Below are 135,374 nucleotides of genomic sequence, written 5' to 3' on the forward strand. Positions count from 1 at the left end.
ATCGGCGGATTAATTCACACACAAGGCACAATTATATTCCCTCTCAGATTAAACTCTGAATAATGAATTATTACAGATTACAGATGCAAATTAGCTGAAGCTGTAATCTGGTGCAGTGAATCAAACGGTGACATTTATATTTAAACTGTACACGAAGCCTTTTAAACACAAGTGTGAGAGGATTTACAGGTTACGGCCCATCATGGCCGGTCACAGCGCTCTTATTGTGAAGGGCTCTCTTCTGTCTCTCTGATGAACTTGATGAATCCATCACGTCTTTATTTGTCCTCATCAGAGCTTCACTCCCAGTCGCTGAAGGACAAATGTACCGCTGGGCCCTACATTACCCACAATGCACCCAGCAGGGGGCTTCAGAGTCTACAGGTGGACGTGGATGTGTGTGTGTAGTGTTATGAACTACACACACACACACACACAAAAGATGCATAATTGTGTTGTACTCATTTATACGAGACAGAGAAGAGCTTTTCTTCATTTTCTTTATAAACCGATCTCACTTCGGCCCCCCGACCCGCATGAGGGACACCTGTCCTCTACGAGGACGCACTTCAGACACCTTACAACAAGTCTGCCTTTTATAAAACTCCACTTTAATCTGGATCAAAGACTCCTCCTGACTCATATATATATATATATATAGATATATATATATATATATAAATATATATGTATATATATATATATATATATGTATATATTTGACCCTCTTTAGTATTTGTAGTGTGTTGCTTTGTGGTTGTCTCGTGTCTCTTTGTCGTCGTTGTGGATCCCCCCGTCTCACAGCTAGGAATGTGAGACGGGGGGGAATGAGGAATGTCGGTGTTGTAACGCGGCGGCTAATGAAGCGAGTGTGTTACTTCAGACACTTCAGTCTCTGCGAAGTGAGAAATCACTGAATGACTGACGGCCTTTGCTCATGAATTATATATTTACATAAAATCAATATATAATTACAATTATATATCGTTTTTTTCTGTTTTTGAAGTACTTTCCCTTTGACACTGTTACTCTTCCTTTACAGTATTAGTATTAGTACTTAACATAAAGAAGCTTTGTTAAGTATAATGAGCTAACGACAGCAGTACTACAACTACTACTACAGTATTAATACTATAATAATATAATATACTGCATTTAATATAGCTACTATATATTATAATTAAATCCATAATATGGGTGAAGCTCCACCCAAACACCACCAGCAGCAGCACAACCGGGGGGGGCGGGGGAGGAGGCGGAGGAGGGGGGGGAGGTGGGGGGGGGCAGGAGGGGAGGAGAGGGAGGGGGGGGGGCATGAGGATGCTGCGCTGGCAGACCATCGGCACGCGCTCTCTCATCCGGACCGCTACATTATACCCCCCCCCCCCGCCCCCCCCCCTCCTCCGCCTCCTCCTCCTCCCTCCCCCCGCCCAACTCACTCCCCCCTCCCCCTCCTCCCCCCCACAGACCCGAGAGCTGGATCCGCTCTTCCTCGCGTGCACACCGCCGGCTCTGCTCTCCTCTCCGGTTCGGACGCGATGCCGCCGGCCGCCGTGTGCGCGGCGCTGTGCGTCGCGCTGCTGTGGAGCCGCGTGTCAGCGGGAGGTACGTCCCGTGCCCGGTGCGCGCGCCATCTGCGTGTTGCTCTTTAACGCGGTGAAGGAGCTGCTGCGTCCGGCGTCCCCGCGTCGCTTAGAGGGGGGGCGATGGGGGGGTGATCGGGGGAGGATGGGGGTGGGGGGGGGGGTGATGGGGGGTGATGGGGGTGATAGGTGGAGGATGGGGGGTGATGGGGGTGATAGGTGGAGGATGGGGGGTGATGGGGGGTCTTTGAAGTCTTTAACGAAAACGCTGTTGCGGGTTATTTGCTTCCTGTGGACCGGAGCCCACTCGCGTGCGTGGGAGCCTCCATGCGGAGTGAATGCGGCGGGGGGGGGGGGTCTCTGCAGTGGGAGACAGTGGGGGGGGGGGGCTTCAGTTCAGGCATCAGCAGTGAAAGTGGGTAAAGCAAAGTTGTTGTTTGGTGCTGCAGAGGGGGGGTGATGGGGGGGGACTCAACGTGAGCTGCTGCAGCTGCTGTTGTTGTTGTTGTTGTTTACTAATAATTCATCGATCTCTTTTATTTTGCTGTCGTGCTTGAATCCCTCATTGTGTGTTTCTGATGAAGCAGATCGATTCCTTTCATATCAGAAAGTCCTTCATGCTTCAGGCTTCTTTTATTAATTGAGAAAATGATCCGAATATTAATCGACCAATTAAGAAAAAAGTTTAACTTTCTCAGTAAACACGGCGATTTAAGATGAGATTTACCATCACACACACACACACACACACACGCACACACACACACACACACACACACACACGCACACACACGCACACGCACACACACATGGATTCATCAGTTCCCAGCATGCTTCAGTGTTCTTGTTAATCCTTGTTCCTACCGTCTTAACTCACGCTCATGCACACGTTTGATTTGTACACACACACGCAGACACACACACGCAGACACACACACACACACACACACACACACACACTGGGGCCCTGCTGGGCCTCAGTGGTTCCTTCTCACCGTCGCTGTGTGTTAATGAGATCACCCAGCAGAGATGTAATGCCACCCAGCCGGCTCGTAGGTGTGTGTGTGTGTGTGTGTGTGTCTCTCGGGGTGACAGCAGTAATCCTCTGGAGAGACTGAACCGCTGCGGTTTGAATCCAACATGGAGTCTGTTTGTTGTGAACTCACGTCGGCTTAACTTCAGAAACACAGGGACTCTCTCTCTAATCTGCTGACTCCCCTTCTCCTCTACGCGCCTCCTCTACGCGCCTCCCTCTCCTCCTCTCCTCCTCTCCTCCCTCTCCTCCTCGCCCCCTCTCCTCCCTCTCCTCCTCTCCTCTTCTCCCCCTCTCCTCCTCTCCTTTATCTTATAACGTGTACTTCTTTATTTGGTGTAGTTTGAGTACACATGTATGTGTATGTACATATACATGTATATGTGTATATACAGGAGCACAGCTCCTCCCCTCTGGAGGCCCAGCATGCATTGCTTGACCCGGCGGGGGGGCGGGTCCAGGACTGGGGGGGCGGACTGTGAGACCCTGCAGGAGAACGGGAGGTTCTGTAAAGCAGGTGAACCCCCGTCCCCCCGTCGGAAGGTGGCCCCTGACCTCCTGGAGGAGGAGACAGTACCTCCTTAGTCCACGGGGGGCGGAGCGGCGTTCTGATGGACAGCAGCGCGTTTTAGCGTATTACGCTTTGTCTTCATGCGCCGATCAACATTCACTTTGCATGTGAAGGTGTTTGACCACGGCGATGCTGTCAGGGACTCGTTGGCGTGTTGCATTCAAGGACACAATGCGTTGAGTATCCGAACAACATTGTATTCAATGTAACGTGAACTTAGCTGCAACTTGCCGGAGAACTTTTTTATGTGCTTTTAAAGATCCTTTAACGGGGAAACAATCGTTAATCGATGAATAATTAGTGAGATATTTAATGTGCAGCTGTTTAGATCATCTGTTCATGCATAAATAAAAAATGTTCTCTAGTTTTTGAAAATATCGGCTGACAGAGCTCCGTTAAAACACCTCACTGTCAGGGATGCGGGTGGGAGGCAGGACTCAAACGCAGACTTGTCAGGAAAACAAAAGACTTTAATAGTCAAACGGCCGAAAAACACAGGAACCAAGGGAAGAACAGCTGGCAGGAAACTAAGCACATCCACAACAAGAGACAATGACGCGACCAGAGACACACGGCTTAAATACACAAGGGAGGTGCAGGTGATTGGACACAGGTGGAAACTATTAGACGATCACAGGGGATGACGGGACAAGGCAGGAAGTGAAGTTACCCGGGGACACGAGTGGCAGAAAACTACAAAATACAACAGGAAGTGAACCACACCGTGACACTCACGGATCATGGTAACGGACCCACACGTAGTCGGCTCCTTTCATTGGAATGTCGGAAAGTACAAAACAACCGAAATACAAACGTTAATTCTTCAGCATTTGTAGATTAATATTTAATTTATGGAGCAAACCGCGTTTACAAAATGCATGTTATAATTACAGTATTTAAAGAGAGATGATACATATCGTAAATGATCCCGGAATGTGAACCGTTAAATAAAGTTTGTCATTTGAAAATAGCTGTTTTTTAATGATAAATGATGTTTAGTTGAGACGGTTCGTTTCCACGAGGTCGTCTTCGCGTTTTGTCCTGATTCCTCTTTGTATTTGGTGTGTGTGTCATTGTGTGTTAGTGTGTGTCATTGTGTGTTAGTGTGTGTGTGTGTGTTATTGTGTGTTAGTGTGTGTTAGTGTGTGTGTGTGTGTCATTGTGTGTCATTGTGTGTTAGTGTGTGTGTCATTGTGTGTCATCGTGTGTTAGTGTGTGTGAGGGTATGTGGGGGTCTGTGAGGGTATGTGGGGGTCTGTGGGGTTATGTGGGGGTCTGTGAGGGTATGTGAGGGTCTGTGGGGGTCTGTGGGGGTCTGTGGGGGTATGTGGGGGTCTGTGGGGGTCTGTGAGGGTATGTGGGGGTCTGTGGGGGTCTGTGGGGGTCTGTGGGGGTGGGTGGGACGTCTCCTCTGACGGCCTCCTGGTGCTAACCGTCCTCAGTTGACATCAAAGGACGAAACAATGTCTCTACCTCAGCAGGTCAGCTCGGACCTTTGTGACGTGTGTGTGTGTGTGTGTGTGTTTTCACCGTCTGGTTGATATTGAGACGTTGAGACTTTTCACGTGTTAAAGCTGCATTCTGTGTAGTGACCAGCAGGGGGCGACTCCTCTGCTCCCATAGACGTCTATGAGGAAATGACTCTACTTCTCTGTAGTGACCAGCAGGGGGCGACTCCTCTGCTCCCATAGACGTCTATGAGGAAATGACTCTACTTCTCTGTAGTGACCAGCAGGGGGCGACTCCTCTGCTCCCATAGACGTCTATGAGGAAATGACTCTACTTCTCTGTAGTGACCAGCAGGGGGCGACTCCTCTGCTCCCATAGACGTCTATGAGGAAATGACTCTACTTCTCTGTAGTGACCAGCAGGGGGCGACTCCTCTGCTCCCATAGACGTCTATGAGGAAATGACTCTACTTCTCTGTAGTGACCAGCAGGGGGCGACTCCTCTGCTCCCATAGACGTCTATGAGGAAATGACTCTACTTCTCTGTAGTGACCAGCAGGGGGCGACTCCTCTGCTCCCATAGACGTCTATGAGGAAATGACTCTACTTCTCTGTAGTGACCAGCAGGGGGCGACTCCTCTGCTCCCATAGACGTCTATGAGGAAATGACTCTACTTCTCTGTAGTGACCAGCAGGGGGCGACTCCTCTGCTCCCATAGACGTCTATGAGGAAATGACTCTACTTCTCTGTAGTGACCAGCAGGGGGCGACTCCTCTGCTCCCATAGACGTCTATGAGGAAATGACTCTACTTCTCTGTAGTGACCAGCAGGGGGCGACTCCTCTGCTCCCATAGACGTCTATGAGGAAATGACTCTACTTCTCTCTTTATTTATTTATTAACAAACTCAACATGATGTTCATTTAGTGAATTATGGACCATTTAGAGTCAAACAGACCATGAAGCAGCTTTAGGGCGGGGCTACATGGTGATTGACAGGTGTCTACCAGACACTTCATTTCGTAAAAGGTCACTTCCTGTTTCTTGTATGGGGACTCGCTTTGCTTTGACGTCCCCATAACTTGAATCATATCATTTTAGCATTGAAAACTATTGGATACTGGGTTTATTATTAAGTTACGTAACGTCCTCTGAAGTGCTGATAACACTGTGAGTGTGTGTGTGTGTGTGTGTGTGTGTGTGTGTGTGTGTGTCATTATCCTCTCTGGCTGCAGGATTGCAAGGATGCTGCTGACACTTCTGTACAATAGAAGCAATTAAATGAAGCTTAACTTTGTGTGTGTGTGTTTTAAGCTGTGTGTGTGTGTGTGTGTGTGTGTGTGTGTGTGTGTGTGTGTGTGTGTGTGTGTGTGTGTGTGTGTGTGTACAGCTGAAACCAATGCACTTTTTTGTTCTCCTCCCGTCCTGAGGCTTCATTGATCAAAGACTTCTAGAACAAGTTGTAGAAGTTGGAGAGGATCTAGAACATAAACTCAGGCTGAGAAAAGGAACCAAACAGACGGCGAACAAGATACAAACAACAACGTGGTGAATCTTTGCCGATGGGTGCAGGAACACGCTGCAGACACCACCTATATGTCCTGCAGACACCACCTATACAACCTGCAGACACCACCTATATGTCCTGAAGACACCACATATACGTCCTGCAGCCATCACCTATACGTCCTGTAGACACAACATATACGTCCTGTAGACACCACCATGTGTCCTGTAGACACCACCTATACGTCCTGCAGCCATCACCTATACGTCCTGCAGACACCACCATGTGTCCTGTAGACTCCACCTATACGTCCTGCAGACACCACCTATACGTCCTGCAGACACCACCATGTGTCCTGTAGACTCCACCATGTGTCCTGTAGACTCCACCTATACGTCCTGCAGACACCACCTATATGTCCTGAAGACACCACCTAGACGTCCTGCAGACACCACCATGTGTCCTGTAGACTCCACCATGTGTCCTGTAGACTCCACCATGTGTCCTGCAGACACCACCATGTGTCCTGTAGACACCACCATGTGTCCTGTAGACTCCACCATGTGTCCTGTAGACTCCACCATGTGTCCTGCAGACACCACCATGTGTCCTGTAGACACCACCATGTGTCCTGTAGACACCACCATGTGTCCTGTAGACTCCACCTAGACGTCCTGCAGACACCAGCTATACAACCTGCAGACTCCACCATGTGTCTTGTAGACTCCACCTATACGTCCTGCAGACCCCCTCCCGACCCCCCGCTGCTAACTGGAGGCAGGAGTGTGTACCAATGACTCGTACACACTCTCACTACACACTCTGTGTTCCTTCTCCTTTAATGTCACGACTCTTTAGTTTATTTCATCAAATGAGACCAACCATCAGTAACATTAGTGATGATCAATGAGATGTGATCAGTGACATCACCAATTAGCCTCCAGAGACGTGCAGGAGAGTGTAGGTGGAGGCAGACGGGAGGACGGAGATGGAGAAGCACAGCTGCACCAACAGGCTGCTGGTGGAGGAGGAGGAGGAGGAGGAGGAGGTGTGAAGGAGAAGAGAGCTCACAGATGATGCCATCTGCTCCACTGCAGGAGCACCTGCACACACACACACACAGACACACACACACGCGCACACGCACACAACACACACACACGCACACGCACACAACACACACACACACACAAGCTCAAACTTCAAGAGTTCCAGTGAGTGAATGCATAAGCTGTAAAGCTGTATATATATATATATATATAGCTTTTTTATGCATATATATTTTTATGCATATATTTTTTTTTGCATATATGAGAGTCAGTTTATGCATATATATATATAAATATGAATATATATATATAATATATATATAGAGTAATAGTATTTGAAACTGTGAAGACTAAACTAGACGTCAGCAGTTACACAGTTTATTCTTATTATATGGAAATACGTGTGACATCATCATCGTCCCTTCGGGCCCTGCTGTGTGTGAGACGGGCTATCTGGAGCTAACGCTAATGCTACGTGAGGTTTGTGGGGGAGAAATGAATAACGAGTGTTGAGCAGCGTGTTGTCGTGAGCAGAAGCTTCGGGTCGTTGTCCTCGGGGGGGGGGGGAGGTGTATGCGATGAAGTATTGATTTCCTGTTGTTCCATTTCAGGATGTGGGTCACGTGCGCGGCGCCGTGTGTTAACGTCGGGTGGTTCGTCTTCACGTTGAGACAAAGTCACTTCCCTTCTCCTCAAATGTCCCGTCCGCCCGCTGTCAGTGGTTCAGCTTTAATTAGAACCGTCTGCATCATTAGCTCAACAATGTTGTCATTTAGTCCTTAAAGAATAATTCTCCCTGACTTTATTAATCAGGACACTAATTTGATAAACGTTAGGAACTATTATGGAAATGTGAACATGCGTCCATCAAAACACGGGACGAGCTTTAATGCGTCTGCTAATTAGAGTCTATGTTTAATGTGGAATGATATGGAGCTCACGCACGTGTGTGTGTGTGTGTGTGTGTGTGTGTGTGTGTGTGTGTGTGTGTGTGTGTGTGTGTGTGAGAGAGCATCTGCACAGAGGTCATCTGCGATTGGTCGGATCGATATCTGCTTTCAGTTTCATTTCGTTCCACTCGATGACCTCGAGCTCAGTTCACCCGGTAATTCTTAGATAACACTCACCGCGATTGTGTGTGTTTGTGTGTCTGCGCTTGTCAGTTCTCACACAAGAAATCAGGAAATCGCCGCGTTCTGGTTATTAATGAACGCGGAACTTCAGGTCTTCCAGGTGTGTAAATCAAGCGCCCCCTGGAGCGTCGGTACATCTGTTGTTGATGTGCGCGTTCCGCCGAGGCAAAGAGGTCGGGGATTGTAGCTTCCATCGGGGTTCACGAGGTTCTCAAAGGAGTTTATTCCCTACATTTAAAAACACGCCGTGAAGAAACAAGAACATAACGAGTTTAACCGACGAATCACATTTTAACTAAACTACACTGCGCTTGATTTCAATGAGGCAAACTCAATGAACCCTTAACTTCACATCTAAAGGCCAGAGCTTTATTACAGCTGCATCCTGTGTAGTGACCAGCAGGGGGCGACTCCTCTGCTCCCATAGACGTCTATGAGGAAATGACTCTACTTCTCTGTAGTGACCAGCAGGGGGCGACTCCTCTGCTCCCATAGACGTCTATGAGGAAATGACTCTACTTCTCTGTAGTGACCAGCAGGGGGCGACTCCTCTGCTCCCATAGACGTCTATGAGGAAATGACTCTACTTCTCTGTAGTGACCAGCAGGGGGCGACTCCTCTGCTCCCATAGACGTCTATGAGGAAATGACTCTACTTCTCTGTAGTGACCAGCAGGGGGCGACTCCTCTGCTCCCATAGACGTCTATGAGGAAATGACTCTACTTCTCTGTAGTGACCAGCAGGGGGCGACTCCTCTGCTCCCATAGACGTCTATGAGGAAATGACTCTACTTCTCTGTAGTGACCAGCAGGGGGCGACTCCTCTGCTCCCATAGACGTCTATGAGGAAATGACTCTACTTCTCTCTTGATTTATTCCCTCAGTAAACGTTGTAAACATGAGTTTATGTCTCAGTCTCTAGTTTCAAGTCTTCTTCAACACAACATGATGTTCATTTAGTGAATTATGGTCCATTTAGAGTCAAACAGACCATGAAGCAGGAGACGCTTTAGGGCGGGGCTACACAATGATTGACAGGTCTACCAGAGATGAATATGTCCTCCTCAGTCCAAACATGGTCACTTCCTGTTCACTGGTCGGATAAAAAATACGAATAAGATTTCATGTCAATTCTACGGTTTTAGAATATTTTAGTTTTTCAATTAAAATATTCTGAAAGACCTTGATTGAAGAAGCTCAGCAGAGGTTGTTCTTCCTGCGGCAGCTGAAGAAACGATGATGGTCCACTTCTACACGGCCATCATGGAGTCCATCCTCTGCTCCTCCATCACCGTCTGGTACGCTGCAGCCACAGCCAAGGACGAGGGCAGGCTGCAGCGTGTCCTCCGCTCTGCAGAGAGGGTGATCGGCTGCAATCTGCCGTCCCTGCAGGACTTGTTCGCTTCCAGGTCTCTGAAGCAGCTAAAAAGATGGTAGCCGACCCCTCTCACCCCGGACAAAACCTGTTTGTGCCCCTTCCATCTGGCAGGAGGCTGAGGTCCATCAGGACTAAGACCTCCCGCCACACCAACAGTTTCTTCCCGTTGGCAGTCGGGCTCATCAACAGAGCCGGTCGCCCACTGCCTGACTACACGACTCCACCGGTCACTCCCCTTCATACTGCACATGCCACTTTTCACTCGTCACTTTTGTCACTTCCTGTTCGCTAGTTATTTTTACAATATTTTTTAACTTTTATTCTTTTATTTTAAACTAACCCATAGCCCTATTCTACTAGCGCATAGCATTAGCATTTCATTTTACTTTATTCCTCGTGCACTGTTGTCGCCTGTTGTCAATCACCATGTAGCCCCGCCCTAAAGCTGCTTCATGGTCTGTTTGACTCTAAATGGTCCATAATTCACTAAATGAACATCATGTTGAGTTTGTTACATTCCTTGTATGTCTGACATATTTCGGCAATAAATGTTTCCTGATTCCTGATTTGTGCGGCGCAAACGCATTTGCAGCAATCGGATTCTTTGTTCAGCGTTGGCGTGAAGCCACGTGGTCGTCGGTCGAGGCTCCTTTCAGGCTGCCATGATCAATACTTCTACATCAACACTGGATCAATATGTGACGATGTGAAGCTTCAGACAAATCAAGCTTGTTTCTTGTTTCAGTGTGACGTCCCTTTTGTCCTGTAACTGATCACGTCGAAATAAAACAACAGGTTTCAGCGGCTCTGAAAGGAGGAACGAGGCCAACCGGCTCCTCGTGAGCTCCTGTGTTTCCTCCTCACAGAGAATTCTTTGTTTCCTTCGTCGCTCCGTTTCATTTGTATTCCGTCAGACCGGCAGCAACCAACTGGAAGACATTCCTAGTCCGCCATGTCCTCTCCCCCAGGAGACGCACACACACACACACACACAGACACACACACACACACACACACACGACTCAGCCGTCTGAATCCCGGGCGCGTTAACGAGAGGCGTCACGTTAACGCGCCAGGAGCGGCGTGGAGTCGCCTGAATGAAGCCAAACTAATTCAATGGGAGAGAAGTTAATTAAATCCTGTGAGAGGCCGAAGCCTCAATATGAAGAGGACGGAGTCGACGTGACGGAGTTTGTGAACCATCATTTTGAAGCCTCCAGTGCAGTTTCTTGGCCATGTTCTGGGATGGGAAGGGGGGAGGAGGGGGGGAGATAATTACAACCCAACGCTGAAAATATATATAAATATGTAATAAATATATATTGTTTATGCGACCAAAATGTTCCAGTTAATGGCCATGAAGTGTAAACATACTATGAGAGGGTTAAAGTCTGAAGATGAACAGACGCAAACCCTACAGACCGTAAAACAACCCTGTCAATCACACGGTAGCCCCGCCCCTGAGTCACCCTCTGCTTTATGGTCTGTGTGACTCTACATGGACCATCAGTCACTAAATGAACATCATGTTGTGTTGAAGAAGACTTGAAACTAGAGACTGAGACATAAACTCATGTTTACAATGTTTACTGAGGGAATAAATCAAGAGAGAAGTAGAGTCATTTCCTCATAGACGTCTATGGGAGCAGAGGAGTCGCCCCCTGCTGGTCACTACAGAGAAGTAGAGTCATTTCCTCATAGACGTCTATGGGAGCAGAGGAGTCGCCCCCTGCTGGTCACTACAGAGAAGTAGAGTCATTTCCTCATAGACGTCTATGGGAGCAGAGGAGTCGCCCCCTGCTGGTCACTACAGAGAAGTAGAGTCATTTCCTCATAGACGTCTATGGGAGCAGAGGAGTCGCCCCCTGCTGGTCACTACAGAGAAGTAGAGTCATTTCCTCATAGACGTCTATGGGAGCAGAGGAGTCGCCCCCTGCTGGTCACTACAGAGAAGTAGAGTCATTTCCTCATAGACGTCTATGGGAGCAGAGGAGTCGCCCCCTGCTGGTCACTACAGAGAAGTAGAGTCATTTCCTCATAGACGTCTATGGGAGCAGAGGAGTCGCCCCCTGCTGGTCACTACAGAGAAGTAGAGTCATTTCCTCATAGACGTCTATGGGAGCAGAGGAGTCGCCCCCTGCTGGTCACTACAGAGAACGCAGCTGTAACACATGAAGCTTATTTGAAACTTTTTGAATGTCTTTAGAAGATGTGTGTGTGTGTGTGTGTGTGTGTGTGTGTGTGTGTGTGGCTGCCTAAATGATTACAGGCTGTGAAAGCTGAAACGAGTTCCTCGATGGTCTGACACTTTGAGAGGTAATCCAAAAAAAGGAAAAGATATAAAAACAGTGTTTATTTCATCATTAAACACCACGGAGACGCTCGCCGCTCATGTGTGGCTGCGTGGATGACAACTCAGGAGGAAATTGAAGAGAAACTGGTGACGTTCAGTTTGTGTGTCCGTGTGTGTGAATACTGATGTGTGCTGTTTTTGAACTAAGCTGCTGCAGTTTAGCGTGCACAGCAGAGCCCCCCCCCCCCCGTCCTCTTTGCTCAACTCCTGTCATGCTTAACTGCCCTGTCTCTCCACCACAGCATCACAAGTGTGTGTGTGTGCTGCAGGGGCCTTTGTGAATATATATATATATACATATATATATATATATTTATTATATACTTTTCTTTTTGGTCTTACCTGTCCAAATGCCCCCTCCCCCTCTCTGTGTTTCTTCCCCAGATGAAGAACTCCCAGCGGCCTCCCCTCCCACCTACGGGACCCCCACAGCCAGAAGCCCCGGCTCCTTGGCTGGAGGTCCGCTGCCGTCCATCCTGACCCAGAAGGGACGTCCCGTCCCCCAGGGGGGGGAGGTCCTCCCCTCCGTTCTGCCCCAGCACCTGCTCCCTCTCCTGGGGCGGGGGCTCAGTGTCACCACTCCCCTCGGAGGTCGTTCTCCGGAGCGCCGGGGCGAGGGCTTGCCGGGGGTGGGGGGCACCGCGGTGCCGGGCGGAGGCGACGCTCCAACCGAGCCCCCACCCGCGCAGACGCACCCCCAGCCTGACCAGGAGGACGCGGACGACATTGAGGAGACGGAGGACACGGAGACTCCGTCCTCAGGTACTTGGGGGGTAAGCGTACCGGTAGCGGTCCGCGCCCCGGTGGTTGGGCACCACTGGGGTAAATACTAGATACTGACTCATCGGTTTACAGACGATGCATTCAATGACCTGCCTGCAGGGGAGTAACTTTGTGATGCCGGTGATTGGTTATGTTGGTTCATTCCTCGGTACCGTCCCAGTGCATGCTGGGTAGCCGCTGTGGCCCCTGTGATGCCCCTCATTAATGCCCTCCCTCCTGCAGATTTGTCCAGCTGCATGGTGAACTTCTCCGACCCGGAGGGCTACATAGACTCGTCCGATGCCCCCCCGCTGCCCGACGGCGCCGTGGTGCACTGCACCTACACCGTGACGGTGTACACCGGCTACGGGGTGGAGCTGCAGGTACACTCCGCAGAAACACACACACACCTGCCGGCCATCAGGTGGCTTTATCTGTGACTCCGCCCCCAAAGGGCAGGTGACCTTCTGGAGGAAAGTTGGTGCTTGGGAGCAAAAAACGTGTAAAAAAATGTTCTGCAGGAAGAACGACAATCAAAATGTGAAAAAGTGAATTTGTAAATATTTGGGATAATTGTAATGACTATAAACACTGTATATAAATTTAAGTTTTAAAATAAATAAATAGGATAGAAAAATGAGTATATTTAAAAAACACATTTTAAATATGTATTTTTACGTAATCTATAAATATTTTCATATGTTGAATATATAATGTATATATCTATGTTCCAAAATATTGATTCTGTGCACATTCATAAACTGTTTAGTTTAAAAGTCTTCAGTGTTGATTCAAAGGAGCTGCAGATATTTGGAGCAGTAAAGTGAAGCCGACAGTAAAGAAATAAACTATTCAGGTCGATTCTGCTCGACTGAACCGTCCTGAAACTCTTTTATTCACGTGATGTCTGTTTTACATTTGATTCTCTCTTGGTTATACAGATGTGTGTCTGCAGCTGGATGCGGATCACTGCAGCATTTATACAACACCATTCGTTCATAATCTCAAATCACACAAATAGCTCCGGATTAAAGTGCCTTCTGTCTGCGGTTACAGTCAGAATGAAGGTGGACGTGTCTCACATGGCGCCCGTGTCATCGCTCGTCACCTGACCGACATTCTCTGTAAACTGTATGAAGCGTTTTCATCTGGATGTGGCGTCCAAGGGAAATACAGGATGTAAAGCGTTACATGTATGAAGACCGACACCCTGATCTCCCACACACACACACACACACACACACACGTGTCACGTGTTCCTGCAGGAATGAAGGTGTTCTGCTACTGTTGGCTTCTTCTGTTTATTTCTGCTCCTTCAGGCCTCCAACATCAGGTCACGTCAGGTCACGATAAGAAGATTATTCATTGAATGACGAGTATTGAGAAGGTTAAGTGTGAACATTTGATAAAGTCGCCCTCAAAATGTGGGTTTTATCTTGTTTGTATAGACGAAGGTTTCTACTAAAAGAGTCAATTCATTTATCAGAATTATTATCAACAGAAATAGAGTAAAAAAATTCCTCTCCATGTTTTTAGTCCTAAAATACGGCTGTGAATGAGGTTGGAAGTCATGCAGACTTGATTATATCATAGATTATACACTGAGGGGGCTGCACTCATTGATTGAACATATTGATTGGCGATATTGATCTGTGTCCATCACCCTTAAAAAGTTAAGAACTTGACTTCAGTAGCAACTATTCCAGCAAATATCGAATCAGTCTAATTGTGAGTTTATTGTGAAACTCTCGACACGAACATCTACGCTAACATCTGATCTAAGCTTCCAGGTTCCTTCTCTTATTCATCTTTTAATCAGTTTAATCATCTAATAAACTAAATCACATCTATAAGTAAAGCGAAATTCTACACAATAAAAGCATGAAAGACCATCGATACTCACAGAGTGTTTGATTAAGTTCAGAGCTTCTTAAATCACTTCAGCACAAAAGTGAAGACTTCAGATTAAAGTCCATCAGGTTCTTCTGTTCTTCACGAGGACAAAGCCTGATTTTATCGCCGGCTGTTCCTGCAGGTGAAGAGCGTGAACCTCTCGGACGGCGAGCAGCTGTCCATCCGGAGCGCCGACCAGCGCGGCGCCCTGCTGGTCCTGGCCAATCACACGCTGCTGGTGGAGGGTCAGGTGATCCGCAGCCCCACCAACACCCTGTCCGTCTACTACCGCTCGGCGCCGGAGGCCAGCACGGGCGTCTTCCAGCTGCACTACCAGAGTGAGCGAGACGCCAATGTTCACGTCTCAGCTCTTAATGGACGTGGCGGGGACGTCGGGGTGTCAGGAGACACCTGAGCCGTTGATCACAGATACCGGCGCTCAGCAGGACGCCGTCTGGACGCGGCGTTGAGGGAATACAAGCGGCATAAATAGAGGAATATTCCACCCCGCGGCTTACAGGGATTATTTAATTGCAAAAACTCAATTAAGATTCAAACCTCGGGGGGTTTGATTTCTCAAGTGACCCTCCAAGTAAATTAGAAACCAAAACATGGCCTCATATTCTCGTCATAGTTTGTGTTTCTACGAGTTGTTCTGCCAGCGGCTCCGTAACAGATCTGTATATTTAGTCAGAGTGAATATGATGCTGAATGACTAAACGAGGATCTCAGATATAAAAACAAAGAATTGGATGCATATCGTGGCCTTGGTCAATGCCCGATTCTGATTGGCTCAAAAAATGTTTGACTCTGATTGGCTGCTTTGTATCTACTAGTTCCTGAAAGGGACACTTTATCTGTCTGCCTCTAAATCAAAACCTGCGATGCAGTCAATGAAAAACCCAAATACAGCTGAACATATCATTTACGAGAGCAACAGAAGAGCGTTTAGTTCCTCATCCTCTGATCAGACACGTAAAAAGGCTAGCGTCATGCTATGCTAATGGAGATGTAGGTATGCCTCCGGCTAGTCTTTTACGAACCAAGGTCATAGTTGATCTATGTGATCTAACTCATTAACTTGTTCCCGTGGCCCAGTCTTCAGGCTGAGCTGTTCTCTTCCGAAGAGGCCTCACTTCGGGGAGGTGTCGGTGCTGGACCTGCTGCCTGGAGGCACCGCCCGCTTCCACTGCCACATGGGCTACCACCTGCAGGGCGAGCCGCGGCTCACCTGCCTCAACGCCTCGCTGCCGGTGTGGAGCGGCAAGGTGCCGGCCTGCAGAGGTGAGTGGAGCCGCAGAGCAGGTTTTAGACTGTTATTTGGACTCTTTTATGGTCTGTGTGACTCTAAATGGACCATAATTCACTAAAGGGACATCATGTTGTGTTGAAGAAGACATACTAGAGACTGAGACATAAACTCATGTTTACAATGTTTACTGAGGGAATAAATCAAGAGAGAAGTAGAGTTTCCTCATAGACGTCTATGGGAGCAGAGGAGTCGCCCCCTGCTGGTCACTACAGAGAAGTAGAGTCATTTCCTCATAGACGTCTATGGGAGCAGAGGAGTCGCCCCCTGCTGGTCACTACAGAGAAGTAGAGTCATTTCCTCATAGACGTCTATGGGAGCAGAGGAGTCGCCCCCTGCTGGTCACTACAGAGAAGTAGAGTCATTTCCTCATAGACGTCTATGGGAGCAGAGGAGTCGCCCCCTGCTGGTCACTACAGAGAAGTAGAGTCATTTCCTCATAGACGTCTATGGGAGCAGAGGAGTCGCCCCCTGCTGGTCACTACAGAGAAGTAGAGTCATTTCCTCATAGACGTCTATGGGAGCAGAGGAGTCGCCCCCTGCTGGTCACTACAGAGAAGTAGAGTCATTTCCTCATAGACGTCTATGGGAGCAGAGGAGTCGCCCCCTGCTGGTCAACGCACAGAATGCAGCTTTAACTCATGAAGCTTTTCATTAATTCGCAAATAAAAGGAAAGCTGCTGTTTAAAAGTACAAATTCAGTTCAGTTGTTTCTATTTGTATGAATAAAAACCTCCTTCTTCCTGCAGCAAAGTGCTTTGAGACATGAGTGTAAATAAATAACCTCCTCTGCAGCTCTTTGTGGAGGCACAGTGAAGAACGCCACAGTGGGGAGAGTTCTGTCACCTTCGCCCCCCCACGGGCCCAACGCCACCCAGGACCGCTCCTGCTCCTGGTCCCTGGAGGCCCCCAAGGACCAGAGGCTGCACCTGCACCTGGAGAGGCTGGCCCTGGGGCTCAGCGAGAGGTGGGAGGGGGTTACGTTCTTTTATATCTGAATTATTCTTTAAGTTATCCTATTTTTCAAATAATTGTATTATTATATATTTTTGTTGTCACATTATTATCATTAATACATTATAAAATTGATTCATACATATATTTTAAATATAAATATAAATATTTATTATCATTATTAAAATATCTTTTGGGAATTTAGTTTAAAACTAAATTAAATCACGAACTATTTGTGTGGAGAAAACAATTAGTAAAGTAAGTTGTGAGATGAACGTAGGGGGGTAGAAGAGAACCGTGTAGAACCGGGTTCACAGCGTCCCCCCCTCCCCCCCAGGCTGGTGCTGTGGAGCGGGCTGGACGCCGGCTCCGTGGTGCTGTTCGACTCGGGTCGGGGGGGCCACATCCCGTTCGAGGGGGTGATCAGCGAAGGCCCGGCGGTGAGGATCCAGTTCATCTCCGACCGGCCCGACCACAACACGGGCTTCAACATTCGCTATGAAGGTACGAAGGAACCTCCTCCCCATCAGGGTTTAGTTATCCAGAACCAACGTCCCCTCAGCGAGGACAAGAAGGACCCAGAGAACCAGCAGAACCAACGTCCCCTCAGCGAGGACAAGAAGGACCTACAGAACCAGCAGAACCAACGTCCCCTCAGCGAGGACAAGAAGGACCCAGAGAACCAGCAGAACCAACGTCCCCTCAGCGAGTACAAGAAGAACCCAGAGAACCAGCAGAACCAACGTCCCCTCAGGGAGGACAAGAAGAACCCAGAGAACCAGCAGAACCAACGTCCCCTCAGCGAGTACAAGAAGAACCCAGAGAACCAGCAGAACCAACGTCCCCTCAGGGAGGACAAGAAGAACCCAGAGAACCAGCAGAACCAACGTCCCCTCAGCGAGTACAAGAAGAACCCAGAGAACCAGCAGAACCAACGTCCCCTCAGGGAGGACAAGAAGAACCCAGAGAACCAGCAGAACCAACGTCCCCTCAGCGAGGACAAGAAGAACCCAGAGAACCAGCAGAACCAACGTCCCCTCAGGGAGGACAAGAAGAACCCAGAGAACCAGCAGAACCAACGTCCCCTCAGCGAGGACAAGAAGAACCCAGAGAACCAGCAGAACCAACGTCCCCTCAGCGAGGACAAGAAGAACCCAGAGAACCAGCAGAACCAACGTCCCCTCAGCGAGGACAAGAAGAACCCAGAGAACCAGCAGAACCAACGTCCCCTCAGGGAGGACCAGAAGAACCCAGAGAACCAGCAGAACCAACGTCCCCTCAGCGAGGACAAGAAGAACCCAGAGAACCGCTGTTCACATCACATCATCTTCATGTACTTCCTTTTCCTCGCAGCCTTCGAGCGAGGCCACTGCTACGAGCCGTACCTCCAGAACGGGAACTTCACCACCTCCGACCCGCTGTACGGCGTCGGGGCCGTGATCCAGTTCTCCTGTGACCCGGGTCACGCGCTGGAGCAGGGCCCCCCCGTCATCGAGTGCGTCAGCGCCAGAGATCCGTACTGGAACGACACCGAGCCGCTGTGCAAAGGTAACGTGAAGTCTTCTCTTCATTCTTTGAACATCTACTTGTCTTCATCTTTAACTTGTCTCTCTCGCCCTGAGCAGCACAGTGCGGCGGCGACCTCGGCGGTCCCGGGGGTGTGATTCTGTCTCCCAACTGGCCCGAGTGGTACGGGGAGGGGGAGGACTGCAGCTGGACCATTCACGTGGGGGAGGACAAGCGGGTGCTGCTGGACGTCCAGCTGTGAGAATCAAACCGGCATCACATCACCAAACAAACTCCGGCTCGCCGATGTTACTGACTGTCCGTCTCCACCAGGCTGAACATCAGCGACAGCGACATGTTGACCGTCACCGACGGCGACGAGGTCACCGCCCGCATCCTGGGCCGCTACGTGGGCGGGGCCGGCCCCTTCAAGCTCTCCTCCACCACCCCCGACCTCACCGTCACCTTCCACTCCGACCCGGCCGGACTCGTCTTTGGCAAAGGGGAGGGCTTCATCATCAACTACCTGGGTGAGAGGGGGGAGAGGGGGGAGAGGGGGCGGGGTGGATGTTAGGTTAAAAAAATCTTATTTTATGGAGGCAAAAGTAAAACGATAATAAAATAAAAGTTTTCTTTTTAAGTCCAAAAATGACATGAAAAGAAAGCCCACAGACAGATACATCGTGATGCGTTCAGGCTCCGCTCGGTGAAGAAGGAAAGACCTCTCTAGCTGCTAAATGCTCATCGTATAGAAACTGAGAGCCGCTCAGTAGCGTGCATCCTCATCACGTGACCCAAGTCATGTGATATAGATCTCTTTGGGACGGCGACAGTGAGATGGGTGTGAAAGTCGAGTCAGGATGAAGCTGCAGCTCTTTCCTTTCTTAGAGGTCTCCCGGAACGACTCTTGTCCGGACCTGCCGGAGATCCAGAACGGCTGGAAGACCACGTCCCACATCGCCCTGGTGCGCGGCGCTCAGATCACCTACCAGTGCGACCCCGGATACGACCTGGTGGGCCGGGAGACCCTCACCTGTGAGCTGGAGCTCTCCTGGAGCTCCCAGCCGCCCTTCTGCGAGAAGAGTCAGTCCCCTTTGTCTCGAGGCGTGTTTGAACTTCCTGTTCTCATGCATGGCCGGTGCACGTGCTGCACGTTCTCAGACGTCTGCAGGCACAGAAAGGATTTCCAGAGCGTTGAATTTGAAGTCCTCACGAAGGACTGGAGGGGTACAGGAGTGAAACCCGTCTGCGTTACAGGCTGAAGACGTTTAGTCCGTCTCTGTTGGTCTAAGAGCTCTGAACGTACAAACAAAAGACTCTTTCAGGCATTTGGGAAATTCACTTTTAAATAGTGAGAAGATACCGTCTAGAAGTTATTGTGAGGAGCTAAATGCACCCCAGCGCGTTTAAATGAAATATAGTGAGGACTTCTAAAGGGATTGTGAACTTGGGAGAGTCATTTTTAATAGCTGATGGTGACAATATTTGCTCTGTGTTCCACCCTTAGAATGTTTAGCATTTGTTCCCCTCCTCCCCAGTCATGTACTGCTCTGATCCGGGCCACGTGGAGCACTCCACCAGGTCCCTGTCCGACCCCAAGCTGCTGGTGGGCACCACCATCCAGTACAGCTGCAACCCCGGCTTTGTCCTGCAGGGCGGCGCCACCGTCACCTGCTACGGCCGCGAGCCCGGGACCCCCGTGTGGACGTCCCGCCTCCCCCACTGTGCACGTGAGTGCACGTTGCCGACAGGCTGGACTCTGTGCTGGTTCCCCCTCCCGTCCGATTTAAGTAAAGGAGAGAGTCATCCCTCACCCCCTCCTCCCCCCCCCTTCATCCCCCTCCCCCTCCTCCCTCCTCCCCCCTCATCCCCCCCCCCCCCCCTCCTCCCTCCTCCCCCCTCATCCCCCCCTCCTCCCTCCATCCCCCTCAGTTCAATCCAACACGAGTGGGTTTGTGTGATTTCTCTCCTCCGCTGAAGATCACAGCGTCAGAGACGATGCTTCATCTCCTGAATTTTCATCTCTGACTTGTGTGTCTGTGTGTGTGTGTCTGTGTGTGTCTGTGTGTGTGTGTGTGTCTGTGTGTGTGTGTGTCTGTGTGTGTGTGTGTGTGTGTCTGTGTGTGTGTGTGTCTGTGTGTGTCTGTGTGTGTCTGTGTGTGTGTGTCTGTGTGTGTCTGTGTGTGTGTGTCTGTGTGTGTGTGTCTGTGTGTGTCTGTGTGTGTGTGTGTGTCTGTGTGTGTGTGTGTCTGTGTGTGTGTGTGTGTGTGTCTGTGTGTGTGTGTGTCTGTGTGTGTCTGTGTGTGTCTGTGTGTGTGTGTCTGTGTGTGTCTGTGTGTGTGTGTCTGTGTGTGTGTGTGTGTCTGTGTGTCTGTGTGTGTGTGTCTGTGAGTGTCTGTGTGTGTGTGTCTGTGTGTGTGTGTCTGTGTGTGTCTGTGTGTGTGTGTCTGTGTGTGTGTGTGTGTGTGTGTCTGTGTGTGTGTGTGTGTGTGTCTGTGTGTGTGTGTGTGTGTGTGCGTTTTCCAGGTTATTAGTGTTTGATATGTAAATGCGTGCTAATGCACCGTACCAATCAGCTCTGAGCCACCTGGAGGGGGCGGGGTTTATTCATGAGTCACGTCAACTCAGCCACAGCCTGTCAAATGTGTCCGTAGAGCTCAACGCCACTCATCCGCTTTATATTTCCTCTTCTTCTTCTTCTTCTTCTTCTTCTTCTTATTCTTCTTCTTCTTCTTCTTCTTCTTCCTCTTCTTCTCCTTTATCTTCCTCTTCTTCTTCTTCCTCTTCTTCTCCTTTTTCTTCCTCCTCTTCTTCTTCCTCTTCTTCTCCTTCATCCTCCTCTTCTTCTCTGTGTCCAGCGGAGGACTCTGTGTCCTGTGAGAACGCCGGCCTCCCCGACAACGGCTACCAGATCCTGTCCAAGAGGCTGTACCTGCCCGGCGAGTCGCTCACCTTCGTCTGTTACCAAGGTTACGAGCTCATCGGGGAGGCGGCGATTAAATGCATCCTGGGTAACCCGTCGTTCTGGAGCGGGCCGCTCCCTCTCTGCAGGGGTGAGATTTGTTTACTGAGGGTCATTTTCTCATGGAGGTCTATGGGAGCGGAGGAGTCGCCCCCTGCTGGTCACTGCACAGACCGCAGCTTTTAATGTGTGATGTCATTGCTCGTGTCTTGCAGCGGACCACAGCTGCTTCGGGCACCACGCTTTGGAAGGTAAGTCCTACCGGGGCTGAAAAGAACGCACACACAGACACACACAGACACACAAACACACATACTCTACATACACACATGTAACATCAGAATCGAATAGACAGTTTGCATCTGGAAACATCTGCATGCTGAGTTCCTCCCAGTGTGTCCTTGCTAACCTCGTGTTTCCTTTTGTTTAACCGTCGTCTCTCAGTTGCCGAGGCGACCGCCGGCTCCACTCTGGACGGAGGCAACGTGGCGCTGGCCATCTTCCTCCTCATCCTGCTGCTGTCGGCGCTGCTGGGGGGGGCGTACGTCTACGTCAGGCGGTGAGAATCCCACCGGGGCAGAGGGGGGGTGGCGCAGCGGATCGGTTACGAGGCAACAGACACCGCAGACGCTCCGTATTAACAGACAACGTTTGATTACTGATCTGTTCAAAGTTTACATTTGATATATTCAGCCTCTCAGAAGTATAAACACACATTTTGTAGGAAGTATTTTGATTTGTTGAAATGATATCAATTTACAGTATTCATGTTTAGTAGACAATATTGTTTTACTTGAATATACATACATATAAACGTATACATATATGTATTTATTTATTGTTTCATTATACGAACACTATGAAACACTTCCGTGTCTCCTCGCGGTGTTTGTAGGTGCCGGTATCACTCCAACTTGAGGCTTCCTCTGATTTACCCTCATCCCTACCGACAGATCACCGTGGAGACGGAGTTTGACAACCCGCTGTATGAGAGCGGGGGGGTGAGTGTCACATCGCATGAAATACTCAATTCAGGTAACAAAACGAGAAAAGACACGGCTGACGTCTCTGACGCCTTCCGGGGTCAAAGGTCAACCCACGGACCCATCACAATCAGAGCCAGCGCATTGTGATGCTCACATGTTGGATGAACACAATCATTACAACGATGGGTTTGATTGACAGCAAGGTGGACCAATGGGTTCGTTCGGTAACGTCTTGTGTTTTTCTTTCATCGTCGACAGGACTCTCGAGAATATGAAGTGTCGATATGAGAGAGGTCATCGCCCCCCCCCCTCGCCCCGCCCGCTCCTAACTCCTCCTCCTTCCTTCTCCGCCTTCTGGAGGAGGCGATGTATATATAAATAGACGATGTCCCGCCCCTTCAATCCTCCTCCTCCCTTTTTGTATGTGGCGAAATGGGAGACGGAGGACGGACGGAGGAAAAAAAGATCCCCAAAGAACATTCAAAACGGTGAGGAAAGGAGGGGAGGAAAGGGAAGGAGAAGGAGACAGGACACAACATAAGGACTGAAGCACTTTTTAGTATTTGTCAAATTCGAGAGATTTGTTGAAAAGAAATCCTGTAACAAAAAGCGAGTTAGTCATAATCCTTCACATTTTCATGAAATCACACTATTTATGGTCTGACTTATTTCCGCAACAGCAACTCAACGTATTTATATTTATTAACCGGGTAGTAGTTATATTTGTTAGTGAATGAATTCACAGCAAATAATGAGACTCTACAGAGAAGTAGAGTCATTTCCTCATAGACGTCTATGGGAGCAGAGGAGTCGCCCCCTGCTGGTCACTACAGAGAAGTAGAGTCATTTCCTCATAGACGTCTATGGGAGCAGAGGAGTCGCCCCCTGCTGGTCACTACAGAGAAGTAGAGTCATTTCCTCATAGACGTCTATGGGAGCAGAGGAGTCGCCCCCTGCTGGTCACTACAGAGAAGTAGAGTCATTTCCTCATAGACGTCTATGGGAGCAGAGGAGTCGCCCCCTGCTGGTCACTACAGAGAAGTAGAGTCATTTCCTCATAGACGTCTATGGGAGCAGAGGAGTCGCCCCCTGCTGGTCACTACAGAGAAGTAGAGTCATTTCCTCATAGACGTCTATGGGAGCAGAGGAGTCGCCCCCTGCTGGTCACTACAGCAATTAATATATAACAATTTACTTTGAGCTCATGAGCTCCAGCTTCCGTGTCTTTAAAACCTGTCTATCAGGAATCATTAATACAAATAATAATAATAATAAACCTCCAGTTGGGGGCGTTCTTTCCTCAGCTTCATACTGATTTCTCGTGTATGATTAAAAAGGAAAACACGTTTTGGTGTTTTTTGTTTTAACATTGAAGTTAGATCGATTCACCCTCATGAACCCAAAGGATTGTTGCAGAGTTTTATTCCTTTGTCTCTGTGTCTGTGATTCTCACTGCAACATAGAGGCTCCTCTGTGGGAACAGAACCTTCATGACCTGAAGTAGAGAGAACTTCAACATAAGCGTAGTGCATCACATCACAGGTCATTTAGCCGACGCCGAAGCGACTTATTACATTTTTAACCCATGGCTATTTACATTTAGGTGTCTTGCTCAGGGACACTTTGACATGGAGCAAGGGGCAGCCGGGACTCGGACCACCAACCTTGCGGTTCCCAGCGCGTCTCTACCCCTGCACCACGTCGCCCCTGTTGCAGGGCAACACGGTTATGACGACTTCGGTCTTAGAATCAAACGGGCAGGTTGAATTGGTTTGGTCGTTTGACCCAAACAATGGAATCTATATATGCAACAAGTTGCCACGAGGCCACAGGTGTTACGTCATGTCTGCATAGAATGACATAGATTATAAAGAATTTGGGGGGTAGAGCGGTGGACTTTGTTGTTGTCGTTGTAGTTCACATGCACGCTCCGTCGTACCTCCTCCCGCCCCCAACATGTTGGTCCCAGGAGAGTCTCCTGCTGGGGGTCCGGTCCCTGAACTCCGCCCCGCCTGCAGGCTCCTTGAAGGCTTTGGTTCCATCAGGTGGAAGCGACGTAGTTAGATGGAGGGCCGGGGGGGGGGGGGGGGTGTTGTTAATAGCATAGCTGTAGTTAATCGACTGAGCTCAATCGACCCACCAGATGATGTATTTATTTTGATGTACTGTATATGTGATGTTTTATGCAGATTGGTAAATGTACATTTTATTAAGAGAAGACAGATGTTAACAGTTTCCCTAAATAAGTGGTAAAACTTTAATAAAAACCTACAAAAGAATTTCTATATATTTGGAGTCATATTTTTTCAGGTGGAGAAATACTGTTTATATTAAATGTATTGGCACCCAGAACCCTCTTTAACCAAAATCATTGTACTTATTTACATCTCAAAATGTAGATAAATCGATAAACTTTTGTTTAGGCCTACTTATATTTACCTGTTTATCAAAGCTCACCTTATTATTTTCAAATATAGACATAATGCACATTTAATGAATCAAAGATTTAAGATACTGTATTTTTTTTTTTATTGAAGAGAATATTTCATTTATTTTTGCCCTAGTTTTTTGTTAATCTGAATCTTTTTGACTTCTGAAATAAACTAAAAGTGTAAAATACTTAACATTGAGTAAAAGGATCGATTTTGGCTCAGAGACATTTCACCGCTTCCGCCGAATGGCTTCCGTTCCTATTGAGTAAACGTCCGCGCGGGTGGGGAAATAGTTATTTCCTGTAGATCAAAAACACTAACGTCAGCTCATACAACTTGTAAAAAACACTCATGTATGATTATTTCTTAAATCACTTAACAGTGTGTTTGTAGACAACTAATATTTAACGTTCCACGCGTGTGGTTACGCGGAAGGATATCAGGCTGTTTGCTATAAATCCACTTCCGCGTCTCTGCGGAAGTAGCATATCAGAAGGCTTTCCACGTCAAGCCAAGTGCGAAAACACAAACTTGTGGAACATTTTGTTTGTGAGTATTTTAAGTTTGCGTTATGACTGCGAGGAGTATACTCTGCTTCCGAGGCCGCCATTCGTTTAAAATATAGTTAAACTTGTTACGTGTGTTTATTTTACCGTATTTTAGCCGTTTTAACGGCTGAACAACAAGCTAGCGTGAGGTCAGCGGTTTTGTTAGCTTAGCGGGCCGCGGCCCCAGAGCGTAGAATTATTTCAACAACGTCTGCTAAATCATTACAGTGACTCATTAACCTTTTTCACAAAATAAAGATGACGTCGTTGGAAATATGCGTAACCATTTGGTCACAATAACGTCGAACGACGACAGTTTGTTGCGACATCCGGTGTCACGTAGCCACATTAGCCGTTTAGCTGTCAGCTGACTCGACGATTAGGAACGTCTGGTTCGATTAATATCTTTCTGCTTCGGTATTAATGTGCTTCTTCTGTCCAAGTCGACCTCAGGCTGGTTGTCCGGTGCTTATTCTGTTCTAAATGGTTTGAGTGTTGCGTGTAACGTCAAACTCCGACCTAGGCTAACGTTAGCTGTTAGCTAGAAAGCAGTTGAAAGTGACTGTGGTTACGTTAGCTCGAGGTATTTAGCCTGTAGCTAACGTTAGCTTGGTTACTCGATTCTAAACGTTAGTTAACATTTTCAATTTAGAGTAAACCTGTTCTAGCCAGTTTGCTAATGGGGGCATATTCCTGTGACCAGAATGCAAATTATTTCATAATATTGTAACAGAACGCAACAGAAATAGTGTGAGAATCAACTTGATTTATTCATTAAATACCAAAATTGATGTTTCTAATACATACATTTCCTTAAAGGGCCAAAATGCAGATCTTTGTGAAGACCCTGACTGGAAAGACCATCACCCTTGAGGTGGAGGCCAGTGACACCATTGAGAATGTGAAGGCCAAGATCCAGGACAAAGAGGGAATCCCTCCAGACCAGCAGCGTCTGATCTTTGCAGGCAAGCAGCTGGAAGACGGTCGTACCCTCTCCGACTACAACATCCAGAAAGAGTCTACCCTCCACCTTGTGCTCCGTCTCCGTGGAGGCATGCAGATCTTTGTGAAGACCCTGACCGGAAAGACCATCACCCTTGAAGTGGAGGCCAGTGACACCATTGAGAATGTGAAGGCCAAGATCCAGGACAAAGAGGGAATCCCTCCGGACCAGCAGCGTCTGATCTTTGCAGGGAAGCAGCTGGAAGACGGCCGTACCCTCTCCGATTACAACATCCAGAAAGAGTCTACCCTCCACCTTGTGCTCCGTCTCCGTGGAGGCATGCAGATCTTTGTGAAGACCCTGACCGGAAAGACCATCACCCTTGAAGTGGAGGCCAGTGACACCATTGAGAATGTGAAGGCCAAGATCCAGGACAAAGAGGGAATCCCTCCGGACCAGCAGCGTCTGATCTTTGCAGGCAAGCAGCTGGAAGACGGCCGTACCCTCTCCGACTACAACATCCAGAAAGAGTCTACCCTCCACCTTGTGCTCCGTCTCCGTGGAGGAAACTAATCTCCTGCTGTGAAGACGTCTCGGTAAACCACTTATTGCAGCTCCTCGGCTCCAGATGTCATTCATTCCTTTTTAGCCCACTGCCACACATTTTCTTTGTTTCAATAAAGGTTCAGCATTCTAATATTAGTTTCCAGTGTTTAGTTTTTTTTTTTAATTTTACCTAGAGTTTTTCCATATGGGTAATTTGAAATTGGATCCATGTTTGTTCAATAAGTTGCACAGGTTTCAGTTTTGGTAGAATTCATGCTCTTACCTGCAGAGCCTCATCAAAGATGTTGAACCCAACTAATAAAACAATTCTCATTATACCCTGATGTTGCCGTTGAGACTCTGTTCTGCTGAAGGATTCCTTCTACACAAGGTACCAGATTTACACATACTTAAACATTTCTCAGTTTGGGCTTTTGGGTATTTAATGTCCCTGAGAATAGGTAGACGTTTACAGTAACTAAGTTGTCTGTATTAGCATTTACATTTTGGGATGCTCTAGTACTCACATTCCTCATTTATGGACTTGACCGTCTCAGAGCTTTGTATTTGGATGTTTGTCAAACTGCTAAATCTTAATAATATAAATACAGAAAACTTTATAATACGCTATATTTCACTATGACCTTCAAATTACTCCATGTATTCACTCTTTGTAATGAAATTGACATAGTATTTAAATACATTTTCTAGTCTATACATTTCCAGGGTTTGAAGTCAAAACCTCAAATATATATTATATGTAATATAAATTGATGCAATTATTTTAAGAGGAAAGAAATCGACTGACACAAATGTGCTGGTTGTGCTGACGTGCAAACAACGGGGTAATTGGGTCACAATAACTCAGATCCTAAAGTTTACGAATAACCTTTGACTTTATTGCTAATAAATGATTGACATAACTAATTGATTAAATGTAGCCATCACATGAAATTTAAAACTGAAGTACAGAATACTAATTGGACATCTTTTAGGATGCTGTTTTATTACATTTCCAGGGTTTCACATCCACAAAGCAACAAAAGCATAATCTGAATCTTATTATTGAAATGAAGCTAACGGCAAGTTTGATGCCCGAATGATTAATTATCAACACGTCATGTCGTCACCACAGGAAGCACCTGAGCTGAACCTGACAGATTCATTCTTTAAGAACCAGCACTTCCTGTTTGCTAGCTAGGCCCCGCCTCTGGAATCTAATGTGTGCTTGTCTACAAGAGGATCTCATCCCCAAAGTGGGCGTGGCGCGCTGGGGCTCCGCCCCTTTGGGTTCCAACTGGAGGCAGCGGGTCTACAGGGGAATGAAGGCGTCCTCTGGAGTAGAAGTCCGAGTCCACGTGGATCGTGACCCGTGGTACCAGGTCCTCGGGGCTGGGGGGCCGTGGGGGGGCAGGTGAGTCGGGGCAGGAGAGCTTCAGGTGCAGAGTGATGCTGCGGAACGTGCAGCCCGTTAGAACTTGTTATGTGTGGATATCTGAGTCGTGAACATGTTCTGCTCCACAGCGCCGGTACCTGTGGTCCAGTTCCTTCTGATCGGATGAGACTGTGGAGGACGGGCTCGTCTCCTGTGGGAGAGCACACGCGTAAACAAATCCAGCTGTTGATCTTCACGTGTTCCTCTGAACCCATGATGGGTCGTTTTATGACTGAATACTTCCTGTCTGGGCTCTGATGACCTATTTCATATCGTTCTGTACCTTCGTTAATGTTGGTGTCTCTGGTCTCAGGGGGTCCAGATGTGGACCACCACCGGCCCCCCAGGTCTCGCTCCACCTGCTGGCGTTTTCTTTCTTTACGAACTGTGACTTTTTGTCTTTTTGACGCTCTGCTTCCATCTTTCATTGGACATTTCAGACATTTCTACGACTGCTTTCATATTCACGTGCAAAAAGAAAATCTTTTTTCATGTATTTTTCTATCCTACTAGAATACTGTGACGCTACACGCTAAAAGCTACTGAGCTGTGGGTGTTACTAAGGACAGCAACAGTGAGGACACAAGGAAGGACACTTCAGACAACCAGAGACTCACAGTCACAGGGTCGGTTCTGGGTGGGGGGGTCTACGTGGGCGGGGAGGGGCTCTGTGGCCTCCATGGGAACCTTCACTGGAGGGGGGGCAGAGGTGTTGGGCTGAGGGACAAAAAGACAAAGACGTCGGCATGCAGGACAAGAATGAGACTCCCAGTGTGGAAACATCATGTGGACCCCCCCCCCCCGGGACACGCTGCTTTAGGACAATGAGTATTCCTTTAGTTAAGTTTATTTGTGTTTATTTGGTTTACAGACGAGTTCAAAGAAGAAACTTTTGTTTTGTTTTACAAACAAAGAAAAAAGGACGAAACAATTCAAAGAAAAACGACAGAATGATTAAAAGCCAAAAGATGAGGGTGAGAAGTCAACATGAGAAGACGGACATGTTCTGTAAAGCCGGTAAGGACATGCAAGGACGTTTAAAGCTCAGACGTAGCAGAGGACAGGAAGGGACGTGTCTCTAGTTTATTGTCCTCTTTTGGACCTCGAGAGGAATCTTTTCCTTCTCTTTGTGACGTCAAAGAAAAGCGCCTTCGTCTTTTTGGTTGAAATGCTTCAGTGTGAGTCACGTGAGGGACAGCGAGACAGACGCAGTGAGACGAGGACAGAGAGACGTGGTGAGTACAGTGTCTCAGCAACACTGTGGGACAGAGAAACGCACAGTATTAGTCAGGACCGACACACATCCGAGAACACTGTGTGTGTGTGTGTGTGTGTGTGTGTGTGTGTGTGTGCGCGTGCGTGCGAGCGTCACCTCCTCGTCGCTCTCAGGCTCCGCCCCCTTCTTCTTGTCCTTCTTCTTCTTCTTGTCGTCCTCCTTCTTGTCTTTGTCGGGCAGGATGTCGTCCAGCCAGGCCAGGTCGTGTTGAGAGAACATCAGATCCAGCAGCTTCCTCACCACCATCAGGCCCAGGATCTGAGGGGGGGGGACAGGGGGACACATGTAAAGTACTCTACCACGAGACCACGATGTCATCAGGGCGCCACGAGGCCCTCACCATCACGGGGAAGATGATGGCCAGGAAGGTGGACTTCAGGATCCACAGGACGGCCAGGCAGACGATCTGGACCAGCGTGAAGAGGTGGACGCGTCTCAGGGGGACGTGGCGCAGGAAGGAGAAGTCGGGCTGGTGCTTGGGGGGCATCAGGTAGAGCTTGATCCGCTCCCAGAACTAGCAGAGGGGGCGGAGTTATCTACTGCACTTCCTGTTTCCTGTTTGCTTACTTACTGCAGCCACTTTAAGCTTTTGATTTGCTGGTGGATCTACCTGGATGCCACTCAGCGAGGCCACGCCCATGTAGAGGAACACGCCGTACAGGACGGGCATGGGGATGTACTGCAGAGAACATAGAAGCCTCAACTAGAATACATCCCATAATGTCCACAATGTCCACAATGTCCAACGCACCTGGAGGACCGGAGCGAGGAAGATGGAGAGACCCGTCAGCACGAACACCAGAATGCCCGTCAACCTCTGCTCCCTGGGGGCGGAGACTCGGGCGGCGTTAGACGGGTTCAGCGGGAACACGAACGCGCACACACACAGACACACACACACACACAGACACACACACACACACACGCGTCGTACCTGACTCCGAGGAACTGCGGCTGCTCTCCGGGCGCGCTGGACTCACTCTCCATCTTCAGCGAGTCGATGTGGGCGATGGAGATGACGGTGGCCGCCACGTACCACGGGAGACCCATGAAGGAGCACACGGCCATCAGCACCCCCACCCAGAAGAGGTCCAGGTGGTAGCCACAGCCCTTCTGCTCCACGCACACACACACACACACACACACACACACACTTTCCTTTTATAGGTGGAGAGCAGCTGGTGTGTCCTGAGGGTGGAGACACCAGCTTCAGTCCTACAGGTGGAGATGTTGCTGAAGGACGTCTTCACACGGACCTTCAGCTTGTTCTCTTTGCGGTTGACGATGACGGCGCTGATCTGCTGGTCCATGAAGATCAGGATGGTGACTAGCAGGGCGGGGACGGAGCTCGCCACGTACCACCACCAGGAGTTCTTACCGAAGGGCATCACCAGCCAGCCGCGGTCGGAGCGCGTGGGCTGATCGCACACACACACACACACACACACACACACACACACACACACACACACACACACACACACACACACACACAGGCATGAATACAAGGCGCTGGATTTCGATTGGTTGTGAGATGATTGATGGGTAGAAGGTTCCTCCTCGCGTCTCTTTAATGACATACTTGTCCTAAACTTGTGTTGATTTCTTTAAATGATCAATAAAATACAGTTGTCAGAAACATTCAGATATTTAATATCAAAAAGCAGAAAAGAGGGAATATTGGATCGAACATCAAAGGAAGAGAAGAAGAAGAAAGTAAATACCTTGAACTCGGTAGGAACGATTAGTTTGGGGGTGTCTAAGCCCATCAACATATCCAGACCCACAAAGGACATGATCGACATGAAGATGGAAAAATCACTGATCAGTTTCCTCAGCTGGGGGTTAGTGGGGGGGGGGGGGGGGGCAGATACACAGAAGTAGAAGGAGGAAAAGAGGACAGGAAGAAAAGATATTAAACTCATTACATCTAAAGAGGAAACGAGAAGAAACAAAGCACCCAGCAGGGAATAGGAGCGCGGGGCAGATGAGAGATAAACGGGGTATTTGGGGGGGGGGGGGTGTGAGGGGGGACCTTGATCTCCGTGGGGACGTGCAGCTTGGCCGTGTTCAGCTCCATCAGGCGATCCAGGCCACAGAAGACCAGGATGGAGATGATGATGGAGAAGTCGCTGATGAGTGAGCGGAGCTGGAGCGAGTTGGGGGGAGAGAAGAGGAGAACGGGGGGGGGGGGGGGGTAGGTTCATGGGTCAGGGGGGGGGGTATAGGTTCATGGGGGGGGGGTATAGGTTCATGGGTCGGGGGCTGCGAGGCTGCTAACGGGATTTTAAGAATAAAGCTGCAGCTTCACCGGAAAAAGCTTTGTGTTTTTAATGTAAAATGTACTATTTTCATCATCAAAAGGAAAGTGAAGAAAGCTGTTACTAATACTACAAATAATACTACAAAATAATAAATGTGTGTATTGTTTAATTTCTTCATTTACTTTCTGTCACCGTTCTTTTAATTTGTTAGTCAAGTTATTATAAAGATTTCTCCTTCATAATAAATCTGATTCTGCCAGTCTCACCTTCGTCGGGAAGTAGCGGCTGAACTTGAACTTCTTGAGGGACACGGTCATGGAGTAGGTGCCGAAGAAGAGGATGAAGGACATGAGCGCCAGGTCGGGGACGTACTTACAGGAGCTCCCCAGCAGCACGCCGCCGTACTTCACGCACTCCTTCTTACTCAGCTGACTCCAGTCCAGCCCCGTCAGGTTGAACTGGGGGGGTGAGGAGGTGATGAGGGTCCGCTCAGGGACTGGTACCCAACAAGGACCAATACAACCAGTAGAACCAATGGAACCAATGGAACCAGTAGAGCCAATAGAACCTATAGAACCAGTAGAACCAATGGAACCAGTAGAGCCAATAGAACCAATGGAACCAGTGGAACCAGTAGAGCAAATAGAACCAATATAACCAATGGAATCAGTAGAGCCAATAGAACCAATAGAACCAGTAGAACCAATGGAACCAGTAGAGCCAATAGAACCAATGGAACCAGTGGAACCAGTAGAGCAAATAGAACCAATATAACCAATGGAATCAGTAGAGCCAATAGAACCAGTAGAACTAATAGAACCAGTAGAACCAATGGAACCAATGGAACCAGTGGAATCAGTAGAACAAATGGAACCAGTAGAGCCAATAGAACCAATGGAACCAGTGGAACCAGTAGAGCCAATAGAACCAATATAACCAATGGAATCAGTAGAGCCAATAGAACCGATAGAACCAATGGAACCAGTGGAATCAGTAGAACCAGTAGAACCAGTAGAACCAATGGAACCAGTAGAGCCAATTGAACCAGTAGAGCCAATTGAACCAGTAGAACCAATGGAACCAATGGAATCAGTAGAGCCAATGGAACAAATGTAACCAATGGAACCACCCTTCCTGATCATTAGCTGATAAAATACTTCTGGTCGCAGCGAGAATGCGTGACCATGGCGACCCCTGATTGTGCCTGTCACTCACCATCAGAGTCATGTTGTCGTCGGCGATAGGAGCTGACACGTTGAGGCCCAGAGCAGAAGCTGAGGAGCACAAGAGGGACACGCCGCAATGAATGATGGGTAACGTCGGCCTGATACCAGCGAATCAGGATTAATAAAGCAAATGAAAGGAAAATAGCATCAAGAGAAAGTCTATAAGCGATATGTTTGTAATGTGTGCATTGTTTGTCCCCGTTGCCGTGGATACGACACATAAACACAGAGTTAAACTCTTTATACGCCTCTTAGATACGATTCCTTATCCTCATCAGTCCACATATACTCACTTTGTCACACAGCATCCAGAGAGGAAGCAGAGAGAAAAACACCATCATGTATCAACAACAGTGACGATGATTCATTTAGACATAAAGTACAGAAACGAAACCCTATAAAACACATGACGAATCATGATGAATGTTGTATTCAGTCTGTTATTAAAATAGATATTGATGCTCAAAGGTTGGAGAGACGGCAGGCGGATGAAGGTGGGGGGGGGGGGTCTCACCCTGGTCCGGCGCGATGCAGTCACACCTGTAGGAGGTGACGTAGTCGGGCTTGAACCCGCGGTTGATGGGGTAATACGTCCAGGCTCCGACCTGCGGACACAAAGCGGAGGTCATGTTCACGCTCCGCCCCCCCCCCATCCGACCGGCGCGCCACCCACCATCTTCTTGATGGCGTCGGAGATGAATATGAAGGAGATGAGGCTGGAGAAGCCCTCCTCGGTGAAGCGCGTCATGTACTTGATGATGTAGCTGGCGTCGGACAGAACCAGCACGAAGCACTGGAAGCAGGAGTGGAGTCCGATCCACAGGCGGAGCTCCATATAGTCCACCTGGTTGTTCCTGGTGGAGGGGACGGGGTGCATCACTCCATCTCTACATCATCACATCTGGAATCTGCTCTGTGATTGGACTCACTTGCTGAATTCGTAGAGAAGCTTCTCGAAGATGAGGATGGGTCCGGTGGAGCTGAGGATGATGAGAGGCTGTCCCCCGAAGACGCAGAAGACCGTCCCCGCTAGAGCTGTGCCCAGGAAGCTCTCCATCACCCCCTTTTGGGGCCAGAGGGACACAAAGAGGGACACGGTTAGCCCCGGGCCTCGCCGTGACCCTGTGTCCCCATGTCCCGGCCCGTCTCTGGGACCTGGTAGTTGTCGGTGGCGTCCCCCAGCAGCCCCCCGAAGGTGATGGCGTTGGTGATGCAGCCCAGGTAGATGAAGAGGACGGCGGAGATGGACTGGATGTGGAAGCCGTCGTAGATGTCGCTGCAGAACCACGGGACCTTCCGCTTGATGTCCAACCACAAGCCGCCGCCGAACCTGAGGGACGAGTCCACAATCCCACAATGCACTCTGTTTCTATATGCAAACAGCCTCCATCTGTAACTGTATTTATGTTTTATGTCCATCTGGTTTTTGTAATATATAATATTGATGTCCAGTGAATAAAATCACATTAAGTTACCGTAATATAATAAAAATCATTTTAAAGGTCTTTTCCTTGATGATCTGAATATTTTACTTTAATACAGCCGGCCGTTTGGAAAGTCTGCAACATGGTCATAAACGGTGGGACAGGTCTCTGGTGACAGACGATGGACGAGGACCTGGACCCTGTGTGACCACTGACCCCCCCTCATACCTCCCAGTGAACTTCAGCTCCTCTCCGAGCTCGTGAGGAGCCGGGAACTCCTCGTCTTCTCCGGCCGCGCCGCCAGCCGCGCCGTTCATCTGACCCAACTCATTCAGGTTGAGCACCGACTTCCTGCGGGGACAGAAGGACCGGTGGACATCTGAGGGGTTAGAAGACGAGTGGACGTAACGCAGCACCATGAACAATGGAACTATAAAACAAGTGGGGAGAGGACAGTCAGATGTGTGTGCCTCATTTCCGCCGATGGAACCTTCTTGGGGGGCTCGATGCGTATTTTGGGGTCCCACTCCCCCGGGGGGAGGACGATCACCTCGTCCAGGAACTCGTCCACGCCGGCGATGAGGTCGTCACGGTCACGGGCCTTGTAGGCCACGTCGCTGAACAGCTGAGGAGGAGAAGAAGAATCAAAGGAGGCGCATGGGAGGAAGTCATGTCCAAACGGGGGGAAGGATGGGGAGGGGATGGGGGAGGATGGGGGAGGATGGAGGAGGATGGAGGAGGATGGGGGGAGGATGGGGGAGGATGGAGGAGGATGGAGGAGGATGGGGGGAGGATGGGGGAGGATGGAGGAGGATGGGTGGAGGATGGGTGGAGGATGGGGGGAGGATGGGGAAGGATGGAGGGAGGATGGGGGGAAGATGGGGAGGGGATGGGGGAGGATGGGGGGAGGATGGGGGAGGATGGGGAGGGGATGGGGGGAGGATGGGGGGAGGATGGAGGGAGGATGGGGGGAGGATGGGGGGAGGATGGGGGGAGGATGGGGGAGGATGGGGAGGGGATGGGGGGAGGATGGGGGGAGGATGGAGGGAGGATGGGGGGAGGATGGAGGGAGGATGGGGGAGGATGGGGGAGGATGGAGGAGGATGGAGGAGGATGGGGGGAGGATGGGGGAGGATGGGGGAGGATGGAGGAGGATGGGGGGAGGATGGGGGAGGATGGAGGAGGATGGGGGGAAGATGGGGAGGGGATGGGGGAGGATGGGGGAGGATGGGGGAGGATGGGGAGGGGATGGAGGGAGGATGGGGAGGATGGGGGAGAATGGAGGGAGGATGGAGGGAGGATGGGGGAGGATGGGGGGAGGATGGGGGGAGGATGGAGGGAGGATGGGAGGAGGATGGGGGAGGATGGGGGGAGGATGGGGGGAGGATGGGGGGAGGATGGGGGAGGATGGGGGGAGGATGGGGGGGTCGCTCACGTCGTCCACCATCAGCGTGGCGACAGCTCTGCCGATCTCATTGTAGGACTTGGTTTTGCCGTGTGGTCCCAGCAGGATGAAGAGGAAGCTGTTTAATCATTACACATTATTATGTTATTATAGTATTTTATATATATACAGTATGTGTACATATATATATATATATATATATATATATATATATATATATATATATATATGTACAATACAATACAAACATGTAAACAGGATGATTCCTTGTCAGCAGCTTATTCATTTAATGTGGAGGTCATGAACTCCATGGAGAGATTAAGGGGGGGGGGCCTCACCGGGTCGGCACCGGGACCTCGGTGAGGCCCCCCAGCGTCGTGGCCTGAGCCAAACGCACGAAGGACACGAAGGGTTTGTCCAGGAAGTCCACCTCGCCGACGAGGACGTTGGAGGCTTCGGCATCACGAGGGATCTTCTTCATGAACTTGTTCTTCAGCTGGAGGCGGAGAACAAGAGGTCAACTCTTCATCTTCCTCCTCCTCCTCCTCCTCCTGCTACCTCCCCCGACCGCCCAGCAGCACGTGGCAGCAGGGTGGCAGGTGCTTAAATTCAAATCTCCTCCTAATCTGTTAATTCTGCTTTCAGAGTCAATTCAACAACAACTTTCTTCTTCTTCTTGCCTAGAAACAACAGCCGTGACCTTTGAACCTGTCGTACCATCAGCTGATCAGCTGGGGGGGTCACTCCCCCCCCCCCCCCCCCCCCCCACACTCGTGTTGACTGGGATCAAAGACAGATTCTTTCTTTGAAGTCAATGTCAAGATATTTACGACTGTAATGGAACAAAGCAGCTCAGACACACACACACACACACACACACACACATATACACACACACACACACACACACACACACACACACACACATATACACACACACACACGCACACACACACACATATACACACACACACACGCACACACACACACACACACACACACACATACACACACACACACACACACACACACACACACATACACACACACACACACACACACACACACATATACACACACACACACGCACACACACACACATATACACACACACACACGCACACACACACACACACACACACACATACACACACACACACACACACACACACACATATACACACACACACACACACACACACACACACACACACACACACACACCTGGTCGGTGCTCGGTGTGTCTGAGATGTCGTTCATGCTTCGGCTCTGAATCTGATCTGAAGAAACAAAACACATTTAAATGCTTTACATTCCACAAACTCCTCTTCCTCCTCCTCTTCCTCCTCCTCCTCCTCCTCTTCCTCCCCCTCTTCCTCCTCCTCCTCTTCCTCCCCCTCCTCCTCTTCCTCCTCTTCCTCCTCCTCCTCGTCTTCCTCCTCCTATTCCTCCCCCTCTTCCTCCTCCTCCCCCTCCTCCTCCTCTTCCTCCTCCACCTCCTCCTCTTCCTCCTCCCCCCCTCCTCCTCCTCCTCCCCAACTCCTTCTCCTTCTCCTCCTCCTCCTCCTCTTCCTGTCATAACTGATGCATAGAATAAAGAAGCTTCATGTTCAGAACTTCAGTGCTGTTTCCTGCACGATTATATTTATTTCAATGACTCATTTCCCTTTTTTTCCTCCTCAAAGCAGATTTGTGAACAAAAGCAAAGGAACAAAGCGGGAACGAGAACATACCACACTGATCCGTTCATATTAATCCTCTCAGTAGTTCTGCTAAATCCCCAAAGCAAACACGCAAATATTCTGCAGCACATTTAACTCACGAGAAGCAACAGTTGTTTCAGTTTATTACAAGCGTGAAGCAGACGAGTCAGTGGAGGCAGAGCTCATCTGTTACGTGTTCACGTCTATGTAGATAGAAATACATAGATGTTGTATGTGACGGGCAGCGTGGTGGTGAGCAAGAAGGTGGTTGACGTGAACACCACCAGTGCATGTGTGTGTGTGCGTGTGTGTGTGTGTGTGCATGCGTGTGTGCGTGTTCGGACTCACGCAGGCGGCTGAGGCTGCCTGGCTGCCTGGACCGGAGGTCTTCTGTGGAGCGATGGGTCCCAGAAGCTGAACTAGCGCTATGAATCGGGTGAACTGGAGGACTACGGTCTGACGGCGCAGCAGAGGAAGAAGAAGCAGAAGAAGCAGATGAAAGCGGTGAGCACGGGGGAGGTGAAGGTGGTCGTGAAGGTGGACGCTTACTGGACGCAGCGTTGGAGGACTTCCCGATGTCTGCCAGCGAGCGGTGGATGGGTTTCTTGGTCTGGTGACGGTGCTTCCTGAGCAACACAAAGCTGATCTTCTCCTTCAGATCCGGAGGAATGAGACCTTCCTCGATCTGTCGATCCACGATCTCATCTGGATGAAAAGAAGAAGAAAGCTCACAGCCCTCTGTAGTGACCAGCAGGGGGCGACTCCTCTGCTCCCATAGACGTCTATGAGGAAATGACTCTATTTCTCTGTAGTGACCAGCAGGGGGCGACTCCTCTGCTCCCATAGACGTCTATGAGGAAATGACTCTACTTCTCTGTAGTGACCAGCAGGGGGCGACTCCTCTGCTCCCATAGACGTCTATGAGGAAATGACTCTACTTCTCTGTAGTGACCAGCAGGGGGCGACTCCTCTGCTCCCATAGACGTCTATGAGGAAATGACTCTACTTCTCTGTAGTGACCAGCAGGGGGCGACTCCTCTGCTCCCATAGACGTCTATGAGGAAATGACTCTACTTCTCTGTAGTGACCAGCAGGGGGCGACTCCTCTGCTCCCATAGACGTCTATGAGGAAATGACTCTACTTCTCTGTAGTGACCAGCAGGGGGCGACTCCTCTGCTCCCATAGACGTCTATGAGGAAATGACTCTACTTCTCTGTAGTGACCAGCAGGGGGCGACTCCTCTGCTCCCATAGACGTCTATGAGGAAATGACTCTACTTCTCTGTAGTGACCAGCAGGGGGCGACTCCTCTGCTCCCATAGACGTCTATGAGGAAATGACTCTACTTCTCTGTAGTGACCAGCAGGGGGCGACTCCTCTGCTCCCATAGACGTCTATGAGGAAATGACTCTACTTCTCTGTAGTGACCAGCAGGGGGCGACTCCTCTGCTCCCATAGACGTCTATGAGGAAATGACTCTACTTCTCTCTTGATTTATTCCCTCAGTAAACATTGTAAACATGAGTTTATGGTCTCAGTCTCTAGTTTTAAACATGATGATCATTTAGTGACTGATGGTCCATGTAGAGTCACACAGACCATGAAGCAGGAGACGCTTTACATCATAACAGGTTTTCTGAAGGAAACGTTGCCTTCAGCTCGGTGGGTGCGATTGATTTGTAACAGCCAAAGTTTTCCTATTGGCACCAAACAGCGGATTGATTTCTCGTGTGCGGCGTGAAGGGTGATGGAAACCACCCCCCTCCCCCCACCCTCCCCCCCGGCGTGTGAACTCACCCACGATCTGCGGCAGCGAGTACCCCTCCAGGTCGAGCAGGATGCTCCCCGTCTGCAGGCAGGTGCGCAGCTCAAACAGGCTGTGGAGGGTCAGCGTGGAGACGTGAGGCTTGCTCCACCTCTCCCCCCCCTCCTCCACCTTCTCCTCGAACTTCACCCACCTGCCGGGAGGAGGCGGTTCAGTCGGGATTCAACCTGTAGCTTTAAGTTAAAGCCTTGTCGCCCCCCCCCCCCGATGAAACGTGTGTGTTTGCACCTCGCAGACTCTTTCCACTCCAACTCGCCCCCCTCCTGCTGCAGCGTGTCCATCTCGGTGAACAAGGTGGGCGTGGGGGGGCCGTCCTCCTCCCCCAGGATGTGGCGCAGACGCTCTGCAGCGGGGGACACTGGGGGGGAAAAGTCCTCACGTGTAATACTCTGTATGTAGTACATTATAGCACATAGAGCAGTGTGGTAAAGAGCGTATTTAAGCATTTATACTACTTAAGTACGCAAAGTAAGTGTGATACTACTGTGTAATAAAGTACAACAAAATGCTACAATTCTTTACGTTTATTCCAAACACTTTTCAGTCCAACAGAAAACGCCGACGTCCACTGAGACGGAAAAACCATCAGAGTCTTGTGACGCTTTGAAGATGCTGACAACGTCCTGAAGAACAGACCGTCGCCATGGAAACCGGAGACTCGTCTCCTCTGTCGAGCATCACGGATTTGACTCTGAGCAGATGGATCAGCATTGACCATTGACGCCCCCCCCCCATGTTAATGTACACGCGTGTGCGTCTTTCAGCACGGAAACATGTGTGTGTGTTTCCGGTTGTTTCTTGACATCCGGAAGCTTCTGCACCAAAAAGGAAGTGAACGCTGGCGTGACGTCGAGGGGGCGGGACGGGAGCCTCGTCATGTGACCAGCAGGGGATCAATGGTGGAAACAACGCAATGTTCCATCGGCTCCGTCACGCCAGCGGGTCACTGCGGGTCACCTGACCCGAGACCAGCCGTGTGCTCGCCTGCTTGACCTCCGGCCTCTGAGCGGATCAATGCATTCGCTGACAAGTGATCAATTATCAATGAAGCAGCGAGGGCTGAAGAAGTGACGCTCGGGGTCTTTCCAACATAAAAACCATATTAAACACAGAAAGGTCTCAACATTTCCTTTTTCTTTAAAGTCAACTGTAGATTTTGCTTCTTCATAGTGACCCTTTTTTTTTTTATACGATACAATTTTATTGTTTTTATCATATTTATTTTCTTCATATTACTTTTTGCTTTTGTGATTTTAATCCTATCAAAGTCAAAGAAAACCATTTGAACCATTTTAGTAAAGTTTAAAACTATTCTATCAATCACATTATATTAAGCATCGAGTCCAGAGAAACCAGAGTTCTGCGGTTTCAAGTAACTAAACAAGTCCCTCAGTCCTCGAGGCGTAACAGCTGATTGAGTCCATGTTCATAACCGAGGTGCCCCCCCCCTCACCTGTCCGGGAGCCAGGTAAGGTCCAGCTGGAACCCGTGACGGAGGGAAGCGACATGCTCGCTGGCTTTGAGGCCGAACCCTCAGCTTTGTTTTGGCGGTCTGGCTTCCTGTCGTCTCGTCCTCAGATGTCCACCATGAGCGCTCCAGCTGTCCCTCGCTGCTCTCAGTCTCGCGCCGCGGACGCTTTGCTTATTCCGATTATTCAATACGCCGTTTTTACCGTTAAATCAGTCGGAGGAAATTAAAAAAAAGGAGAAAAGGTCTTTTCTGAGCTGCTGAAACCAGCAAAGAGCCCAGAGGCCTTAAGAAGGGCGACACACTCCACAGGACCTTCTAGGGCCCTCCTCCCAGAAGCACACACACACACACACACACATGCACATGCACATGCACACACACACACGCACACGCACACGCACACACACACACACACACACACACACACACGCACAGCTTGGAGTTCCTCAACTTTAATCAGCTTACAGGCTTCACGGTCACTTTGGGATCAGGAACCACAGCTGACACATGTACATGTATGAATTTACTAATACATCCATATATATATATAGATATATGGATGTGTCTACATGTATATTAGGGATGTCAATGGATTAACATGAAAAAATAAGCGTAGATGAGATGGAAGTAGCTTTGCACCTAGTCTAGCCTAGCAGCTAGTCTAGCCTAGCAGCTAGCTTAGCCTAGCAGTCCTGAAGTGGCCCGTGTGCACTTGTCCCTCTTCTGTTTGACAAGTGGAGGGATTTTTCTGCACAGTTCAAAAAGCATCTCCATCTCCAGCGTCTGACTGACTGCAGCGCGCGGCGGCTAAACGCACAATGGAAGTGAACAAAGCTGCGTTACATTATTTTATCGCATTAATCTCAGCCACAATCATTTCATAGATTAACAGCTGCCAACTCTCACGGTTTTGTGTGACGCTGCATGTTTTCACACTCACTCCACACAACCAATTTATCCCGCTAAAAAAGAAAAAGTCAGATTTCGGTCCGAGACGCGTTGGTTCCTCTTCAACCTCCCCGACGGTAGGTGGAGCCCCCCGGCGGCCATAGGGTAGCATCCCCCCCTAGTGGGGTGACCCCCGACAAAATCTCACTCCAAGGTCCAAGTTGGCAGCTCTGATACGTATACACACACACACACACACACACACACACATACACCTACATATATTCATCCCTGTTACGTCCCTGACCATCGCTGCTGGCCGGCGTATATTTGTTTCTCCGTGTTTTGCAGAGTTGCAGATGATGTTTTTCACAAGGGCTAAATCCACAATTTCCACCACACTCAACAATAGTCCACGATACTCAACGATACTCAACGATACTCAACGATACTCCACGATACTCAACGATACTCCACGATACTCAACGATACTCAACAATAGTCCACGATACTCAACGATACTCCACGATACTCAACGATACTCAACGATACTCCACGATACTCAACAATAGTCCACGATACTCAACGATACTCCACGATACTCAACGATACTCAACGATATTCAACGATACTCAACGATACTCCACGATACTCAACGATACTCAACGATACTCCACGATACTCAACGATACGATACTCCACGATACTCAACGATACTCCACGATACTCCACGATACTCAACGATATTCAACGATACTCCACGATATTCAACGATCCTCCACGATACTCAACAATATTCAACGATACTCCACGATACTCAACAATATTCGACGATACTCCACGATACTCCACGATACTCATCGATACTCCACAATACTCCACGATACTCAACTCTGCAATTTCTTTCAACTCTTTTGTTAGTTTTTGCTTTCATGCGAGTGGACCCGTCTGGGTCTGTTAAGCTGAGTGAGCATTGGTTGACGTCCTGTGGAGTTCAGGACAACGTGACCCACGTCGGCTCTGACCTGAGGGGTCGGCGTGGCCGTGGCGCTCCCCGCTGCCCTCGTCGTCGCCGTAGTGCTCCTCCCGGTCCTGGTAGTTGCCGCGGTGCGAGTGCTCGCGGTGCGTGTGGTGGTCGTAATGCGAGTGCCGCGACTCGCGGTCCGCGTCGCTGGCGTTGGAGTGATGCCGGCGCCTTTTCCGTCGGTGGGGAGCCGGCACGCCGATGTAGAGCGCCTGGGCCTCTGAAGGTCAGAGGGGATCAAAAGAGGAGATAGGACTTGACGATGAGATGATGTAGTCATGAGAAATCATCAGTAAACACGCTAAAACTTCTGACAACAAATAGTTCACTTCTCAGTGAAACTGTGACGATGATCTGAGACCAGCAGTCATGTGACCACAAATCAGAGAAACACACCGAACTACAGGAAGTGAAAACGGAGCAGAGAAGATGTAAGTGTGTCAATGGATTATATTATTTATAACTCATGTATTTATATAGTGTTTGAATCATTGTTCAACTTGATTTGTATCTTTTTATATGATTGATGTCCTCATACAGTGTTATTCTGCACTAAAAACTTGTTCTAGTTCTTCTCTACTTCTAGAAATGAAGTCGCAGCGTTTCATTTCAAGAGAAAAGCAAAACCACAGAGAGAGAAACAAGTGACGGGAGAAAAGATCTCCTGGAAACGACAATTTGACCTTTTTGGGAAATAAACGTTTTCACAACGATTTTGAAGATCTTCTGTTCTCCATTTCTGCTCATCCAGCTTAGCTTTAGCGTTAGCTTAGCACAAAGACTGGACATTCCTTTACAAGGAGTCGTAGTTGTTGTTTTTTGGAGAAAAAGAAGCACCGAGTCTCACAGAGAACAAACTTCAGCTCCCGGTGGATGAACTCATCCAATCACTGTGAAGATAACAGTCCTCAAAGGTTAAATATTCTGTTTCCTGTTTGCTCACCGTCCTCGTCGTCATGGCGCCTGTGACCTCGACTCCTCCCTCGCTGCGAGTCATGATGATCCATCCTGAAAGAGGAAGAGACCTGCGATTTCCCAGAATTCCATGCGGAGCTAGCATGACGAGATCCAGTCATTTGGACAAACCGGTTTATTCTTCTAAAAAGGTTGAATTATGGGACCGATTTTACCAAATGGCTATTTCGGTTCATTATAGAAATGAGTTTCTCATGAACCTTGACCCCGAGTTCCTGAGAAAGTAATGAATGTAAATGCATCATTAAATAAAAGTGTTACTTGTGCAGCTTTTACTTCCTGCTGCTGGACTTTTTATAGGCTGATCAATAGATGTCGTTTCTGATCGCTTACGAGCCGCTGAACCCTGATCAGTGACGGTGAAGGACGGTCACATGAACACACACACACACATACGCAAACACACACGCAAACACACACGCAAACACACACATGCAAACACACACGCAAACACACACGCAAACACACACACGCGGTTTTCAACGTTTGGGTTCGGTTTTCTCGGCGATTATTCCCCATAACAATCTATGGAAATGTCTCAAAGTAAAAATTGAATAATGGGCGTTGATGTTCGCCGGTAAAAGTTACAGTTGAAGTTTGAATTGTTCTTTTACGTCAGCTGACTAGTGAGTCAGTAGCTAGTCAGCTAGCTAGTAGCTAGTCAGCTAGCTACTGACTAATGTCAGTGGAAACAGCTGATTGCTCAATGAATGAAATTGTCGCCGGGTCAGAATTCTGTTTTAGGTTGAAGTTTGGATTTTATTTTGTAAATTTCGAAAAAACACCACAAGTGAGCGTAAAAAAGAAAGAAAGTTTTGCTGTTTCTCAAATGCATTTATTGTTCGCATGAGGAGGGAAGCCTGGTGTTGGAGCATCGACCCCCCGCATTGGGAACAAGCAATCAGCCCCCGGCTGGGAACCGGCCTCAGAAAGAGGTCGTCCCCTCGTCAATAAAACCAGGAACGAGACAGTAAATGTTCTCAAATGATAGAATAAAGTCACTTTAGCTGCAGTTTATATTAACACGCACGAGTTTCTCTTTTGGTGCCTTTTATTTTCGGTTTAATGCTCAATAAAAAAAAACAAGAAATGTTTGCAGAATACAGCAGAAAGTGTAATATCTGCTTAATCATCATAAGTAATATACGTATACAGCTGTAATAATGAGGGAAATAAACAGAGATTTTCTATCTTCTTTTAGACAAAAGGCATAAAAGTAAACTTTTATACTTTAACGGTTCTCATTTCACAGTCTGACTGATGGAGGGAAAATAATGATTAAATGAGGAATTCGTTCGACTGGTTCTGTAAGAGTCCGTCAACCTGAAACGTGTTACAGATACTGAGCAGAAACCAGAGAACTCATCTTTTAAAGAAGAATGTTGTAAAATGGGTTGACTCACCTCACATGAAAGAAGATGCTGAGAAAAAGAACAAAGATGCTTCACTATTTGTTCAAAATAAGTATCTAAACAACGATAAAAAATACTAAAGTAACAAATATATTGAATCTAAAGAACAAACTGCTCCGAACGAGCGGACGCACAATCTGAGCATCAAACACTGTGTGTGTGTGTGTGTGTGTGTGTGTGTGTGTGTGTGTGTGTGTGTGTGTGTGTGTGTGTGTGTGTGTGTGCGTGTGTGTAAAGCGTTATATCACTGTAATGTCGATAGTAAAGTACATTGATAAATAAATATATTGGTGGGTAACGTTAGCTTGTTATTATAATACTTTTGTTGATTCTATTTTGTAATATTAACCTGAAACTGCAAAAAACTTCAGTTAAAAAGATTAAAAGATAAAAAAAGATTAAATGGATTATAAAGCCTTTATTAAAATAGTAGACAAAGTAAAAAAACATTGAGTAGTATAATTATCGTTCTCAGTTTTGCAATTATAATGCTACTATATTAAAAAGAAATGAGAGAAAATAGAGGGAAAAAGAGGCATTTAACTGGTTTACAATTAATCTAAACAAAAATGGCCGCCACGCGTTGCTGAATTAGCCGGCATTACGTCAAGCTATGTTGGCGTTATCGGGCTAGCAGAGAAAAAGGATAATTCTTCATAACACCGTAACAATCACCATAACTTGTTATATTCCATGTTTTATTTGATCTACTTGCAAAACAATGAAAAACCAAAACTTGGTGATATTGTCACAAATAACTTTAAGGTTATAAAACAAAAAAAGGTTCGTATGACAGCTTAAGCTAACTAGCTAGTCTGTGCTAGCGATGCTCATCTTCTTCGTCATCTCTGCTCTCCATGTTTTCCGCGCTCGCCTCAAACACATTCAGCGCCACCTTGGGGACGTTTAGAGGAACTGCAAAATAAACGGATTACATTACATTGATTTAACTGAATGCACTTAATAATACACATTGACAAACAACAACAGAAGACTCATATCCCCGCCCACATCCAGTTCTAAACATGGTGCTCATGTACCGTGCTGTGAATGGATGGGGTCCAGCTTACATCCAGGACCTGGTCCAACCCGACATCCCGACCTCTGACCTCTCCGCTCTGCATGTGATAAACTGCTTGTTCCTCCTCACTGAGAGCAAAACACTCGACTAGATCTCCACTCTTTGCTGTCCTGCTCCTAAATGGTGGAAGGAGCTCTGTGAAGACATCAGGACCACAGAGAGCCTTCACATCTTCAGACTAAAGACACACCTCTTCACACTCTACCTCCACTAACACACATATGGAGCTTAAGCAGTAGTTCTAGAAGGAAGACACACGTAATGTACATGTGCTTCAGCTGGTCTCCCAGAATTATCCCATCAGCAGAGATTATCTGCGCCCAGGTGTGTGCGACCAACTGAGGTCATATAGTTGCTGTCAAACCTTTTTTAAGGGGTTCTCTCTGTGTCAGGTGTCATTTGAGTGCAAAACCGGATGCGATGCGTTGGCGCTGACAGAAGGGCATTCACGGTAACCGAGACGAGGGCCGATTCAGACAGCAGAGGCTTCTGGAGAGAGAAACAATTCGCCCTCAGCTGCAGGTGACGGGTTGACGATCCCAAATTCTAGCAGTCGCGCAAACAGCAGGGCCGAGACCCTCCTTGTGGCACTGGCACTCAGTGGCACTCAGTGGCACTCAGTGGTACTCAGTGGTACTCAGTGGCACAACTCGCGTCAAGTAAGGGGCGGGCGTCTCAACGCCAACCTGAGTGGGCGGAGCCAGGCATTCCCGGAAACGGCCGTTGTTTGTGCGACAGGTTACCTGCCTGTTTTTTTGTAGTTCTTTTTATTTCATTGCATTTTTTTTGTATTTATTTGATTTTATTTGATACACAACATATTCCCCACCTCTATCTCAAGTCCGACGTATTCCGCTGGGGGGGTTGGGGAGGGGGGCGCAGACGGGGGTGTTCCACGGGTGGGATCAGTAGCACATCAGTGGCAAAAGTGGCAGTTTTGTGGCGTCACAACAGGAATAGTTGTTCTGAACTCGAACTACCAACTCAAGTTTCCAATTTAAATAAAACTTTTGTTCTTTACATGCAGCTCGGAGAGAAGAGAGCAAAAGCAGCAGAGAGAAAGTTGACATTCCCCGAAGCACTTTGAGTGAGTTTAGAGAGCAGTGAAGGTTAACAGAGCTTCAGATCTTCATGGATTAGAATAAAATGAATACGAAAATAATATTGATCCATTTGAAGATGTTTAAGTGAATTTACAAAAACACTTTTTTGTAAATTCACATTAATAGTTCAAAACGCAGATGGAGATTTGAAGTCAGCAGTCCGTGGCTCTGTGGAGGCACAGGTGAAAAAAACAACTAAACTGAATCAATATTCATTTTTTTCTTTTTTGTTTGTATGTACACTACACGTGATGTTTGCCCGCCTCCTTTAGTCTTTGTTTTTATATAGTAGTCCAACCGATGTCTGTAACGGGTATACATCTGAATACTGACTATAGGATTTATACACATTGTGACGCGTGGGTTCTGGGGGGGAATCCCGGACAGAGATGGACCACAGCAGAGTCGATAGATTCAGCTGGAGTTGAATTCACACAGAGACAGAGTATTGCCTCAAAAACCTACTTTGAAATAATAATAAAAAAGACACAAATAGGGGCTAATTCTAAATATATTGAAGAAATGAAATATAAATTGATTATCCCCCCAAAAAAGCAAATAATATTAAGAAGTGGATTTTGTACGACTGGTTTTATTTAAGAAGGCTGCTGCCGGCAAAATTATGAGACAGACGATTTGTGGTCTGTTTTTTTTAAGTGTGAAGTTAATGAAATTAATGACGTAAATGTTTGTTTGTGAATTAATTTCTAAGTAAGTGTGTTTGGGGGGTGTGATGCTAGTTAGCGTCGGGACGTAGCGCTGCGCTGTGCTTGTAGAAGCAGGAAGTTACGTGCAGTCGGGGTCGGTAAAGTAGGCAAAAGCTGCCGTGCGGACCGAGCATCAGATCGGGACATTCTATGGGGTCGTGTAACATCTGTACCACAGCAGGGTGGGCGGAGTCAGCGCCTGGAAACATCTGCAAGTCTTTGGGGGGTTATGTGAGGCCAGAAGAGCCTCATTCTGACGTCACCACGATACGACGAGTTTTGAAACCAACTACCTGGTAAGTCATATAACTAGTGGTGCCCTCGACCGTGACCTCTGTCTCTAAACTCTTAACTATATAAACTATACAAACTGTCTCTGTCTCTAAACTCTTAACTATATAAACTATACAAACTGTCTCTGTCTCTAAACTCTTAACTATATAAACTATACAAACTATCTCTGTCTCTAAACTCTTAACTATATAAACTATACAAACTATCTCTGTCTCTAAACTCTTAACTATATAAACTATACAAACTATCTCTGTCTCTAAACTCTTAACTATATAAACTATACAAACTCTCTCTGTCTCTAAACTCTTAACTATATAAACTATACAAACTATCTCTGTCTCTAAACTCTTAACTATATAAACTATACAAACTCTCAACTCTCCGCCAACAACCCACATTTTGAATGGAGCTTGAGGTTTTTTATTTTATTGCTGTCAAACCTTCCGGATAATTCTGAACCGCTTCCTGAAGCAGTCACGTGGTACAGCCGGGCGGCTTCGGACGTCATCATTTCTGGCTCCTCCCCTAAAGGAAGCGAGGCAGAAGAAGAAGAAGAAGACGGAGAGAGTGAGAGAGAGAGAGTCAACTTTAACATGTTAAAGTGTTCAGATCCGGTGAGTATGATACACAGTGTGTGTTTAGTGTGTTTTGTGTGTGTGTGTGTGTTTAGTGTGTTTTTTGTGTGTGTGTGTGTTTAGTGTGTTAACGGGCCGTGAACGTTTTACCGTTTATAGACGGTAAATACGGAAATACCACCGTTTTATTGTCTTTTCGTTTTAAACCAACAAAGGAAATGTTCTTTTCTGTCCAAATCCAGAAGCGAAAAAAACGATCGATTTCCGTAAATGACCTTTGTTTTTTTCCTTTAAAACGGAAGTGAAACTGCGCACATTTTGAGGCCTAGTTTATGCTTCTGCGTTTGCAGAGAGACACAAGAGACTGCGAGCAAAACAAGGACGAGACTGGAGACTTAAATCACAGCAATATGACAACGGTTATTTGTAACGACAGGATTCTGTCCTGCAGTGTAACTACAACACGAAGAAAGGCGCTTAATACAAAGTGCGCTCGTATCGTTTAGTCTCTCGGAGCATTTTGATTGGTTATCAAGAAGGAGGCGGTTCCTGCTTAGAGCCCTCGGAGAGCCCCATTGGAGCACAGGGACGTCCATCCCTCTGGGCTCTCGGATCATCTCGCGTTGTTCATGAGTTCTTCTTATCAGGATGTTTGCCAGGTAATAATACTATGAGCGGGAGGCGTAGTTCTATGTGTGGACACGTTGCTCTTAGAAAGGGGAACAGGTGCTTCCTGTCGGACTGCATTTGACCCGATAGTGCTGCACCTCTTTGCAGCATCTTCGTGTGCTGGTGTTGGGACTTGAATACACGTTGTTGGTGCATTCCGGCCTTTAAGCGGCTTCACCCATTATTACTGTGCATTTATAGTTCAAGTGTAATTTCATTCTAGCGGGAGCGTCCATGTTTCTATTGTAACACTCAACAAGCCCCCTGCGTGTCCCTTACTGCCTTTTCACTGCTGATGGCGAGATGAAGCTTTATGAAGCTTTGTGAAGCTTTATGAAGCTTTATGAAGCTTCCATCCAGCCGCGTCTCACACGCCGAAGCTTCATGGCGCTTCATTTGCTCCACTGCGCCACCAAGTGGACAGTAAATGAAAGGACACCATGGCTTTGCTGTGTGAAGCGTTGAATTGGATAAATGAATGATGTTTGTGACGCGTGATACACAACTTATGAACGTATTAATACGGCGTCTGTCTTCATGACACGATGGCGGGTTCAAAAGGGAAAGTGGAAACAAATGTGATGTGAAAAGTAAAAGAATAAAACATCCAGAGATGGAACCAGCAGCCGTGCGGTCGCTGTGTAAGCGTCTCTACCCATCGAGCCACGGACACATACGAATGGACCTTTGGGTTTGTGACTGTGCTTATGTTACTAGTGACAACATGTGACACGTGACACATTTCATTCATTTTCCTTTAAAAGGAGCAACTTGTCCACAGGGCTTCAGGCGGTTTCTTTTCCTGAGAGTGTTTCACCTGCTTTACAGACTTCACGGGGAGCAGATGAAGTCACAGCAAGTTCACACGTTAGGAGACTTTTTATGTTCTTCTCAAACGTCCGAGGTTTGGTCCACCTTGGTTGTTCTCCTTGTTCTCATGCAGGCCTCTATGATGCCTCAGCATAGATGAGCTGTGACTGTATCCAAGCTCCTTTAACACAACAGACACGTCACCTTTAAAATACCAGAAATAAGAAGACATTAGAACACGCGATACGCTGAGTCAGCTGTATTTACAGTATATTACGCTAGTTATTAATAACATATTATACGTGCACATCTTATTATGAGGATCAGCTCCTGCTGCTTCCATCACAGAAGAAAGAAGCTGGAATAGTTTGTAACCAAAGTCCTCAGGACACAAAACGTACCGGGGACTCGTTTTGCTGCCCGTTTTATTTGGACTCGCGCTCCAGACCCAAGAACCACGTCCTGAATCAGTCACGTGGTGCGGCTGGTTCGCGAGGCTCCCAACGTCACCACATACGTCATCGGCACCACGAGCCTCGACTGGATGACTGGACACAAGCTCCGGAGCCTCCACGCCAACGTCCCATCGCGGCTTTCCACACCTCCTCGCGTGTCCCCTGCGTGTCCCTTGTGTGTCCCTTGCGTGTCTTTCCACACCTCCTTTGCGTGTAAAGCGACGCAGCGTCCTGCAGCACCAGGCTGTGATCGGTCTGCTGACTACGTCCTTTACGGAGTCTCACGTCTCCGTTTTCACAGCACAATACGGCCGTTATTAAAAGGAAGAACGTTGACGAGAGGACGGATCAGATTGAAGAGCTTTTGTGGGAAGAAATGCGTAAATATGAGCAACGCAATAGAAGGTTGGTACGACAGAAATCCATGTGTGACGCAACAATATGTAATAATACATAATAATATAGCAGAGTAACATGAAGAAACGTCACTTAGTGAATATAAATAAGTAGCCGTGGTCCAGTAGGAGTGTGTTATCAGTAGTTGACGACATGCAGATACATCGACGTGGTGCAGAGCTAGAGAGGGAGACCCAGGAACCACAAGGCTGCTGGTTCGAGTCCCGGCTGCCCCGTGTCCCATGTGGAAGTGTCCCTGAGCAAGACGCCGGGGGCCTCGTTTATAAAAGGATTTGCACCAGAAGTGTCGTGCGGATGAAACGTAGGACGTGCGGACGCACAGAAACATTCAGACGTATAAAACGTCCTACGCAGTTTCCCCTTAAATCACAATCACTTCTAAACGCAGCGCAGCTTCTGCGGCTTCATGTCACGCCCACAGCTGCCCTTATATAGTCTGTGGAACGCCCACAAATGAATATTCATCGATTGCGAAATCATGACAAACACTGAGAGGAAAACGAAGAGACGTCACTTGACTCAGTGTGAAGTGGAGATGATCACTGGGAGGTGGAAGGAGACGTAAGACGCTCTTTGGAGGACACAGTGTGGATCACTGATGCCAACAAGGCACCTGAGGGGTTGGTCTGGACCAACATCGGCGTCAGGGGGTCGAGGCGCGTTTGGAAGCTGAGCCACATCATGTGGAACAGCACATGCGACAATGGGACAATGAGCCTAAACATGCAGCCTGGGCTACAATGGAATAGTTCACATCAAAGCGTTCATGTTGTAAAACGGCCCAAAGCCCAAACCTCAACCACACCGATTGGTTCTTAAATGAGATGAACAGTCAAACGTTTGGACACGTTTACTCATTCGATTCAATGAGAAAGTGTCCAAACCTTTGGACTGAATTTGGCTACAAAAACATCTGTAATAATCTACATACATTTATATTAACGAGCTAACGTTTCTTCATATGCTGCCCTGCTATACGCTGGATCACAGACAAATATCTGGTGTACAAACGTTTCATTCCTGGACTTTTACTGTGAAAATGTGCACTTCTGGTTCAGCTGCTGTGTTTCTATTTCGCTTCATAGGATTTATGGAGACAAAATTTGTGTCTTTTCAATAACGTGTGAGTTCTCCCAGCAGGTTGGTGTGAAGCTGTGAAGCTGTGGACTCTGCTATGAATCAGGCTGAGGACCCAGAGGACGGAGTCCGTCCCTCTGAAGCTCCTCTGTGTGGGGAACATGACAGCAGGACCAAAGCTCAGAGGTGAGAGGACCATCTCCAACTGTCCTCAACTCGTCTCCATGTCCCAACGTCTTTGACTCAGTGACTCTGCTTCTACATGTGTGACCAGGAACCACCAGAGACCAGGACCTGGACCTGATCCTCAACCTGGTCCGTTGTCTGGACCTGCACCCAGCTGTGTGTCCATGAAGAGTAACCGGTCTATGGATGCTCCTCATAAATTCAAAGATGTCCGTCCCCCTGTGGATGCAAGGTGAGGTCTCAGGTATTGAGGACGGACTCGTGTTGTCAGGAGACGGACTCACAGGTTCAAGAGAACAGAGAACGGTCATTTCCACCTTCAACAGCAGCTGACGTGATGACGTCACCACGGATTTTGATACAGTTCTTGACTGTTATTTATTTCTATCAGACATAAAATAATCAGCCAAAGTATCTCAGTGTGTCAGATCAGAGTCGTTGTCCAGTAGAACATCTGAAGAAGATGCAGAGGAGCAGCTGTAGTTTGTGGTGCTGCTGAACTTTACTGGATCACACTGAGAGGAGTGTATTTAACATATTATTGGATGGAAGAAACGCACGTATTACATCACACGTGAGCTCTATAAAGGTTTCATAAGGTTTGATAGCAACAATAATGAATCCGTTAATGTTTTACTGGATAGTAACACATTCCACAAACTTCTCCTTGTGACTCAAACATCAAGAGGAGGATCATCAGTGTGTCGTCCTCGTCCAGTTAAATGCACAAACATCACTGTAAATTCAATTCAAATGTACCTGAACCTCCTCTGTGTCTCTACTTCAATAGTGATTGATTGATGTCTATAATACATTGATCAATGAGGCAACAGTAAGATGACATCATTAGTGATTAACATCAGATTTAATATCGATGATAGTGATCAATGTGTGAACTCTTGCAAACAAGGAAATAAATATAAACATTTTCAAGTATATGGAAGCAGATGACCACACATCAAATGTCTTACAGAGAAAATTCAATAATTCATATTTGTAAAAATAAGTCTCTTTGAAGCTGCCGGTTTAGAGTCTCGATGACGGTCTCCTCGTGTCCTTTAATTAAAACATTGTTAGTCTTAATGCTCAATGATGGACAGTAACAAGCTGCTCACTGTGGATACAGACAGGACGTTAACGTTGAACATCTTGTCTGTATCCACAGTGAGCAGCTTGTTCTAAACATCTGAACTCTGCTCTCAAAGAGACGGAACGTTACCGGAGAACAAGCATCAGTCTGAGAGATTAAACGTTATGAACACTGACGCGCTACAGTTATATCTGTGTGTGTGTGTGTGTGTGTGTGTGTGTATACATATATATATTATAAACCAAACTGACTGGTGAAGAAAACAGTGAGTGAGCTTGATTCTCAGTGGGACCAGCAGGACCAGTAGACCTAAACCACTACAAAGCAGAACTAAAAGCAGATGAAACTGATGACTAACTGTCACTCAACTAATAAACTGTCCGTCATCATCGACAGTCTTCAGCATCTGGTTTTCATGATGATCAATCATGACAGAAGCAAATATCTTTAACTAATGTTGTATTGGTGTTGATGGTCCAAACACCATGCGGGCTGATGGTTCATGTTGCTCCACAGAGAGGACCAGGAGAGCTCAGAGGTTCCCACAGGTCCGTCTGCCCTGAGGAGAATGAAGCAGGAGGAGCTGGCTGAGCGTCTGCAGGGCAGTAAGAGGATTTCTCTACAGACTTACCGTGCTGATAATTGAGACCTTCACTAGTGTCTCGAGAGACGGACAGAATATATTCGTAGTCATTCTCTGAGGAAAGGACGTGTTGAAAATCTATTCTTTGACTCATTGATCTTCTTTGTTGTCTTCATTCAGGACTTCTTCCTGCAGATTGTCAGCGTGAACTCAAATCCAACCTGAAGAAGAAGTTCCAGCGTGTGTTTGAGGGGATCGCTAAAGCAGGAAACCCAACCCTTCTGAATGAGATCTACACAGAGCTCTACATCACAGAGGGAGGGACTGCAGAGGTCAATCAAGAACATGAGGTCAGACAGATTGAAACAGCATCCAGGAAACCAGACAGACCAGAAACAACCATCAGACTAGGAGACCTCCTCAAAGCCTCAGCTGGAGGAGAGGAACCAATCAGAACAGTGATGACTAAGGGAGTGGCTGGCATTGGGAAAACAGTCTTAACACAGAAGTTCACTCTGGACTGGGCTGAAGACAAAGACCACCAGGACATACAGTTCACATTTCCATTCACCTTCAGAGAGCTGAATGTGCAGAGAGAGAAGAAGTTCAGCTTGGTGGGACTTGTTCATCACTTCTTCAGTGAAACCAAAGCTGCAGGAATCTGCAGGTTTGAAGAGTTCCAGGTCGTGTTCATCTTTGACGGTCTGGATGAGTGTCGACTTCCTCTGGACTTCCACAACAATGAGGACCTGACTGATGTCACAGAGTCCTCCTCAGTGGATGTGCTCCTAACAAACCTCATCAGGGGGAAGCTGCTTCCATCTGCTCGCCTCTGGATAACCACACGACCTGCAGCAGCCAATCAGATCCCTCCTGAGTGTGTCGGCATGGTGACAGAGGTCAGAGGGTTCGCCGACCCCCAGAAGGAGGAGTACTTCAGGAAGAGGTTCAGAGATGAGGAGCAGGCCAGCAGGATCATCTCTCACATCAAGACCTCACGAAGCCTCCACATCATGTGCCACATCCCAGTCTTCTGCTGGATCACTGCTACAGTTCTTGAGGAGATGAAGACCAGAGAGGGAGGGGAGCTGCCCAAGACCCTGACTGAGATGTACATCCACTTCCTGGTGGTTCAGTCCAAAGTGAAGAAGGTCAAGTACGATGGAGGAGCTGAGACGGATCCACACTGGAGTCCAGAGAGCAGGAAGATGATCGAGTCTCTGGGAAAACTGGCCTTCGATCAGCTGCAGAAAGGCAACCTGATCTTCTATAAATCTGACCTGACAGAGTGTGGCATCGATATCACAGAAGCCTCAGTGTACTCAGGAGTGTTCACTCAGATCTTCAGAGAGGAGAGCGGACTGTACAAGAACAAGGTGTTCTGCTTCGTCCATCTGAGTGTTCAGGAGTTTCTGGCTGCTCTTCATGTCCATCTGACCTTCTACATTTCTGTTGTCAATTTGCTGTTAAAAGATCAAAAAACCTCCCTGCGGTCTAAAATCTTTAGAGACAAACCTAAACCAAAGCATCTCTACCAGAGGGCTGTGGACGAGGCCTTACAGAGTCCTAATGGACACCTGGACTTGTTCCTCCGCTTCCTCCTGGGTCTTTCACTGGAGACCAATCAGACTCTCCTACGAGGTCTGATGACAAAGACAGGAAGTAGCTCACAGACTAATCAGGAGACAGTCCAGTACATCAAGGAGAAGATCAATAAGAATGTGTCTCCAGAGAAAAGCATCAACCTGTTCCACTGTCTGAATGAACTGAATGATGGTTCTCTAGTGGAGGAGATCCAACAGTCCCTTAGTTCAGGACGTCTCTCCACAGATAAACTGTCTCCTGCTCAGTGGTCAGCTCTGATCTTCATCTTACTGTCATCACAAGAAGATCTGGAGGTGTTTGACCTGAAGAAATACTCTGCTTCAGAGGAGGCTCTTCTGAGGCTGCTGCCAGTGGTCAAAGCCTCCAACAAAGCTCTGTAAGTACAGAGAGTTAGATTCATACATCATGACTTAAACATGCTGCCATCTTTTCTACTTATTGTTTATATTTTCTTCATTGTTGTTTCTTCAGACTGAGTGACTGTTACCTCTCAGAGAGAAGCTGTGAAGCTCTGTCCTCAGTTCTCAGCTCACAGTCCTCTAGTCTGAGAGAGCTGGACCTGAGTAACAACGACCTGCGGGATTCAGGACTGAAGCTGCTGTGTGTTGGACTGGAGAGTCCACACTGTGACCTGGAGACTCTCAGGTCAGGATTCAACACGGTATCTTTTATTTAGTTAAATTCCTGACTTTCGTAAGATTCTTTCTGCTTGCATTATTTACATCAAACATTTATTCTATGTAGGTATTTATGTTCTCAGTATTATTGTCAGATTGTTGATGAATATTAGTGGGTGTTTAGTTGTGACTGGAAACCAGTCAGTAACCATGTTAATGTGACCCCTCTGTACCTGATAGTATCTCAGTCCTGCAGTGACCTTCTAGTCCTCACAGCTCTCTCATATCATGTGACATGTGTGTTGTTTTGTGTGTCTGCAGGCTGTCAGCCTGTCTGATCACAGAGGAAGGCTGTTCTTCTCTGGCTTCAGCTCTGAGCTCCAACCCCTCCCATCTGAGAGAGCTGGACCTGAGTAACAACGACCTGCGGGATTCAGGAGTGAAGCTGCTGTGTGTTGGACTGGAGAATCCACGCTGTGACCTGGAGACCCTCAGGTCAGGAATCAATCAATGTTCACCTGGTTTATTTATATCCCTGATATTTGTCTGACCTTCTTAAGATACTTTCTGCTTGAATGATTCAAATCAAATATGTCATTTCCAAATATTTCATGAACATGTGATAGTGTTGATTTCCAATATAATGTTACAAATTGAAATATTTGAGATTAATCATAGTTATCAGTAATATTATCAGATTGTTGATGTACATTAGTTGGTGTTTAGTTGTGACTGAAAACCAGTCAGTAACCATTGTGATGTCATGAGAGGCGCCGCCGCTCTCACCGGGGTAGTTCAAGCAGTGAGAGGACACCAGGTTCAAATAAAAACAGAAGGTTTTTTTCACATTCTCTGGAATCAACAAAAACAGTAGTCCAAAAAGGGTAACTCAGGCTCCGGTCGATCTTAAATAATGTCTCGTCTTCGGAGGGGAATCATAAATCCAACTCACAAGAATATACAGTCTTCCTCCACGATATCCTCCTACGACGGTCTGGTCTCTCTAATACCCCACTGGCTGTGTCTCTAACCCTTATGAAGGCCAGGACCCAGCCGTCCAGGACCCAGCCTCTCGTGACATAACACCATTTTAATGTGACCCCCCTCTGTACCTGATAGCATCTCAGTCCTGCAGTGACCTTCTAGTCCTCACAGCTCCCTCAGATCATGTGACATGTGTGTTGTTTTGTGTGTCTGCAGGCTGTCAGGCTGTCTGATCACAAAGGAAGGCTGTTCTTCTCTGGCCTCAGCTCTGAGCTCCAACCCCTCCCATCTGAGAGAGCTGGACCTGAGCTACAATCATCCAGGAGGCTCAGGAGTGAAGCTGCTGTCTGCTGGACTGGAGGATCCTCAGTGGAGACTGGAGACTCTCAGGTATGAAGAGGCTGCAGCCACAGACCATCAGTCTGTAGAGGAGCTGGAAACCTTTTCTCTGTCCCACTGTCAGCCTGGTTAATAAGACCCTGACACACCAAGCTGACCTCAAACTACCAGAGACTCATCTAACTGTTTGTGTCCCACATGAGACCATCAACACAGACAGAAGTAGTGAGGAACAGTAGCCAGGATGAGCCTGAACAGGGAGGAAGGTGATGAAAGGCTTGTTTCTCTGGAGCCTTGTCTTGTTGTTGTAAGAGAGGACAGTGTCTCCTGACACGTTGACGCCATCATGGTGGGTTGATATGAGTCAACGTCGTCACGCTGCAGGTTTGTGGGCTCTTATTAAACAACACTTGGATGTTTAGATGCTGGTCATCTGCCTCCAGTGTGTGTTTGTCCTTTAGTCCAGACATTATCATTAAGAGACAAACAGTCAGAAACAATCTGTTTAAAGCGTCTTGATGGATCATCACAGGAGGAACGTTTGGTGTTTTAAAGGAGTTCAGCTTCACCTGCTTTTGGTGCTTTGCACTGAGAGCCTGTTCCCTGGATGATGAGAGTGGACTTGTTGAAGCTACAGGTGACAGTCGGCCACAGACGCTCAGTGAAGAACCAACAGCTGATGGTGGACCTGGTGTGTCAGAGCCCAAAGAGGTTTGTTTAGGACTGGACCACAGTGCTCTGTGGCTGCAGACCCACCTGAGCTGTAACACCTTCACCTCCAGACTACAGGTGATGGAAACCAGTGTTGACTGTTGCTAGGAGACGGGATGTGAACAGCAGTGTCACAGTCAGACCCTTTGGACCTCCAACCAGATTTGCCTTCAAAAATGTCATAAACAACCTTATAAATCCCTTAAAACATTGAACTACGAGGCTAGAACCATATCTACGTGATAACTCAGAGCAGGGACAGTACACGTGTAAAGTTTCTACCTCTTTTATTCATAAGTCGAGTTCAGAATGGCTGATCCGCGTCATTCCACCACTCTATCGGTGTAATAAGCCTGAATGAGACAGAAGCGATCCTGGGTTTTCACAGGCTTTTACTTTGAAAAACGGGTAGAGCGTCACATGTCGCTCGAGATTTCCTGATAGGCTAAAAAAAGCCAATGGATCCGCCTTCTCGCCCCTCACACAGTGTTGCATATCTAAGAGCAGATAAAGAGACCTCGTTACAAAAACCGCAGATTAAATCCATAATGTCTGTGAAGAACAACAAAGGAAAGACACATTTAGGATTTTTTGGCTTGATGGGTTTTGTACTGGAAGTTCGGCATAGTTTGTCTGAGCGAAAAGGTTTTTGTATCAGCGAGTTCTGCTGTCAGTTGTTGTAGCATGAAGCATCATACAGATGTGTTCCTACTCTTACTCCACCCACTGCAGGTTGTTTGGAGTGTTTGAGTGGTTTAGTGCTTATTGTAGCCAGAGCTCTGGTGTTGAAAACAAGGCTAACCAAACCTCGCTATGAGCACGAGTAAACCGGCATGCTAATGTAATAACTAATAACATGCAAACTACAAGTCTATCACCAAACATTATCACATGTATTATAAGGTCCACCACTAGGTGTGCTCTACTGCTTAAATCCTTCACAGATTCCCTCCTCGTTCACTGTGAGGCACTGAAACATCATCATACAGTCACATCCATCAACAGGGATCATCCCTTCTTCATGATTGACTCCCTACTGATTTCCCTGTATAGTCTCACTGATCTCTGCAGGAGATGCAGCTTCATCTGCAGTGGACTAGATCATGACTGTAACACACGAAGGGTTCACGTAGACACTTTGCTGTTGTGCTGAGGATTGTCGCGGCCTTAGTTGTCCACCAGCTGCTGGTTCAAGCTGTCAGTGGGGAGTAGAGCATTGATCGGGCCGACTTTTTCTGTCCCCGACGGAGTCAATGCCTCAACTGTTCATAATAATGACACATTCACGAAGGTGTTTTTAAATAAATAGCCTTGATTAAACTCAGGCATCAACCGATAAATATACTCGCTCAAACAAACAAGCGCTGTTAAACGCACCAGCACGTTGAAAATAAATGATAAACAATGCAAAAACAGAGAAATAGAATACACACGACACAAAACTATGTACATTGTCCAACCTTCGAGGTTTAATCCACGTTGTTGTGGAGAAAGAGGATGGCATCAACAGTGGATGGCTTCAGCGATGTCCTCCTCTGTTCGATGGTTCTTCCAGCAGCGCTGAAGTTCGCTGCTGCCGGCGGGTATCGCAAGGATACCGCGGGCAAGGACACCAAGCTTCGGGTAAGTTACATGGTGATCTCTCCACCAGCCCAAGACTTCTCTGTCATCCTGCATCTCGTGGTTATGAGTGGAGTATTCTTCTACTTCATCCCCGGCATTTGCCAAAGGCTGATTTCGTCAAAGTATCCTGCAGCTTTCTTGGGCGCAGGTCCTTCCCCTGGATCAGTGGACGCCTCCTCGGTGTGGTGGTCACTGAGCTGTCTGCGAACCTCCTAGATGAAGGTCGTCTCTCCCTGATGCAGACAACATTCGGAGCTGGCTGTATTTCGGCCAAAGGAAAGTTGCGATTCTGTGAAGATCTTTTATTTCCACCTTTTGCAAAATCCAATGGAGGCGCCGCCCCCGAGTAATGGCTTGATAGGGGGTGTCCGACGTCTTTTTGCCACAGTTCAGTTGCTCAAACCACAGTAGCACAAGGTTTGTTGTGGAGTACTGGTCTCCCTCAAGTTCGCGCTGGGCCTCATAAAGAACGTCTGGGCAGACAGCATCGATCCGCCAGCCCTCTGCACGGTCCTCAAGCTTTTGACGTAATTCCTGATAGACTGAACGGACAGAGTCCAGGGTTAAATAAACCGTGCTAAATCTGGTGTCTCCCATTAGATTGACCGTTTTTGATAGCAAAGCTGCAATTCCTGTCTTTTTGACGTATTTTACCTTCGTAGCTTCAATCGTTTCCGAAACAGTTGGGGCTTCTTCGGCCAATTCTTTCAGATCGAGGGCCTGGCGCATCACGGTGTTATACAGGTGATCTTGACAGTGGAGCCTGTGGTATGGTCTGAGGGCACTGATAATGTTAGAGCCTTGGTCTGTCACCCACACAACCTTATTTAGAAGACTCCTATCCAGCCCATGCTCTGTCAGTAGAGTATCTCTCTCCTTATGTTATCCCCCGTCTTTGCCTCCTCTTGTGGGAACACTGCTGTTGTGAGAACTTTGCTCACCAGCTTGAAGGTTCGGGTCAGGAAATGGCAAGTGATTGCCATGTAGCTTAGCTTGTGATAGTCCTCTGTCCAGATGTCGGTGGTCATTCCGATTGTTTTAACCTCTTCGTTCAGTTGTGCCACCAGCCTTTTGCGTTCCTCTTTTGCCATCTCATGGCACCGTTTTGACACTGTTGTAGGGTCAGGCAGTACGTCCTGCGCTGCCACTGGCCCATAGACGGCACCGACATGAATCAGCTGCTGGGCCAACTCACGGAACCCCGCTCCTTCAATGCAGCGAAATGGCCTTAGATCCTTGCACCTTGGTCTCCTGGAGTGGGATTCTTCTTTTGCTGCTAGTAGCGAAGGCGGCGATGCTCGTCTGCACGAGCCCATCTTCAGTCGTCTTGCAGCCTTTATCGACATGGCGCTGCAGGGCGGAATTCCCCGTCCGCTTACTGTCGTACATCATTAAAACTACAGTTTTGTACTGTCCAGATGACAGCTTCTATTTCACGTCGTCCATGACATGAGCGAATTCATTTGACAGGCTGAATAGGGGGGCGTGGCCGGAGCGGAGTTCAGCACAGACGTGACATTTTCTCAGTGGTTTTGTTTTCTAATTAATGCTTGTTCATCGTTGGGATCGTTGTTGTGTTCATAAGAAAGAAATACAGCCTTGCAGGACCAAATACAGCGGAATTTGGGCGATGTTGATGCACAAAATGTTGTTTCCGTCTGAAAGTTGCAATTGTGTTTCAAACGGTACATTCTGCGAATTCCGTCTGTTTTCCGTCATCGCGGACATTTTCTCCCCGCATACCCGCTGAACCACTTCGCGTACCCTACCCCAGTTTGGGCACCGAGGTTCTACATCATGGGAAGCAGATGTTGACTTCACTACTTATTAAGACCCGTCAGGTCCCGACGGGTACCGACGGGCTCGGGTCGGGTATCCGCCCTCTAGTGGGGCTGGTGCTCTGGTCACCGAGCCGCCAGGAGCCGTGTTGTTGGAGACGATCGCACAACAAACGGGTCCATTTTGCAGAAGCTAACATCTGTCTAAAGCCACTTTATTGAGTCTCATTTCATCCAATGACTCATGCAGGTCTTCATTTGTAGCACCTGTTGTTATCAAATGCAGTTTTATCCGATCAACATTTTTATTATTGTCCACAAATTCAACTGTGATCTGGGTCCTGTTCCTCGTTCGTGTCGATCACATGTCTGATTATCCAGCTCAGATTAGCAAGATGATTGACATCAGACTATCTCGGTCCCTCGAAGGCGGATCGGCCTCAAATGTCTCGTTAGTTTGAACCAGATGTCAATCATCAGGATAATCGTCTTACGTCAGAAGGCGGAAGAGTCGATCACCGAAACCAGGATTCTTTAACACCAGACGAGCAGGAGATGATCATGAACATATGAGGAGATAATATGTTATTTTGAATCACTTCTGTCGGATGAATTTAATGTATTATACATATTTTACGTTGTTCACTCTGTACGTCCATCGCAGTCTGTCCGTCCCTGTTTTTTATACCATTTTCTCCGGAGCTCATGTGCTGCGTTTTCCGCACAATAATGCGCATCAGATACTGCAGTCAGACGTTTGGCGTCGGGGCGGGTGGATGAGGGGTGGATGGGGGGGTTGGGGAGGTGGAGACGGTGCTTTCAGGGTCCGATCGATGCTGCGAGCTGCGTCCGCTCCCGCCGCCCCCCTCGCCATCCACGCCTTAAATCTCCGGCTGCTTTTAGAATAACTTATTTCCCCGTTAAGATGGTTCAGCTGCTGTAGAGAAAAGGGCGCCGTCTCTCGCTCTTTAGTCTCATGAAGCGCTCGGAGAGAACGACAGCTTTGTTTCTCCGACGCGCCCTGAAAGCAGCTCCGTATCTCAGCATCTCGCCGTCGTAGACGAGCTTTGGCGTGTTTGGCAGAGTGAACAACCAGTACGGATCAACCCATTAACCAATTGATCCATATATATAAGGCGCTCCGGATTGTAAGGCACTGTTGTTTTGAGGAAGTTAAAGCCTTTTAAGTGCGCCTTGGAGTGCGGACAATGCGGTATATTGACTTTAATACCACAAGAGGGCGCCGCGTTTGTTGAACAAAGAGCAGCCGTTTGGAGCGAGAGCCTTATTGTTTTATTAATCTGTCCGTTTAAATTGTTTGTGCTTCATCAACTAATGTTTCACATCATACATATTTTTATATTAATTTCAAACTTTTCAATATTGAAAATCCAAAACATTTGATTTCTTTATTGTAAATGACCTCTCGCGGCCCACCTGCAGTACCAAGTTCTGGATCCTCGTCATTAAAGTAACTGTTGTGTGAGTCTGCGTTTGGGTTCTGCCTCTGCAGACCCCGTTGTGACACCTGGAGATGTTCCTCTGGTTCAACACCCATTAATAACATATCAGAGACATAAAGGACGAGCTACAGGATGTATGATTGACCCCCATTAGGAGCAGCTCTGGATGGGACTGTTGAAAGAATGTTCTGGTCCCTGATGGTTTCTGGAGCGATGACATCATCAAGCAGAATAACCTTCTACATTGACGAGTGATGCTTCAAGTTAAAACATGTTGAGGAGGAGAAGCAGATGGTCAATGGATGAGACCGTGTCCTTCACAGTTTACCTTCACAAACGGACACAATCTCTCCGTCTTGTTGTGTAGCTTTACTTGAAATAGAAACAGCAGATACAAGAACTTCTAGCCTTCTGAAACCAATTCTTCCTATTCTGATAAATGCTTTTAGTTATCTGAATAAGCATAATTCTATGAAAGGATGAACTCCTCTTCCTGTCTGTCCAGATGTCCCCTGTGAATGTGTCTCATGCTGCTTAGTTTAGTACCTTGCTAATGATTGGACTCATTCAACACCCTCAACTTCTGTTCTTCAACGTCTTCACACATCAAACAATCATTAAAAGCAACTCAAACAGTCTACAACTTTCCTGTAAGTAGATATTTTTAAATGCTTCCACATTCCGTCGCTCTGCGATTGTCTGACAGACTTTTTCTCTCATGTTCAGCGTATTGAAATGTAAGTGTGGAGGCGTTGAAGCGTCTGTGACAAAGTGTCCATATTTCATGTACTGCTGCTATCAATGTTCCTTTGATCAGACATTTGCTTCCATCATCCAGATTGTGTATCAAGTGTATCGTGCACTTTACACTCAGGTTAGAACTTAGAGACTAAAACACGACAACATTAATACAAAAACTGACACTATGTCCAACGACTGTCCTCATTTCTCATCACCTTCATTCCTCATTTAAATCCTTCACAACCTTTTAATGACACTTTCCCTCTTTTAGTGAATCAATCTCTGTTTTTAAATCTCAGCGGTTTATAATCTTTATTCTCTCTTCTTCTTCTGCAACGTGAGTCGTAAACTGGGGAGACTGGGGCTGCTTATCTGAGCTGCTGGGAGCCAGTGGGGGGCCACGTGGCACCAGTTGCTGTTTGGGCCTCGTCTGCTGTGGGGGTTGCGTGAGGGGGGTGGAGGTGAGGTGGAGGTGAGGTGGAGGTGAGGTGGAGGTGGGTGGAGGTGATGTGGAGGGACGTGAGTTGGAGGCGGGTGGAAGTGAGGTGAGGTGGGTGGAGGTGAGGTGGAGGTGAGGTGGAGGTGGGTGGAGGTGAGGTGGAGGTGAGGTGGAGGCGGGTGGAGCCTCCAGCCGTGGAGGAGCGTTTAGTCGCGTGTCTCTTGGGACTCTCTCTGCACCAATGTCCCTCCTGTCCACATATATAAGGTCCACCTGTCCTCCCTCGGTTGTCCCTCGTCCTCTGCTGCTGGGTGCTGATGTCCCACTGAACGGTTCCTACCTGCTGGATCTGGGGCCTTTGGGGGACGGGGTATCGGGCCTTGTCTGTCTCCTGTCTCTGTCCTTTGTTTACTGCTGCAGACGTCTTGATGTTCACAAGTGTCTTCAGCTGTTTCCTCATCGTGCTCTCAAGTCCGTCCACTGCTTCTCTTCCTTTGGCCTCCGTCTGCTCCTCCATCTTCTCTCTGGTGCTACTCAGCAGGTCCTGAGTCGTAAACACGACCATGATGCAACCTGGTGCATCTAAACCCCCCCTGAGATGTCCTCCTGTCCTTTAGGAGCTACTCTGTCACTGACTGTGAGGAGACGACTAATGATGTAAAGTCAAACTAATGAAACCTGCAAAACACCAAACAACAAAGTGAACTCAGCAATGGAAAGTAAAGCAGTGGACCTGAAAGGGAACCAGTCCATCAAACCACTGAGTCACATAACAACTACAACACGGATCAGAACGCCGTCAGTACAAATCAAACTAAACCGCAGATCATCTCAAACTAGTTACGGCTTTCGGCAAATTAAAAATCAATCCAACTCAATGTTAGAATCACAAAGCTGAGATGAAACTTTTAGGGTGTAAACGCTGCCGCAGGAGAGAGAAGAGGAAACTAAAATAAACGTCTAATGAAAATCCATAAAAGCAAAATGAAGTTCAAGTTAAGAAAGTAAAAGTCTAAAGTCACAACGATAATCAATAATCAATCTTATGTTTAAACGTTGAATACCATTCAAACTTTAACTAGTAGTGACGATGGACCTTAACTCAAAGCCTAAAGCAATAATAACCCACTCATCTGACATTTAAATACAATCTAGTTCCACCACTGGAGATCAAATCTATTCAACCTTTTCAGAAGGTCACATTAAAATCAGAGCGGCTCTTTAAATTGGAATCGAGATCAAATCCAAATGAAGACAAAGCTGATATCAAACTGTATCAATGCTGAAATGATCACAAGTGATATTAAAGTTGTATTTCTTACCTTTACTTGAATGTCCATCAGTGTTGGAGGGTGAACATCAGTGAACAGTCCTTGTGTCCCTTTGACTCTAATGAAGACATTGTCTCTACATCATGTGATTACTCCTGTAAACCATATGAGGCGTGTTGACACAACAGCTGATGACGTGACAATCGTTAGTAACTCTGCACCTCGACACGCTGAGAACACAAAGTACTATATTATAATAGTACTATTATGATCAGCAGCCTGTGACCTGACTGAATACTACAGTACATTCAATGATCACACCTTTGGCTTGAATCCACACGCCGACCCGTTTGCAGATGCTTGAGTGTTTTTACATGAGGACGTTCTGTAATATCACAGTAAAAGTGCAGAACGGGACGGAAGTGAATGAGTGAAAAACCAAACAGTGAATCCAATAAACTAACGAGTGTGTTTCTTCTCTTTGTTTGTGTTGTTTGTTCATTGTGAAACATTGTAAATACTGAATGGTCTTTATTTCTATATTTAGTGAATATTTGCTTATTAAACGGTTTAATGTTAATGTTCCTTTGCACACGTCCCATGAAGCTTCATCTGCAGCACGACGTCATTTCTCACATTTTAATTCCCATCTGGTGAAAGTACAGCGACAGGTCCGTTTATTATTTATTCCACATTTATCTACTTTATTCCATGAATATATTCCAGCACCTCGTCGCTGTGTGACGCCTGACTGACAGTCTGTGGTCGTCTGTAAGTAGTGGTAGAAGAAGAAGAGGTGCTCCATGTGGACATGAAGGACAAAGCTGTGTGTGAGAGTGATGTAATGTCCATGTCTCCATGCTGCTCTGACCCCCCTCCTCCTTTCAGGGTGGAGCCTGATGGAGTCCGATGGTTGAGACCAGGTCTGAGGAAGTGTAAGTGTGCTTTGATTCATGAAGATTCAACCATCTTCACACTGTGACATCACTCATTCACCTCTGTGATGTCATCATCAAAGTGTCAGTAGATGAACACATGATTAATAACTGCAGCTGTATTGTGTCTTGTTCTCTCATCAGATTCCTGTGAACTCACAATCGACACAAACACAGTAAACAAACACCTCAAACTGTCTGACAACAACAGGAAGGTGACATGTGTGATGGAGGATCAGTCATATCCTGATCATCCAGACAGATTTGACATCTGTTATCATCTGCTGTGTAGAACTGGTCTGACTGGTCGCTGTTACTGGGAGGTCGAGTGGACTGGAAACGTTGATGTATCAGTGAGTTACAGAGGAATCAAGACGAAAGGAATCAGTGACTGTTGGTTTGGATACAATGATCAGTCCTGGAGTCTGAGCTGCTCTGATAAAGGTTACTCTGTCCGTCACAATAATACAGTAACAGACATCACCTCCTCCTCCTCCTCCTCCTCCTCCTCCTCCTCCTCCTCCTCCTCCTCTGGTAGAGTAGCAGTGTATGTGGACTGTCCTGCTGGCTCTCTGTCCTTCTACAGAGTCTCCTCTGACACACTGATCCACCTCCACACCTTCAGCACCACATTCACTGAACCTCTTTATCCTGGGTTTGGAGTCTGGTCCTGGTCCCCTGGTTCCTCAGTGTCTCTGTGTTCTCTGTAGGAGGGAGAGTCTCCTCCTGGTGGACAACCTTCCTCTCTGTCACACAGCTGATGGTAGTTCATGTGGGTGTAGATGCAGGTGGAGCAGGTGAGGGGTACCTGAGCTGGTCCACAGCTCTCTGGGACTCAGGTGGACGTGTGAAGGAGCTCAGCTTAATGCTGCTGTGCTCCTTGAATCAATAGATCATCGTTTAGATATCGGCTCCTAATTAGGCTTTAATCTTCATCTTTATATCTTCAAGAAGACGTTTTATAAAATGCTCGTCTGCCCCCATGTGAGATAAATGTGTCCTTATGTGTGTGTTTCATTTCCACTCACGCTAATAACAACAAGGGGAAACACTTTAAATGTCGAATTCTTTTTTAAGACAATTTTAACTTAATCTTTCAGAATCTGTTCAGCGAACTAAGAAATAATTTCACATAATCAGGTTTGTTTTAAACAAAAAGCTTTTTTTAATGATTCAAATTTCTGAAGAAAATGTTTAATATCCTGACAGATAATATCAGTACTTGTGTTTTTATTCACTATAATAGTACAACATTTAGTCCACGTATTACTTTGGCTTAACAGCAATATAATTGTATGTTTCTAATGTTAATAAATGACTTTTATTGGAAACAACTGTACATTTTTAAACACGTCATAATATAAACATGCTGTATTGTTTATTTTGACATGAAATACTATGATCCTTCTTAAACATGCTGTACTATTTACATATTATTTATATGTATTTACTTGTTTTGTCACTAGCAGAGAAAACATCTGTGTTACAGCTGGTTGACAAAGGAAGTAATAAACAAACAAATAAGTAATAAATAACTTGGTTTATTAACCGTATGAACGTTAACGCAGAGTCGTCTCCAAACAACACAAACTACTGAGCTCGGTGCTTCAGGTGCAACTTGAAGGTTTCATCCTGCAGTAAATATCCTACTGAAGTCGCCTTGTGGTGTTTTGGGCCGCGTCACCGTGGCAACAACAACACACAAACAACAAGCACGTATTTTATAACAGGGTGGAGTTTATTACTAAGAAACTTGAGTATTGAAAGTGTTAAATGTGATGGAGCCTCTCAATGCACCGCCAAAATAAAACACAGACAGCAGCAACGGCCCCAAAAAATCAGATCAAACAGAAAGAGGAACGATTTTAACTTTAAATCTCTTAATAACGTCGTTATTGTACCTGAAAGAAATGATCACAATAAAGTACGTCCTCATTCTGCTGTAAACCAGGTGTCAAACTTTGATCTCAAGCAGCCGGACCAGTAAGATCACATAATAACAGATAAATAACGAGTAGGTTTCTCTGTTTAAACTCGATTAAACTAATTACAAAACGTTTGTACTCACAAACCTTCACGTTCTTCAGAGACCTTCTGATTCACATCATTCACCCTCTTTTGTCCTGAAGCAGCTGACTGACTTCATGTTGCTCAGAGTTCAGTGTCCGTGTCCCCAGTCCAGACCTTAGGGGTCACGTGTCCCCGGTCCAGACCTCAGGGGGTCACGTGTCCCCGGTCCAGACCTCAGGGGTCACGTGTCCCCGGTCCAGACCTCAGGGGGTCACGTGTCCCCGGTCCAGACCTCAGGGGTCACGTGTCCCCGGTCCAGACCTCAGGGGGGTCACGTGTCCCCGGTCCAGACCTCAGGGGGTCACGTGTGCAGTGGAGCAATGAAGAGACGTCTTCGTCCACAGGACCAGCGCTGTTTTATTCTGCTCGCGCTCCTCACGTCTCTCCGTCTTCATCTGCTGACTTGTGGAGTCCACGATGTCTTCAAGCGCACTGGAAAAATCATCAAGACGTCTCTGGACATCCAGAACCAAAGACAGATGATGTCTAGTGGTCCACACAGTTTGGAACATCTGGAACATGTTCCCCTGGAGAAGAACTCTGACCCGGTAGCAGTAGCAGTACTACAGCGTGAAGGTCACATCAAAAGGCCGGTTCTTTAAGCTCCTTCCACTCAGCTTCCAGCAGCTGGTCCCGACGCGCCCCCTGGACCCCCCCACGTACTAGAAGGACCCCTGGACCCCCCCCCCACGTACCAGAAGGACCCCTATACCCCCCCACGTACCAGAAGGACCCCTATACCCCCCCACGTACCAGAAGGACTCCTGGACCCCCCCCCCCACATACTAGAAGGACCCCTGGACCCCCCCACGTACTAGAAGGACCCCTGGACCCCCCACGTACTAGAAGGACCCCTGGAACGCCCCACGTACTAGAAGGACCCCTGGACCCCCCACGTACTAGAAGGACCCCTGGACCCCCCACGTACTAGAAGGACCCCTGGACCCCCCCCCCCCCCACGTACCAGAAGGACCCCTGGACCCCCCCACGTACTAGAAGGACCCCTGGACCCCCCCACGTACTAGAAGGACCCCTGGATCCCCCACGTACTTGAAGGACCCCTGGACCCCCCCACGTACCAGAAGGACCCCTGGACCCCCCCACGTACTAGAAGGACCCCTGGACCCCCCCACGTACTAGAAGGACCCCTGGACCCCCCACGTACTAGAAGGACCCCTGGACCCCCCACGTTCTGCTCAGTAGTCTCCCTGCAGTGAACTTGCAGTTATGAGATATGAAATAATCCAATAAGGATTAAAACTTAAGCAGCTTCTCGACTTTTGATTCATCTAAAACCGCTTTGTTTCCTTCTCACAGGAGAAAAGATCACAAGTTCAAATAGAATTTCAAAATATATTTATTACATTCAAGTTTCTCCCCATTCGATCACTTTTATTTAATAATAAAAAGGAGGCGTTTAGACGGCCAAACGTCATCATTCATCTCCATCACGCTTTGCAGAAGAAGAGTGACTCCACGTGGAATAACAGCATCAGTCAGACCTCCATGAAGGCGTCGGTGGTGAAGTTCAGCCTGGTGTCTGGTGCCTTGTTCATGCAGACACATTTATTTGAGTAATTCGTTGTACACAAAGCAAGTGTTTTAAGAGGCGGATCTTTTTAACGCATTGACCGTCCATCCGGATCAGTGAGAGCAGGACTTTTATTGTGAAAGGTTGAGGATCGTTTGTCTGCGACTTTGACACCAAAATGTATCTGATCACAAAAGTTTCATTTAAAGATAAAAGACAAGCGTAACCACGGCAACAGAGACCCGTCGTCTGTGTAAAACATCTGTGTTGCAGTTTAAGACGCTGCAACAACGTCAGTGAGTCCACGACACCAGCTGTGTGTGTGTGTGTGTGTCCACGACACCAGCTGTGTGTGTGTGTGTGTGTGTGTGTGTGTGTGTCCACGACACCAGCTGTGTGTGTGTGTGTGTGTCTTCAGCAAAGGTTCCTTCTGTCCAGTAGAAGTGCTCTTGTTTCCGTAGGACGGGTCTACTTCCTGTCACCTCCTCTGCGTTTAGGACCAGAAGGGACGGCGCATTAGAGAAGATCAAAAGGACAGTTAATAAAAATTAAAAAAAGACCCCCACAGACGACTCGTTTGAGTCAAACAGGAAGTCATCATCATCATCATCACTTTACAAAATGAACATTTGGTACCAAACCAAAAAAGGAAGGATGAAGAAAAGGTTCCCATGTTTTGTCCTGTTTTAACAGCACATGAGTCTGTATTTGAATAAAGATGATTAATATACGTTACACACTGTGTGTAGGCGTGTGCACCCACCTTAATTATTAATGACACATTTCTCCTTCGTTTGGGGGTCGTGAGCTCCTTCTATTCGCTCTTTATCGGAGACCTAAAAGGACCACATTGTCTTATCGTTATCGCCATGGTTACCATCATTAGAGACTTCCTGATTGGTCGTTAGGTATTTCAGTCATTAGAATTCATGCATTCATCCTTCCTGCTGCTAATCGATTAGTTTGTTAATCAGGACGGCGTGTGATTGGTTACTTCGATCATTAAATCATCATGCAGCAAAGTTAAAGAGGAAGAAGAGGAGGACGAGTTTGTGATGGAACCACTGAGTCTTATGTGATGGATTAAATAAAGGACACATCAACATCTGTAAAGACGCAGGAAGAAATGTGACGTGTCTTCATGAGATCTCAGCGCTGCAAATACAGGAATCTTCCTGAATTCATTTAATACAGTAAGAAATGGACATATTCATAACGCTATGATTGTCCAAACCGTTAAAAGCAGCTATAAACCAACGATGATTGATTGATTGATTGATGTCGGCTTGTGGAGGAGACGGATTTTGGACCTACAGGGTCGTCGTCTCCTGAGAACGTCGTGGTCACATGTGAACGAGCCCTCTGCAAACACACAGCATCAAAAACACTTTAACCTCCTTCTCAAAAGCAAAGAAGCGCTTTGAAGCGTCTCTTTAGCAGCGGCCTTTAGCTTAGCACAAAGACTGGAAACCGAGGGAAACTGCTAGCCTGGTTGCGTCTTAAAAGCTAACTGACTGATCCTCGATTCTCCTGCTCCCTCGTTGGTCCAATGCTAAGCTAACGGGCTGCAGGTGTCTGAGCTACGCCCACAGCACCACCTCGCCACGCTACATGCTACGTGCAGCCTGGAGGCCTCACCGTCACCCTGTGGTGCAGCAGCGAGGCGATGAGGATGGTGGCGAGGCCGAGGGCGATGAAGCCGTACTGCATGGCCTCCATCACGGCGGGGAGCACCACCAGGTTGGTGTGGAAGGTGGAGAGGATGGGCCCGTCGATGTAGCCGCTCTGGGGGGGGTAAGAAGAGAGGTCACGTGATCGATCCTCAGATCCTGATTGGACAGCTTTTAGGACACTGAGGAAAAGACATTGGATGAGTGGAATTAAGAAGGTCTCTGGAGACACTTGAAATAAAAGACAAGGCACCTCCTCAAACCAGATCATCGGCATCACCACCTCGGAGATCTTTCCAGTTTCTCTACAAGGACGAAATAAACAACAGTGAAGGTCAAACTGAGGCAGGAAGTGGCCTCTGATGTCTCACGAGAAGACGATGGTCCACGAGGTCTGGACCTCCTTACGTGATGGCCGACACCTTCTTCATGTAGAGGTTGAGCTGCAGGCGGATGGAGACGTTGAGAGGGACGCCGGTCAGCTGCAGGGACAAAACAGGCTTCATCTCTTAGCGATTGAGTTGAGGAGTAGATCTCATGTTGCGTGGAGGAAACGTTCTACAGGAGGAATCAAACTAAAGTTCTGTGATCTGAGGAGCAATAAAACGCGTTTGTGGTTTTTGTGCGTTTCCTCCTTCCTGCACATTAATGTTCAAAGCGAAACAAACGATCAGCAGCTTCAACCTGCCGGAATCAAACGTCCTCGAGGCCCCAACAGAGACTTCAGGAGCCCCAGTGGCCCCCAGTGAGGCTCCTCCCCGGCTTCCTGTCGGGACTCTGATCTGAACATGAAACCACACAACCTCCCCACGTCTCACCCGTCCGCCGCAGCGCTGAAGATCAGTTGCATGAACGCAGAGAAGGACGTGTAATCCCCATTGAGGAGGTCAGAGGTCAACAGCCTGCACGAACCCAACAACAACGTGGTGATTGACAGGTCTCTCTACGCCCCTCGGGTCACTTCCTGTTCGCAGAAAACGAGATAAACAAGAAGCCGCTTTCTTCCATGTCAGAAGTCCCCGAGTGGGACGACGTGTTCCTGAAGGACGAGTTAACCGTTAACTCGACATCGGGCGGCTCGCGTCGCCTCCAGCGCCAAACACGGGTCACGTGACCTTTTATTGGCGTCATAGACGCTCGTTTAACGACCACAATTACGCAGAAATGGCCCAATTTACAATTAGCTTATCGAGCTAACTTACACAATAGAAACATAGTTTATCAGAGTTCATTCTGATAAAACATGAACTTCTAAATCAGCTGTGGTTTCAGCTTTCATCATAAACACAAAACAAAGACCAACATTAGACGCGTTTACACTCATTAAAATACTGAATAAACGCAGCTTCACGTCTGTTCCTTCGACTGCTTTCGGAGGACGAAGGCCGAGCTAATGCTAACGTTAGCTCAGCCGGTTCCTTCACTCTGCAAGAGGATCAAGTACGATCACTAAAATCACTCTTTTTAGAATAAGGAGTTAAAAACCACAAAGATCTGAAAAAAAAGTGTCTTTTTACTTCAGAGAGAAAGAAGGTCACCGACAGGCGAGCGAATCAAACGCACCGTTGCTCCAATCAGATTCCTTTTCCTGTCAAACACATCCAGAGGTGTGAACATGTGGATGCAGAGCAGTTACACACATCGACCCTTTACACACACACACGCTCTCTTGCAGAAAGATAAAACTCGACCTTGATTATGACGCATAACTCAGATACGTAATCAGTCCTCGACTCTAAAGTGCAGCGTTTCATTCAAAACGACGTCTCATCGTCCACGTGAGGACTTTGATTGACGGATGGACCGAGTGACAATTGGTCTCTTTGGATCAAACGTATTCGAGGGAAGAAACGATCAGCTGAAGAGCAAATATGAAATATGATCAGGCCATAATTTATCACTTCTTATTAATATGTCAAAAGGTCCATCAGCAAAAGGTGCTGAAAACGCTGTCCACCAATTATGAACCACATGCGCGTAACCATGACGACGGGAAAGAGACAACTTGTGTTTAAGTTAATTGATGAGAATGAATAGCGTGTGCGTGTAGCGTGTGCTCACCGGGTGAATAGCGTGTGCGTGTGCTCACCGGGTGAATAGCGTGTGCGTGTAGCGTGTGCTCACCGGGTGAATAGCGTGTGCGTGTAGCGTGTGCTCACCGGGTGAATAGCGTGTGCGTGTAGCGTGTGCTCACCGGGTGGATAGCGTGTGCGTGTAGCAGTGCGGATAGCGTGTGCGTGTAGCGTGTGCTCACCGGGTGGATGTCTATGAAGAGGCCGTGCTGGTCCTCTGTGGGTCGGAGGCCCTGCACGGAGTCCAGCAGCACCGGGTCGGCGTTGAAGAAGTGGGGGTGGGAGATGAAGACCGGCGAGTCTGAAGAAGAACGAAGCTTTTCATCAGAACTCTCAGGTCACATGACCGCGGCTCCCCGGTGAGTTTAAACTCACCGTGTCGGCAGCTGCTGACGTTCAGCAGACCCGACTGCCTGCAGGGGCAGAAGCCCTCGTTGGGGGGGTAGTCCGACCCGTTGGCGAAGAGGGTCTTTGGGGCCACGTACCGATACAGAGGGATTCCCTTCATCACGCCGTCCCGCTGGTAGACCAGCTCCAGGGACCTGAGGGGACAGACGGGAGTGAGACAGGCCGAGGGACACGCTGAGGGGGGGTGGGGGGGGAGACACGGGGCTACCTGCATGCGTCGGGGCTGTAGAAGGGCAGCGTGCTCTCCCTCGTCATGAAGGGAGGCCACATCTGTCCAGCTGTTCCATTGATCATGTTGCACTGAGGAGAGTTCCAGTTGCTCAGCTGCCAACAGAGAGTCACAGGTAAGTGTGACTGACACACACACCCATTTACCCACCTACCTACCTACACCCACCCACCCACCCACCTTGGTCAGGCCGTTCCATGAGTCCACTTTGTGGACCTTCCTGATGTCGTCCTGCCCCGTGTGGATGGTGAACAGGCCGGTGTTTGAGTTGTTAAACTAAAGATAACAAACTATGAAGTTAAAATCATATTTGTAACACATGAGCTTGTTAACATGAGGAAAACAGTTATGCCGCGTTGCCCCCCCCCTCGTCTCACCTCGGCAAACAGCCCGAACTTGCCGGTGGAGGGCAGCATGCCGGGCAGGTACTTGTTGAGGAAGTCCACCAGGCCGCTGTCGTAGCCCCACATGAGCTCCCCCACCGGCTTGGTGAGGAAGGGCCCCTCCTTGAAGGTCTTGAAGGTGGCGCTGATCATCAGACGCACGGCGAAGGGGAAGTTCTCCATCATGACGGCGGCGCCCTGAGAGGGAGACGCCCGGCGGCGCCGGTGTGACCTTTCAATCATTTGACTTTAACAATCAATGGATCTGACATTCATGGTGGTTTGGAACATAAATTACAATATAAGATACGTTTTGATCGATCATGAAAAATAAATCCAATTTGCTAAATAAGAACTTTATTGGTCATTCAAAGAAATCCTTCAGTCAAAACCAGATATTTAATCTGCATAAAGGAAATAACTGCCAGAGAGACGCGGACCGCCGAGGGTCCCCGGGCCCCAACTTGAGAACCCAGGCTGCCGCGCATGCGTCCGCAGGACGCTTACCAGCACCAACATGTTGGGGATGGTGACGACCTCGGACTCGTCCCCCGAGGACATGGACGGCTCGAAGAAGAAGCGGCGGTACTCGCGGTAGGACACCGTCCCGTTGGCGTGGAACGTGATGTTGTCCTTCTGGATCCGTTTCCTGTGGGTGACAACGGAATGTCACACATCTGGACAGCTGCGTCAGGGCGCGTTGGACGTCGACGTCGTCGTCACCTGTAGACGAAGGGGCCCCTCTGCTCCACCATGGGCGTCTCCCCGGCCAGCACCTCCTTGGGGTTGAGGACGTGGAAGAAGTAGACGGACATGAAGAAGGGCACCGGGACGTCCTTCCACATGGTGTAGGACACCTCGTTCTTCGGGTCGATCACCGTGTTCTGAAAAGTCACACTTTGGTTTTTGGACGTTTTTGCATATCGAGCGTCTCGCTCTGAAAGTGAAAAAGCTGAGAGGCAGTAAACGTTTTCGTGGATGAACAGATAACAAACGCGTTTACAGGCACAATTAGATTCACGGCATCTGATCAAGAAACACAGGCCGATAATCAAATGGGAGGAAAGGTCATGTGACTTCAGATGTTTACAAGCAAATAAAGACAAACAAACAAATCTCCGTAAACTACAAACGTTTCAGTATTAATACAAGTGGGAAATACTTCAATACTTCAGTTAACTGGGAGTATTAAAGGAAGTAAAAATACCACAGAAAAAAAATACTCCGTTACACAAGTAAAAGTTCTCGTTATGCAGAGACGCTTCTTTTGAGAGTTATAGTATTAAATATTATGTTCTAATATACAAAGTAGAAAACTTAGTCTCTAAGTTCAAACTAGTAGTTGTATACTTTGTATATTAGTGTAGTATAGCAAGTTGAACTATGTCGGTATTGTACTGATGTACTTTAGTGTGTTTAAGTTGTGTTTTGTCATGAAGTATGAAGTAATAAATACTGCTGTTCTGAATATTATATTATAAATTATTAATCAATTAGTGGATCGATTACTTGCTTCCTTTAATAAACGAACATTTAGCTTATTTTTCTCTTATTAAACTGAACAACTTTTTGAACTGATCTACTTTTTTAAAGACATTTTAAAGACTTTAAAAAACCGATGGAGACTTTTGCTTACAGACAATGGATCGATCAATATGAATATTGATTTTCCATCAACAGCGGCTCTGTCACGTCACAAGCCGCCTCGCTGGAGCGCGTAATCACTCATCAGCCGGGAATCCTTATCGATTATTGTCCCGCTCACGTGCCTCCGAGACCTTCGGCGGTGAGGATTATCGATCACACGATCAGCACGTTGACCCCCCCGCTTACCTTCACCACCTGGTCGTCGATGATGATCGGCCCCACAAAGGTGAGGACAGTCCCGAAGAACACCATGAGGACCCCGGACACGACGAACCCCACCGCCACGGCGGCTCTATTGATCCCCATGACGGACAGCTGTCAATCAGCGCGGCTAGCCGGCTAGCTGGAGTTAGCTGTGGCGCTAGCTAGCGGCTAAAGACTACGAACCAGTCCCGGACCTGCGCTCCGTCCCCCCGCAGCGCGTGCTCAAGGTTCCGCGCGGCTTCAACGGGCTCCTCATCGATGAAGGTGATCGGCCGATGTCGTGGCTTTATTTATACTCGGCTGGCCGCGCCTCCGCCCGCGCGGAGCATTGTGGGAAATGTGGTCAGCGCGTCTTGAGCAATCGCCGAGATTCAAACGTTTTACGCAACAGGGGTGAAGACGTTTAATGTAAACTATGAATACAATCATATATATGTATATATACATATATATGTATATATATACATGTGATTGTACATATATACATGACGTGTGTGTAGTATAGAATAGATACTTTACGAAAATCGTTATTTAACCAGAATAATCCGATCTGGACAGCAGATTCTATCCTCTGCTGTTGGTTTAAACCTTCACAGCTCTTTACATAAAGAAAACCCGCTGATTTGAGGGATTATGAGCAACGTTTGTCTGCATGAACGGAGGTTACGTGAATGTTTCCAGCATAGGGGTCGGGCCCCTCTAAAGGGTCACTAGATGCATCTCAGGGGTCGGGGCATTTAATGGGAGGGAAGAAGAATACGTTAGGACACAAAGATGTGTATTCTCGTTGTTTCTAGTATTGGATCATTTAATCTCTGATGAACCTGCTGAAAACGTCTGAAACGTGGCTTTGTGATGCTTTCATGAGGATAAAGGTTGTCGATCACTGGTTCAATCTTTACCAAAATGCCGTATTTTAAAAGCAGTCTTAAACTGAAATGTATAGATGTAAACATACAATTCTTTGCTCTTTTATAAGCATAAAGAAACATTACTCATTGAGTATACTCAAGTACAAGTGAAAGTTCCTTAAAACTACTTCCGTCACAGATGACAACACAAATATACCTTCCAGCTAAAAACTATTACAGTTTTGGGGGGAAAATCAACTCAGGATTAGGACAAAAGTCACATGTTCCGTTTTTTGTTCCTTTCTTTTCAATGGCGTGGAAAGATGTGCTAAATTTGACACGTAAAAGTATTTTAAAGTGTAAATGTGAAATCAATTGAGAAAAATGAAATTGTTGTAAAGAAACCTCCAACCCCCCCTGAAATGAAGCATCGGAAGACTTACTTTAATCACTTGATCTTTCATCACCATCGGCCCCACAATGAGAAAAAACACCCCGGAGACCACCGTCAGAGCCCCCGCCACTATGAATCCCACCGCCACCCTGGGCTTATTGATCGCCATGGCAATAAGAAGTAAGAAATCTCTCCTTCAAGCTGAGGCGCTTCGAGGTCCGATGGGGAACGGTGATGGATGCGGAGGAGTCGGCAGGCGGGTGTGTTTATACTCTGTAGACCCCCCCAACGCCCACACACTGGGGAGGGGCGGGTGCGTGATAGAAAGCATCCTGTTTTATACATTCATGTTAATTCGTGCAGTCACATTTCAGTCAGATGACTTGATACTCATACGCTTATTTTAAGAGGTTTTCCTCAGCAGGACAAAATAACGCTGACGGTGTTTATCGATATAAATACAGAAAGCGTGAGTCATCGTATAAGAAGAAGCTAGAAATTAAGTTTCAGATGTGGTTATGTATATTTAAAGTTTTATTCTTCTACCAACAACACTCAGTGGAGCTCAAAAAGTGGATTAATCCGCCGTTAAAAATAGTCCCCTGGAAGCACAGAAACGTTTGTTCATGAAAAACTTCAGAGCGCAAAGTGAAAGTTTTGTATTTGTGTTTTTAAGGATGTACGTTGGCAGAAGGTTTCCCTGGACCCCGGTCTCTCTTATCAGTCAGGATTGAGGAGACGTTGACTTGTCTGATCAAAAGAGACGACTAAACGTCCTCACTAGGATCCTCCGGCGGATCCTACGTGCCGCCTTTGTCCGTCACGCTCACTTGCTCATATTTCAACAACCAGAGCATAGTTGACCTGCTTAATGCTATTTATCCCTGAGAAGTGGAGCCCACACCACCAACACCATCTCATCGCAGATGTCCTCCTTCAAGAGACCACGTTTTTACCCTCAGGCAGTCTGGACCTTCACCTGCAATAGTCCTGCATGTGGACAATTAGAGGGTTGATTTAAGTTATTATTGATATTTCAAAAAGACATCCTCCTATTGTTCTCAACTTTTTACTTTATCATTTATTTGTCTCATTTTTATTAATTATTTGTAATGTTTTCAATTTTTATATATTTATTATTTGATTGGAGTTTTCTTTTTTCTTTAATTTTTCCATTTATTGTAAAATCGATTTGAATTATATTTTAATATTTTTTGTTAATAATTATTTTGTAACTAGTTTTCATGTTTTTATTTTTTTGTAATTTTGATTAGAAATTTTATTTTGATTCAAGATCCGTGTGACGTCACGGAGCCACAGACTCTCTTCAGTCTGACCATGGGGGGGGGGGGTGGGGGGCGTGGTGGGGGAGGGGTTAAACCGCACTGTCGTGATCGTTGCTAATTGACAGCGTAATTAAGGAACACTGGACGTCATTATTGGTCCCCCCCCCCCCGCCCCCCTTCAGATATCTATAAATATTGATAATGTCTCCCACATCTTTATCCATGGATTTGGTGAATTTGGGCTGGATGAAGGGGGCCTCTCTTGCCTCGCGCGCACATGATCGCCTCATAGGGAGGGGGAGGGGGGCCGACCGCGCTCATCTGACTGCTCTGTAACCCCCCCCCCCCCCCCCTCCCCCTCCCCCTCCCCCTCCCCCCAGAGACGGGACCGACGTCTCATTAGATGTTACAAACCGCGCCTTCCTTCCTAAATGCTGACGGTGGAGACGAGAAGGAAGAGCCCGCCCCCCCCCCACACACACACACACACACACGTCATGTGACTCTCCACACACACACACACACACACACGTCATGTGACTCTCCACACACACACACACACACACACACACACATACACGCGCGCGTGCTCGTAGGTCACTCTGAGACACTCTTTGAGTCAGACTTGTGGAGTCACGTGACCACGAGGTGAAGCAGCGTCTTTTCTCTCTTCAGACTTTAGAGGAAAAAGTGACATTTAAGTTTGTGTTTCATCCCTTTAATCATCTCGTGATCCCGCAGATTTATAAGGAAATGTTTGCTTCTCCTCAACGGGTCATTTTTGCCAAACGAGATATCCTATTTTTATATATTTATACATATACATAGAAATAGATAATATAGATATTATAGTGTAGAAATACTCTGGTACAAGTAAATGTATTCGAATGTAAAAGTATGACTCGTGACCAAAAGCAGAAGTAATGAAGCACACTTCAATCGTAAAGTTTAGGGACATTAGGGGACTTTTTGTCCTCTCATTAAACAAAGCATCCTTCCTTCTTGTGTGTTTTATGCAGGTGATGTCTTTACACGGTGGTACATCACGCAGATACATGTATACACACGTATGTATAAATGTGTATACATGTATATACTTCCTCTCAGATCACACAGTGTCTCTGAGATCACAGCAGCAGTTTTGTCTCAAAGCGCCGCAAGCTAACGGGAAGTTCTTCACACCCGGTTGGACACGGGTCCCCGAGGTCTGAGGACTCCTGGTCTGAGGACTCCTGGTCTGGGTGAGGAGAGACCTCCCTCTGAGGGGGGGCGGCTGATTGGTCGCTGGTCTCTCAGAGTCTTTCTCGTAAATATTTATTCATAAATAACTCAAATGTGTTTCCTGTCCGTAAAATCCATTTCACTCAAATCCAATGAGACGGGATTTTATTTACTATCGTACATCTTCTGACTCCTCACCAGCTGATGCACACTGTGTGTGTGTGTGGACCACTGGAGGTCCTGCTCCTCTGGGTTAGATGATATCACACCATGACATCCTCTATCACAGTAAAAGTACTAATACCACAACATGAATACCCTCTGATATCTGATGATAGTTTACATGACACATCAGAAGCTCCACGTGGAGTTAAAACGAGGAGCATTAGAGGTCCAACTATAGTCTCCTCCACCATCTAGTGGACCTGTGGTGACCACGGATCCACTAGAGGTCAGCAGAGGTCCACTGGAGATCCATTAGAGGGAAAAGACAACAACACATTGGACACATTTCTAAATGTTGTTGTTATTATTATGAATTAGAAATATTATGTTATATAACATCAGTTCTTCTGGTTCCTCCTCTGGATCAGACCTCTGGGCCTTCTCATCCGATCGAGATGATGATGGAATCTCCATTATCAGTCAGGAACATGAAGAACATCTGACCTCTGATGGGAGCTTCTTTGGGCTCGACTCACAGAAACGATGAATGACTCCATGAAGGGTTGTTTGGTCTAATCCCGATTAGAGTAAAGAGAAGAAGAATTTACTCTGATTATCACTATGTGTGACTTAATAATTCATAACTTTACCCGATGAAAAGTTCCATCCATCCGTTGTCAAACCGCTTATCCTGCACACAGGGTCGGGGGGGCTGGAGTCCATCCCAGCCAACTTCAGGCGATAGACAGGGTACATCCTGGATTGGTCGCCAGCCAATCGCAGGGCGACACAGAGACAAACAACCATTCACACTCACATTCACACATCTACGGGCAATTTAAAGTCCCCAATCACCCTGATCCCCAGAGCATGTCTTTGGACTGTGGGAGGAAGCCGGAGAACCCGGAGAGAACCCACGCAGACACGGGGAGAACATGCAGACTCCACACAGAAAGGCCACTGGAATCGAACCCAGGACCTTCTTGCTGTGAGGCGACGGTGCTGACCACCACGCCACCGTGCCGCCCCTCGATGAAAAGTTATGAATAATATTATATTAATTATTCTGCATAATGAGTTATTTTATTGCACTTTAAACTTTCTCAGAGTAACTTTAATCTCCTCAAATAAATGGACCTGAAGCTCTGGTGAGTCTCAGGGAACCAGTCCCCCGATGTGGTCCAGACCCTGAGACCGCTTCCATATACGTGGACCAGGCCTCGTCCTCATGTGGACCAGATCCCGTCCTGCCTTGTCCCTGCATTAGGATCCGTCCTGGTCCCTGGATGTGGATCCGTCCTGGTCCCTGGATGTGGATCTGTCCTCGTCCCTGGATGTGGATCTGTCCTGGTCCCTGGATGTGGATCCGTCCTGGTCCCTGCATGTGGATCTGTCCTCGTCCCTGGATGTGGATCCGTCCTGGTCCCGCCTCTGCCAGGGGGCGTGTCCCCGCGCGGAGGGCGGAGCCCCGCACCCCCGTTCATTGGACAGGGAGCGCAGGTAGACAACAAGCCGCCCAGCTCGTCCTCCTCGGGACCCGGATCACTCGACTTTATTCCCCTCGTTGCTCCCACATGAACCCGGGTCGGCCCGCGGATCTGGGACCAGCAGACCGGGACCGAAGACCCGCGTTCCGACATGGAGATCGAAAGCATCATGGCCAACAACTCGCTCGTTAAAGCCAGAGAGGGTAAGAGGTCCACTTCCACTCATTCAAATGGCTCCGGGTTCTAGAGGAACCTCCAGATGTTTGTCCAGGGTTCGTGAGGCAGGATGACGGATGAGAAACTGACCTCGGATCAGCTTCATTTAACGTTTAATATCCTCATGCATAAATGAAACACAGGGACGTTTTACGTTGTCTGCTGCGTGGACACACACACACACACTTTGTGTAGTTGCGTTGTGCAGGTGCGCGCAGCTATGCGGTCACAGTACCTGTTCCTGCGCCTATAAATAGCTCCGCGCACTATTGTCTGTGAACGCGGTGAACGAGTCACCCTGTGCGTCCTGTTCCTGCAGGCGGGGGGGGCAAAGGCCGCAGCCTCAAATGGAGAGACATGCTGCGCTTCTCTCACGTGACTCGCTGCGCGGACCTGGGGATAGGTGCGTGCGTGTGCGTGCGTGTGTGACAGACATCCATACGTGCTGTGTGGCGGGCGCACGGGTTCACATGTCCTCTGTCCTCCATCAGCTCGGGAATACCTCCACCTGTGTGTGGAGCAGCCCATCGGGAAGAAGCTGTTCCAGCTGTTCTGCCGGAGCCGCCCGGACCTGCAGAACTACATCTCCCTGCAGGACGCTGTGGTACCGACACGCGCACCATGTACATATATGTGCCATGTGAGGGGGCATCAGGCTTTTAAAACTAAAACATCAATGGAATAACTAAAGATGTCAATTACAAAACCAAACGGTCTAGAATTCTATTTCTGTCTCTGATTTCACAACATGTACTCAAGAAGTTGGCCGTTGACCAACGTTTGTTTGGAGGAAGAAGAACGAAGGCGGAAACCACTTTTAAATAAATGCCCGTGATGCTAAAACGCACATCGTTCTTTTCCAGCGTGAATAAACACAAATGAAACTTTCATTGATGCGTCTGCTGAATGTCTGACCTGTGCACCGCTTCCCCTTCGTCTCCTCCAGGACGCCTTCCAGACCAAGTCGGATGAGGAGAGGAGAGATTTCGGCTTCCGCATCATTCAGAGATTCCTCTGGAGTCAGGTATGACCGCGACGCAGAGAACACGCACACGCAAACACACACACTTCCCGTGCTGATGTCTCGGCCCGTGTCCCCTCAGTCCAATCAGTGCGTGTCCATCGTGCAGCATCACGAGCAGAGCTGCCTCCGGAGTCTGGAGCTCGACCCCTGCATGGACGTCTTCCACGAGTGCACGGAGTGAGTTCTCACGTGCACTCTTTTCTGTGTAAATGTGTGTGTGTGTGTGTGTGTGTGTGTGCACGTACACCAACCTGTCTGTTGTGTCTCAGGAACCTCCACCAATACCTCAGTGGAGAGCCGTTCCTCCAGTACCAGGACAGCATGTTCTTCGACCGCTTCCTACAGTGGAAGATGCTGGAGAGGTCAGTGTGTGTGTGTACACGTGTGTGTGTGTGTGTGTGTGTGTGTGAGAATCTGTGCCACGTAAAAAAACGACATGAAGCGGTGTTTGTCCTGCAGGCAGCCGATCACCAAGCAGACCTTCAGGCAGTACAGACTTCTGGGGAAAGGAGGCTTTGGAGAGGTGAGCTGCTCACATCTAAGTCCAACACTGTGATATGGACCTGTCAATCAGCGGTTAGTCCCGCCCTGAGACCAGAAGACTAGAGACTGAGACCATAAACTCATGTTTACAATGTTTACTGAGAGAATAAATCAAGAGAGAAGTAGAGTCATTTCCTCATAGACGTCTATGGGAGCAGAGGAGTCGCCCCCTGCTGGTCACTACAGAGAAGTAGAGTCATTTCCTCATAGACGTCTATGGGAGCAGAGGAGTCGCCCCCTGCTGGTCACTACAGAGAAGTAGAGTCATTTCCTCATAGACGTCTATGGGAGCAGAGGAGTCGCCCCCTGCTGGTCACTACAGAGAAGTAGAGTCATTTCCTCATAGACGTCTATGGGAGCAGAGGAGTCGCCCCCTGCTGGTCACTACAGAGAAGTAGAGTCATTTCCTCATAGACGTCTATGGGAGCAGAGGAGTCGCCCCCTGCTGGTCACTACACAGGATGCAGCTTTAACACGTGAAGCTTTGACTTCTGTCCCCATCGTAATTATTGGTCCTAAACGTGTCCCCTCTTTGTCCCCCAGGTGTGGGCGTGTCAGGTGAGGGCCACAGGAATGATGTACGCCTGCAAAAAGCTGAATAAGACTCACGTGAAGAAGAGGAAGGGCGAGACCATGGCCCTCAACGAGAAACAGATCCTGGAAAGGCTGAACAGCAGATTTGTGGTGAGATTTCTTCATCATTTCCCTGAAGAACACACTTCCGTTTAATAAGTACAGTGAGTAGTACTGGAGTATTTGATAGTGTTTGTGTTTTAGTACATCTTCAGTAACAAGGATGTTAGACAGGAAGTGAACTCGTATCTTGTGGCTTTTGGGTCTTCACACCTCCACGTGCACCTCCTGCTTCTCCCTCCAGGTGAACCTGGCGTACTCCTACGAGACCAAGCACGCGCTCTGCATGGTTCTGACCATGATGAGCGGCGGCGACCTCAAGTACCACATCCACAGCATCGGCGCCCCGGGTCTGGAGGAGGACCGCGCCCGCTTCTACGCCGCCGAGGTCTGCTGCGGTCTGATCCACCTCCACCAGAACGCCATCTTATACCGGTCAGGATGGGCCACACACAGGACTGCTGGGACAAAGACTGCTGCTAGGACAAAGACTGCTAGGACAAAGACTGCTAGGACAAGTTATGCTTTTAGGACAAAGACTGCTAGGACAAGTACTGCTGCTGGGACAAAGACTGCTAGGACAAGTACTGCTGCTAGAACAAAGATCCCGCTAGGACAAGTTATGCTTTTAGGACAAAGACTGCTAGGACAAGTACTGCTGCTAGGACAAAGATCCCGCTAGGACAAGTTATGCTTTTAGGACAAAGACTGCTTGGACAAGTTATGCTATGTAAGTGCTGCTGGGTAACAAAGTATTGATACTACACAGAACCTAGAAGCGTCCAGTAAATCTGTATATCCTCAGAAGTAGAAGGACTAAAGTACCTCACACTTGTACTGCACTTAATTAAATGTATTTAATGATTTTTATAAATGAGCCTGTTGTGCCCTTTGACCTCCAGGGACCTGAAGCCGGAGAACATTCTGCTGGATGACCTCGGTACGTATATATATATACGTGTCTTTACATTTAGAACATTCCACCGAGCCGGCCTGGGGCTCCGCTATCTTTAGCTCTGATAATCGGTCCAGCTGATCTAACAACAACCGCTTCGGGTCGAGCCAGACGGCCGCGGTGACGGAGGCGGGTGGAGGAAGTAAAATGAAATAAAAAAAGGCCTGCGGGGACCAGGTGTGGTGTCTATTTTAAGAAAGAATTCTCTGCACCTGTTGCTTCATTCCTGGAGATGTAGAAGCGCCTTTTGTTTGCTGTAATAATTATGAATGACAGATCAGGGCTGTCACATGGTCGCTGTGTGTGTGTGTGTGTGTGTGTTCCAAAGGAAAGTACGTCATAATTACTGCAGTTTGGTTTTCCCCTGAAGGACACATCCGCATCTCTGACCTGGGCCTCTCGGTGAGGGTCTCCAGGGGCAGCGCGGTGCGCGGCATGGTGGGCACGCTAGGATACATGGGTAAGAATCTGTGTGTAGTGAGACAAAAACTATTTTTTATGTCTTTGTTTTTTTTATTTCTTAGCTTAAAAACAGGTGAAGAAATATATTTTACCAGTTCATTTGATTTATTGTTTTGTAAAACTAGTTTCTGGAACCTTAACGCGGCCTCGCGTTGAGAGTTGAGACTCACGTCGGCCTCCAGTGGGCGACACGAGTACTACAACAACAAACTCAAAAGGAACCTTCATAACTTCACGCTTCTTCAGGGGATATTAAAAGGAATATCCTGCTTTTACTGCTATTCTTCAAACGTCAACGTAGGAAGGAAAATAATATAGAAAAGGGATCAGGGACCCGTGTAATCCTCCACACGCTTAAGAGGAGTTAGCTGCGTTATTTGGGGAAATAATCGGTTATTATTAAACTCCAAATGGTCTTATTTGTGATTGATCTCCTCTCAGCCCCCGAGGTGATCAGCCGGCGGCCCTACGGGGTGAGCGTGGACTGGTGGGGGCTCGGCTGCCTCCTCTACGAGATGACGGCGGGGCGGCCCCCCCTCCACAAGCAGGGGGAGCACCTCAACCCCCCCGAGATGGAGCGAAGGATCCTGAAGCAGGAGCCGGAGTACGGAGACAAGTTCAGCGCAGAGGTGAAGGACCTCTGCTCCTCGGTGAGTCCGGGGGGGTCAGAGCCGCGGACCGGCTCCTTCTTCAGGGGTTCTGACGCATCTCCTTATTCTTCTGTGGTGAAGCTGCTCATCAAGGACCCTCTGCGGAGGCTGGGCTGCCGGACCTCCGGGGGAGGAGACGTGACGTCGCATCCCTTCTTCAGAGGGGTCAACTTCCGGATGCTGCAGGCCGGACAGGTGGAGCCGCCCTTCAAGCCCGACGTGAGTGGACCCGCGAGGAGGGAGCCCGAGTACGCGGGAAGTGTACTTCCTGTTAGCTGTGTGTACTTCCTGCTTCCTGTGTGTACTACCTACTTGTTTTGTGTACCTAAAGCTTGCTGTGTGTACTTACTGCCCGCTGGGTGTACTTCCTGTGTGTACTTACTGCTTGCTGGGTGTACTTCCTGTATGTACTTAATGGCCGTTGGGTATACTTCCTGTGTGTACTTACTGCCCGCTGGGTGTACTTCCTGTGTGTACTTACTGCTTGCTGGGTGTACTTCCTGTATGTACTTAATGGCCGTTGGGTATACTTCCTGTGTGTACTTACTTGCTGGGTGTACTTCCTGTGTGTACTTACTGCCCGCTGGGTGTACTTCCTGTGTGTACTTACTGCCCGCTGGGTGTACTTCCTGTGTGTACTTACTGCCCGCTGGGTGTACTTCCTGTGTGTACTTACTGCCCGCTGGGTGTACTTCCTGTGTGTACTTACTGCCCGCTGGGTGTACTTCCTGTGTGTACTTACTGCCCGCTGGGTGTACTTCCTGTGTGTACTTACTGCCCGCTGGGTGTACTTCCTGTGTGTACTTACTGCCCGCTGGGTGTACTTCCTGTGTGTACTTACTGCTTGCTGGGTGTACTTCCTGTATGTACTTAATGGCCGTTGGGTATACTTCCTGTGTGTACTTACTTGCTGGGTGTACTTCCTGTGTGTACTTACTGCCCGCTGGGTGTACTTCCTGTGTGTACTTACTGCCCGCTGGGTGTACTTCCTGTGTGTACTTACTGCCCGCTGGGTGTACTTCCTGTGTGTACTTACTGCCCGCTGGGTGTACTTCCTGTGTGTACTTACTGCCCGCTGGGTGTACTTCCTGTGTGTACTTACTGCCCGCTGGGTGTACTTCCCCCTGCAGCCCAGACTAGTGTACTGCAGCGACGTCCAGGACATCGAGGAGTTCTCCTCGGTGAAGGGAGTCATTCTGGACCAGAAGGACCACGACTTCTATGCCAAGTTCAGCACAGGAAGCAACCCGATACCGTGGCAGAGCGAGGTACGGCGTGTCCGAGCGGCGCCATGGCGTCTGTGCAGAGCCCACAAAGCTCACTGTGCCCCCCCCCCCCCCAGATCATCGAGACGGGATGCTTCAGGGAGCTCAATCAGTTCGGTCCAAATGGATCTCGATCTCCGGACCTCGACTGGTCCCTGAACCCAGAGATCCCCAAACGCAGCCTGCTGGACCGACTCTTTGGCAAACAGGTGAAAGTATACAACTGTAGTACAAGTACCACAACCACACTGAGAATACACTCTACTTAATCTACGTGGCAGCTAAATGCCTTTAAAGTAAAAGTAGACGAGTTTAATGTATTCTGATGATGTACCTCTGAGATGTAGTATTTAATGAACGTCAGTGGCTGAATACTTCTTCTCTCACAGCATCATGAGGAAAGCAAACAGGCGTTGGTGACCAACGGAACCACCAAGTACACACTCTGATGGGAGACACGTTTCTTTGTGTTTTTCTATTTTCTACATCAATGATTGGTTTTTGAATTTGTATAAAATGAAGACTAAGTACTTCCTTTTTGATACAAGTAGCACAGAATATCAGCCCCCTTGATGCACTGTTTGAACCCAAGTGGCTCAATAAAGAGTTTTTTATTTTAAATGTGTGTTGTTTCATGAGTTTTCATCCACGTGCGTCATCTGATCCTTTGGGGTCCCGTTGTGAACGTACGGATGCAGGTTGTCACGGTAACGTCCCTCATCGGCCTGTGGCGGGTTTGAGGTTTGCTGCAGCCAGCGTGTCTCGTCTCCTCTTCATGGTCTGTGTGACTCTAAATGGACCATAAGTCACTAAATGAACATCATGCTGTGTTGAAGACTTGAAACTAGAGACTGAGACATAAACTCATGTTTACAACGTTTACTGAGGGAATAAATCAAGAGTCATTTGCAGATTGTAATAAGGTGTTAATTCTTTGTACCGAACGGGAACCATTTCTCAATTTAGTTACTATTCTGGAACAATTTTGGTAACAGATTTATCCTCAATTCTTAAAAGTAATAAACATGTATTAATATTAATACTTTCTCTTACTTCTCAACTTCTGAACATTTAATTTGCTTTAAGTACCAGTCACAAGTTTAAGACTTGTGGTACTGGTACTGTATTGTAATATTTTGGTTTAGTCTCCTTTGACTTCAATACACATTGATAACATTTGTTTAACATAATTATCAAGGCTTTAACTTTAAAATCCACAATTCATGAAAGAGCTCAACTTTGTCCATTTACTATTTATTTATCCAGAAGTAAAAAACTGTAAAATAAAACGAGCAAAAAGAGACGGGGAGACAAATCGGTGGGGGGGGGGGGTTCGTCTCTACAGACACTACGCCTTTAGTTTCATCACCTTTTAACCTTTAACTTCCCGTCTGTGAGACACGAGTTCTCTGAGCCGACGTGGACTGATTTTACATGTGTGTCATTTGATGGTGGGGGGACAGGGGACGGAGGGGGGGGAGACGGGGGGCTCATCCCTCCCACGGGGGGCTGCGTCGTCCGTCCACGTCCGTCTCCACGTGGAACAGCATGTCAGCCAGCGTGTGCTCGATCACGGCGCCCGAGCCCATGTCGCTCATCTGAAGACGACAGCAGCAGCAACGGGAGACGGGAGGGTTAATCGCCTGGCGGCTCACCGGGGGGGGGGGGGGGGGGGGGGGGTATGTTTGTATTTAATATGATATGATTCCTCTCACCGGCTGGTACTTGAGGTCTTTCGGCGCGTGTCTGAAATGAGGCCCAAAGTTGACCGAAACCTGCAGAGAGAAGGGGGGGGGTCAAAGGGGAAAGGGGGGGGGTCAAAGACTCAGGCGAAGAAGCAGAACAGATCCCGACGCGTCGCACTCACCGTGCAGCTCTTGTAGAGGGAGATGGCGGGGAAGTACATCCCCTCGTACAGGTTGTCATAGGCGACGCCCTGACTCACGCCATTTTTAAAGAATATTATCTGAAGAAACAACACAACAGGAAGTTAGGAGCAGCAGACACAGCGGGGGGGTTATGACTGCATCTTCTTCCTGACCCTGCTGGAGCTCATGGACTTCAGGCTCTTCTCCGCTTTGTCCACGTAGTCCTTCTCCTCGAAGTACAGGTAGCTCTTGAACTTGATGAGCGCCTAAAAGAGAAGCGAGTTTCAACGATGACGACAAGTCTACTGTTTATAAAACACTTGATGTCCTCTTCTGTCTACAAGTCCTCCACCTCTGGGACGAGACGGGAAGTCCTCACCTTGTCCTTGTAGGTGTCCGGCAGCGCCTTGGCCGTCTCCGTGGCGTCCGGCAGCTGGATGAAGAAGCCCAGCGTGTCTCCCTGGCCGTAGCCGGAGGAGTAGCTCTTCCCGATCGACTGGTGGAACCGCGTCCCCTTCTTGCTGCGCCACGAGTAGCTGAACTTGTCGTAGCCGAGAGGCGCCTGGAGGTTTCCTGCAACGAAGGGTCGTTCTTATCAACACATCGGCACCCTCACGTAGAGCGATGAGTCACAGCGGCATTCTGTGCAGTGACCAGCAGGGGGCGGCTCCTCTGCTCCCACAGAGCACTAAGCGGGACGCTCATTTGGTGAAGGAGGCGCCCTGCTGGTGAGCAGAGAGAATGCGGCTTTGGTTCCGGGAGGGGCAGCACCCACCGAGCGGCTGAGACCACCCGAGCCTGGCTGCCGTGTCCGGCGGCATCTCCTCCACGGTGACCTCAAAGTACCAGGAGCCCTTGCGGATGCCGTGGGAGGCGCGCACCATGGAGTAACCCTTCTCGCCGGTCACCGTCAGGCGGTCGTCGGAGATCTTCAGCTGCGGCGCTGCAACGCGAGCAAAAGAAACTCCTTATAGATGAATGAGATTCATGACGCTGAGAAAAGGCCTCATGTGGACAGATTCCACCACGGAGCAGTGGACGTCACATCCATCTGTGTCCCCGTCTTGTTGCCGTACCCCGGTCGTGCAGCGCCAGCAGCACGCGCTCGTACAGACACGCCCTGTACAGGTCGCCGGGGATCGGCTTGCCGGCCCAGCAGTCCAGCTCCAGCTTATCGGGGTCCGGGGCGTGCGGATCCGGTTCCGCCAGGATGTAGCGGTACCCGTCTTTGTTAAAGGGGTGCTCTAGTGGGTAGCCGTGAGGGGGGAGGCGCTGGGCCGAGAACAGGGGGTCGCTGAGAGGGAGGAGGGGGGGGGGGTCATGTTAGTTTATATTAAAACGGTGTTCTAAAGAACCGAAACTCTGGAATCACCCTCCTCACTCATACTGTGTGTGTGCGTGTGAGGTTCTCCTACCTTCGGGTTCTCTTGGTGGCTCCGGCTGCAGAACCCTCCTGTTGCTGCTGCTGTTTACGTTTGGCCCCTCGTCCTTTACCGGGGCCAGGAGCCAACGCGCCTTAAAGAACACACGAGTCACGTTAGCCTCACAAACAAAGACACACACACACACACACACACACACACACAATAAAAAGGCAGAAGCAGGAATTAGTGAACGTGGCTGTTTGTTCGGCCTCAGAAACATAAGATTCTTAAACAAGTGCAGTTATTCCACAATATGCAGAATAACCAAAGAACCACGTTGAATCCACAGCTTGAGATATTAACACATTCAAATTAAACATTTAGCTCTTCAGACATTGATCTGAAAGGTGAGTGATTGAAAAACAATCCTGTTTAAGTTTATTTGCTTAAATGAGATTTCTTCTTCTGCTCTTAAGTGAATGTTACGTTAATTCAATTATCACAGGATTTATGTGGTTTGGACGTTATGAATTAAATGATGATGATTACGCTGCTGAGAGGAGGATTATATTAAGAGATTACATTCAAATTTCTGGTAGTAATAAACTGAAATTAGTATATTTTATTATCCTCAGAATGCAGATGACTGATGACTAATAATAATAATAATAACACTGATTTCCTTGCTTCTTGAAATATTTGAGTCCTCCACAGAAAAAAAAGACTTATTTACTCTTGTTAAAGTACAGTAGCCGTGAAATGCTAAGCTACGACGAGGCTAGCTAGTTAGCATCGGATAAAGGAAGCCAACGGCAGCAAGGCAGAGACGAGGGGTCCGTCCACTGGTCACAGGGGGCAAAGCTTGTGGGGAGTGTGGGGGGGCAAACACAAGCAGAGAGCAGACAGGCGGGGGGGGGGGGGGGGGAGAGGGATGAAGTTGCCCTCGAGATGCTTATTGGAAAACCTCAGGGCCAACTTCTATCCGGGGGGGGGGGGGGCAGGGGCAAGACACAAAAACAGATCAGCCCCAGAGGCCAAAAAGCACCGAATATTCACCTGAGAAGGAGGATCCACCTGGAAGAACAACCACAAGACGACCAAGGTCACCACACACGCAGAGACGCACACCCGCAGGTTACGCCCACGTCCTGAAAGCTGCCCTTTAACAACCAGGGCGCTGCATTCGCTCGCCTGGCAGCGCCGTGGGTAACGCGTCGGGGGGGGGGGGGGGCGGCTGCCAGAAGCTTTTTTTAAATTCAGTTTTACCACAATTTACAAACACGCTTTTTACACCTCTGTGTTTTATATTTTAATCAGGATGAAGGATTTCACCCGCTAAGTTATGGGCGCTGCATTGAAAGAGGAAAACTCCCATGATGCCGCGCTGCATGAGATGCACGTCCGTCTCACCGTTCAGGCCTCCGGCCGCGGGCGCAGCGCTGGTCTGCTTCTGTGAGTCGTACGAGGGTCCGATGGTCCCCAGGTCCTACAGGAGAGAAGAAGCCACGACATCATAAACCAACATCCTCCTGCTCCTCTTCCTCCTGCTGCTCCTTCTCCTCCTCCTCCTCCTCCTGCTCCTCCTCCTCCTGCTCCTCCTCCTCCTCGTCGTACCTGGTCCAAAAGGCCGAACTTGGGGTACTCCTCCTCCGGGTCTTTGCTGCCGGGGTCCGGGTGCTCCTTCACCAGGAACACGTCCCGCTCTTTGCTCTGGAAATAAGTAATAAAAGGATGAATATAGTGAGCGAGGGAAAGTCAACTAGTACATTATTCAAGTACTTTAACTTTACGTATTTAGATACTTTATCTCATTTTAAATCACATCAATATAACACCATCACACTGACTGGAGCCTTTAAGGGCACTTTGATGCTAAACTTCAGCGATCTCATTTTGTAGATTATTTCTGTCCCGCAGAGTCGCTTCATTTGCAGCCAAATTATTTTAAGAGATTAAACGTGTTTCACGTGACGGATTCTAACAAACATCTTCTACTGAAAACGGAAGGTCACCATCGCCTTGACGATGTTGTTGGGCCACGTGAGCTTCCCGGGTCTCTGGCGGGTCGTCATGCACTCCCAGTACTTATCAATGAAGGGGATGATGTCCTGCAGGGAGACGAGGGAAATATTTCAATTTAAGTTCATTCTCCTGGTGTTTCAAGCAGCAAGAATAAAAACTGAAATAATGTATTTTAAAGTCACTTTATTAACTTCTAAAGGACAGAACGTCTCAGGAACACGAGAGAAGCATCATTAGATACAATGAATGTGATGCGAGTAGGGAGAGAACATCCATTCTATTGACCATTTAAAAGGAGAATCAGCGTGTTCAACAACAACGTTTAAATATATTATGGCTTTGTTAGGAGGAAAACACTGGTGTCAGTAATCTGTCCTCATGCTGCATGGATCTCTCCTTCATACTGAGGATTACGCTGTACTTCCTTTATTCACGCACACGACCGCCGCTCGTCTCGTGACGGAATATTTCCTGAGACGGAAACTCTCCTTCAGACCCCACCGACCTGAATCAGAGCGCTCTCCGTCTCTGCCCCACCTTGTCTTTGGGGAACATCGTCTTCGGGTGCTCGTCCTGCGTCCTGGACCTCCACGTCAGGTTGGCGAGCGCCGTGAGGCACATCTCCTTCAGGTCTGCACGGAACAAAGACCATCAAACACAGCGCGGGAGACGGAGGACGGCGCGTGAAGGCCGCTTCCACCTACTGGCTTGTTTCCGGAGGAAGTAGGTGTTGCCGCTGTGGTGGCACACGTTGCAGTGGAACACGTAGTTGGTCATGAAGGGCAGACAGGTCCTGTGGGGGAGAACAACAGCTGTTCAATCAATGTCATAATAAAAACAGGCGGGATGTCAAATGGTGCTCAGCTACATATCAGCAATACATTTCACCTGCTGAGGTTTGGATTATTCAAACTAAATCTGGCTGAAGGAGAATTACATCTACATACAGATCACGTTTGTTTGTCATATCTGTACATACAAAGAGGATTATTATGGGCTTTATAGGCAATAAAAATAGTTCATAAAAATGGTAAAAAAAACAGAATCAACCCCTTTCTCGTCCTCCCAGTAGGTTTATTTGGCAAAGAAGACGACGGACCGAAGGGATTATTTTTACCATAAAGTGTTATGATTAACTGGTAAGTGTTAAAATGCTGATGATTTGTGTGGATGTCGACAGTGCCGCGTGTGCCACGTACGCCGTGTCGATGGCGAACGTGTCGGCGGTGAACCACTTCATGCACAGCGCACACTGCAGCTCCACGTCGCCCAGCTGCCGCCCGCTCTCCTCGTCCCCGGAGCCCGTCAGAGCGTCGGCGGCCTCCGACCCCTCGCCGGCGGCTTCCTTGGGACGGAAAACAGCATTTACAGGACGGGCGTCAGCATGGAGGAGGAGGAGGAGGAGGAGGTGGTGATGAAGAGGAAATAAACGCGCGTTACCATTCCCTCTTTGCCGCCGGGTGACTCCGTGTCCACGCTGGCGGGAAGTTCTCTGAACGCAGCATCACTGACGAGCAAAGGAGAGATCAGTGAATCAACTCATCTGAGATGGAACTTCATGGGTTTAGACTCTCAGCAGTTTATGGAGCTCTGCACGTTTAAGTGATGAACACAGGAATATAATAAGACGAATATTCTATATATCCCACACACACACACACACACACACACACACACACACACACACACACACACACACACTATTGTGAAATGGGCCATTCTGCATGTGGACATTTGTACTTGCAGGACGCGTAGCAGAGTATTTCTGCAATGAGGTATTATCCATCCCGCACGCCGGACAAACACCGTGTTTTGGACTCGACCTGCATCCACGGGGACCTGCGAGGACCGACAGGTCCACACGCCGCCCGGCAGGCGGGGACAATACGCGGATGTTCGCGCCTCACAAAGGGTCGAGGTTCTCTACGGCGCGCTAACGTTAGCTAGCCGGTTTGCTAACTTCATTGTCAATGTGAATGAGTCTCTTAATGCTGCGTGTCGTCAGAAGCAGAAAGACGATGAAACACGGGTCCCAGGACCGGCACATACCCGTCCCCGGTGTCCGGTTCCGTTGTGGCTGCACTGGCCGCGTCTGCTTCCGACGCCATGTTTTCAAACCGAAGGAAAAAGCGTCCGCGCATCAACTTCCGGGTTGCGGGAGCGGCTCCGCCCACAGCGCCGCCGCCGGCCAACGGGCGAACTGCACCCTGTGGCCGCCATAAAGGGTTTATTAAAATATTCTAATTATCCTGTCCAGTTAATTAGAAATGATCTTAAGAACCACTAACACACTTCAAAATAATATGCTGCATTTCTTTCTTCCCAATACATTCATTCAGATTCATTCAGTTCAAAGGATGTTAGAATAAATATGGAATGATTCATGTAACAGGATGCTTTAGGTTGGTGGAAATTTGGGTGGAAATTATAGAATACAATAACACTGTATCCAATCTGGAGACATAGAACATGTGAAGATTTAGATTTTAATATTCAGCAAACAAATCAAGCTGTTGGATAGAATAAAAATCGGCTTAATATATGTATATTTATAAGGACTTTATAATAATGGAATAGTAATGTTATCAGTCTAAGGACAGACGTGATGCTTTTACAAACATTTATTCAGCTCTGAATCAGAAACTTGAAGAAAATCCTCTCACGTAGGAACAGAATAGAATATTTGTCATGAATTCAAGTAATGAATTTCCTCTTGATAAGTGCTTAACATTTTGCATTCCCACTCGATTCTCAACAGCCAATCAGCTCCAGCGTTACTAGATGTGTATGAATGTTTAAGTAATATACGTATCAACGCTCCTGCTCATCAGATGTTTGATTGTCTCCTTCGACCTCCACATTTCCATGAGCTGTTGACAAAGTAAAGAGCGATGTACAACATAAAGAGGGGCTTTGTGTTGTGAGACCACCCGGCACGCTCTGAAAGTCAAACATCGTTTAAAAGTCTTCTTTTTTTGGGGGGGTCAGGAAGAGACGAAAAGCACAAAAGTCAGAGTGTGCCAGAAGACGTCCCACAAAGAGCCGTGGAATGCTGAGGGCACCCCCGGGTGCTGCCATAAAGGCCTTTAGGGCGTCGTTAGAGGGGGTGATGGTGGCGTCTCCTCCTCCTCTTTCCTCCTGATGGAGGACACACATCTGTAGAGCCGGGACACCAAGTTATGAACATTATTTACCATCTGACCACTGGTTTGATCTTTCATAATAACCGTCTTTCTTCTGCTTAAAGAAAAGGGACAAAACAACAGGGAACAAAACGACGTCACTTTCTTCTACGTCCAGATCCAGTAAAGAATGTGAGAAAAACCTCCCGCTGTCTTCCCTCCTCATGAGAGTCCTCATCACGCTGCATCCTGACACCAGGCCGCAGTTCACTGGTCCTCTCGTCGACTTCTGTTACAAGATCCTTCTTGTACACACACACACACACACACACACCACACACACACACACACACACACCCTCTTGTGCCGCGGACACAAAGCTCCAGGTCGGAGAAGGTCAAACCCTACCGGGGACATCTGCTAATTGTCCTGATGGGCCGGCCTCTCTCGTCCTTTCAGGACCAGCAGCTCCGTAGGAGTCTGTGGATGGCAGCTGCCATCTTCAGGAGTCCTCACCCCCCCCCCATGTCCCCCCCCATGTCCCTCCCCGTCTCCCTCCGGAGGAGCATCAGAGTTAATGGAGCTGTCCATTAACCCCGGAGGAGGGAATTAATACTTTCACTCAGAAACTCAAAGTGTTTCTATTGTGGTTCTTCTTCAGTTATCTAATCAATATATTAACTCAACCAGTGATGGTCCACCTGTTGGAGATACATTTATCCTTCTTCTCATCTTCTGTCTTCCTCTTCTTCTTCTGCTCGTCTCGTCCTCTGCTGCTATTCTCCTTCCCTCCAACTGATTTACTTGATCGAATTCTGATCTTTGGCTAAACTACTGATGAGGATTGTTTTAAATCGTTTATTTGTACTTTCACTCAGAAAAGGAATGTGGATTTATTGGCATGAGCGACTTTAAGATGTTGCAATGAATCAATTGAGCAAATCACCTTAGTACATATCTCGTAAATCTCTCTCAGCTAATATGTGGAGATGTTTCAGTGTAAAATAAAGTTGGTATAAAGTTGTGAACTTTGAAGCTTCTTCTCTTGTCTGGTCAGATGCCCTCAGCTTGTTAGTGGACTTCTCATTGAACCGAAAGGCTTTGTGGGGATGCGCGAGACAAAGGGCTCCACTTTCCTTTGATGAGTCCATCAATTAGCATCACAAGGCGCGTTCACGTGTCCTACCAGCGCGCACGTCTCACGTTTGCACGTAATGACAAGACGGACACAAAGCGGAACACGCGGGGAGAGAAAGCGGCTACATTTTAACCAGATGCGCGCTAATAAATAACAAACCCAACGCCCCCCCCCCCCCCCCCCCCCCCCTCCCCCCCTCGCCGGCAGAGACCACGCATTTGCATCCTGAAGTGCCCCGCGCGCGGGGGTCCCGCGGGGCCGGAGCGTGTCCACATTACGCACGGGACAAAGAGGTTCCAATTGTTCCTCCGCGCGCATCGCTTCACTTGGTAACGTTTTGGACGGTATGTAAATTAGAGCAGCGCAGAGGCGGGTATATAACGACATAAACCCCCGGGAGCAGCCACCCCGACTCCAGCGTGCCAGCCTCGGCCCACAGCGCGCCGACATGCAGCCCCGCGCAGCCAAAGTCCCGCTGGGACACCGGACGCCTTTTTCTGTGGAGGACATCTTGGATCCCACAAGGTTTACGGGGACAAAAGTCTGCGCTGAGGATGCAACAGGTGAGGAACACACTCCCCACGGTCTGGGAATGGGCCTTTCACCCGTCCGTGGAGGATTCACCGAGCTGTACTTTCTTTCAGGAGCTTCTCCTCCTGGAGACGCGAACAGAAAGCAGCCGCCGCGGCCTCCGGAGGAGGCTCCGTGCCCGCCGGAGGGCAAGAGGCGGCGGGTGCGCACCGCCTTCACCGTGGAGCAGCTGCGGATCCTGGAGCGCAGCTTCCGGAGGAGCCACTACCTGTCGGTGCTGGAGCGGCACGCGGTGGCCTCGGCCCTGCGCCTCTCCGAGACCCAGGTCAAGATCTGGTTCCAGAACCGGCGCACCAAGTGGAAGAAGGAGCGCGGGAGGGAGGCGGAGGCGGAGGCGGAGGAGGAGGCGAAGGAGGAGCACGGCTTCCCGGCCTCCTTCCTCTCCTCTCTTCTGAGCCGCGCTCCGCTCTGCTGGCGGCCGCGCGCTCCGCTGCAGATGTTCGCGCCGCTGCCGCTCGCGCCTTTCCATCACTATAACGCACGATGAAGGCTGCGCGCGGGATGCGCGTCTCACCAGAACTATTTCAACATCCTCATGATGCAGCACAGCACCGACTTTATATGTTCTAATGTAATTATGCTATAATTTATTTTGATAAACATTTTTATTGAAACTCGTTGGTCCCTTGTTTCGTTTGTTAATGATGATTCTCAAATTCTAAAAATGTGCATTAATCTCTAATGTATATATCTCTTTGTATATATTACGTTGAGGTGTGTAATTGGGTGACAGCCTGTTTATTGATGAGGGTTCATCCTGCGGTCTGAACCACATAATGGTGATCCTTATATCTTATTATATATATATATATATATATAGTCACATCGCTGAATGTGTTTTACTTCCTGTTCCATCATCTCAGAGTCAAAGTGCTTTTTTCTGGAAGAAGCTTATTGGTTCCAGTGATTCAAAGAGATGCTTCCTGTCGGACTACAAACGTCCCAGCAGGGGGCGACTCCTGAGTTTATGGTCTTAATCTCACGCCTTCTGGCTTTAGGGCGGGGCTAACCGCTGATTGACAGCTCCCTATCACAGCGTTGGATTAGATGTCAGCATCAGATTTCAGTTATAAGAGTTGTTCAATAAATCTGCTCCTCTGATCGTCTTACTGCTCTCAGAATGTGTCCTTAAACACAACGTGTTTCTATGACACATCTCTCTCACACACACACACACACACACACACACACACACACACACACACACACACACACACACACATCTGCATGTCATTAGCACGCCCTCTGGTCCTCAGTTGGCTCTGATCTCCCAAACGTTCCTTAGTTAATTCTTCAGTTAATGTCGTCACATGTGTTTTATTTTACAGCTGTTACAAATGTTTTAGTTTACAACGTTTTTTAGAGATGACAAATGTTGTTATCAGAAGATCAGAGAGATACAAGAACAAGTGACTGAGAGACTGTTGTTAGACACACACACACACACACACACACACACACTCACACACACTCACACGCACACACGCACACGCACACGCACACACACGCACACACGCACACGCACACACGCACGCACGCACACACACACGCACACGCACGCACGCGCACGCACACACACGCACGCACGCACACACACACACACACACACACGCACACACACACACACACACACACACTCACACACACGCACACACACACGCACACACGCACGCACGCACACACACACGCACACGCACGCACGCACACACACTCACAAACGCACACACACACACACACGCACACACACACGCACACACACACACACACACGCACACACACACTCACACACACGCACACACACACGCACACACACACGCACACACACACGCACACACACACACGCACACACACACACACACGCACACACATACACACTCACAAGTTAAGGAATAAATACCATCCTAGTACAAATACAAAGTACTTTCACTTCAGCATGTGTACTTTCTACCGTTGTACTTTTACATGGTGTCCTTGTTGCGACTTACAAGACCTCAACCTCGACTTCTTCATGTGGGACAAAGGGTTACAGTAAGGACGCAGGACGCAGGAGGCAGGAGGCAGGAGGCAGGACGCAGGAGGCAGGAGGCAGGACGCAGGACGCAGGAGGCAGGAGGCAGGAGGCAGGACGCAGGACGCAGGAGGCTACGATCTCACTGTGACCCAGAAACATCAGCAGGAGATGAAACACGCTGTGTTTCCTCTCATCCAGATCACAAGGTCTTTCTTTAAGCTTCGTTCTCTTTCCTCCCTCGTAGGAATGTCACATGTGGCAGACGCTCCGCCCCTCTGCTCATGATGGGTGAGGGGAAAAGGGGGTGAAGGGCCAAGGGAGGGATGTGACGGAGGAGGAGGAGGAGGAGGTTTGTTGCTCTGCTGCTGGAGAAAATCGTCTCCAGACAGACACTCCTCTGCAGCCCGACCAGGAGGCTTTAAATCCACCACAAGGCGCCTCCCTCCCCTCCTCCCCCCCCTCTCCCCCTCTCTGACTCGCCTCCAGGGGAGGAGGAAGCTCTCCAGACCTCGGCGAGCTGATCCTCCTGCTCTCTGCAGAAACACAACCCCCTTCATATCTCCTGAGGATCATTTGAGGAGCTCCGCGGGAAGCAGAGGTCCCGAGTGCTTTTTGTCTTCTTCTCTACCCGGCCTGTCCTGCGTCTTCTACCCGGAGGAATGAGGCTCGGGCTGCTGGTCGTCTGGGCGGGTTTGACCCTGAGCTGCTGCGCTCTGGTCGGCGCCGGAGGCGGCGATGAGGACGCAGAGGAGGAGAACGGCCTCTCCGGAGGTCGGGCTCACCTGAGGGAAGCCCGGGGACTCGCGGAGCCCACGGCGAAGCCGGGGGAGGAGGGCGGCGTGCGAGGGTTGGACGAGGGAGAGGAGAGGAAGAAACCAAAGAAGAAGAAGACGCCTGAGGAAGTAGAGGCAGGTAAGACGGAGCCCAGGCGTTGATGATGTTTGACCTTCTCCTGGCCTCCAGGCCGCTGATACACGGACCAGAAAGGCTGCAATCAATCTTCTGAGAGCAGCAAAAACCAGCCGGAGCTCCACAGATCCTCCATGTGCTCACAGGAACCCTCCCAGTAGGGGGGCTGGAGGGGCTGGAGGGGCTGGAGGGGCTGGAGGGGCTGGACGGGGCTGGAGGGGCTGGAGGGGCTGGGAGGGGGGCTGTTTTGCTGAAAGTATCTCAGTGACTCAGAGATGACGGGGCAGAAACTTGCAGTTGGTGGTTTGGCATTTTGTTAGCAGCCTCACGAGCTTCTGAACCTCGATCACAACGAAAGAACTGAAAGTGTAAAAAGTCAAAAGTGTAAAAAGTCAAAGAGTTTCCACTGCGATCTTTCCAGCACGAAGGATTTACGAGTTCTGAAGTTTAACCGTTTCTCCTGCGATGGTTCTTTGATAATATTTATTGTAAACCTAAATAAGTATTTTCTGAACATCACTCGCTTGTTTCCTGTGAAGAAAAGAAAGACTTTTGTAGCACAAAAACCGGTTGTAAAATATGATACAAATGGTTTTATGAGGACACGTTGAAGTATTTATATATTTATTTTGAATCTTACTTTCCTGCGGGATGGAAACGTGTTTCTGAACAGATGTGCAGTTTTTACAGTAAATCCTTTGGCCTAGAAGCTGTTTGTGTGAAGCAGACCTTGATGTGTGGACACTGGACGGGACCAGCAGGGAGGGGTCAGCGGGGGTCAGCGGGGGTCAGCGGGGGTCAGCGGGGGTCAGCGAGGGGCTGTTGTTGAAACACGTCTAGCAGAAGAAGACGAGGCGCCTTCTGGTGTCCCTCCTCTCTGTAATGTCCCCTGTGGTCCAAGCAGAAGCCTGTAATCGGTCCCCCATCAGCACTGAGCCACGTCCGTCCCTCCCACAGTCCAGGACACGTCTCATTTATAACGTCCTGAGCACGAAAGTGTGTTTCCAGGGTTCTTTGTGAGAGAGAACCGCTCACAGAACCTGCTTTAGATGACAGTTCATCACGGACCCTTCGAGGTTCTGGTTGGGATCTTCAGTGTAACGGAATTGAGTCACGGTGTCATTTTCAGAAGGCTCCTCACGTGTGTTGCTGAGGGCCCCTGTTTCATGCTTCATGCTAAGCTAACTTTGCATTAAGAGCTCGGACACGAGTCCATCTTCTCTTATTCTGAGAAGGAAAACAAACGCGCAGAGACGGGTTTGCGTGGTGAAGCGGGTTTCGCAGCGAGGACACAAGCCGACTCGCATCAGGCGCTTATGTAACCGTGTGACTGGGAAAGGGAGGACTGGTGAGATCATTAGACTTCCTTGTTTGGTCCCGGACCAAAGCGAGCCGGTGGAGCAGCTCCTCCTGCCTGCGTGAAGCTTCACACAAGCCTCAGTGTTTAAAGACGCACGCGGGCTTCAAGTAACCCGCCGCTGTCCCCGTCTGACCCCCGAAGCCAGAGCCAGGAAGGCCGCGGAGAAGGAGGCCAAGGCGAAGAGGCAGAAGTCACCGAAGCCCACCAAGAGGCCCAAAGCCCCGAAGCCCACCAAGAAGCCCAAAGCCCCGAAGGCCACCAAGAAGCCCAAGACGCCCAGAGCCACCAAGAAGCCAAGGGCGGCGACCACGAGGCAGCCGGACGCGGGGGGAAGCCCCGCCCCCGCCGAGGAGGAGGAGGAGCTGGGCCGCGTCACGCGTGAGTATCACCGAGGGAGCGCAGAGGAAACCGACTATCAATGATTAAATCAATGATCAGTAAGTGTTTGAGTTGATCCCCAGCGGCTCCAGCCGCGACCCCGACGGACGCCGGGTGGGAGGAGCCAGTGGAGCCGGACCTGGGTGAGACTTCAGAGGCCCTTTAACGGACACATTAAAAACCTTCACAGGGGAGTGAATGATAAATATAAACGTATATAAATCAATTAACCACTAAAGATATCCAAGAATTTGTTTTATAAATAATGAACAGATTATTATTGATTAAGAGTTAATGTTTTCTCTCTATGCTGACGATGTTGTACTGTTATAACCACGTTGTAACACAGTATCGCGTGTGTTCCTCACAGATTTGTCGCGTGGTCGATATCCTGACAAACACGCTGCGACCGCCGAGGTCACCGTGTTCATACCAGGTGCGCCGCATCAGCAGGACGTTGTGTTTTTTCTGACCTTTAACCTCTGACGGTGGAATAAATAAGTGCGTAATCAGCTATTTGCTTGTTTCTCAGAGGAAACCACCTCCAGTCCGTACGTGGTCCCCTGGTACGAAGAGTACGACTACGCCGACCGTACGTCCAGCGTCAGCACAACGTCCCATCAATACGCTCATCGATACTTAGCGGTCGCTGCAACGAGATGAACCTTGACCGATGCTTCTCTCCACAGTGGCATCGAAGAAACAGGAGGAGGAGGAGGAGAGAGCGCGGAAGGAAAAGGCAGAAAAAGGTCCTTTACTTTACATTTTGTGGATATCGTGAGAATGAATCCGCCTCTTTAAATTGTCCCAAAATGCTTCGTTTAAAACCACAGCGAGAAGCTGTTTGAGGAGAACATGGAGGCAGGAGGAGCAGCTCCTCCCTCAGAGCCCAGCTGAGGATCTCCTGAGGAACTGAAAACATTTAATAAAGTCTCACATGAAGAAAAGACCACGAAATGGACCAAAGCATCTGGAAGGAGAGCGAGGAATGCACGGGTTCATGGGTGGAGGTTCATGGGTGGAGGTTCATGGGTGGAGGTTCATGGGAGGAGGTTCATGGCAGGAGGTTCATGGGTGGTGCAGGGCATCACCAATAGTAATGAACCTCCGTTCATGGGTGGAGGTTCATGGGTGGAGGTTCATGGGTGGAGGTTCATGGGAGGAGGTTCATGGGTGGTGCAGGGCATCACCAATAGTAATGAACCTCCGTTCATGGGTGGAGGTTCATGGGAGGAGGTTCATGGCAGGAGGTTCATGGGTGGTGCAGGGCATCACCAATAGTAATGAACCTCCGTTCATGGGTGGAGGTTCATGGGTGGAGGTGCACAGCAGGAGGCTCGTGGGTGGAGGAACATGTGGAAGTGTTTTGGTTCTGACACGTGTTGTTTTCTCGTCACGGAGAGAAGCTGCGCGGCTGAAGAAGGAGTGGGAGGAGGAAGAGGAGGAGCGCCTGAAGAAGATCTCACTCCCTGTTGAGCAGAAGAGTAAGTTCTCCCTTTATACTTCTCAAGCTGCAGACACTAGTGTACTCAAATACACATCTCAGAGGTACATGCAGTACTTCTCTTCCTGTTGGTGTCCCCCCGTCAGAGTGTCCCCCTCTGGGCCTGGAGTCCCACCGGGTGGAGGACGACCAGCTGCTGGCCTCGTCCCAGGCTCAGCACGGCGTTGGCGCCCACCGAGGCCGCCTCAACATGCAGGTTAGAGCCCGGCGGCGCGTCTGTTGGTGGGTTGTGATGCTAACTGAGCGTGAGAAAAGCTAACGTTGGCGCGCAGGGCTCCGGCGACCACGACAACCTGCACGGCGGCGCCTGGTGCGCCGAGCCCGAGGAGAGGGAGCACTGGTTCCAGGTCGACGCCCGGCGGGAGGTGGAGTTCACCGGGGTCATCACGCAGGGACGCAACTCCAAGCAGCTGTGAGTGGAAGGTCCACCAACGGGGGCGAAAATAGACCATGAATGAAGTTTTAAAAAGCAGGAAGATATTCTTCATACTTTAGTGTTGAACGTTTAGAGTTTCCACAATTATCTTCAAGGTCAAAAACGCGATATTGGAGGCAACAACGAGCTGAAAACAAAGGTCGATTTTTAAAGCCTTGATGTTGTTCTGGAGACTATTTAACATGGCGGAGGGGGGGTCAAGTAGCTTAAGGGGAACGTGTTAACACGTTAACCATCTGGTAAGCATGTAAAACACGCTCTCTCGGCTCAGTACAAATCACTGCATCCCTTTTCCTCCACAGGGAGGACTTCGTGTCCTCCTACTTCGTGGCCTTCAGCAACGACAGCCGCGACTGGAAGACCCTTCACGACGGCTACGCCGAGTGGGTGAGCGGCCAAGTACACATGGTACACGTGGTACACATGGTACACATGGTACACGTGGTGTCGGAGAAGGCGCTCGCGCTGCTGACGGACACGTCTCCGCTGTCCTCTCCGTCCTCTCCTGCAGTTGTTCTACGGGAACGTGGACAGGGACACGCCGGTGCTGGGCCAGTTCTCGCCGCCCGTGGTGGCGCGCTACATCCGCATCCTGCCGCAGAGCTGGAACGGCAGCTTGTGCCTCCGAGCCGAAGTCCTGGCCTGCCAGCTCCCAAGTCAGTGTATTCAGACGGCTTCCTCCCCCCTCACAGGAGAAGCTCGTCCTCCGCCTCCAAACGGCCGGGTTCCACCTGTCGCTCCAGTCTACCTGCTACTTAAGAACATTTTAGGGCAAAATGAGCTTCAATTTGACCAGCTGCAATATTTCAATATCTTATATGAATGCATTAGATTAATAACAATATAATCCAATGATATCGCTGATATTATCTGAAATGGACCATTTTGAATAATAAGAACTTTTATTTCAGTACGTGTTGAAGTTTTGAAAGCAGGACTTGGAGGTAGAATCAGTACTCAAACAGAGTCGCTTCTTTCAGGCAGCTACCGCAGTGAGAATGACGTGAACTCATCCGACGACCTCGACTTCCGACATCACAACTACAAGGAGATGAGACAGGTCTGTTTTCTGTTCCTGTCAATCAGCGTGAAGCCCCGCCCTAAAGCACCCACTGCCTTATGGTCGATTAAACTCATGTTTACACTGTTTACTGAGGGAAGTAGATTCGTTTTCTCATAGACGTCTATGGGAGCAGAGGAGTCGCCCCCTGCTGGTCACCAGAGAGAATGCAGCTGTAACACATGAGGAACGGCGGCCTGCCTCCTGATTCTGACTGATGAAACTCTAACGGCATCATGAATGTCTCTTCTCTTCCAGATGATGAAGGTGATAAACGAAGAGTGTCCCAACATCACCAGGATCTACAACATCGGCAAGAGCTCTCAGGGCCTGAAGATGTACGCCATGGAGATCTCTGACAACCCCGGGGAGCACGAGACAGGTACGAGACCACCGAGACCAAAGGACACAACGAGACCTTTAAGCAGCCTAACGTCTGACAACCCCCCCCGTCACCACCAGGTGAGCCGGAGTTCCGGTACACGGCCGGTCTCCACGGCAACGAGGCGCTGGGTCGCGAGCTCCTCCTCCTGCTGATGCAGTTCCTGTGCAAGGAGTACAAAGACGACAACCCCAGGGTGCGCCGCCTGGTGGACGGCGTGAGGATACACCTGGTGCCCTCGCTCAACCCCGACGCCTACGAGCTGGCCCACGAGATGGTGCGAGTGTAGCAAAGTAGTGTTGAGGAGACAAAAGGCCGAATGTCCTGTGAACTATCATATATATATATATATATTCTCCAGGGCTCAGAGATGGGGAACTGGGCTCTGGGCCACTGGACCGCGGAGGGTTACGACATCTTCCAAAACTTCCCGGACCTCAACAGCATCCTGTGGGGAGCCGAGGACAGAGGCTGGGTCCCTCGCATCGTCCCCAATCATCACATCCCACTGCCGGAAAACTCCCTCAACGGCTCCGTGAGTTGCTTTTCAAAGCTGTTCTCCCTGAAACAATCGGCAAAGCTACGGTTATTATATTATGACTAACTAACCATCATTCTTTCACTACCGTCAGATTTGTATCATTCTGACAGTCTTTGAACACACCACGGGTGATGAACATCTCAATCACGTAAAGCTCGTTTAATCTGTGTCTCATTTGAAATTTTGCCACAAAGACAATTTGCTTGAACCAAATTCTGTTAAAAACATCCAATTCTGAGTGAAATTATGAAGATTTGATGATTGATGCACCTGAGACCAACCGTCATGTGACAATAAATCAGAAGAACCCTGAGTGAACCTCAAGCTGCTGAACACGTATACAAAGCGCTTAATATGTGCAGCGCACGGAGCCTTTGTTTATTTTGATCCAATATTGGCAAAAGAAAAAGTTGTGCATCAGTAGTTGTAACGCCGCGCTCGCGATCTACGCGACTTCTCTCTGCTCCTCGTTTCTCAGCTCGCCATGGAGACCAAATCCATCATCTCCTGGATGCAGCGAACCCCGTTTGTTCTGGGGGCCAATTTGCAAGGAGGAGAGAAGCTGGTGGCGTATCCTTTCGACATGCAGCGCCCATCGATCTCTGTAAGTCTTCACCCTCTTTAGACGGACGATCCCCTCGGCCGGCCGCTAACCCCCGACATGCGCTTTACTCTGACCAAAGTCGGCCGACAGGCGGCGCTGGAGAGGCAACGGCGAGATGAGCGAGGAGACGTGGGCCCGCATCCAGCGGCAGAACGACGGCTCCCTGCGGGAGACGCCGGACGACGCCATGTTCCGATGGCTCGCCATGTCGTACGCCCACAGCCACCTGACCATGACGGAGACCTACCGGGGCTCATGCCACGGGGACGACATCACCGGGGGCCAGGGCATCACCAACCGGGCCAGCTGGGCCCCCGTGGTGGGCAGTAAGTCTGAGGGTGGCGTGGTAGCTCCGGGGGCCCGTGGCTGAGCTCCTCCTCTTCCTCATCATGCTCCTCCTCCTCCTCTCCCGCAGGTATGAACGACTTCAGCTACCTGCACACCGACTGCTTCGAGCTCTCCGTCTTCCTGGGCTGCGACAAGTTTCCCCACGAGAGCGAGCTGGCGCTTGAGTGGGAGAACAACCGCGAGTCTCTGCTGTCCTTCATCGAACAAGTGAGAAGTGGAATCAAAGTAAAAAAGGTCCCTGTTCTCCATGTGGTGGAGAAGGGAGGTGGTGCTCTGGGTAACGTTGGTTAAACTCAAAGAGACAACCTCCGGTTCCTTAAAGTAAACACAGAGCTCCACGTGTTAAAGCTGCATTCCCTCTAGTGACCAGCAGGGGGCGACTCCTCTGCTCCCATAGACGTCTATGAGGAAATGACTCTTCTTCTCTGTAGTGACCAGCAGGGGGCGACTCCTCTGCTCCCATAGACGTCTATGAGGAAATGACTCTTCTTCTCTGTAGTGACCAGCAGGGGGCGACTCCTCTGCTCCCATAGACGTCTATGAGGAAATGACTCTACTTCTCTGTAGTGACCAGCAGGGGGCGACTCCTCTGCTCCCATAGACGTCTATGAGGAAATGACTCTACTTCTCTGTAGTGACCAGCAGGGGGCGACTCCTCTGCTCCCATAGACGTCTATGAGGAAATGACTCTACTTCTCTGTAGTGACCAGCAGGGGGCGACTCCTCTGCTCCCATAGACGTCTATGAGGAAATGACTCTACTTCTCTGTAGTGACCAGCAGGGGGCGACTCCTCTGCTCCCATAGACGTCTATGAGGAAATGACTCTACTTCTCTGTAGTGACCAGCAGGGGGCGACTCCTCTGCTCCCATAGACGTCTATGAGGAAATGACTCTTCTTCTCTGTAGTGACCAGCAGGGGGCGACTCCTCTGCTCCCATAGACGTCTATGAGGAAATGACTCTACTTCTCTGTAGTGACCAGCAGGGGGCGACTCCTCTGCTCCCATAGACGTCTATGAGGAAATGACTCTACTTCTCTGTAGTGACCAGCAGGGGGCGACTCCTCTGCTCCCATAGACGTCTATGAGGAAATGACTCTACTTCTCTCTTGATTTATTCCCTCAGTAAACATTGTAAACATGAGTTTATGGTCTCAGTCTCTAGTTTCAAGTCGTCTTCAGCACAGCGTGATGTTCATTTAGTGAATGTACCTGTGCAGGTAAATCGAGGGATAAAAGGTGTGGTGAGAGACATGGAGGGAAACCCGCTGCCCAACGCCACCATATCTGTGGAGGGAATACGGCACGACGTCAGAACCGGTACGTCGGGCATTCTTTGTGTTCTACAGGACAATGATGACTTGTTTTGGTGAAGAACTCTTCTCCCTGAACCCACTTCAGCCGCGGGCGGCGACTACTGGCGTCTGCTGAACCCCGGCGAGTTCAGGGTCACCGCCAAGGCAGACGGCCACACCCCTCAGACCCGGCTGTGCATGGTGGGCTACGACTCCGGCGCCACGTCCTGCAGCTTCACCCTGGCCAAGTCCAACTGGAACCGCATCAAGCAGATCATGGCGCTGCACGGCCAGAGGCCCATCCGCCTGGTGCCCAAGGTCAGCGCGCCCAAGGCGACCACGCCGGCCGCCAGCCCGCCGGCGCCGACCCTCGACAGCCACTCGGCAGCGCAGAAGGCGGAGCGCCTCCGGAGGCTCCGCGTCCTTCGTCTGCGGCGTCTGCGGCAGCAGAGGCTGAGAGCCGGTTTCACCGCCGCTCCTGCCACAACAACAACAACCACCACCACCACCACAACCACAACAACAATGGCCCCCTCCACCACGCCCGAGGCCGCGGGGACCACCTCCTGGTACGACTCCTGGTTCCCGGTGGACAGCTGGATGACGGAGAACCCGTTCGACAGCGTCGGCTTCGACGCGGCGCCCACGCAGGATTACCCCTTCGAGTACACCATCGACTGATGGCTCCTCCCCCTCAGCTGCATCACCAGACGTCCTGCTCCTCCGTCTGACGTCCACCAGGAGCCAAAAAGCTGCTTCTATCAGCGTGTCGCATTTACATATTATGTACATGCATGTAGTGTGTATGTTTATGTGGGTCCAGGGGCGTGAAAACTCCACACATATTAGTTCGTATGTAGAAGCTTCCTTCATGGTGCTCTTCTTCTGAACATGGACCCTTTCTACAGCTTCACCAGCTAGAAGGTATTTGTATTACATCCACCCCACTAGGTCCTTTATTATCTGTGGCTTTTCAAACATAAATATCCATGCATGTAGATGCACATTTACATCGTGTGCTAGAACCTGAACTCCAGAAACACGTCACAGGTTCTACTCTGAGCAGCACTCACTCACCAGAAGAACTCATTAGAAGATGAACTGCAAATTTGGAATTAAAGCGCAATGTGAGCGTTTAGAGTCCAGTTCAGAGGGAAATTAAAGCGACTTAAAAGTCAACGTCCATTAGAGAAATGTTCCTTCGGGAAGTCTTCACAGATCTGGATGGAAACCTTCTGCTGAGCAGAGACGGCGTTCTGTCAAGACACACGTCATGTGATTCGCTCCTTCGGTTTATCTCTCTGATTCCTAACGGCTTCACGGTGCGATTGCTGGTCTCAGTTAAACTGAATGCATTTTATTAAAAGTGTTTTTCTAAAAAGACCCGTGTCCGTGTTTTACTTGGTTACATAATCTACCTGAGCTTCATGTGTTGAGGCTGCATTCTCTCCATTGGCCACAAGGGGGCGACTCTGTGAAGTAATCATGGCCCCAAAGCAACACCAACAAGTAAGAAGAAATCACTTTATTTTAACAACATCCTCAATGTTTCCACAACACATTCATCAGAAATAAGAACAGATACTGAACTCCTCGCGTCCGTCAAATCCTCACGAGTCCTCCTGGCGAAGGCTTCGGCGCTCGCCGGTTTCCGTGGCTACGACCGGCTGCTCCTCGCCCCGCTGTACTGGAAGCTCTTCAGAGGGTTCTTCCCACCGAGGTTCTTCTACAGGAGGAGCGATCAAACCACCGTTACCACTAAAGCAATGATGGTGGAGGCTAAAAGGTTCAGAAGGTTCCACACACACTTTTCTAGCAGATGTTTGGTTTATAGAAACATCTGTGAGCTGATGTGCCGTGTGAGCTTAGTCATCTTATTTTTAACATCTGAGAACAGTCAGACGAGTTGGAGCTGCTGTTTCACGTCGTACGTCCACCCAGACTCGTTCTTCTCACCTTGAAGCTGCTCCTCACGACTCCGGCCGGCTTCGATCGGAGCGCCGTCTTCCTCCTCCTGCGGGCGGACAGCGGGTTCACGCAGCCCTTCAGCGTCTCAGGAACTGGAGGACATCGGGGAAGAGGACGGGTTAACGTCTCTACGAGGACTCCGGTACACACATGAGGTACTTTGTACTTCTACGACATAGTACTTATGAAGGTACCTGACATTCTACTCTGCAAACTAAAAGCATTTAAAAGGTCAATGTAGACGATTCTGCTTGAGGTACTTGGTGTCCTACCGAGGTACTCGGGGACGTTCCTCAGGTGGGGTTTGATGACGGCAGGGTGGAGGTCTTTGTCGTGTCGGAGCAGCTGAAGGTCTCTGGGGTTGTCCTCGAAATACGTCTGAGAAGACACCGACACGCCTCGTTACAGAGCGACGTCCACACACCTCCTCCTCAGTCATCCACCTCCTCACTCCATCCACACACCTCCTCCTCAGTCATCCTCCTCCTCCTCCTCCATCCACACTCGTCATCCTCACCACTCCATCCACACACATCCTCCTTCATCCACACTCCTCCTTCACCACCTCCCCATCCACACACCTCCTCCTACTCCATCCACACACCATCATCATCATCCTCCTCCATCCACACACCATCATCATCATCCTCCTCCATCCACACACCATTATCATCATCATCATCCTCCTCCATCCACACACCATCATCATCATCCTCCTCCATCATCATTCTCCTCCATCCACACACCTCCTCCTCCTCCTCCACCTCCTCCATCCTCATCCACCACCTCCCCCTCCACTCACCTTGAGTTTCTCCGAGTTGAGGAGCTCCTGCTTGATCTCCTTCAGCCGGGCCTCCCTCACCGCCTGCTTCGTCACGGAGCGCATGGCGTCCTGCACACAAGGCGGTTCATCAACAAAAGCCGTCATGTGATCGACGTCATGTGAGCGCCGTCATGTGAGCGCCGTCATGTGAGCGCCGTCATGTGAGCGCCGTCATGTGAGCGCCGTCATGTGAGCGCAGTCATGTGAGCGCAGTCATGTGAGCGCCGTCATGTGAGCGACGTCATGTGAGCGACGTCATGTGAGCGACGTCATGTGAGCGCGGCACAGAAGAAACGATGATGATGATGATGTCACTCACCCTGCACCTGTACCTGAAGCCTTCGATCTCCTCCATCCTGAACGTGTACGGTTTGAGAACAGAGTCGGCATTATCTAGAGACGACACACACCAGGATCTTACTGCAGCTGCTCGGATGACGCGGTGCCTTGCTCATGAGCAGCGCGCCAGTTGCTACAGACTCTTAAACACCTAAACACTTGTTTTAGTTTGTTTTACCTCCCGCCAGCGCCTCCTCCACCTCGGCCAGCAGCGCCAGCTCGGTGTGGGAGACCAGGGACAGCGCCGTGCCGGGGTGGTCCGCCCTCGCCGTCCTGACCAAAAACATACAAAAACACCATCAGCGTCTGGTGAATAACGCAGCGCGGCGGAGCGAACGGAAGGAGGACCCACCTCCCCACCCGGTGGATGTACGACTCCACCGTCAAGGGGAAATCAAAGTTGAGGACGTTGGCGACGTTTTGGAAGTCGACCCCTCTGGAGACCCCGAACTCTTTGTCCTTTGACCTTTGAAGACATCGATGACACGTCAAAGATTAAAAGGCCCTACTGTCGATCATCTTATCCGGTGTCAGTCTTCATAAGGGCACCAGACTCCAGTGAGAAACGCACTCGTTTTACTCCGTCAGTGAGTCAGTGAGTGTTGATGTGTGACATGTGACTTATATAAACAGCTACTGCCGTTTTCCGAGAGGTAAAATCTCTGTTTTTGTGAATGGAGTCTGGTGCCTTTGAAGGGATCAAACATTACAGCTTCCTGACATCTAGGTAACAGGATACAAATATTCTACACAACGTTCACTCAAACCTCTGAAGGGAACCATCTAAACCACTTCCAGAGTCTCCCTCCACTCACTTTCCTGCTCTCTCCGAGCTCCTCTTCTTCTTCCCTTTGCCGGCCGGCGGCGCGGCGGCCGGGTTCGCCAGACTCTGCTCGTCTGTGGCGATGATGTAGTCGTAGAAGCCCTGGTTGAACTGCGTGATGATGTGACACCTGCAGCAGGAGAAGATTGATTGACAACCGGCGCTGCGCGTTCGCAGAGGAGCGGCGAAACCCACGAGCCGATGGCCTCACCTGGACTGGACGGGCAGCTCCGAGTTCAGCACGCAGGCGGGAATACCAAACTGCTCCATGAAGAGTTTGAGTCTGTAGCTCCGGTCCACCGTGCCCACGAAGACCAGCGTCTTCCCCTGGACCAGACGCAGCTTCAGCAGCGTGTAGACCAGCAGGAACTTGTCCTCCTCCTCACACTTGATGCTGTACTGCTGCAGCTGGCTGCTGTCGGGGAGCTGAGAGCCCTGGAGCTTCAGGACCACCTGAGGGGGACACGCAGAGACGGCGTGAGGCAGCGGCCTCCTCTGAAGAGACGGTGGGAGCGGGACGCCGGCATTACGGGGTTGTGCAGCAGCAGCTCCTTCAGGGCCTGAACGTCCTCGGTGAAGGTCGCCGACATCAGGAACGACTGGTAGATCTTCGGCAAGTGGCTGTTTGACACCAAGAACACACAAAGGCTTCGTTTTAGTAGCCAAATACAGGCTGTGTTCCCTCTAGTGACCAGCAGGGGGCGACTCCTCTGCTCCCATAGACGTCTATGAGGAAATGACTCTACTTCTCTGTAGTGACCAGCAGGGGGCGACTCCTCTGCTCCCATAGACGTCTATGAGGAAATGACTCTACTTCTCTGTAGTGACCAGCAGGGGGCGACTCCTCTGCTCCCATAGACGTCTATGAGGAAATGACTCTACTTCTCTGTAGTGACCAGCAGGGGGCGACTCCTCTGCTCCCATAGACGTCTATGAGGAAATGACTCTACTTCTCTGTAGTGACCAGCAGGGGGCGACTCCTCTGCTCCCATAGACGTCTATGAGGAAATGACTCTACTTCTCTCTGGATTTGTTCCCTCAGTAAACATTGTAAACGTGAGTTTATGATCTCCGTCTCACCACAACAAGCTCTTCAGGTCGGCCTCGAAGCCGAAGGAGAAGAGCAGGTCGGCCTCGTCGACCACCAGCATCTCCAGGGACGAATGGAGCACCAGGTTCTGCGCGGCGAGGTGGGCGAGCACGCGGGACGGCGTCCCCACGACCACGTCGGGCTTCTCCATTAAGAGGGGCCTGTTCACAGCAGCGTCAATGTGTGTACGTGTGTCGATGACACACACACACACACACACACACACACACACACACACAATCCACCCCCCGACCCGCGGGACTGACCTCTGAGCGGACAGGTCCGTTTTTCCGGTGACGTCGGCCACTCGGACGTCCCTGGAGCAGAAGGCCGCCAGCTGCCGGATCATGGCCTGGACCTGCTGACCCAGCTCTTTGGTGGGAACCAGGATCAGGGCTCGCACGTCCTGCTCGCGGACGCTCTGAAGACAACGCACCGACCCAAAGAACGAACGAGTGAGCGGACCGGAGGAGGAGGAAGCAGCGCCGGGTGACACCAGCTTGTCCCCTCACCTGTTTGGAGGCCAGGATGCGCTGGATGACCGGGACGGCGTAGGCGGCGGTCTTCCCCGATCCGGTGCGAGCTCGAGCCAGCAGGTCTTTCCCCTCCAGCGCCAAAGGGATGGCCTTCTCCTGGATGAGGGTCGGCTGGGACCAGCCCAGGTCTGCAACCGCCTGAGGGGCGACAACGAGAGGAGATCCGGCACCTCTTCAGCCAAACGGCCGCTTTACCGATATCATCAGAGACACATCAGTACTTTTACTCCGCGTAGATTTAGCTGATACTTTAGAAAGGTTTTGTTAAACAAATAAATCGTATTTGAGTGTTTTCATAATTTACCTGGAGCCGACACATAAAATAATAAAAGCATCACACGTTTCTATCGGAAACCAACGTTTCAAATGTCACGCGGAGAAAGATATAAACTCCTTTATACACTTTAAGAACCGTGTTATGTATTTTTAAAGGTATTTCTAACGTGCGTGTTCACGTCTGTGTTGGTCGACGACGCACGAGACGATCGCGTCTCCGGATTCACGTCGCGTTTGCGAGACTTTTCTTGGGTTTAAACCGTTCGGCCGCGCGTCGAACGACCCGTTGTTAAGCTGCTGTCGGGCGGCTCGTTACCTTTAGAAGCCGGTCGTCTAAGCCCATCTCATGGAACTGAAGCCTTTCTGCAGCCATCTCCGCGACTCTCTCCGCGCACACGTGCGTCGCAGGGATATGACGTCACGTGGCCTTCAAGTCCCTCCTCCGGAGCTCCGCCCCTACGAGCCACTTACTCGTTCTAAGATAAAAGAAAATAACATTTCTCATTTTTCCCTTTTTTTCCAACCAAAAAATCAATTGATTGTTGGTGAAAATAATCATTTGATGAATTCATACTGAAAATAATCATTAACTAATAATTCAAAATGAGCTCCACCTCAACCAACTACAACAGTAAAATCCTAGTTTTAAGACAACTGTAGTCATAATAACCAAATGATTAAATATATAACAGTCACGTTCTGAACACAGACTACAATTTTACCAATTGCACCAACATTCACTGTAGGACCCACGATCAACGCAGGATTATCTTCACAGTGTGGAGATGTACGAGTTCTTCCTCCTCCACCTGAACGCACCTCACGGCGAGAGTGTTTTTCTTTCCCCGCATTCCGCCGGCAGGTGGCGTCGCACTGGCGCCTCATTAACAATTAAGCGTAACAAAAAGAAACACGTTTCAGCGGATTTGAAACCACAACAACACCAGTAACAACACACCGTATCTGCGCACGCACGCGCACACGCGCACGCACACGCACGCGGCTTTCACCCCGGATCCGTGGGGGTCACGTGCGTCTGGAGGAGGACTTGTTGAGAAGATGTCTGCTGGAGGAGGCTGAGGAGGAGGCTCTCCTCTCCCCACCCAGCCGGCAGCGCGCATCGGCGAGGCAACATGGCCGCGGAGCAGCTCCCCCCGCAGCGCGGAGACGCGCGACCGGCCTGCGGTAAATAACAACAAACCTCCGGTAAATAACAACAAAACCTCCGGTAAATAGCAACAAAACCTCCGGTAAATAGGAACCATCCTCCGGTAAAAAAAATAACAAAACCTCCGGTAAATAAGAACAAAATCTCCGGTTAATAAGAGCAAACCTCCGGTAAATAGGAATAAGGCGCACGGGGGAACCGGGCTTTATTTAGTAGTTTGGGTCACGCGGAGACGCTGCTGAGGATCATAACAATGAAGCCACAGGTTCACGTTCCGTCATCACATTATAATAATATTCCCTCATTCGGTTTAATTCTCGTTAGTATTTATTGCTTAACGTGTAATGAAATGCCCCCCCCCCCCTCCTCAGATTAAATGGCCTTCATGTCCCGGTTCTCCCGGTCCCGGAGCAGCTCCCGGTCTCCGAACCGAAAGGAGTCCGAGCGCGTGTCCGTGACGGTGTCGGAGCTGGAGCGGCTCCTGTGCACCGGCAAGACCGCCTGCAACCACGCGGACCAGGTGTGGCCGCGGCTCTACATCGGAGACCAGTGAGTAGTACACCTGTTACTGCAGTACAAGTACAGCAGTGCTGCACAAGTACTCCTCCGGGTCAGAAACGCTCGTGGGATCAAAAGTGAAAGTGCACATTGTGCAGGATGTAATATTGTGTTACAATGTGGCGTTGCAGCTGCAGATGGAGCTCTTTTAATTATGTTTAATAAGGTAAAAACAGCATAATGTGGATTGTCGTCGTTTAACCCCCCCCCCCCCCCCCCCACCCTGCAGAGACGTGGCGTCGGACCGCCGTGAGTTGGCCAAGCTGGGCATCACGCACATCCTGAACTGCGCACACAGCAAGTGGCGCGGCGGCGCCGAGTTCTACGCCGACATGCGCGTGACCTACCACGGCATCGAGGCCCACGACTCGCCCTCCTTCGACATGAGCGTCAACTTCTACCCCGCCGCCGACTTCATCCACCGGGCGCTGGCGGCCGGAGGTCGGTCTGAATAAGGCTCTGTTTCAGCCATTCAAAGGGTTCTCAAACCAAGCGCCTCCCTTTTAGCTCCGAGTTTGGTCTCCTCCTCGTGAGACGGACGCAGGAGCGTAGAGTTTAATCAGATAGCCGATGAAATGGAACCACGAAGCTCCGTAAAGCCGAGCAGAGCTTTAAATCCATCACATGCTCCCGTGGTTGTTTTCTGACGGAAGTCAAAGATAATAATGTCGAGAAGAAGAGCGCTCCATGAAGCTCCCGCAGGAGGCTGACGGTGTGTTCCGTGTGCAGGGACGGTGCTGGTCCACTGCGCGGTGGGGGTGAGCCGCTCCGCCACGCTGGTTCTGGCCTACCTGATGATCCGACAGAACCTGACGCTGGTGGAGGCCATCAAGACCGTGAAGGACCACCGGGGCGTCATCCCAAACCGGGGCTTCCTGCGCCAGCTCAGCGGCCTGGACAGCATCCTGAGGGACAGCCGGAAGGCGTCGCCCCCGAGCTAAATTTCTATCTTTTTAAAGACGTTTTTATTTAATTGTACCTTGTAGTTTGTGTTTGAGTCGTAATCCACAGTAACGTCCTTCTTCTACGAGACCACGAGAATCTTTTTGACCCAAACTTCGGACCATTCCACGTGGACCCGGTGCTCCACTGAACCAGCAGAGAAGAACCAAGCAGAACAGGACCTTGGGTAGCTACGCCTCGGCAGGGACCCGCACACCGAGTCTCCTCGGGGGGGGGGGTCTCTCCTTGTTTCAGGAAACTGGAGGTCTTCAAACGAGAGGGGTTTCCGGCGCCCCCCGTGGACTAAAGGGGTAGTGTGTCCTCCCACCAGGGCCCCCTTTAGAGAACCTCTCATTCTCCCGGTCTGCCTCTCAGTCCTGGTTCTGGTTCCCCCGGGTCCTCATCAATGAGTTAAGGTGATTTACAGCGTACAGCATCCAATAAAAGACCAAATAGGAGGTTGCCATGGAGACAACAGCACTGCCACTGGCCCCCGTCGTGCTGCCAGTCCTCTTCAGGTCTCCTACCGGACCGCTCGGGCGGGGGCTCAGCTTTCCTCTGTGGTCCAAACCCTCCCTCAGAAATAAGTGATTCTCTGTAGCCCCCAATTACAGTACTAAGCCTCTGCAGGTCTTCCCTCGACTCACCTTTGTACATTCAGCAAGTGTCATTAAGAGCCCAGAACCACCACCGAGGCCCCGGTCTGAAACCAGCACAGCTACGTGTCACAGATTATTGTTACAAATGATTGTGTTACAGATAATTGTGTTACAAATGATTGTGTCACAGATTATTGTGTTACAGATAATTGTGTTACAAATGATTGTGTTATTGTCGTGTTTGTACAGTGTTCAATGTGTCGTTTCAATTTGTAGTGGGACGATCTGAAATTTGTCCCGGCGGAGAAGAGGGTCCATTTGGACGGAGTTGACATCACAGGTGGAGGAATTTAACGTTCACTGGTTTGACCTCTGGTCCTCGTGTGACGCTCACACATTCCGGTGCTTTTTAACCACGTCCAGCGGCGCAAAACATGTAACTATGAGAAGCCGATTGGTGGATTCCTACTTTGAGGGGAAGTGAACATTTAGGACCTTCTCGCCGAGTCAGCAGAGGAGATCGATGTCGCTCCGAGGCGATTAGCTTAGCTTAGCACAAAGGCTGGAGGCAGATGATGTCATCATAGGGACCTCCAATCTTTTGGTTTGAGATTCAAGCTTTTAAAAGCGAATCTCAGTCGGACTCGTCGTGGTATCAACGGTCTCATCCGACCCGACAACATGCACATTCCAAGTAATCTCAAACCGCTCTGCGACAAGTGACTGTTGAATTGGTCGGTTTATTCGCATCATAAGTTCTCGAGGGGCCTCGTCAGGCCGCCATCGCATGCAAGGCGGTTCCATGAGACGCGGTCGTTCTTGGCGTCGTGAAGGCACGAAGCTCCGTTAGTCCGGCAGAACCTGCAGCGCCAACAAGCAGGAAACGCTGTCGCCCCGTTGGTGCACTTTGGATCTGTGGTTCTGTGTCGCTATTCTTTGAGATGAACATGTTTTTTCCTGCTGATGCCTTAACCTGTGTGTGTTCTGCACGTGAAACAATAAAGATGCATGTCAGCGGTTGTGCGTTTGATTCAATTCTGGTTGCGGCAAGAAACAAACTTCATTTAAAAACAACGGACACACAGAAACTCTCAAGTTGATTTATTTAGCTCATCGGCATCATTGTATTCGGAGGGTTTGGTACAACGTGCGGCGGGTTGTTGCGACTATAGCTGCCCGCAGTCGGCGATGAGGACTTTGCTCTTGGGGGTGCCGCTCTGGGAGGCCTGAGCCTCCATCTCCTTCACCACGTCGAGGCCCTCCACCACCTTGCCGAACACCACGTGCTTCCCGTCCAGCCTGCGAGAGAGAAGGGGAGACGTGAGCGGCGCCTTTGACCCGGGGGGGAGGAGGACGCGGCGCCGGGGTCCCGGGGGGGGGTGGCTCACCAGGCGGTCTTCACCGTGCAGATGAAGAACTGGGACCCGTTGGTGTTGCTCCCAGAGTTGGCCATGGACAGAATGCCGGGTCCGGTGTGCTTCAGCTGGAAGTTCTCGTCGGCGAACTTCTCCCCGTAGATGGACTTTCCCCCGGTTCCGTTCTGCTTGGTGAAGTCACCGCCCTGAAAAAAGGAGACGCGTCAGCTCAGAAGCCCTTCAGACGGGGTGTAAAGTGAAGGAGACGGGCGTCACCTGGCACATGAAGTCCTTGAGGATCCGGTGGAACGGGCAGCCCTTGTAGCCGAAGCCCTTCTCGTGAGTGCACAACGCACGGAAGTTCTCTGCAAGCATCACACGTTTGACAAAGGGAAGAGGTTACGGGTCGGAGCTCGGTACTCGAGGAGGAGGTGCGCAGATCACGTGACGCTCCGCCGTGAGTCACCCTCGTGCGGCTCCTCCTGGAGGAGCCGCGTGATGGCGGTTTGACTCTTCGACAATAATTGCGTATTTCGCCCAGCAGGGGAGGGATTCCTCCGCCTCGCTTCCTGCTGCGCACCAGCCCGCGCGGCCCTGCACCGCATCGCGCGCGCTCACCTGGCTCTGCAACTGGTTATTCAGGCCCCCCGCACCTCCACCCTCCTCCACCACCACCACCTCCACCCCACCCCCCAGGGCCTCGCCCCACAGCCCGACGGGCTCCTCAGGTGAGCACGGTCGGCCAATCAAAGAGCCCCCGCGGCTTCCCGCGCACGTACCTGCGGTCTTCGGGACGACGTCGGCGAAGAGCTGCAGGAGGAGGGTGGGGGTGGGTGGGTGGGGGCACGCGGAGGGTTCAGCGCGTCGCGCGCGTGGAGGGTGAAGCGCGGTCGAAAGCGAGGGAAAAGAGACGGAACCGTCAGACACGCAGTGACGTCACGTGAGGAAGTGCGCAGTCGGGCGGGTTCCTTACCTCCATGACAATCCGGCCGGCGGGCTTCCCGCCGATGGTGATGTCGAAGAAGACTTTGGGGTTCCCCATGCTGGCAGACGCGCTCGCGCTTCGGTTCTGATGGCGACGGGAGACAAAACGCACCTGAAAGAACAACGCCTCGGAGGACCGCTGCGCTCCGGCTTTATACGGCCCGTGACGTCAGAGGCTCGCTGCAGCCAATCGCGAACAGGCCTTTCTTCCAGGGCTTCAACGACGCACCAATGGGGGCGAAGGTGGGCGGGTTTAGCGGGAAGCGCCGTCGGCTGGGCAGGACGCGCGCGGGGCGGGGCGGGGCGGGGCGGGGCGGGCGGGGCGGGGCTAGCCGCGACAGAAAATGGGGGCCGAGTCGTGTACCGACGTGTTAGAACCTCGGCCGGCAAATACTTCAAAGACGCGTTCATTGCAGATGTTTGTGTTTGATGTCGATTCGCATCCTTCGCTTCACTGGATACGAACGTGTTAAAGGTGGCGCGCACCAGATGTGGAGCCTCCACCGCCTCTCAGCGGGCTGTCACCGTGGCAACGGCGCTGAAAAGCAGAGGTTGGGGGGCAGAAACTTTTTACTTCCGCTGCGTCCATAAGACGTCTGCACTGACGTGATCAACAGGACTCACAGTAAGAACGTAGAACAAACACATCAGAAGTCTTTGACTGGAAAGATAACAGGAAAAAAGAACGTTTTATACACTTGATATTATAGAGATTGTGTCTTGTGTCTTTTGCTGTAATATAAAAGTGATGCCTGTAAGAACCTCTAGTGGTCAAAGGTGTCAACTGTATATATATTTAGGTTGCAACACATATATATTGTTATCAGAGGATTTTAACTGGTTTTCTTCTGACTGGCATCAATCAAATTATTTTGTCATTGTTTTATAAAAAATAAAATAAAATAATTAGTAGTAAAAATCAAACAAATTAAGCTTTCAAGTACTTTTATTTACCCCATTAACATCGTTTTATCCAGAAACGTGGTCCTCAAAGAATGGCTCACGTGTCTAATGAAGGGGACAATGATGGAGACACACGGGTGTCGGGACGTGGCTAATGAAGGGGACGACGTTGGAGACACACGGGTGTCGGGACGTGTCTAATAAAGGGGACAATGATGGAGACACACGGATGTCGGGACGTGGCTAATGAAGGGGACGATGCTGGAGACACACGGGTGTCGGGACGTGGCTAATGAAGGGGACGATGCTGGAGACACACGGGTGTCGGGACGTGGCTAATGAAGGGGACGATGCTGGAGACACACGGGTGTCGGGACGTGTCTAATGAAGGGGACGATGCTGGAGACACACGGGTGTTGGGACGTGGCTAATAAAGGGGACGATGCTGGAGACACACGGGTGTCGGGACGTGGCTAATAAAGGGGACGATGCTGGAGACACACGGGTGTCGGGACGTGGCTAATAAAGGGGACGATGCTGGGTGTCGGGACGTGTCTAATGAAGGGGACGATGCTGGAGACACACGGGTGTCGGGACGTGTATAATGAAGGGGACAATGATGGAGACACACGGGTGTCGGAACGTGTCTAATGAAGGGGACGATGCTGGGTGTCGGGACGTGGCTAAAAAAGGGGACGATGCTGGAGACACCACATGTCAGGACGCAGCTAATAAAGGGGACGTGCGGACTCCGTCGCGCTACTTGAGCTCGCCGCAGTCGGCGATGACGACCTTGGCCTTCGGGGTGCCGCTCTTCGTGCCCTGCTTCTCCATCGCCTTGACCACGTCTGCGCCGTCCACCACGTTGCCGAACACCACGTGCTTCTTGTCGAGCCTGCGGAGAGAAAGGAAGAAGAGGAGGAGCACAGGAGTCTTCCTGGCTCTGGTTGTGGTCCCTCACCAGTCCGTCTTGTCGGTGCAGATGAAGAACTGGGAGCCGTTGGTGTTGGGCCCGGCGTTGGCCATGGACAGCGTCCCCGGGCCCTCGTGCTTCAGCTGGAAGTTCTCGTCTGCGAACTTCTCGCCGTAGATGGACTTGCCGCCGGTTCCGTTGTGGTTGGTGAAGTCGCCGCCCTGAAACGAGAGGAAGAAAAGTTCACAGCAATCACAAAGGAGTGCGAAGCTCTGTGAGGCTCCTCCCCCTCGCTGGTCCTCACCTGGCACATGAACTTGGGGATGAGCCGGTGGAACGTGGAGCCTCTGTAGCCGAATCCTTTCTCCCCGGTGCACAAGGCACGGAAGTTTTCTGTGAAATGAACGTCACTTCATGACATTTAAGTCTCTTTGTGGCTGTTACAACACTATTATAACGCTTTACATGTATTTATAGTAGTTTGTGTCTCTTTCGGGTTACATGTATTTGTAGTATTTTGTGTCTTTGTGGTGGTTTCATAACCGTTTACATGTATTTGTAGTAGTTTGTGTCTCTTTCGGTTTACATGTATTTGTAGTAGTTTGTGTCTCTTTCGGTTTACATGTATTTGTAGTAGTTTGTGTCTCTTTCGGTTTACATGTATTTGTAGTAGTTTGTGTCTCTTTCGGTTTACATGTATTTGTAGTAGTTTGTGTCTTTGTGGTTGTTTCATAAGCGTTTACATGTATTTGTAGTAGTTTGTGTCTTTGTGGTTGGGGGGGTCCAACATACCTGCAGTCTTTGGGACGACGTCGGCCCGGAGCTGTGAAACAGTTCTTTCAGTTTCTTTCAACAGTTTACAGAGATTTAGAGAAATAAGTAATGATTAAAAACTGTAATCAGGATGTGACTCATTAATCAAACAACATGCAGATAAAAGAGCACGCGGGCGTTTCATCCGCGCAAAGTCCGCCAGAGGCCTTTTTAAACACATTGACATATTAAATATTTATAGATGTGACGTCACCTCCATTACGATCCTCCCCGCGTTGCCTCCATCGATCGTGATGTCAAAGAAAACTCTGGGGTTCCCCATGTTCGTGCACGCGTGCGCGTCTGTGCGGTTTGTGATGGGGACGCGCGCGCGCTCCATCTCTTTATCCCGGTGGTCTGACCGCCCCGGTGACGTGGGGGCCGCCGGTAGCCAATCGCGGGTGCGGACTGATCCGCGAGGTGGCGGCACGGACCAACGGGCGCGTGGGGATGCGAGTGACGTCATGAGATGGCAAAATAAAAGGGTAAATAATAACAGTGAGAATCAAACCCACCCGGAAGTGTTAGGTGCAGTTTTAATTTTTTTTTTTTATCTCATGTGGATGCTTTCAACTATATGACATCATTTCATGTGCATTATTTAGTCAATAAACCTTCTACTACTTGTTCAATATCATTGATAATAACTCTCAATATGAAATACTAGTTTACATTCTGAATCTGTTATTTTCTGTACATTTCATATTTAGTATTTGTTAGTAGGATTTATGTTACACTGAATATTTGTTATTCGATTGTTCATAGGTCTATATTTTCATTGCATTGTTGATTTTCTATTTTATTTGTAAATTAAACTCTGGCGTAAGAATATCCATCAAGGTTAATAAATGTATATCTAAAATGTGTAAAAAAAACACAAACGGTTGAATAATAAAAAGAAAGTATATGAACCAAGTAAATTTTAACTTCCTTCAGCAGGAGAAGATGTACTCAAATCTGTTACCAAAGTAAAAGCACAGTCACATAACTAGTTTAAACATTAAATTAAGTAGAGGTTCTGGAGTTATATTGAAATCAGTTTATTGTGACTTTGTTTTCAATATACTTTTATTTTGATTTATCTCTTTTAACATATATATATATATATATATATATATATATATATAAAGCTGAAATTTATGTTTATTGTTTATTTTTGACATTTTTAAGCTGATTAAATAAACAATTGTCACTACAAATGTTAGCAAATATCACAATACACAACCTCAAACTTGTATAGAATGTAGTATGTAGTGTAGAACAATAAAAACATATAATAACCCTATAAATGTCTCACCGCTGAATTAATAAAAACACCAGAAGCTCCACAACAAACTGTTGTCAAATAAAGTGATTTTTAATTCTGAGATTCAGGACAAGGTAACTGCAGGTACAATGAAGGTTATGATTAAAAAATAAATAGAAAATAATGGCAATTACAATGTGTTACAAAATATGTGGAATAGTTTACATTTTAAAAAAACTTTTCCTTTTTTTTCAAGCAAATTTTGCAGTTAAATATTCCGTAATTTTCCAAATATAATATCGCAGCGTTGCTCGATTATTTCTCGCTTCCTTGTTGGACCACGAAGGGTTAAATCATTCATAGAAAAGAAAGAAAAAGACAAACGTCGGCTTCAAAAAGTGGCATCAACAACAGTTTGTCTCACGCCTTTTTACAATAGCTTTATAATTCTTCTAACATACAGTATTTATACGACGATCCGTTATCCAACTAAATATGACGTTAAAAATGACCATAATTGACAAATTCATTTGATACGCACACGTTCTCTAATGAAAACAGCTGATTACACGGTACACGCGTGTTACACGCTATGAAAACTATACCAGGAACACACGGCTGTACTCATTTACAGGATGCTCGAGAGAAAAATAAAGAATAAACTGAATAAAAAGCTTCCAAAGGGGGCGGGACCAAAGGGAGGGAGAGGCGGGAGTTTCTCTCTTAGTTCATATATTTCACAGTGCTCCCAAACGTCACGTTTAGATAAGAAAAGAAAGGCTTTTGTACATCTGCTTTATTTCTCTTTTAGGCCGTTATCTTACATTGCAAAGTCATCTGGAGATTTTCTTCATTTCTGTCAGATAATCTCATGAAAAGATCCAAATTAATACTAATAATATAACGCCAATAATACTATCTACTAACACACGGTGGATTCACCCGCTGCTGAAAGTAGTCGACAAGCAATAATAATAATAATAATAATGAGATTGTGGTATTTTTTAAGCTGACAATTAATTGATTGTGAAGCCAAAACGTATGAAGAAAGAAAATGTAAAGGTGAATGATTCCCATAATTTAAACATGAAAAGGGCGTCAACTTTTTTTGGTATAAATGAGACTTAAATTTACCCCAAATGGGAGCTTTAAAATAACGGCTTTAGAGTTTCGGCTTGTTAAATATCTCCTTCCTACTCCCTCTTCCTCCTCTTCTTCCTCGACTCCTAAAAGGAATACAAGGCTTCACAAAAGCAGCAATAATTTTCCTTCGGACGAAGGTTTCACCAACCAAAGCCACTCCTCTTCCTACCTTTCACAATAAAAGCCCGAGCCAAATACATCTTCAAAAGGAGAGTGATGCATTTAGGTCTGCTTTTTAATGTGGCATCAAGACAAGTGGAGAGGAGCCAAGGAAAGGAAGCAAGGATGTCCAGAGAAGAGAAGCGCACTGGAACTTTTTATGGGATTTATAAAATATAGAAGAATAAAAGAACATCACAAGCTTTTACGCTTAATGCAGTGGGAGGTTGCATCATGGGGGGGGGGGTTACAGCTCTGGAGACTAAACACAATGTCGATGAGTCTGTGTTTCGTTTCGCGACGACCTTGAGGTAAAAACGGTAGAAACGCGGCGACTACCGGGAATGTGCGCAGTAAAAAAACTAAAAGCGCAAATAACTGTTGAATTAACGTGTCCGTTAAAACCCCCTCAAGCGGCTTCCGTTGACCTCCAGCCTCCACGACCACCACCTGCAGGTTCAACACCGCACGCTCGAATCCGCTTTGTGCCGACGTTTAAAATGCTGGTCTGAGATCTGTAGCACAGCGGGACGATTCAGAGACAAAAGAAAAGACACACAGAGAACAACCATTTACACTGACGCACACACACACACACACACACACACACACACACACACACACACACACACACACACACACACACACACACACACACACACACACACACACACACACGGGGAGAGACGGCGCCGTGGTTGTGGAGCGTCGGGGGCGGGGCTACAGCGATCAGAGAGGCGGAGCCGGAAGAGGAAGGCGGTCAGTTGTTCTCGAACAGAGACAGCAGGTCGTCGCTGCTGTTGCTGGGCAGGTCGGGGGGGCCGAGGTAGGACAGCAGCTCGTCCGGGTTGGTCAGCTCAGGAAGAAGCTGGACGACACACACGGGAGTTAAATCAGGATTAATAATCCAGAAGTTGCCGTTTTAAGAGGTGTTAAACGTTTGGGTTAGAGAGAGGGGTCCGATCCGGACCGCTAAGGATTATTAGGAAGTATGACGGAGTCTCTGGGGGGGGGGCGTTAATCTGAGATTAAAGCCTTAAATCAGTGAAACGAAAAAAAATTCCGAGACTATTTAGTCAGAAATTTGCGATAAAAAAAGTTTTAAAAGCATTCTTTGAGATTAACAACATAAATTTACAAGCTAAACTTAAAATCTACGAGAAAAAAAAGACACCCAACGATTCTCCGAGATCTAAATCGTGAATTTACGACGCAACATTTAGAGCTTCTATGAGATTACAAATTCACAAAATTGTAAAAAAAAAAAAAGTATAATAAATAACAACATGTACAGACAAAAAACTGGTTTGTGTGAGTAAAACATTTGGAAGAAGAGCAAATTAAAATAAATTTTGATTAAGAAATCACCAGAAAATCTCTGAGAATAAAGAAGAGAAGATAATTTAAGATTTAAAATCTAAAATTTGGAAGGAAAAACCAAAAACATTTTAAATTAAAGTTGTAGATTTATGAGACAAAAATATCACGAATAATATAACAAAATCCCAAATTCCTGAAATGAATAAAAATTCTCTGAGATAAAACCTTAAGATTATAGAACCACAAATAAAAAAAGTTTGTTAAAATTTGTAAGCTGAATATTTTCTGAGGCTAATCATAAAAAGAAAAAAAAATATTCTCTGTTGATGAATTCACAAATTTACGAGTGAAAAAACTCGACACAAAAGTCTTGAACGTTCTCTGTGATTATTAATCCACCAGAGATGTTACAGTTTAAACGTTTTACTCTTTTGTTTAAAGCCTGTTGTGTCGTTTAAAACTTCTACGCTTTAGAAGTCCCTTGTTAGAGATTCAAAATCTCCACGGGATCATCTTAAATTAATAAAGATGAAATAATTAAAACAGTCATACATTTGCAAGGAACAGTCTCAGCAGCGAGTCGACACCATGGCAACGCCAGCCGGTCATTTCGGGTTATTTCGGTTAGAGAAAAGTTCTGAAAGATGCATTCACACTTTTTCTTTGTTCTTTCATGTTCGTTGTTTCTTTTTTTAAGTGTTATTTCCGAACATGAATGAATTCTAGGAGGATTCATAAATATATTTTGCACTCGGCGGCTCACATTACCGCTGCGTTTACCGGGGGCGTTTGTGGTGTTGATCCAACCGTGCAAAGTGAAGTGATGCGGTTCCTTGAGAAAACAAAAAACAAACAAAAACAAAAACACAATTTTTCCTAGTTTTTTTTTTTTTTCTCGTAAATTTGTGAGTTTTCTCTCGTAAATTCAGCGTTTTAATCTGAGAGAATATCAGAGATATTTAATGCAAAAATTAAGAGGAAGCTAACAAAACAAAAAGGAATCTGGCTTCAAATCTTCGTAAGATAATTCGGAACGTGACGTCCCGAAATGCCTCTAATTGTAGCTTTTACACATTGGGATTTGTTCGGATTAAACAAATGATAAAACCTTTCGGGACATTTTGAGTTGATCAGTCGTCACCTCTGTTTTTTAAATCTATTAACAGAGCTAGCCGTTTCCAGCCTTTATGCTAAGCTAACCTAAACGAAGCTAAGCGTGGTATCAAAGTTCTCGTCTGACTCTCAGAGATTAAGCAGAGTTCAGGAATTTTTAAAAAAATGTGTCCTCTATGATTTTCTGTCACATCTCTATGAGCTGCTGTCCACTCACGTCTAGAGCGTGATCGGCGCCCTCCCCTCCGGGTCCGCCGGGGCCTCCCAGCACGAAGGGGCCCTCGCCCTGCAGCCGGGCATTCTGGGTATTGACACCGCGCTGCGACAGCGGGCTGCCGGCGTCGCCGAGGCCCTGGTTACCGTGGTTACCGTGGACGGCCGAACTGTGCTGCTGCTGCTGCTGCTGCTGCAGGATGCTGTGGGCGTGTTCGATTCGTCCAGAGTGGGACGTCTGGGCGAGTGGAGACAGAGGAGAAATCTTTATTTAATGCACGTAAAACAAACACTAGCTCCACGAGACGCCACGCCGAGGGCTCGTGTTGGTGTTTTGGGGGGTTTTCTGGAGAGGCAGTGCACCAGAAGGCCGTGACAGCGGGGAGGGGGGGGTTGGGGTCTGTCGGGGGCAGCTGGTTTGCAGCTCGCCGGCCTGTAAAGACTCTTCAGAGAGCTCACAGGCAGAAGGAGCAGACAGTCAGCTGGTGACACGTAGATTAAATACCAAACGGGTCCAGAGGAGGACGAACAGGACCGGAAGGATTGTGATGAAACGGGGGGGGGGGGGGGGGGGTCCATACGATTGAGAAAGAGCTTCTTCATCGTAAACAGGCGGCTCTTTCACTGCGTTCTATAGAAGCCAGCGGCCGAGCCTCAGAGCCGCGGCCGGCTCGTCCATTAAGGCGGGGCCGACTGAAGGCGACGGGAGGGGCGGTTGCTATGGCAACAGGGCAACGGGGCCACGCGGGCGGCGCTTTACCTGCTCGGGCTGATATCCCATCGGGGGGCCGGAGGGAGAGGAGTACTCCCCGAGGGTCGGGGTGCCGGGCGTGTTGGGGAAGTCCGAGAATCCCGACTGGCCGGAGAAGCCTCGACTGCCTGAGAAGAAAGAGTTGAGGAGAAGCTGCTGAAACGCCTCCAGCTGCTCACGGCTTCAGCCTTCGCCCCCCCCCAAGTTCACTGCACTAGAGTACCAGTCAAAGGTACACATATGAATGAATATTCTAATTGCATTAAAGTACAATCACTTAAGTAATTTATTACTCTGAGACAATAAATCATTATTTTCATAATAAGTAACTCAAAAAACACTACGTTTCAAGGTAACAGAGTACTTTCACAGCGGGGTACTTGTACTGCTCTACCTGGCCGGTTGTAGTCGGGGGTGCTCCGCCCCCCGGCGCCCAAGCTGTGGTAGGGCGAGGAGGCGGGGCCCAGGGCGGCGATCATCTCCATCACGTTGGGCAGCACCATGTGACTCGGGCTGACGGTGCGGCAGCGCTTCAGCACCGGCCCGTCGGGCTCCTCCTTTATGTGCAGGTCGGGCTTGACGGGCACCGGCCTCCAGCCGCACACCGGGTCGATGGTGATCTCCTCGTAGTCGGAGCTGGGGGGGGTGGGGGGTCAGGGGTCACTTAGCAACCAGACAAACACCCGGACGATTCATTAAAAAGTCCGTAATACTCATCACTCACTTCTGGATGTAGACGAGGATCCCGAGCATGTACTGGTCCACCTCCAGCCCCTCCAGCAGCGCCGTCTTACTGGGGAGGGAAGCAGAGGGTTCTGGTTCTGTAAGGGGTTCTGGTTCTAAAAGGGGGGTTCGTGGTTCTGGAAGAGGACCTACTTGCACACGGGACACCTCCAGGTTCCCCTTTCACAGTTCAGCTGCAGGTAGGACTCCAGGTCGAAGCACTGCGGAGCCAAAAGACACCAGTGTGAGACGGGGGGGGCGAGTGGGGGGGCGTGAGGAGAGCGGATGCGGCTCGGCCCACCTGTATGTGTCTGCAGTCGTGGCCTCTGGCCGGCAGCTGGATGCGCCTGAAGGTGATGGGACATTTGAGGGACACCTTGATGGCCGTCTGCTCCACGCCGTCCTCTCCGTTCAGCCCGGTGGAGCCCGGGATGGTGCCGCTGCTGAAGTTCCTCTTTACTAAGAGTGCAAAAACAGATCAAGGGAATAAAAACAACACGTGTGATTTATAAAATCATTACATTGTAAATCACCTGAAAAGTCGCTGGTCTGAACTTTCTAGTCTTCGACCACTCAAAGCTCTTCAACAGTTCAACACCACGTGACATCATTCACACACGGAGACACCGGCCATCAGTCACTGACATTCACGCGCTGTAGTCGCAGCTGCAGGTCCATTGATCCAGAACCTCAGAATGAAAAACCTACAGAAACTACGTATAGTACTTTATCCAGAGATGCTGAATTATAAAGTTACACAGAACTTAAACCCTCAAGTACCTCCGAGTTGTACTGAGTACAGTGCGAGTATTTAATGAATGGACTTAACAAGTTTAGGTAATAAAAACTGCTACTGTGTAACAAAAGGAGATACATTAATCAATTGATGTTCCTTAACTCCCTGATCAGACTTATGTTTCTTTTCTTGGATTGATTTATTTAACATCTTTTATTTCACTCGTGTTCAGTTTAAACATATATTCCGTATAGTTTTTGTTTATAACCCGGACGGCGTGCTGGAGCTCACTCTTGGTGATGCAGTGCTCGGCCGGCAGCAGCCTCTTCTTCATCAGACCCTGCAGGACGGAGCGGACGGAGGGCCGGTGCACCAGCTGCAGGACGAACAGGTGGGACTGCAGGGAGACGAGGACACGGGTTCAACACTGTCTGTCTGTCTGTTGGTGCGTAGAAACCTGTTGCATTGTGGGAGCTTCCACTCACGCAGCAGCAGGCGGTCACCGTGATCTGAACCGTGTTGCGTCCCGGCTGACACACCGGCTTCAGGTACAAAGGCTTGTGGGAGGTTTTGTTGTCGCCCCGTTCGATGCACAAAGGAGTCGCGTTGACGCTCACCTGAGACGGGAAGAAAATAACGTCAATTAACTCCCAAGTAGGTATATTTATTATTATATATATATATACGATGCATATATATATATATATATATATATATATATATACACATACGATGCCCATAATAAAAAGAGCGCCATCTCAGAGACTCAGACTATTGAACGAGGAGACTCGACCTGCACAGACGCCGGCCAGTTGGTGTTCATCTGCCGGTCCTCGTGGTGGTAACACTTGAACTGCAGCTCCAGGTCCGGCCTGCAGGGGGCGGCACAACACAGCCGCACATATAAATAAATACAAATACACATTAGGAGGGAGAGCAGCTATCACATCCCTCATTTTGTTTTCCTTCTTCAGGAACTCAGCTCTGATTTCTCTCTGAAGCCACATTCGTTTCTACGAGAGAAACATGAAACGTTCAGCGCTGTTTTTAAAATATTTTTTTTAACAATATTAGCACGTAAACATAGATGTACACATAATAAATAAATAATTCTTTCATATGGACGTCAGTCATTCAGCCACGACAAACCGTCAAACACAAACAGTAAATAAATAGGAATAATCTCATTATCTTGTGTTTATTTAACATCAGGATGCAAAGAGAAGCGCTGGCACCTCAACATGAGCGTCTTGTAGACGGAGTCTCTCAGCTGGAAGGCGTGGTTACTGACGGCGAGGTTGTGCTCCAGCCTGAACGGCTCCAGCACCACGCCGTCGCGCACCGGGAACGTCAGCCGCAGGTCGTCGCTCGGGTTTCCTGCCGAACAAGTCGAGGGTTCAATGTTGGGGAGCAGCAACACGGCAGTTTGTAGAAGAAGAAGAAAAAGAAAGGGGGGGGGGCGCTCCGGCTCACCTGTGGACACCTGCTGGGCGTTGATGTTGGGCTTGGTGTCCTGCGGCAGGTAGGGGGGCTTGGTGTCCTGGCCCGGGGACAGGTAGGGGGGTATGGAGGTCCCCGGCGTCATTGGCGGCGTGGGGTTCCCCCCCATCGGTGAACTGGGGTATCCGGGCATCACGCCCCCCCGGCCTGGCTGGGAGGCGAGGACGGAACGTTTAGAACCTGGAAGCTTCGGACTACGAGTCTCCAGCACGCGGGTTAAAGGCAGGTTTACTTCAATACTTCAATCTGCTATGACGTCATCGACCCGCTGAGAGCAGCATCATGTGACCACGAATCACAGAAACCGACCGAACTGCAGAGGACGTCTCAATAGTTTAATATTCATAGAACCAAACGCAGCTTTTTCCATTTTCACATTAAACGAGCAAAGAAATTCAACTTATGCTTCTTCTTTCTGTCACTCTGACTTTTAGTACACGATCTAGTCCTTCTCTCCGAGCCGTGTTGGTCCCGCTCACACAAAGGAGCAGGGCTTTTATTCTGAAGGGGCAAACAAGTGGAGGACTTACCCCGCTGACGGCAGCCTGGGTGAAGGCGTTGTAGCCCCCGCCCCCTCCGGACGGAAGGCTGCCCTGACCGTTGAACGGCTCCGGCTGGAGAACACGGGACAGGAAGCGTGAGACGCCCTCATGCTTTAGTTATTGATCAGTTCACAACCCAAAGTCACTAACAGAACGTGTGCGAGGGGATCACCTTATAGTACTGGGGGGGGGTGGGCTGGCCGGCTCCGGGGGGGAACTGCCCCGGGTTGTGTGATCCGGGGGGGTACTGCCCCATCAGGGGCATCCGGCCGGGGGGGTAGGAGGGCGAGGGGCCGCATCGCTGCTGCGGACCCGAGGGGTACTGCAGGGGCTGGGTGGGGTACCCCGACATGCCCCCCGAGCCGTACTGCTGCCCCGGGAAACCCTGGAGGCAGAGATCTGTGATTAGAGAAGCTTAAACGAGCTCACGAGGACGGGACACAAAGTGTTAAGAGGTTGGTAAAGTGCCCCCCCCCCCCCCCAACCCCCCCTCACTGACCTCTGGGTGGAAGGGCCGCTTGAGCCCCTGCTGAGGACCAGGGTATCCTCCGTGCTGGGGCATCTTCTGAGCCTGTGCCGGGTGAGTCGGGTACAGGCCTCCGCTGGAGGGGGGGGGTCCCGGCCTGGAGGAGACCATCCCCGGGGGGCCGCGGGGGCCCGCGTGAGACATGAACTGGGTGCTGTAAGAGGACGCGCCCCCCATCTGAGGGGTGAAAGGAAGAGCAGGGGTTAAAATACAAAGCTCAAAATATATATTTTATTATTATTAATTAAATATGTCCTAATAAGCCTACATGTATGTGTATACACACACACACACACACACACACACACACACACACACACACACACACACACACACACACACACACACACACACACACACACACACACACACACACTACTACATATAACGCTTCCCCACAAGACGATACATTAAGGGAACTTTGAGCACATGAATAAGTATGAACATGAAAGAGTACCTGGCCATAGTTCAGCTCCTGGTTCTGTTTCTCTTGTATCGCGGCGACTGTTGCCGTGGCGGTGGCCGTTGCCGTGGCGGCGGCGGCAGCGACGGCGGCGGCGGCAGCCTGAGTGAAGTCCGAGGGAGGGCGCACACCCATACCGCCACCTCCACTGTTACCGGGGTAACTGCAGGGAGGGGGGGGGGGGGGGGGGCAGTGTGTGGTTTCATCACCAGCATGAGTCACAGCTGAGGGAGACGTTTGTTGATGTAATATCCCCCCCCCAAAAAAACAACAACAACACAAAGCCTAGCGCTGCATTTAAACAAACAAACTGATCAATCATCAAACTACCTTCGGTTTAATTTGCATTTTCCTTCATGATCAAAAGAAATGTCTTTGTTTTGTTTTGTTGCCTCCTCCTGTGTTTCTTTCTCTGAATTATCTTTATTTCCGTTTTAAGAGGAAAAATGAGATTACACACACCATTAACTCATTAATCTATGCGATTAATGTGGCCTAGATTAATGCAACTAAATATTTTAACGTAGTTAACGTTCGTTTGTTTACTTCCGGTCTGGAAGCTGCAGTCCGTTACATCAAGAAGCAGAGAACAACTAGAGGTGTGAAATACAGCAGAGAGAGAACCGTGCAGAGGAATTACTCCACGTGCCAAACAGACCGCTTAAAGCCCTGCTAGGCTAAGCTAGCTGCTAGGCTAAGCTAGCTGCTGAGATACATCCATCTCAACATCCAAGCTGTCTCGGTTTAGCTGCCTGTTAGCAGGCTGAAGCCGCGCTGCTTCACAGAAACATGAAGACGCGTTTAAAGACTGTGGGACCTTTCAGCTCTGTTCTCTGGCGACGGCAGGCAGCGTTTCCTCGCTGGATGAGACGCTCCGTCACAAACGCGTCTAACGCAATAAAGTCATTGCAGGTTCTGAAGCCTCACGCATTTCAACTATAGTTCACGCGCCACATCGTGAGAAGACGTTAAACCGTCTCGGCCACCGTACGCTCGTTACTAAGCAACGTAGAGGCGCCACACACGTGACAGGTGGATCCTTTTGATAGAAGTGCTACAACATGGCTATTAAATGTGACAAAAACTACTAAAATGTAATTAGTTTTTGTCGACAAAAACTAGACAAAAACTTAGAAGCATTAAACTGACTAAATGTGACAAACTAATATGCATTTTCGTTGTGAGACTAAATCAAAAATAGCTGCCCAAATTAACACTGGTGTGAGGCCTCTGTGCACAACGCAGCAGGAAGACGAGTTTACTCGAGTCCCTCGTCGGGGAAATAGAACCTCACAGGTCCTCAACTAGCAGCTTCTTTAAACGGTTCCTGCACAAGGGCAGAACGTGTAGAGTGAAGGACAACAAGCTAAAGGGGCTTTAGCAGCACCGACGAGGCCCCAGACCATCACAATGACCATCACTCGTTTAGCGACGCCATGCAGCACCTCGTGTACGGCGCTGGATTGGATAGGATTATGTCTAACCGTGGCAATGTCTTGACTATATTTTCTATTCATTTTGCAAATCATTTGGTCAATAAAAGTGTGCGCTTGTCTGGGTGACCTCATACTTTTGAACGGCAGTGTACACACACAGATTTCGTGTGAATGTGTGAGAAGGGGCGGCGCCCGCCTCTATGACATCATATTCCAGTTACCTGCCCCCGTAGGCCGATGCCGGGTTGTAGCCCCCGCTGGGTCGCCCGTACATGACCGGCTGGCCGTAGCCTTTGGACACGTCTCCGTACGACTGCTGGCCCATGAACTGGGGCCCCA

At 48.9% G+C, this 135,374-nt stretch overlaps 14 protein-coding genes across 42 annotated transcripts in view; 7 read left to right on the plus strand and 7 right to left on the minus strand.

Moving 5' to 3' along the window:
* The first annotated feature begins 1,445 nt into the window (after positions 1-1,445).
* On the plus strand, positions 1,446-24,702 carry sez6l (seizure related 6 homolog (mouse)-like). Its single transcript, XM_078088630.1, has 17 exons — positions 1,446-1,605; positions 12,439-12,816; positions 13,060-13,199; positions 14,852-15,047; positions 15,808-15,993; positions 16,814-16,985; positions 17,310-17,476; positions 18,326-18,520; positions 18,598-18,736; positions 18,812-19,008; positions 19,367-19,561; positions 20,017-20,208; positions 21,337-21,531; positions 21,656-21,691; positions 21,885-21,999; positions 22,336-22,441; positions 22,685-24,702. The coding sequence occupies exons 1-17, from the start codon at positions 1,539-1,541 to the stop codon at positions 22,712-22,714; spliced, it is 2,706 nt and encodes a 901-aa protein (XP_077944756.1). The 5' UTR covers positions 1,446-1,538; the 3' UTR covers positions 22,715-24,702.
* Positions 24,703-25,149: 447 nt separating this feature from the next.
* On the plus strand, positions 25,150-27,232 carry ubc (ubiquitin C). The gene is made up of 2 exons (XM_078088709.1): positions 25,150-25,407; positions 26,226-27,232. The coding sequence occupies exon 2, from the start codon at positions 26,233-26,235 to the stop codon at positions 26,920-26,922; it is 690 nt and encodes a 229-aa protein (XP_077944835.1). The 5' UTR covers positions 25,150-25,407; positions 26,226-26,232; the 3' UTR covers positions 26,923-27,232.
* A 652-nt stretch (positions 27,233-27,884) lies between these two features.
* On the minus strand, positions 27,885-49,231 carry slc4a5b (solute carrier family 4 member 5b). Its single transcript, XM_078088730.1, has 28 exons — positions 48,849-49,231; positions 43,780-43,844; positions 42,838-43,056; positions 39,682-39,811; positions 39,426-39,586; positions 38,178-38,333; positions 37,977-38,084; positions 37,150-37,205; positions 36,264-36,421; positions 35,956-36,043; positions 34,991-35,145; positions 34,749-34,871; positions 34,252-34,426; positions 34,026-34,159; positions 33,770-33,950; positions 33,611-33,701; positions 33,086-33,144; positions 32,137-32,328; positions 31,642-31,755; positions 31,331-31,444; positions 30,863-31,024; positions 30,541-30,719; positions 30,358-30,430; positions 30,217-30,285; positions 29,947-30,120; positions 29,703-29,864; positions 28,429-28,481; positions 27,885-28,347 (listed from the first exon to the last, which is right to left on the minus strand). The coding sequence occupies exons 1-28, from the start codon at positions 49,001-49,003 to the stop codon at positions 28,128-28,130; spliced, it is 3,726 nt and encodes a 1,241-aa protein (XP_077944856.1). The 5' UTR covers positions 49,004-49,231; the 3' UTR covers positions 27,885-28,127.
* Positions 48,931-68,107, plus strand: LOC120831795 (protein NLRC3-like). Of its 4 annotated transcripts, XM_078088649.1 has the most exons (11): positions 48,954-49,022; positions 51,219-51,322; positions 52,472-52,597; positions 52,686-52,829; positions 54,204-54,292; positions 54,451-56,251; positions 56,347-56,520; positions 56,814-56,987; positions 57,693-57,866; positions 66,730-66,776; positions 66,921-68,107. In XM_078088649.1, the coding sequence occupies exons 3-11, from the start codon at positions 52,509-52,511 to the stop codon at positions 67,484-67,486; spliced, it is 3,258 nt and encodes a 1,085-aa protein (XP_077944775.1). In that variant the 5' UTR covers positions 48,954-49,022; positions 51,219-51,322; positions 52,472-52,508; the 3' UTR covers positions 67,487-68,107. The 4 variants fall into 4 exon arrangements, with proteins under 4 accessions (XP_077944773.1, XP_077944776.1, XP_077944774.1 ...); XM_078088647.1 differs by lacking the exon at positions 51,219-51,322 and having other exon boundaries at positions 48,931-49,022; XM_078088648.1 differs by lacking the exon at positions 51,219-51,322 and having other exon boundaries at positions 48,936-49,022; positions 52,475-52,597.
* Positions 68,108-70,185: 2,078 nt separating this feature from the next.
* On the minus strand, positions 70,186-78,567 carry scarb1 (scavenger receptor class B, member 1). 6 transcript variants are annotated; one of them, XR_013452607.1, is made up of 14 exons: positions 76,973-77,410; positions 75,863-76,023; positions 75,647-75,788; positions 75,134-75,337; positions 74,937-75,032; positions 74,736-74,851; positions 74,495-74,661; positions 74,302-74,420; positions 72,456-72,605; positions 72,301-72,352; positions 72,016-72,162; positions 71,692-71,739; positions 71,141-71,213; positions 70,186-70,864 (listed from the first exon to the last, which is right to left on the minus strand). XR_013452607.1 is itself a non-coding variant. In XM_078088699.1 (14 exons), the coding sequence occupies exons 1-13, from the start codon at positions 78,402-78,404 to the stop codon at positions 71,142-71,144; spliced, it is 1,518 nt and encodes a 505-aa protein (XP_077944825.1). In that variant the 5' UTR covers positions 78,405-78,547; the 3' UTR covers positions 70,186-70,864; position 71,141. The 6 variants fall into 6 exon arrangements, 4 of the variants coding, with proteins under 4 accessions (XP_077944825.1, XP_077944824.1, XP_077944827.1 ...); XM_078088699.1 differs by lacking the exon at positions 76,973-77,410 and adding an exon at positions 78,285-78,547 and having other exon boundaries at positions 72,456-72,529; XM_078088698.1 differs by having other exon boundaries at positions 72,456-72,529.
* Positions 78,568-82,351: 3,784 nt separating this feature from the next.
* grk5 (G protein-coupled receptor kinase 5) lies at positions 82,352-88,763 on the plus strand. The gene is made up of 16 exons (XM_078088684.1): positions 82,352-82,597; positions 82,930-83,013; positions 83,102-83,214; positions 83,557-83,634; positions 83,714-83,811; positions 83,904-83,996; positions 84,094-84,157; positions 84,721-84,861; positions 85,055-85,245; positions 85,713-85,750; positions 86,136-86,225; positions 86,669-86,877; positions 86,959-87,096; positions 88,008-88,145; positions 88,220-88,351; positions 88,532-88,763. Exons 1-16 carry the CDS (start codon positions 82,546-82,548, stop codon positions 88,589-88,591), a joined length of 1,719 nt encoding a protein of 572 aa, XP_077944810.1. The 5' UTR covers positions 82,352-82,545; the 3' UTR covers positions 88,592-88,763.
* ash2l (ash2 like, histone lysine methyltransferase complex subunit) lies at positions 88,467-95,598 on the minus strand. 4 transcript variants are annotated; one of them, XR_013452603.1, is made up of 18 exons: positions 95,446-95,598; positions 94,837-94,903; positions 94,596-94,741; positions 94,101-94,189; positions 93,934-94,028; positions 93,387-93,482; positions 92,989-93,084; positions 92,785-92,860; positions 92,431-92,448; positions 91,426-91,525; positions 91,087-91,304; positions 90,786-90,953; positions 90,390-90,583; positions 90,184-90,276; positions 90,010-90,108; positions 89,858-89,917; positions 89,512-89,740; positions 88,467-88,932 (listed from the first exon to the last, which is right to left on the minus strand). XR_013452603.1 is itself a non-coding variant. In XM_078088682.1 (17 exons), exons 1-17 carry the CDS (start codon positions 95,535-95,537, stop codon positions 89,633-89,635), a joined length of 1,815 nt encoding a protein of 604 aa, XP_077944808.1. In that variant the 5' UTR covers positions 95,538-95,598; the 3' UTR covers positions 89,381-89,632. The 4 variants fall into 4 exon arrangements, 2 of the variants coding, with proteins under 2 accessions (XP_077944808.1, XP_077944809.1); XR_013452604.1 differs by lacking the exon at positions 92,431-92,448; XM_078088682.1 differs by lacking the exon at positions 88,467-88,932 and having other exon boundaries at positions 89,381-89,740.
* A 2,365-nt stretch (positions 95,599-97,963) lies between these two features.
* On the plus strand, positions 97,964-98,861 carry pnx (posterior neuron-specific homeobox). Its single transcript, XM_040197520.2, has 2 exons — positions 97,964-98,219; positions 98,301-98,861. The coding sequence occupies exons 1-2, from the start codon at positions 98,105-98,107 to the stop codon at positions 98,732-98,734; spliced, it is 549 nt and encodes a 182-aa protein (XP_040053454.2). The 5' UTR covers positions 97,964-98,104; the 3' UTR covers positions 98,735-98,861.
* Positions 98,862-100,572: 1,711 nt separating this feature from the next.
* Positions 100,573-110,455, plus strand: aebp1a (AE binding protein 1a). Of its 10 annotated transcripts, none has more exons than XM_078088659.1 (20): positions 100,573-101,170; positions 102,669-102,905; positions 102,989-103,048; positions 103,276-103,341; positions 103,438-103,497; positions 103,595-103,654; positions 104,312-104,389; positions 104,496-104,605; positions 104,682-104,821; positions 105,148-105,232; positions 105,357-105,501; positions 105,826-105,905; positions 106,164-106,287; positions 106,368-106,564; positions 106,649-106,822; positions 107,307-107,432; positions 107,512-107,758; positions 107,848-107,987; positions 109,000-109,099; positions 109,181-110,455. In XM_078088659.1, exons 1-20 carry the CDS (start codon positions 100,918-100,920, stop codon positions 109,753-109,755), a joined length of 3,057 nt encoding a protein of 1,018 aa, XP_077944785.1. In that variant the 5' UTR covers positions 100,573-100,917; the 3' UTR covers positions 109,756-110,455. The 10 variants fall into 10 exon arrangements, with proteins under 10 accessions (XP_077944785.1, XP_077944786.1, XP_077944787.1 ...); XM_078088660.1 differs by having other exon boundaries at positions 100,589-101,170; positions 102,998-103,048; XM_078088664.1 differs by lacking the exons at positions 100,573-101,170; positions 102,669-102,905; positions 102,989-103,048; ... (1 more) ...; positions 103,438-103,497; positions 103,595-103,654 and adding exons at positions 103,744-103,971; positions 104,029-104,070 and having other exon boundaries at positions 104,128-104,389.
* Positions 110,456-110,584: 129 nt separating this feature from the next.
* On the minus strand, positions 110,585-116,279 carry ddx56 (DEAD (Asp-Glu-Ala-Asp) box helicase 56). Of its 3 annotated transcripts, none has more exons than XM_078088687.1 (15): positions 115,652-116,279; positions 115,246-115,405; positions 114,630-114,791; positions 114,384-114,538; positions 114,108-114,278; positions 113,558-113,648; positions 113,239-113,480; positions 113,020-113,157; positions 112,557-112,670; positions 112,383-112,477; positions 112,185-112,258; positions 111,845-111,934; positions 111,315-111,420; positions 111,031-111,134; positions 110,585-110,800 (listed from the first exon to the last, which is right to left on the minus strand). In XM_078088687.1, the coding sequence occupies exons 2-15, from the start codon at positions 115,300-115,302 to the stop codon at positions 110,732-110,734; spliced, it is 1,668 nt and encodes a 555-aa protein (XP_077944813.1). In that variant the 5' UTR covers positions 115,303-115,405; positions 115,652-116,279; the 3' UTR covers positions 110,585-110,731. The 3 variants fall into 3 exon arrangements, with proteins under 3 accessions (XP_077944813.1, XP_077944812.1, XP_077944814.1); XM_078088686.1 differs by having other exon boundaries at positions 115,665-116,109; XM_078088688.1 differs by having other exon boundaries at positions 115,749-116,049.
* Positions 115,790-119,215, plus strand: dusp26 (dual specificity phosphatase 26). 3 transcript variants are annotated; one of them, XM_078088712.1, is made up of 4 exons: positions 115,790-116,135; positions 116,469-116,646; positions 116,885-117,096; positions 117,385-119,215. In XM_078088712.1, the coding sequence occupies exons 2-4, from the start codon at positions 116,474-116,476 to the stop codon at positions 117,594-117,596; spliced, it is 597 nt and encodes a 198-aa protein (XP_077944838.1). In that variant the 5' UTR covers positions 115,790-116,135; positions 116,469-116,473; the 3' UTR covers positions 117,597-119,215. The 3 variants fall into 3 exon arrangements, with proteins under 3 accessions (XP_077944838.1, XP_077944839.1, XP_077944840.1); XM_078088713.1 differs by having other exon boundaries at positions 115,812-116,114; XM_078088714.1 differs by having other exon boundaries at positions 116,017-116,157.
* A 67-nt stretch (positions 119,216-119,282) lies between these two features.
* On the minus strand, positions 119,283-121,340 carry LOC120831776 (peptidyl-prolyl cis-trans isomerase 7-like). The gene is made up of 5 exons (XM_078088725.1): positions 120,525-121,340; positions 120,331-120,361; positions 119,828-119,916; positions 119,585-119,757; positions 119,283-119,495 (listed from the first exon to the last, which is right to left on the minus strand). Exons 1-5 carry the CDS (start codon positions 120,591-120,593, stop codon positions 119,363-119,365), a joined length of 495 nt encoding a protein of 164 aa, XP_077944851.1. The 5' UTR covers positions 120,594-121,340; the 3' UTR covers positions 119,283-119,362.
* Positions 121,341-121,463: 123 nt separating this feature from the next.
* LOC120831764 (peptidyl-prolyl cis-trans isomerase) lies at positions 121,464-123,539 on the minus strand. Its single transcript, XM_040197512.2, has 5 exons — positions 123,379-123,539; positions 123,144-123,174; positions 122,656-122,744; positions 122,400-122,572; positions 121,464-122,333 (listed from the first exon to the last, which is right to left on the minus strand). Exons 1-5 carry the CDS (start codon positions 123,502-123,504, stop codon positions 122,198-122,200), a joined length of 555 nt encoding a protein of 184 aa, XP_040053446.2. The 5' UTR covers positions 123,505-123,539; the 3' UTR covers positions 121,464-122,197.
* A 961-nt stretch (positions 123,540-124,500) lies between these two features.
* Positions 124,501-135,374, minus strand: part of zmiz2 (zinc finger, MIZ-type containing 2) — a 16,327-nt gene continuing 5,453 nt past the window's right edge. For 2 of the 5 annotated variants that reach the window (XM_078088669.1, XM_078088670.1), the window contains exons 4-20: positions 135,257-135,374; positions 133,594-133,762; positions 133,110-133,313; positions 132,783-132,995; positions 132,599-132,682; positions 132,042-132,219; positions 131,804-131,945; positions 131,362-131,440; positions 131,054-131,185; positions 130,860-130,965; positions 130,134-130,291; positions 129,986-130,053; positions 129,834-129,902; positions 129,504-129,745; positions 129,119-129,237; positions 128,363-128,596; positions 126,671-127,864 (exon numbers count right to left, since the gene is read on the minus strand). The exon at positions 135,257-135,374 is cut by the window's right edge and continues 76 nt beyond it. In XM_078088669.1, the coding sequence (XP_077944795.1) occupies positions 127,547-127,864; positions 128,363-128,596; positions 129,119-129,237; positions 129,504-129,745; positions 129,834-129,902; positions 129,986-130,053; positions 130,134-130,291; positions 130,860-130,965; positions 131,054-131,185; positions 131,362-131,440; positions 131,804-131,945; positions 132,042-132,219; positions 132,599-132,682; positions 132,783-132,995; positions 133,110-133,313; positions 133,594-133,762; positions 135,257-135,374 (2,633 nt within the window). In that variant the 3' untranslated portion in view covers positions 126,671-127,546. Of the gene's footprint in view, positions 126,581-126,670; positions 127,865-128,362; positions 128,597-129,118; positions 129,238-129,503; positions 129,746-129,833; positions 129,903-129,985; positions 130,054-130,133; positions 130,292-130,859; positions 130,966-131,053; positions 131,186-131,361; positions 131,441-131,803; positions 131,946-132,041; positions 132,220-132,598; positions 132,683-132,782; positions 132,996-133,109; positions 133,314-133,593; positions 133,763-135,256 lie in introns of those variants that run through there. The other 3 variants (XM_078088672.1, XM_078088671.1, XM_040197350.2) reach the window with 3 other exon arrangements.

This window comes from Gasterosteus aculeatus, chromosome 14 (genome assembly GCF_964276395.1).
Source record: "Gasterosteus aculeatus chromosome 14, fGasAcu3.hap1.1, whole genome shotgun sequence".
Taxonomy (NCBI): Eukaryota; Metazoa; Chordata; class Actinopteri; order Perciformes; family Gasterosteidae; genus Gasterosteus; species Gasterosteus aculeatus.

Coding starts and splice junctions, on each gene's coding strand:
- sez6l (XM_078088630.1), top strand. CDS start 1,539: ATGCCGCCGGCCGCCGTGTGCGCGGCGCTGTGCGTCGCGCTGCTGTGG. Junction 21,532..21,655: donor GCCGCTCCCTCTCTGCAGGG/GTGAGATTTGTT, acceptor CGTGTCTTGCAG/CGGACCACAGCTGCTTCGGG. Junction 22,442..22,684: donor CGCTGTATGAGAGCGGGGGG/GTGAGTGTCACA, acceptor CATCGTCGACAG/GACTCTCGAGAATATGAAGT.
- ubc (XM_078088709.1), top strand. CDS start 26,233: ATGCAGATCTTTGTGAAGACCCTGACTGGAAAGACCATCACCCTTGAG.
- slc4a5b (XM_078088730.1), bottom strand. CDS start 49,003: ATGTTAAAGTTGACTCTCTCTCTCTCACTCTCTCCGTCTTCTTCTTCT. Junction 30,720..30,862: donor GCAAAGAGAACAAGCTGAAG/GTCCGTGTGAAG, acceptor TGCGTGGAGCAG/AAGGGCTGTGGCTACCACCT. Junction 28,482..29,702: donor AGCCTGAGAGCGACGAGGAG/GTGACGCTCGCA, acceptor GCTCTCCCACAG/GAGACGAGCCCGTCCTCCAC.
- LOC120831795 (XM_078088647.1), top strand. CDS start 52,509: ATGAATCAGGCTGAGGACCCAGAGGACGGAGTCCGTCCCTCTGAAGCT. Junction 56,988..57,692: donor TGTGACCTGGAGACCCTCAG/GTCAGGAATCAA, acceptor GTGTGTCTGCAG/GCTGTCAGGCTGTCTGATCA. Junction 57,867..66,729: donor TGGAGACTGGAGACTCTCAG/GTATGAAGAGGC, acceptor TCCTCCTTTCAG/GGTGGAGCCTGATGGAGTCC.
- scarb1 (XM_078088699.1), bottom strand. CDS start 78,404: ATGGCGATCAATAAGCCCAGGGTGGCGGTGGGATTCATAGTGGCGGGG. Junction 76,024..78,284: donor TGAAAGATCAAGTGATTAAA/GTAAGTCTTCCG, acceptor GTGACTTTTCAG/AACACGGTGATCGACCCGAA. Junction 74,662..74,735: donor TACAGCCCCGACGCATGCAG/GTAGCCCCGTGT, acceptor CTGTCCCCTCAG/GTCCCTGGAGCTGGTCTACC.
- grk5 (XM_078088684.1), top strand. CDS start 82,546: ATGGAGATCGAAAGCATCATGGCCAACAACTCGCTCGTTAAAGCCAGA. Junction 83,635..83,713: donor AGAGATTCCTCTGGAGTCAG/GTATGACCGCGA, acceptor GTGTCCCCTCAG/TCCAATCAGTGCGTGTCCAT. Junction 84,862..85,054: donor GGCTGAACAGCAGATTTGTG/GTGAGATTTCTT, acceptor TTCTCCCTCCAG/GTGAACCTGGCGTACTCCTA.
- ash2l (XM_078088682.1), bottom strand. CDS start 95,537: ATGCGCGGACGCTTTTTCCTTCGGTTTGAAAACATGGCGTCGGAAGCA. Junction 94,190..94,595: donor ACGTTCGCCATCGACACGGC/GTACGTGGCACA, acceptor TCTCCCCCACAG/GACCTGTCTGCCCTTCATGA. Junction 89,741..89,857: donor AAGACCTCAAGTACCAGCCG/GTGAGAGGAATC, acceptor TGTCGTCTTCAG/ATGAGCGACATGGGCTCGGG.
- pnx (XM_040197520.2), top strand. CDS start 98,105: ATGCAGCCCCGCGCAGCCAAAGTCCCGCTGGGACACCGGACGCCTTTT. Junction 98,220..98,300: donor CTGCGCTGAGGATGCAACAG/GTGAGGAACACA, acceptor ACTTTCTTTCAG/GAGCTTCTCCTCCTGGAGAC.
- aebp1a (XM_078088659.1), top strand. CDS start 100,918: ATGAGGCTCGGGCTGCTGGTCGTCTGGGCGGGTTTGACCCTGAGCTGC. Junction 103,342..103,437: donor GGTCACCGTGTTCATACCAG/GTGCGCCGCATC, acceptor CTTGTTTCTCAG/AGGAAACCACCTCCAGTCCG. Junction 104,390..104,495: donor ACTCCCTGTTGAGCAGAAGA/GTAAGTTCTCCC, acceptor TCCCCCCGTCAG/AGTGTCCCCCTCTGGGCCTG.
- ddx56 (XM_078088687.1), bottom strand. CDS start 115,302: ATGGCTGCAGAAAGGCTTCAGTTCCATGAGATGGGCTTAGACGACCGG. Junction 114,539..114,629: donor GCATCCTGGCCTCCAAACAG/GTGAGGGGACAA, acceptor CGTTGTCTTCAG/AGCGTCCGCGAGCAGGACGT. Junction 113,481..113,557: donor AGCTGCTGCTGCACAACCCC/GTAATGCCGGCG, acceptor TGTCCCCCTCAG/GTGGTCCTGAAGCTCCAGGG.
- dusp26 (XM_078088712.1), top strand. CDS start 116,474: ATGGCCTTCATGTCCCGGTTCTCCCGGTCCCGGAGCAGCTCCCGGTCT. Junction 116,647..116,884: donor CGGCTCTACATCGGAGACCA/GTGAGTAGTACA, acceptor CCCACCCTGCAG/AGACGTGGCGTCGGACCGCC. Junction 117,097..117,384: donor CCGGGCGCTGGCGGCCGGAG/GTCGGTCTGAAT, acceptor TTCCGTGTGCAG/GGACGGTGCTGGTCCACTGC.
- LOC120831776 (XM_078088725.1), bottom strand. CDS start 120,593: ATGGGGAACCCCAAAGTCTTCTTCGACATCACCATCGGCGGGAAGCCC. Junction 119,917..120,330: donor CGTCGTCCCGAAGACCGCAG/GTACGTGCGCGG, acceptor TGATGCTTGCAG/AGAACTTCCGTGCGTTGTGC. Junction 119,496..119,584: donor TGCACGGTGAAGACCGCCTG/GTGAGCCACCCC, acceptor TCTCTCTCGCAG/GCTGGACGGGAAGCACGTGG.
- LOC120831764 (XM_040197512.2), bottom strand. CDS start 123,504: ATGGAGCGCGCGCGCGTCCCCATCACAAACCGCACAGACGCGCACGCG. Junction 122,745..123,143: donor CGTCGTCCCAAAGACTGCAG/GTATGTTGGACC, acceptor TTCATTTCACAG/AAAACTTCCGTGCCTTGTGC. Junction 122,573..122,655: donor TCCCCAAGTTCATGTGCCAG/GTGAGGACCAGC, acceptor CTCTCGTTTCAG/GGCGGCGACTTCACCAACCA.